We start from the raw sequence: 144,179 nt of genomic DNA, 5'->3' as shown, positions 1-144,179 counted from the left end.
CAGCATATAGCAATGGACTTTATAACTGATCTCCCCGTCTCTGCCGGTTGTACGGTCATTTGGGTGGTCGCTGACCGCTTTTCCAAGATGGCTCACTTTATTCCCCTGCCAGGCCTTCCGTCTGCACCCGAGCTGGCTAAAGACTTTATCCGCCACATCTTCCGTCTTCATGGCCTGCCCCTCCACATCGTGTCGGATCGTGGGGTACAGTTCACCTCACGTTTCTGGAGAGCCACTTGTAAACTACTAGACGTCACCCTGGACTTCTCTTCCGCTTACCACCCACAGTCCAATGGTCAAGTGGAGCGGATCAATCAGAACCTGACCAGTTACCTCCGGCACTTCGTTAATGCCCACCATTCTGACTGGGTGGATCTCCTACCATGGGCCGAGTTCTCTTATAATAATCACGAGAGCGAATCCTCCTCCAAATCCCCGTTTTTTGTAGTCTTTGGTCAGCATCCTCGGATTCCTTTTTCTGTCTCCACCTCTGTGGACAACCCGGCTGTGGAATCTCTCGTTAGCAAATTTTCCTCCATATGGGAGAGTACCCGGTCCGCACTCCTTCTGTCATCCGAGCGTATGAAAAGACACGCTGACAAAAAACGCCTGGATCCTCCACAATTTCGTCCAGGAGATAAAGTCTGGCTCTCTTCTAAATATGTTCGACTCAAGATACCTTCTTACAAGTTAGGGCCTCGGTTCATCGGTCCTCTGGAGGTCATCAGTCAGATCAACCCGGTGGCCTATAAATTGAAACTCCCGGCCAACTTACGGATCCCTAACTCCTTCCATGTATCTCTCCTCAAACCCGTGGTGCTTAACTCTTTTTCCAAGTCTACAGGTACGCCTCCTGCTCCGGTTTCTGCTGAGGACGAGTTTGAGGTAGAGAACATTCTTGCCACCAAAAGGGTAAGAGGAAAGACCTTTTTTCTGGTAGATTGGAAGGGGTTTGGTCCTGAGGAGAGAACGTGGGAGCCCCGGGAGAACATCCATGCCCCTCTCATCCTAGCTAAATTTCTATCTGGCCTAAAAAAGGGGGGGCCTAAAGGGGGGGTACTGTAGTGCCGGCGTCCCTGCCCTCTGCTAAGCAGGGACGCTGTTCCCCTCACCGCTCTGCTCCGTGCCCGGCGTCCCTCTCCCGCTCTGCTGGCAGCGCGCGCTCCTTCCCGGCCACTGTGCTTAGGGCGCGCGCGCGCGCGCCCTCCCTCCCTCTTAAAGGGGCCGCGCGTGCCGTCCTAAGGAGTCCCCGGCCAATGGCCGGAGGACTTTACCATATATAAGGCACCTCCTCCAAAATGGAGGTGCCCGAGCAATGTTGTTGCACCGTTCTACTCTGCTTCAGCCCTCAGGTCCCGTTGCCAGTTACCTGCCAGTTACCTGCCAGATTCCTGCCAGCTTGCTGTCCTAATCCTGCCTGATTTCTTGTTACCTGCCTGCCTGCCTGAGGTCCGACGGTCTGCCTTACAACTCCGGTCAGTCTGTCTAAGGACCAACTTGCCCGCTCACCTGGGAGCGCACATCAGCTACCTGCCTGCTTGCCTGAGGTCCGACGGTCTGCCTTACAACTCCGGTCAGTCTGTCTATGGACCAGCTTGCCCGCTCACCTGGGAGCGCTTCTCCGCTACCTGCCTGCTTGCCTGCCCGGAGGCTCCGCTGTCACGTGCTGTGACCACCATCTATTCCAGACTCTTGCCCGCTCACCTGGGAGCGCTTCTCCGCTACCTGCCTGCTTGCCTACCTGGAGGCTCCGCCGTCACGTGCTGTGACCACCTGCTATTCCAGAGACTCTCGCTTGCTCACCTGGGAGCACACATCCTCCATCTGCCTTGCTAGCCTACCTGGAGGTTCAGCCATCACAGGTCGTACCTACCCCTTACCTAGAGACTGCCCCGGTCACTTGCCGTGACCTCCAGCCCGTTCTTCCAGAGACTGCCCTGATCACTTGCCGTGACCTTCTGCCCGTACACCCAGAGACTGTCCCGGTCACCTGCTGTGACTGCCTGCCTGGTCGCCACCCGCTCCCTTACAAGGACCGCTCCCTTGTATAGTAGCCCAGAGGTTCCGCCTCCCAGACCCGTTACAGTATGTGTATCACCACAGGTGGTATGCAGTTCTTTTGTAGCTGGACTTGGGTGTTCAGGTTTAGTTCCACTATCATCAATTGTTGTTTTCTTTGTATGGTCACTTTTAGTATGCAGCATATTTGTAGTGTCAGTCCAATGTTGAGGTTTTGTCAGAATATCATAGGTTGTAGTTTTCCTTGGTTTGCTACTTGTAGTTCTCAGTCCTTTTGTAGCAGGACTTGGCTGTTGAGGTTTTGTCCATTTATCAACGATTGTAGTTTTCTTTGTATGTTCACTTGTAGTATACAGTATTTTTGAAGTGTCAGTCCAATGTTGATGTTTTGTCCGAATATCATAGGTTGTAGTTTTCCTTGGTTTGCTACTTGTAGTTTTCAGTCCTTTTGTAGAGGGACTTGGGTGTTGAGGTTTTGTCCGTTTATCAATGATTGTAGTTTTCTTTGTATGGTCACTTGTAGTATGCAGTATTTTTGTAGTGTCAGTTTTGTGTTGAGGTTTTGTTGGAATATCATAGGTTGTGGTTTTCCTTAATTTGCTACTTGTAGTTCTCAGTCCTTTTGTAGTGGGACTTGGGTGTGGAGGTTTTGTCCGTTTATCAATGATTGTAGCTTTCTTTGTATGGTCACTTATAGTATGCAGTATTTTTGTAGTGTCAGTTTTGTGTTGAGGTTTTGTCCAAATATCATAGGTTGTACTTTTCCTTGGTTTGCTATTTGTAGTTCTCAGTTCTTTTGAAGTGGGACTTGGGTGTTCAGGTTTTGTCCGTTTATCAAGAATTGTACTTTTCTTTGTATGGTCACTTGTAGTATACAGTATTTTTGTAGTGTCAGTTTTGTTTTGAGGTTTTGTCCAAATATCATAGGTTGTAGTTTTTCTTGATTTGCTACTTGTAGTTCTCAGTCCTTTTGTAGTGGGACTTCGGTGATGAGGTTTTGTCCGTTTATCAACGATTGTAGTTTCCTTTGTATGGTCACGTGTATTATGCAGTATTTTTGTAGTGTCAGTTTTGTGCTGAGTTTTTGTCCAAATATCATAGGTTGTAGTTTTCCTTGATTTGCTACTTGTAGTTCTCAGTACTTTTGTAGTGGGACTTGGGTGTTGGGGGTTTGTCCGTTTATCAATGATTGTAGTTTTCTTTGTATGGTCACTTTTAGTATACAGTATTTTTGTAGTGTCCGTCCAATGTTGAGGTTTTGTCCGAATATTAGAGGTTGTAGTTTTCCTTGGTTTGTTACTTGTAGTTCTAAGTTCTTTTGTAGTGGTAAATGGGTGTTCAGGTTTTGTACGTTTATCAATGATTGTAGTTTTCTTTGTATGGCCATTTGTAGTATATAGTATTTTTGTAGTGTCAGTTTTGTGTTGAGGTTTTGTCCAAATATCATAGGTTGTGGTTTTCCTTGGTTTGCTACTTGTTGTTCTCAGTCCTTTTGAAGTGGGACTTGGGTGTTCAGGTTTTGTATGTTCATCAAGAATTGTAGTTTTCTTTTTATGGTCACTTGTAGTATACAGTATTTTTGTAGTGTCAGTCCAATGGTGAGGTTTTGTCCGTTTTTCAATGATTGTAGTTTTCTTTGTATGTTCACTTGTAGTATGCAGTATTTTTGCAGTGTCAGTCCAATGTTGAAGTTTTGTCCGAATATCATAGGTTGTAGTTTTCCTTGGTTTGCTACTTCTAGTTCTCAGTCCTTTTGAAGTGGAACTTGGGTGTTGAGGTTTTGTCCGTTTATCAACGATTGTACTTTTCTTTGTATGGTCACTTGTAGTATGCAGTATTTTTGTAATGTCAGTTTTGTGTTGAGGTTTTGTCAGAATATCATAGGTTGTAGTTTTTCTTGATTTGCTACTTGTAGTTTTCAGTCCTTTTGTAGCTGGACTTGAGTGTTCAGGTTTTGTCCTTTCATCAAGAATTGTAGTTTTCTTTGTATGGTCACTTGTAGTATACAGTATTTTTGTAGTGTCAGTTTTGTGTTGAGGTTTTGTCCAAATATCATAGGTTGTAGTTTTCCTTGATTTGCTACTTGTAGTTCTCAGTCCTTTTGTAGTGGGAATAGGGTGTACAGGTTTTGTCAGTTTATCAATGATTGTAGTTTTCTTTGTATGTTCACTTGTAGAATGCAGTATTTTTGTAGTGTCAGTCCAATGTTGAGGTTTTGTCCGACTATCATAGGTTGTAGTTTTCCTTGGTTTGCTACTTGTAGTTTTCAGTCCTTTTGTAGTGGGACTTGGGTGTTCAGGTTTTGTCAGTTTATCAATGATTGTAGTTTTCTTTGTATGGTCACTTGTAGTATGCAGTATTTTTGTAGTGTCAGTCCAATGTTGAGGTTTTGTCCGAATATCATAGGTTGTAGTTTTCCTTGATTTGCTACTTGTAGCTCTCAGACCTTTTGTAGTGGGACTTGGGTGATGAGGTTTTGTCCTTTTATCAACGATTGTAGTTTTCTTTGTATGGTCACTTGTAGTATGCAGTATTTTTGTAATGTCAGTTTTGTGTTGAGGTTTTGTTGGAATATCATAGGTTGTGGTTTTCCTTAATTTGCTACTTGTAGTTCTCAGTCCTTTTGTAGTGGGACTTGGGTGTGGAGGTTTTGTCCGTTTATCAATGATTGTAGCTTTCTTTGTATGGTCACTTATAGTATGCAGTATTTTTGTAGTGTCAGTTTTGTGTTGAGGTTTTGTCCAAATATCATAGGTTGTACTTTTCCTTGGTTTGCTATTTGTAGTTCTCAGTTCTTTTGAAGTGGGACTTGGGTGTTCAGGTTTTGTCCGTTTATCAAGAATTGTACTTTTCTTTGTATGGTCACTTGTAGTATACAGTATTTTTGTAGTGTCAGTTTTGTTTTGAGGTTTTGTCCAAATATCATAGGTTGTAGTTTTTCTTGATTTGCTACTTGTAGTTCTCAGTCCTTTTGTAGTGGGACTTCGGTGATGAGGTTTTGTCCGTTTATCAACGATTGTAGTTTCCTTTGTATGGTCACGTGTATTATGCAGTATTTTTGTAGTGTCAGTTTTGTGCTGAGTTTTTGTCCAAATATCATAGGTTGTAGTTTTCCTTGATTTGCTACTTGTAGTTCTCAGTACTTTTGTAGTGGGACTTGGGTGTTGGGGGTTTGTCCGTTTATCAATGATTGTAGTTTTCTTTGTATGGTCACTTTTAGTATGCAGTATTTTTGTAGTGTCCGTCCAATGTTGAGGTTTTGTCCGAATATTAGAGGTTGTAGTTTTCCTTGGTTTGTTACTTGTAGTTCTAAGTTCTTTTGTAGTGGTAAATGGGTGTTCAGGTTTTGTACGTTTATCAATGATTGTAGTTTTCTTTGTATGGCCATTTGTAGTATATAGTATTTTTGTAGTGTCAGTTTTGTGTTGAGGTTTTGTCCAAATATCATAGGTTGTGGTTTTCCTTGGTTTGCTACTTGTTGTTCTCAGTCCTTTTGAAGTGGGACTTGGGTGTTCAGGTTTTGTATGTTCATCAAGAATTGTAGTTTTCTTTTTATGGTCACTTGTAGTATACAGTATTTTTGTAGTGTCAGTCCAATGGTGAGGTTTTGTCCGTTTTTCAATGATTGTAGTTTTCTTTGTATGTTCACTTGTAGTATGCAGTATATTTGTAGTGTCAGTCCAATGTTGAAGTTTTGTCCGAATATCATAGGTTGTAGTTTTCCTTGGTTTGCTACTTCTAGTTCTCAGTCCTTTTGAAGTGGGACTTGGGTGTTGAGGTTTTGTCCGTTTATCAACGATTGTACTTTTCTTTGTATGGTCACTTGTAGTATGCAGTATTTTTGTAATGTCAGTTTTGTGTTGAGGTTTTGTCAGAATATCATAGGTTGTAGTTTTTCTTGATTTGCTACTTGTAGTTTTCAGTCCTTTTGTAGCTGGACTTGAGTGTTCAGGTTTTGTCCTTTCATCAAGAATTGTAGTTTTCTTTGTATGGTCACTTGTAGTATACAGTATTTTTGTAGTGTCAGTTTTGTGTTGAGGTTTTGTCCAAATATCATAGGTTGTAGTTTTCCTTGATTTGCTACTTGTAGTTCTCAGTCCTTTTGTAGTGGGAATAGGGTGTACAGGTTTTGTCAGTTTATCAATGATTGTAGTTTTCTTTGTATGTTCACTTGTAGAATGCAGTATTTTTGTAGTGTCAGTCCAATGTTGAGGTTTTGTCCGACTATCATAGGTTGTAGTTTTCCTTGGTTTGCTACTTGTAGTTTTCAGTCCTTTTGTAGTGGGACTTGGGTGTTCAGGTTTTGTCAGTTTATCAATGATTGTAGTTTTCTTTGTATGGTCACTTGTAGTATGCAGTATTTTTGTAGTGTCAGTCCAATGTTGAGGTTTTGTCCGAATATCATAGGTTGTAGTTTTCCTTGATTTGCTACTTGTAGCTCTCAGACCTTTTGTAGTGGGACTTGGGTGATGAGGTTTTGTCCTTTTATCAACGATTGTAGTTTTCTTTGTATGGTCACTTGTAGTATGCAGTATTTTTGTAATGTCAGTTTTGTGTTGAGGTTTTGTCAGAATATCATAGGTTGTAGTTTTTCTTGATTTGCTACTTGTAGTTTTAGTCCTTTTGTAGCTGGACTTGAGTGTTCAGGTTTTGTCCTTTCATCAAGAATTGTAGTTTTCTTTGTATGGTCACTTGTAGTATACAGTATTTTTGTAGTGTCAGTTTTGTGTTGAGGTTTTGTCCAAATATCATAGGTTGTAGTTTTCCTTGATTTGCTACTTGTAGTTCTCAGTCCTTTTGTAGTGGGAATAGGGTGTACAGGTTTTGTCAGTTTATCAATGATTGTAGTTTTCTTTGTATGTTCACTTGTAGAATGCAGTATTTTTGTAGTGTCAGTCCAATGTTGAGGTTTTGTCCGACTATCATAGGTTGTAGTTTTCCTTGGTTTGCTACTTGTAGTTTTCAGTCCTTTTGTAGTGGGACTTGGGTGTTCAGGTTTTGTCAGTTTATCAATGATTGTAGTTTTCTTTGTATGGTCACTTGTAGTATGCAGTATTTTTGTAGTGTCAGTCCAATGTTGAGGTTTTGTCCGAATATCATAGGTTGTAGTTTTCCTTGATTTGCTACTTGTAGCTCTCAGACCTTTTGTAGTGGGACTTGGGTGATGAGGTTTTGTCCTTTTATCAACGATTGTAGTTTTCTTTGTATGGTCACTTGTAGTATGCAGTATTTTTGTAGTGTCAGTTTTGTTTTGAGGTTTTGTCCAAATATCATAGGTTGTAGTTTTCCTTGATTTGCTACTTGTAGTTCTCAGTACTTTTGTAGTGGGACTTGGGTGTTCAGGTTTTGTCCGTTTATCAATGATTGTAGTTTTCTTTGCATGGTCACTTGTAGTATACAGTATTTTTGTAGTGTCAGTCCAATGTTGAGGTTTTGTCCGTTTTTCAATGATTGTAGTTTTCTTTGTATGTTTACTAGTAGTATGCAGTATTTTTGTAGTGTCAGTCCAATGTCGAGGTTTTGTCCGAATATTATAGGTTGTAGTTTTCCTTGATTTGCTACTTGTAGTTCTCAGTACTTTTGTAGTGGGACTTGGGTGTTGGGGTTTTGTCCGTTTATCAATGATTGTAGTTTTCTTTGTATGGTCACTTTTAGTATGCAGTATTTTTGTAGTGTCAGTGCAATGTTGAGGTTTTGTCCAAGTATCATAGGTTGTAGTTTTCCTTGATTTGCTACTTGTAGTTCTCAGTACTTTTGTAGTGGGACTTGGGTGTTGGGGTTTTGTCCGTTTATCAATGATTGTAGTTTTCTTTGTATGGTCACTTGTAGTATGCAGTATTTTTGTAGTGTCAGTACAATGTTGAGGTTTTGTCCGAATATCATAGGTTGTAGTTTTCCTTGATTTGCTACTTGTAGCTCTCAGACCTTTTGTAGTGGGACTTGGGTGATGAGGTTTTGTCCTTTTATCAACGATTGTAGTTTTCTTTGTATGGTCACTTGTAGTATGCAGTATTTTTGTAGTGTCAGTTTTGTGTTAAGGTTTGGTCCAAATATCATAGGTTGTGGTTTCCCTTGGTTTGCTACTTGTAGTTCTCAGTCCTTTTGAAGTGGGACTTGGGTGTTCAGGTTTTGTCCGTTTATCAAGAATAGTAGTTTTCTTTGTATGGTCACTTGTAGTATGCAGTATTTTTGTAGTGTCAGTTTTGTTTTGAGGTTTTGTCCAAGTATCATAGGTTGTAGTTTTCCTTGATTTGCTACTTGTAGTTCTCAGTACTTTTGTAGTGGGACTTGGGTGTTGGAGTTTTGTCCGTTTATGAATGATTGTAGTTTTCTTTGTATGGTCACTTTTAGTATGCAGTATTTTTGTAGTGTCAGTCCAATGTTGAGGTTTTGTCCAAATATCATAGGTTGTAGTTTTCCTTGATTTGCTACTTGTAGTTCTCAGTACTTTTGTAGTGGGACTTGGGTGTTCAGGTTTTGTCCGTTTATCAATGATTGTAGTTTTCTTTGTATGGTCACTTGTAGTATACAATATTTTTGTAGTGTCAGTCCAATGTTGAGGTTTTGTCCGTTTTTCAATGATTGTAGTTTTCTTTGTATGTTCACTTGTAGTATGCAGTATTTTTGAAGTGTCAGTCCAATGTCGAGGTTTTGTCCGAATATCATAGGTTGTAGTTTTCCTTGATTTGCTACTTGTAGTTCTCAGTACTTTTGTAGTGGGACTTGGGTGTTGGGGTTTTCTCTGTTTATCAATGATTGTAGTTTTCTTTGTATGATCACTTTTAGTATGCAGTATTTTTGTAGTGTCAGTCCAATGTTGAGGTTTTGTCCAAATATCATAGGTTGCAGTTTTCCTTGATTTGCTACTTGTAGTTCTCAGTACTTTTGTAGAGGGACTTGGGTGTTGGGGTTTTGTCCGTTTATCAATGATTGTAGTTTTCTTTCTTTGGTCACTTTTAGTATACAGTATTTTTGTAGTGTCAGTCCAATGTTGAGGTTTTATCCGAATATTAGAGTTTGTAGTTTTCCTTGGTTTGTTACTTGTAGTTCTAAGTTCTTTTGTAGTGGTAAATGGGTGTTCAGGTTTTGTCCGTTTATCAATGATTGTAGTTTTCTTTGTATGGCCATTTGTAGTATATAGTATTTTTGTAGTGTCAGTTTTGTGTTGAGGTTTTGTCCAAATATCATAGGTTGTGGTTTTCGTTGGTTTCCTACTTGTTGTTCTCACTCCTTTTGAAGTGGGACTTGACTGTTGAGGTTTTGTCCGTTTATCAATGATTGTACTTTTCTTTATATGGTCACTTGTAGTATGCAGTAATTTTGTAATGTCAGTTTTGTGTTGAGGTTTTGTTGGACTAGCATAGGTTGTAGTTTTCCTTGGTTTGCTACTTGTAGTTCTCAGTCCTTTTGTAGTGGGAATTGGGTGTACAGGTTTTGTCCGTTTATCAATGATTGTAGTTTTCTTTGTATGGTCACTTGTAGTATGCAGTATTTTTGTAGTGTCAGTTGTGTGTTGAGTTTTTGTCCAAATATCATAGGTTGTAGTTTTCCTTGATTTAATACTTGTAGTTCTAAGTTCTTCTGTAGTGATAAATGGGTGTTCAGGTTTTGTACGTTTATCAATGATTGTAGTTTTATTTGTATGGCCATTTGTGGTATATAGTATTTTTGTAGTGTCAGTTTTGTGTTGAGGTTTTGTCCAAATATCATAGGTTGTGGTTTTCCTTGGTTTGCTACTTGTAGTTCTCAGTCCTTTTGTAGTGGGACTTGGGTGTTCAGGTTTTGTACGTTCATCAAGAATTGTAGTTTTCTTTTTATGGTCACCTGTAGTATACAGTATTTTTGTAGTGTCAGTCCAATGTTGAGGTTTTGTCCGTTTTTCAATGATTGTAGTTTTCTTTGTATGGTCACTTGTAGTATGCAGTATTTTTGTAGTGTCAGTCCAATGTCGAGGTTTTGTCCGAATATCATAGGTTGTAGTTTTCCTTGGTTTGCTACTTGTAGTTCTCAGTCCTTTTGTAGTGGGACTTGGGTGTTGAGGTTTGGTCCGTTTATCAACGATTGTAGTTTTCTTTGTATGGTCACTTTTAGTATGCAGTATTTTTGTAATGTCAGTTTTGTGTTGAGGTTTTGTCGGAATATCATAGGTTGTAGTTTTTCTTGATTTGCTACTTGAAGTTTTCAGTCCTTTTGTAGCTGGACTTGAGTGTTCAGGTTTTGTCCTTTTATCAAGAATTGCAGTTTTCTTTGTATGGTCGCTTGTAGTATGCAGTATTTTTGTAGTGTCAGTTTTGTGTTGAAGTTTTGTCCGAATATCATAGGTTGTAGTTTTCCTTGGTTTGCTACTTGTAGCTCTCAGTCCTTTTGTAGTGGGACTTGGGTGATGAGGTTTTGTCCGTTTATCAACGATTGTAGTTTTCTTTGTATGGTCACTTGTAGTATACAGTATTTTTGTAGTGTCAGTTTTGCGTTGAGTTTTTGTCCTAATATCATAGGTTGTAGTTTTACTTGATTTGCTACTTGTAGCTCTCAGTCCTTTTGTAGTGGTAAATGGGTGTTCAGGTTTTGTACGTTTATCAATGATTGTAGTTGTCTTTGTATGGTCACTTGTAGTATGCAGTATTTCTGTAGTGTCAGTTTTGTGTTGGGGTTTTGTTGGAATATCATAGGTTGTGGTTTTCCTTGGTTTGCTACTTGTAGTTCCCAGTCCTTTTGAAGTGGGACTTGGGTGTTGGGGTTTTGTCCGTTTATCAACGGTTGTAGTTTTCTTTGTATGGTCACTTGTAGTATATAGTATTTTTGTAGTGTCAGTTTTGTGTTGAGGTTTTGTCGGAATATAATAGGTTGTATTTTTCCTTGGTTTGCTACTTGTAGTTCTCAGTCCTTTTGTAGAGGTACTTGGGTGTTCAGGTTTTGTCCATTTATCAAGAATTGTAGTTTTCTTTGTATGGTCACTTGTAGTATACAGTATTTTTGTAGTGTCAGTTTTGTGTGGAGGTTTTGTCCAAATATCATAGGTTGTAGTTTTCCTTGATTTGCTACTTGTAGTTCTCAGTCCTTTTGTAGAGGGACTTGGGTGTTCAGGTTTTGTCTGTTTATCAATGATTGTAGTTTTCTTTGTATGGTCACTTGTAGAATGCAGTATTTTTGTAGTGTCAGTCCAATGTTGAGGTTTTGTCCGAATATCATAGGTTGTAGTTTTCCTTGGTTTGCTACTTGTAGTTCTCAGTCCTTTTGTAGAGGGACTTGGGTGTTCAGGTTTTGTCCGTTTATCAAGAATTGTAGTTTTCTTTGTATGGTCACTTGTAGCATGCAGTATTTTTGTAGTGTCAGTTTTATGTTGAGGTTTTGTCCAAATATCATAGGTTGTGGTTTTCCTTCGTTTACTACATGTAGTTCTCAGTCCTTTTGAAGTGGGACTTGGGTTTTGACGTTTTGTCTGTTTATCAACGATTGTACTTTTCTTTGTATGATCACTTGTAGTATACAGTATTTTTGTAGTGTCAGTTTTGTGTTGAGGTTTTGTTGGAATACCATAGGTTGTGGTTTTCCTTGATTTGCTACTTGTAGTTTTAAGTCCTTTTGTAGAGGGACTTGGATGTTCAGGTTTTGTCCGTTTATCAAGAATTGTCGTTTTCTTTGTATGTTCACTTGTAGTATGCAGTATTTTTGTAGTGTCAGTCCAATGTTGAGGTTTTGTTCAAATATCATAGGTTGTGGCTTTCCTTGATTTGCTACTTGTAGTTCTCAGTCCTTTTGTAGTGGGACTTGGGTGTTGGGGTTTTGTCCGTTTATCAACGGTTGTAGTTTTCTTTGTATGGTCACTTGTAGTTTATAGTATTTTTGTAGTGTCAGTTTTGTGTTGAGGTTTTGTCGGAATATAATAGGTTGTAGTTTTCCTTGGTTTGCTACTTGTAGTTCTCAGTCCTTTTGTAGAGGTACTTGGGTGTTCAGGTTTTGTCCATTTATCAAGAATTGTAGTTTTCTTTGTATGGTCACTTGTAGTATACAGTATTTTTGTAGTGTCAGTTTTGTGTGGAGGTTTTGTCCAAATATCATAGGTTGTAGTTTTCCTTGATTTGCTACTTGTAGTTCTCAGTCCTTTTGTAGAGGGACTTGGGTGTTCAGGTTTTGTCCGTTTATCAATGATTGTAGTTTTCTTTGTATGGTCACTTGTAGAATGCAGTATTTTTGTAGTGTCAGTTTTATGTTGAGGTTTTGTCCAAATATCATAGGTTGTGGTTTTCCTTCGTTTACTACATGTAGTTCTCAGTCCTTTTGAAGTGGGACTTGGGTTTTGACGTTTTGTCTGTTTATCAACGATTGTACTTTTCTTTGTATGATCACTTGTAGTATACAGTATTTTTGTAGCGTCAGTTTTGTGTTGAGGCTTTGTCAGAATATCATAGGTTGTAGTTTTCCTTGATTTGCTACTTGTAGTTTTAAGTCCTTTTGTAGAGGTACTTGGGTGTTCAGGTTTTGTACGTTTATCAATGATTGTAGTTTTCTTTGTATGGTCACTTGTAGTATACAGTATTTTTGTAGTGTCAGTTTTGTGTTAAGGTTTTGTTCAAATATCATAGGTTCTGGGCTCCGTTGCTCAGGAAAGACATATTGGAGCTAGAGGGGGTACAAAGTAGGGCGACTAAGGTAATAAAGGGAATGGAGGGCCTAGAATACCCAGAGAGGTTGTCAAAATTAGGCCTATTTACGTTGGAAAAGAGAAGGCTTAGGGGAGACCTCATAAACATGTATAAATACATCAGGGGGCAGTACAGAGATCTCTCCCATGACCTGTTTATACCAAGGATGGTGACAAAGACGAGGGGGCACACTATGCATCTGGAGGAAAGGAGGTTCCTGCACCAGCATAGAAGGGGATTCTTTACGGTCAGAGCCGTGAGACTCTGGAACTCTCTGGGAGAGGAAGTGGTGATGTCCAACTCACTTAATGAGTTCAAGAGAGGCCTGGACGTCTTTCTTGAGAACAATAAAATTACATCTTATGCTTAGTTAATTAATCCAGGGATTTAATCTGACTGCCAGATTGGTGTCGGGAAGTGAATTTTTCCTCAATAATGTAAATTGGCCTCTACCGCATGGTTTTTTTTGCCTTCCCCTGGATCAAAGCTGCGGAATAGCTGCAGTGCACAAGAAATAGGCTGAACTGGATGGACGCTTGTCTTTTTTCGGCCTTATAAACTATGTAACTATGTAACTATGTAAGGTTGTAGTTTTTCTTGATTTGCTACTTATAGTTCGCAGTCCTTTTGAAGTGGGACTTGGGGGTTCAGGTTTTGTCCGTTTATCAACGATTGTAGTTTTCTTTGTATGGTCACTTGTAGTATGCATTACTTTTCTAGTGTCAGTCACGTGTTGAGGTTTTGTCCTAGTATTATTGATTGTAGTTTTCTTGGTATGGTTACTTGGCGTATGTATTACTTTTGACGTGTCAGTCAGGTGACTGTCAGAATTCGTTGTTTTACTTGTTAGACTGCTTGTAATATCTGTCACTATTGGTTTATCAGTGCCTTTACCTGTAATGTAAGTATCTTTTGGCACAGTGGTTTGACTATCTGGATTTTTACTTATTGTTTGACTGGTTAGAAATATTTTTGGACTTAGTGTATGACTAACTGTGTTATCCTGAGTTCTAATTGTTCTAAATGTATCAGTTATAAGACTTTTTGAATGATCTCTTCTATTAGAAACTTTTGTTGGTTGGGTGGTAGTAAGTATTGTAGGAGGTTCACAGTCAGTTGGGTCCTCCGTTAGCTCTTCACATTCGCTGGTACTGTTTTGAGCTGTTGAACAGTCCATGACTGAAATCATGGTTATGCATTCTGTTGTTTGTTCTGTCATTTCATCACATTCCGGCTTTTCATCCAGGATGTCTTTACAAATTATCATTTCAGAACTTCTTCCTGAATTCGGCATGCCTGAAATTAAAAAATATCACCTTTATTTAGTATAAAGTCTGTTATTACAAACGTAGAAGTACGCGAGTCCTTCCTAGTGAGGAGAATATCTACTGAACTTCAAATTCGGCAGTTGTCTTGATTTTAAACAGAAAATTTGATTTGCCTTGAATTTATTTCATGCAAATTGATAATGCCGTTTTATTAAAAAAAGACCACAGAGCATGCAAAAATTAATCTGAAAAAATTCTAAAAAAAAATGCTTACCTATCTTTTCACCTGTCACCCTGCCTCAGTTCTTTATTAAGGCCTACATGAAACTCCCTTTGGTCTCTTCTTAACTTCTCCACAGTACACAACATCCTCATTCTCCATCTTTGCTCCCTACTGGGGCTTTCTGTTTTGAGTAGACCATTAATGTCACATTGCATACTGTCACGACTCACTTTGGGTGAAACAAGTCATTATGTCACGATATTCATTATGATGAGAGAGACGTACTCAGTGCCAGAAACCCCATTGCAGAGTAACAAAGTTGTCTACTGTGGAGAAAAGGTGTCAAGTGCTGTGGAGAAGTAAAGAAGAGGCCACAAGGAGATGTGCAAAGGACAAGGAGAGGGCCTAGGTGGTGGGACAGCTGAACCTCGAGGTGAGTATTATTTATTTTTCCCCATTTTTCCTGACCCTCTGCAAATCAGGAAAATTGAATCACCAACAAAAATCAGACTTGGAAGAGTCGAAATGTTTAGTAAATTTCAAGATGAACTCAATATTCCTTGAACTGATTCACTTATGTGTAGTCCTTATTGTACCTCCTTAACATACCAATATTTTTTTCTGCTGGACTTCTTAGGATCTTGATGAGATAAAATGAAGACATGTAGGCCCAAGGAAAAACGTTCTTTACCCGGACACATGGTGTCATCCAGACACACGTGCTGGACACAGACAGATGCAATCTACCATCCAGGAGTCAGGAAAAGATGGGTGAATCTCAACTATTAAGCTAATTATGGACAAATGGACAATTACTCTAACTATTTAACTATTGTATGTACCTTCTGCAATTATTCTTTTTAATGGACAATTCAAGAATAAATCGATACATTTTTTTATAAGAATATCGTGATATAGAAGTCCTTGATAGAAAATATACAGAAAGAAGTATTTTTTTACACCCAGAAGTTAAATAGGGCAGACCCATCACTCAGTACATGGAGACGTGTGGACACATACCTTTCCACCATGTTATTGAAACGCTGCCTCCTGCTAATATGAACTGTATCAGATAGTGGTGCTGGATGTTGATGCATGCTGAATAAAGTTTTCAACATTTTGGCCTTCCTAACCCTCCTTTCCGAGGTGGTGCTGGTGTCGCTGCTGCGTTGGCGAATTTCGCCTTTGCCTTGTGCTTCCACTGAGCCACTGCTGTCAGGTGGCAACGCTGTCAGTAGTGCGTCCAACAGCATGCGCTTGTATTCCCACATTTTGTATTTCCTCTCCAGTAAGTAAGTAAGGAAGGTACGTTGTCCTTGGAGCGGGAATCCAGCAGGGTGGCCAGCCAGTAATCAGCACTGGTAACAATCCGGGCAACTCGGCGGTCGTTACACAGGCACAGTAGCATGTATTGTCTCATGTGTGCCAGGTTGACCAGAGGCAATGGCAAGCTATCCTCTGTGGGAGGTTTATTGTCTATGTCCTCTGCATCACCCCAGCCACGCTCCAGTGCCCTTGAGCTGCTTTGAGTGCCACCATGCTGTGAAGACTTATGCGGGGGGCATAAGTCTTTGAGGCGTGTTTGAGGCGTGTGCCAGGGTTGTCGCCGTCTATGCTGAATTGTTCTTTGTGTAGGAGGTGCGGCTTCATCCAGGGCGCATAGCATTATTTCGTTATAATTAGAGTTGAGCGTGCACTAAAATGCGCGGGTGCTCGAAGCTCGGGCCGAGCTCGCCGTGATACTCGGGTGCACGAACCGAGCAACGAGCCCGATGTTAGTCTATGGGAGACCCGAGCATTTTTGCGGCGGCACCCCCAGCAGTCTGTAGAAAGCCTAAAAAGTGCCCAAAACGATAGTGACAGTGCTCAAACTACATGGGGACAGCATGGGCATCGCCCCAGGAAGCATTTCTGACCCCCAGGTCACTGCTGTCAACAACGTGGTCAGAGGTATTAAGCCACTTTTACGGGGTCACAAGAAAACGTTCAAAAACGAAACTGAAAGTGCTTTCCTGTGAAATATGTTAAGGAACTTCCTTTCCAGGGTAAAGACTTGTTTATAACGTAAAATAAATAACTAAAAACAAAAATACTCCTCCACACCGTGGGCTATGTTGACAAGTAGCATTTTTATGCGTTTTTGCACTTCTGTATTGCTTTCAACCGTGACAAAAGCATTCACCGGGAAATGTCATTTTAACATTTTACAACCTTATCTGGCCATGTGCTGTGTGACACATGCATACAGTGCTGAAAAGACATGGGAACAGCATGGGGAAGACCCCTGGAAGCATCTCTGACATCCAGGTCACTGCCTAAAAGTGTGCCCATCACAAGTGATCCTTGCCGCATCAGAAGATGCAGACTTGCAACTATCCCCGTGCAAGTTCTACTCCCAGAGCAGTGTTCAATTGTACCTCCCCCATTCCTTGCAATGCAAGCGCAAGTATGCAGCCTGCCACCCACCCACCCCCAGGCTGCAATAGCATACTGCTAGCTTGCTTAGGCATGTGGAGGCAGACGCCGGCCACCATGTCATGGCTGCGTCGGTGGCTTGGTATCCATACTCAGTCCCCAGCCGCCCGTCGGCCGGGTGTCCACACATGGTCCCCAGCCGCCTGGGGGCGGCCGGGTGTACATAAACGGTCCCCAGCCACCCCTATTTCTCCGCTGAACTTCCCCCACACTTTTATTAGCCTGGCCTGCTTTAGGGCAGCATTGGACGAGCCCACCAGAGAACCAGACTCCTCCGGTGGGCCCTGGCTTCTCCATCAGGGGAGTTGAGAGTGCCAAGGGGAGGAGCATGATGATGATAGAAGTTAGCATCTGCTTTGTTTTCTTGGAATGCAAGCGTTAGTGTGCAGCCTGCCACCCACCCACCCCCTGGCTGCAATACCATACTGCTAGCTTGCTTGCACTGCAAATTGGGCCTTTTAGGCATGTGGAGGTGGAATCTGGCCACCACATCATGGCTGCGTCGGCGGCCTGGTATCCATACTCAGTCCCCAGCCGCCCGGCGGCCAGGTGTCCACGCTCGGTCCCCAGCCGCCAGGGGGCGGCCGGGTGTCCATACTCGGTCCCCAGCTGCCTGGGAGCAGCCGGGTGTCCATAAACGGTCCCCAGCCACCCCTATTTGTCTTGTCAACTTCCCCCCACACACTTTTCTTAGCCCGGCCTGCTTTAGGGCAGCATTGGAAGAGACAATCAGAGAATCAGACTCCTCCGGTGGGCCCTGGCTTCTCCATCAGGGGAGTTGAGAGTGCCAAGGTGAGGAGCATGATGATGATAGAAGTTAGCATCTGCTTTGTTTTCTTGGAATGCAAGCGTAAGTGTGCAACCTGCCACACACCCACCCCCAGGCTGCAATACCATACTGCTAGCTTGCTTGCACTTCAAATTGGGCCTTTTAGGCATGTGGAGGCGGAATCTGGACCCACGTCATGGCTGCGTCGGCGGCCTGGTATCCATACTCAGTATCCAGCCGCCCGGCGGCCGGGTGTCCACGCTCAGTCTCCAGCCGCCCCTATTTGAAGGACAGCCTAACCACAAACACGTGGACAAGTGAATGTGGCCAGGGATGGTCCATCTCATGCCTTCACACTTGATTAATATTCTTGAAGCCGGGACACAGTTGGACACTGGGATGCAACACGTCCTCCAGACATAGAAGATTGCGGGTCCTGGGTCAATCAAGCTTCAACACAAAGTTCAAAAGGTAGACAGCAGCAGTGGTCAGCCTCCTACACAACGAGTAAATTATTCATGATCATGAGGCCATCCATCTCCTTAGCTTTCTGTTCCTTGGAATGCAAGTGCATGTATGTAGTAGCGGCTAGGCCTGAGGTGGTCAGCGTTTTGGAGCATATCCTACCTCATCCGAGGATTGCTGGATGTTTTCCTGCTACTATCCCAGTTTTATGACTGCCGTTAAAACAAGCTTCAGGTGATGAATGATGGATGAGGTGGTGGCAAAGGAGAACGAGCAGGAGGAACAGGGACCATTCACATCAATATCAGGCCAGTCAACCACACATGTCTTGTAGGATATGTTTCTGTACCAAAAGGAGCAGTTCGGTTACACAGTTATGGGGCATAAAGTGAGTGCAATGCCTACCAAAAATTTCGAGGCACTCCAATGCCCCTTGGAAGTGACATGGAGGTCAGAGGGCCTTAACTAAACCGTTTTTTCCATTTATAGCAACTGGGTCACCTGTGCACTGTTGGCCTAATCAGTGAATGGAAGGCTTTACAAAACTTATAAGGAACTTCAATGGCCCTTGAAACAGACGTGGATTACAGCATACTAAAAACCTTCTACCCATTATTGGGGAGTGGGTCTCCCTTAGTGTTCGCCTATGCATTGAAAAGCAAAAGCTGACTAAAATTAGGAGGAAATGCAATGACCGTTGGAAGAGTCATGGAGGTTAGAGTTAATTAAAAACAACATTTCATTGCCCTTTGGAAGAGCTGTGGAGTTCAGAATGGTTTAACAAGACGGTTTTAATGCCCCTTGGAAGAGACGTGGAGGTCACAGTAGCTTAACAAGACGGTTTTAATGCCCCTTGGTAAAGTGGCGGAGGTCACAGTAGCTTAACAAGACGGTTTTAATGGCCCTTGGAAAAGTGGTAGAGGTCACAGTAGCTTAACAAGACGGTTTTAATGCCCCTCGGAAGAGACGTGGAGGTCCCAGAGCTTAACAAGATGGTTTTAATGCCCCTTGGAAAAGTGGTGGAGGCCACAGTAGCTTAACAAGACGGTTTTATTGCCCCTTGGAAAAGTGGTGGAGGTCACTGTAGCTTAGCAAGACGGTTTTAATGCCCCTTGGAAAAGTGGTGGAGGTCCCAGTAGCTTAACAAGACGGTTTTAATGCCCCTTACAAGAACCATACAGTACAGCATATTACAAACATTATTCCCATTATTGGGGAGTGGGTCTCCCATAGTCTTTGCCTATGCCTTCCAAACAAAATCTGCCAAAAATTAGGATGGAGGAACTTGCAATGACCCTTACAAGAGCCATGCAGTACAGCATATTACAAACATTATTCCCATTATTGGGGAGTGCGTCTCCCATAGTCTTTGCCTATGCCTTCCAAGCAAAAGCTGCCAAAAATTAGGACGGAGGAATTTGCAATGCCCCTTACAAGAGCCATGCAGTACAGCATATTACAAACATTATTCCCATTATTGGGGAGTGGGTCTCCCATAGTCTTTGCCTATGCCTTCCAAGCAAAAGCTGCCAAAAATTAGGATGGAGGAACTTACAATGCCCCTTACAAGAGCCATGCAGTACAGCCCAAACATTATTTCCATTATTGGGGAGTGAGTCTCCCATAGTCTTTGCCTATGCCTTCCAAGCAAAAGATGGCAAAAATTAGGACGGAGGAACTTGCAATAATGGCAACACGGACCACTGTCACCCTGGTGGTATAGTGGTGGTGGAGGCTGAGGATAATGAGAAGAACATAAAACAGCTGAAATGAGGAAGCATATACCCATGTGTGGGTGTGAAGCGGTGCATGGGAATACACCTCCCGAAATAACACAGTGGATTTGACTTTATGTTACTCTGCTGTCATTTGTTGGTGATGAGAAGTCTGGCCCAATCCAGCCCTTGTTCATTTTGATAAGGGTCAGCTTGTCAGCATTGTCAGTTGACAGGCGAGTGCACTTATCAGTTATAATTCCCCCAGCGGCACTAAAAACACGCTCCGATAACACCGATAGCGGCAGGGCAGGCCAGGACCTCCAAGGCGTACAGAGCGAGATCATTCCAAGTGTCCAGCTTGGATACCCAATAATTAAAAGGCACAGAGGAATCACGGACGATGCTGGTACGGTCGGCAAGGTACTCCCTCACCATCTTTTGAAACTTTCCACTCCTTGTGAGAGTACCCCGCGCCTCAGGGTCTGTCCGAAGGGAGGGTCTGAGAAAACTGTCCCAGAACGTTGACAGTGTTCCCCTGCCTCTGCTGGATTGGAGTTGCGTCTCTCTCGCATGTACACCTTGGTTGGGCAACGAACTGTGACCTCTGCCGCTAGCGTGTTCAGTTGGGAATTTTTTTAAGAGTTCTGCAGCAAGGGCCTTCTGGTACTGCCCCATTTTTCTAGACCTCTCCACCTCAGGAATAAGAGAGTGAAAGTTCTCCTTGTAGCGGGGGGTCTAAAAGTGTCACCAACCAGTAATGACTGTCACCCAACATTTTGACAACGCGAGGGTCACGGTTAAGGCAGCGTAGCATAAAGTCAGCCATGTGTGCCAGACTGGTAACGGGCAAGACTTCCGTGTCCTCACCAAGATGACAACTAACCATGCTCTCCTCCTCCTCCTCCTCCCCCCCCCTGTCCTCAGGCCACCCACGCTGAACCAACGGTATGACAGTTGTACAGGTACTACCGTCTACAGCGCATGATACAAGCTCCTGTTCTTCCTCCTCCTCCTCCTCTCCCTCATTGTCCCCCAATGCACGTTGGGATGAGATGAGGCTGGGCTGTGTGTAATCGACCGCTATGGCTTCTTGATCCATCTCATAAAACTCTAGCTGCAATGCCTCCTCTTTAATTCTCTGCAGAGAGCGTTGCAAAAGACAGACAAGTGGAATGCTGACGCTAATGATGGCGTCATCGCCACTCAACATCTTGGTGGACTCCTCAAAGTTTGTCAAGATGGTACATATGTCAGACATCCAGGTCCACTCCTGAGGTCTTATGTGTGGAGTCTGACCTGAATATCAACGGCCTTGTTGCAGCTGGTAGTCCACAACTGCTCTCTTCTGCTCACAAATCCTTTGCAACATGTGGAGGGTAGAGTTCCAACGTGTGGGGACATCACACACCAGTCGGTGTGATGGAAGCTGCAAACGCTGCTGCAACACAGCAAGGGCGGCGGAAGCTGTAGCCGACTTGCGAAAATGAGCTGACAGGCGGCGTACTTTGACGAGCAGATCTGGCAACTCGGGGTACGATTTAAGAAACCGCTGAACCACGAGGTTAAGCACATGAGCCAGGCATGGTATGTGTGTGATCTCGCCTCGCCTCAGAGCCGCCACCAGGTTATGGCCATTGTCACACACGACAATGCCTGGATGTAGACACAGCGGTCTCAGCCACAGATCTGCCTGCTCTTTCACAGCTGTCCACAACTCACAAGCAGTGTAAGGTTTATCACCTAAGCTTATGAGTTTCAGCACAGCCTGTTGCCGCTTGGCGGAGGCAGTACTGCAGTGCTTCCAGTTTGTAACTGATGTGGTGATATCTGAGATGGAGGCTGAACATGAGGAGGAGGAGGAGTATGAGGCGCAGGAGCTGTACACTGTGGGGGCAACTCTGACTGACATAGGGCCCGCAATCCTCGGTGTGGGGAGGATGTGTTCCGTGCCAAGGTCCGACTGGGTCCCGGCTTCCACTATGTTTACCCAGTGCGCCGTTAGGGAGATGTACCATCCCTGGCCACAAGCACTTGTCCACGTGTCCGTTGTCAGGTGGACTCTCCCAGTAGCTGCGTTGTTGAGGGCACGGCAAATGTTTTGGGACATGTGCTTGTGTAGTGCGGGGATGGCACACCGGGCAAAATAGTGTCGGCTGGGGATCGAGTACCGAGGGACGGCCACCGCCATAAGGTTGCGGAAGGATTCCGTCTCCACCAGCCTAAAAGGCAGCATTTCCAATGCAAGCAGTCGTGAAATGTGCGAATTTAGGACTGTGGCCTGTGGGGCTTTAGCTGCGAATTTCCACTTTCGTTCAAAAGTCTGGGATATGGACAATTGAACGTTGCGGTGGGATGTGGACGTGGACATTGATGCTGTTTCTTGAGAAACTGCCATAACAAGTGAAGACTGAGAGGAGGGGGCATCTTTGCATGCAGTATGGACAGGGGATTGCGTTGCACACACAACAGGGGGTAATATTGCATGCACAACAGCGGAAGAAGCAGTGGTGACACCCGCTGACACTGGTCGTGGACCCTGGGTTTCGCCCCACAAAGTCGGGTGCTTTGCTGCCATGTGCCTGATCATGCTGGTGGTGGTCAGGCTGGTAGTTTTGTCACCCCTGCTGAAGCTGGCATGGCAGGTGGTACAAATGGCCTTTTTGGGGTTATCAGCAGAGTCTTTAAAAAAAATTCCAGACTCTGGAAGACCTACAGGTTGAACTGGCAACGTCCCTCGTGTTGGTGTTACAGGGAACTGTTGCCTGCCTTCTGTGTGCCGCCACCACACTGCTTCTTCCTGCCTGTTGGGGTACTCTGCCTCCCTCACCCTGTTGGCTGCTGGCCTCGCTCTGCATGTCCTCCTGCCACGTTGGGTCAGTTACTAGATCATCCACCACCTCCTCCTCTTCCACTTGCGCACCACGATCCTCCTCCTCACTTCCTGGCAATTGTGTCTCGTCATCGTCCACCTTTTGTGACAAATTGCCAGAGTCGACTTCCTGTGGCCGTGGCTGTTCAAATAATTGGGCATCGCTACATGGGATCTCCTCTTCCACCACTTCAAGTGGAGCAAGCGAGGGGTACAAATCTGGAAATGGACCAGTGAACAGCTCTTCAGAGTGTCCAAGTGTGGGATCAGTTGCTGTCTGACGACACTCGGCATGGTCGGAGGAAGAAGCATCAGGGTGAGGAGGAGTATGCGGTTGAGACTCACGGCTACTAAGATTTGACAGTGTGGAAGACAGACCGGAGGTAGTGGTGCCCAGGAAACTGGAAGTATTATCTGCTATCCAATTAATAACCTGTTCACACTGATCAGTTCGCAATACTGGTGTTGTTCTGTGCTTCCCTAGTAATTCGGTCAGGAAGTGGGAGCGAGAAGATGTGGCTGTTGGTTGTGGCACATTTTCACCTTGGCCACGGCCCCGTCCTCTGCACTCACCATCACCAGAACGTCCAGTTCCACGTCCCTTGCCACGCGCCTTGCCCATTGTAAAGGAAGTAAAATAGCTTACACTCGCACTATCAATGGAAAATGGGTAATAAAAAGTAGATTAGAACCGTGGAAGAGGAAAACCACCGTTCTATTTCTCTGGCCTACACCCGACTCTTTTAAACAATCTGAACAATCAGGGAGAAACTATTACTGTTTTTCTTTACGGAAAAAATACCAAAAGCTGGATAATAGAGATTTTTTAATGTGGGACGGCAAAACCACAGTTATAATTTACTGGTGTATACCAGACTCTTTTAAACTGATATATTGGTGTCTAAACAATCAGGAGACACTTTTGCTGTTTTCTTTACGGCAAAAAATGCCAAAAGCAGGATAATACAGATATTTGACCCGTGGAACTGCAAAACCACAGTTCTATTTCTCTGGCCTACACCAGACTATTTTCAACAGATATATTTGTGTCTGACCAACCAGGTAGACACTATTACAGGTTTTTTTTATGGCAAAAAATGCCAAAAGCAGGATAATAGAGATTTTTTACCGTGGAACAGCAAAACCACAGTTATAATTTACTGGTGTATACCAGACTTTTTTAAATATATATATTTGCGGCTGAACAGTGAGCGACACACTCAAACTGTTTTTTTTAGATACAAATGGCCCAAAAGTGGATAATACAGAGGTTTGAACCATGGATCTGCAAAACCACACTTCTGTTTCTCTGGCCTACACCAGACTATTTTCAACAGATATATTTGTGTCTGAACTGTCACAGACACATTTTTTTTTTTTTTTTGTGGGGGGGACACCAAAAGGTTATTAAGACAGGTATTTGTACAGTGTGAAGGAGGAAAAAAAAAAGAGGATTTAGATGAAATAAAAAGGATTTTTCCTGGCCCTCGAGACCTGGAGATAAGTCCAGTAATTTCAGCAACAGGAGCACACAGGACTGTAATGCAGCGTTTGCTGGTATAACCACTGTGTCTCCTATGCAGCCTGCCTGCTTGCCTGCCTGATATCTGGGATGGATATTAGTCCTGAGAAGGACTGTTTGTTTGATCTGGCGGCCTTTACAGACCCTACACTAACTATTTCGCAGTATATATCTCTCCCTAAATCAGCAGCGCTGTCCCTACACTGTCTGATCCCAGCCATCTGTGTCCAAGATGGCGGCGCCCGGTTTTAAATACTCGAGGTGACGCTGTGCGGCCACCCAATCAATGTAATGCCCACAACCAACATGGCTGCGGCATTACAGTGACTGGCTGGCAATCCCTGCATGTTCATTGGCTCTGTAAAGAGCGCCAAACACGCAGGGCGGAGACCTGAGCTCCCGCCCAAGTAACCCGGAAATGCTTGGTGCTCGCCGAACATCCCGAGTAGCATGATGCTCGAGCGAGTACCGAGCAGTGTCGAGCATGTTCGCTCAACACTAGTTATAATGCTTCAATGCAGAGTTGGGACATGAGAGGGAGGAGATTGGGGCCAATGATGACTGCAACTTTTTCATAAATTTCTGGGTCTTAATGGTGCGTATATTTCTAGCATTTATGCATACTTTATCGAAGTGCCATAGTTTATCAAAGTGTCTCGGCAGTTAGATATGGCAGTTGGACAGGGCAGGAGACAGGTAAGACATGCAAGACAATTAAACAAACTTGCTTCCAGGTCATCTGTTTTGCAAATAGCATTCACCACTTGTATTTGTACCATTTATGTTCAGGCTGCTACAATCATCCAAATTCACCGTTCTCCCACAAATTCGGCACACTTCATCCATATTAACCCGTCTCTCCTCTCTTCTCCTATGTACAGTTGTCATGCTCTCTTCACAATGTTATACCACACAAATCCATTCATTCCCACCATACAACACCGAAAACGCTCTCACAAATCACTCAACCATCTGCTTACTCTCTGTATCTTCCTTCTCTTAGTCGCAGGTGATATTTCTCCTAATCCAGGACCCTCCAGAAATAATAACACTAACTCTTTCCCTGTTACATTCAGAAACCATGCTAATCTCATTAATATTCCCTTCATATCTTCTGTCTCATTCAACTGTGCCCTTTGGAATGCGCGCTCAGCATGTAATAAACTCTCTTATATCCATGACTTTTTCCTCTCTAATTCCCCAACCTTCTGGCTCTCACTGAAGCTGGGATTCAGCAGTCGGACACCACCGCCGTTGCAGCTCTCTCCTATGGTGGCCTACACTTCTCCTACTTTGAGACCTGACAACAGATCAGGAGGAGGTGTTGGTCTGCTTCTTTCAACAAAATGTACTTTTCAGGTTATCCCCCAGTACCCTCCCTTATCTTCCCTTCTTTTGAGGCCCACACAGTCAGACTCTACCGGCCCTTCTCCCTGCGAGTGGCGGTTGTCTATCGCCCTCTAGGTCCCTCCCATCAGTTCCTGGATCACTTTTCTGCCTGGCTTCCAAATTTTCTATCCTGCGACATCCCCACGATAATTATGGGAGATTTTAACATCCCAATTGGCGATTCTCTTTCGACATCTGCCGATCATCTTTTATCACTAACCTCCTCCTTTGGCCTTTCACAGCTTGCTAATTCTCTTGCACATGAAGACGGGAACACATTGGACCTGATCTTCTCCCGGCTTTGCTCAGTACATGACTTTACTAACTCTCCCCTTCCACTCTCTGACCATAATCTTCTTTCATTCTCTGTCAAGAACTGTGAGGCTACTCAAGACACCCCCACTTTCCACACTTATAGAAACATACGCGCCATTAACACCCAGAAATTTATGAAAAAGTTGCAATCATCATTGGCCCCAATCTCCTCCCTCTCGTGTCCCAACTCTGCATTGAAGCATTATAACGAAATAATGCTATGCGCCCTGGATGAAGCCGCACCTCCTACACAAAGAACAATTTGGCATAGAAGGTGACAACCCTGGCACACGCCTCAAACACGTCTTCTCCATCGGTGCTCCAGGTGCGCTGAAAGGCTGTGGAGAAAATCGAATCTGCCCGAAGATTTCCTCCATTATAAATTTATGCTGAAAACATATAACTCTGCGCTTCACCTCTCCAATCAAACCTACTTTAACAACCTCATCATCTCACTTTCCAATAATCCTAAACGACTCTTTGACACGTTTCATTCTCTCCTCAATCAAACAGCACAGGCCCTGATCACCGACCTCAGTGCTGACGATCTGGCCAATTATTTCAAAGAAAAAATTGACCATATCGGACATGAAATTTTCTCCCAATCCCCAAATGCTATGCATGCTCTCCCCCCCCCCACATTGTATCTTGCTCACTTTCTGACTTTGAGCCAGTCACGGAAGATGAAGTTATCAGGCTCCTTGCATCTTCTCGTCCTACCACTTGCACCAGTGACCCTATTCCCTCACATCTCCTTCAGTCCCTTTCTCCAGCTGTCACCACTCACCTAACTAAAATTTTCAACCTTTCCCTCTCATCTGGTATCTTTCCCTCTTCTTTTAAACACGCCAGCATACATCCATTACTTAAAAAACATCCCTTGACCAGAACTGCACGGCCAACTACAGACCTGTTTCCAATCTTCCCTTTATTTCTAAACTCCTGGAACACCTGGTCCATTCCCGTCTAATCCGCTATCTCTCAGACAACTCTCTTCTTGACCCTTTGCAATCTGGTTTCCGCTCTTTACATTCTACTGAAACTGCCCTCACTAAAGTCTCTAATGATCTACTAACAGCTAAATCTAATGGTCACTACTCCGTGCTGATTCTCCTGGATCTCTCTGCAGCATTCGACACTGTGGATCACCAGCTCCTCCTCACTATGCTCCGCACTATTGGCCTCAAGGACACTGTTCTCTCCTGGTTCTCCTTCTATCTCTCTGACCGCTCCTTCTCTGTGTCTTTCGCCGGCTCCTCCTCCTATCTCGTTCCCCTTACTGTCGGGGTTCCTCAATGATCAGTCCTAGGGCCACTTCTTTTCTCCATATACACTGCTCCCACAATCAGCAGATTCAGTTTTCAGTACCATCTCTATGCTGATGACACCCAATTATACACCTCAGCTCCAGACATCACCCCTGCATTACTACAAAAGACCAGTGATTGTCTTTCTGCTGTGTCTAACATTATGTCCTCCCTCTGTCTAAAACTGAATCTGTCAAAAACTGAACTACTCGTATTTCCTCCCTCCACTAACCTACCTGTGCCCGATATTGCCATTTCCGTTTGTGGCTCAACCATTACTCCCCAGCAACAAGCCCGCTGTCTTGGGGTCATTTTTGATTCAGATCTTTCCTCCACTCCTCACATCAAATCACTCGCTCGTTTATGTTATCTACACCTCAAAACCATCTCAAGAATCAGGACTTTTCTCACCTTTGACTCGTCAAAAACTCTTACTGTAGCTCTTATTCACTCTTGTCTGGACTACTGCAACTCTCTAATTATCGGGCTCCCTCTTACTAAACTCTCCCCTCTCCAATCCGTCCTTAACGCAGCAGCCAGGATCATGTTCCTCGCCAACCGCTACACCGATGCCTCTTCCCTGTGCCAGTCATTGCATTGGTTACCCATCCAATATAGAGTTCAATTTAAACTTATCACGCTTACCCACAAAGCACTCCATGCTTCAGTACCCCCCTACATCTCCTCCTCCCTTGTCTCAGTCTACCACCCTACACATGTCCTCCATTCTGCCAATGACTTAAAACTAAAATCCTCCATAATCCGAACTTTCCACTCCCGTCTCCAAGATTTCTCGCATTCTGCGCCAATTCTTTGGAATGCACTACCCAGGACAGTTCGATTAATTCCCAATACCGTCAGTTTCAAGCGGACCCTAAAAACCCATTTCTTTAGACTGGCGTATCGCCTCAACACACTATGATGGCATCATCAGCGCTAACCATGTTCATGGAGTACTCAAAGCAGCACAACACATGTCCTGTATGGAGGCCCACTTGTTGTTTGTGAAGTGGTATTGTTCTACAAAGTGACTCACCCGTGCGTGATGTAGCTGAAACTCCACCATTGACTGCTGATCGCACAGTCCCTCTAGCATATGCAAGGTGGAGTTCCACCTTGTGCTTACATTGCAAAGGAGTCGGTGAGCAGGAAGGCAGAAGTGACACTGCAGCAAAGACAGGCGAGCAGCAGCAGGGTGAGAATGCCATAAGCACGCACAGATGGTCCACAGCAGTTCTGACATCTTGGGGTAATTTTTCAAGAAGCTCTACACCACCAAATTCAGCACATTTGCCAGGCAAGGGATATGCATCAAACCGGCTAATCCCAGAGCTGTTGCGAGATTTTGCTCATTATCGCACACCACCAGGCTTGAAGTTCAATGGCACCAATCACTCATCTGTCTGCTCTTTGATTCTCGTCCACAGCTCCTGAGAGTTTTGAGATTTTTCCCCCAACCAGATGAGTTTCAGGACAGCCTGCTGTTGTTTCCCCCTGTGCTGAAGTTGGTCATGATGTGTTATGCTGACTGGATGAGGAGGCAGAAGAGGAAGCAGAGTAGGAGGAGGAGGCAACATGGACAGAGAAATATCCAGCAATCCTCATTGGTGGTAGGACATGCACCAAAACAATTTCCACCTCAGACCCAGCCACCGCTACATTTACAAAGAAGGCAGTTAAGGAGCTACAATGTCCCTGTCTATGCTTACTGGTCCATGTATTGCTTGTTATGTGGACCTTGCCACTGATGGTGTTGCACACCAACAACATGTGTGTGCAGAGCAGGGATGGCCTGCCTGGAAAAGAATTGGCGGCTGGGAACCACGTACTGTGGGTGTCATGCAAGGTGTGGGAAAGACTTAGTGCAACACAGGGGAAGAGGGAAAGGGGGCCCAGACTCAAGGGAAAGGGGAAGTGGAGACCTCCTAGTCTGGTCTAGTGTCACCCTGTCTCAACTATCGAACCTATATTGGCTCCAATCGCCGCATGCGTTCCTCGCCCTGTCTTTCCCTGGCGTTAGACTCAGGCTAGGGAAGGGAGGAGATGAGCACTAGTCAATCTCTACTGAACTCTAAAGACAAAAAGGAAGGACAAACAGAGGAAATCGATTAGCTTTTTGACGACTCCAGACAAATGCGCACACGTCCTCAAACACCAGAGAGGAGGAAGTACTGCTCTTGCTGAAGTCTCACAAGGAGTAATGAATATCACTGGCACCTCCCTCTGTACACAGCAGGTATTTATACACCCAGACCAGAGAGTTAATTAGCCAGAGGAAGGTAGCCACTAGGTCCTAGAGACAGCCTCTAAGAAGATGTCTGTAATGCCAAACGTAGAGATCTCCTGCAACCAACTGCAGGGTGACTGTCTGTCACTTCTAACACACCCGTGACAGTACACCCCACCCCCTACGAGTGGCCTCCAAGCGCTCAGAACGGGGTTTCTCAGGATAAGAGGCATGACGTTGGAGATGAGAATCTACAATCCTCGAAATCTGGAACTCCAGATTACCATCAACCATTACAGGGGGCGGTGGTAGAGGTGAGGGCTCAAGAGATTCCACATACTTCTTGAGTAAGGACCTGTGGAACACGTTGTTGACCTTAAGGGCTTGGGGAAGTTGAAGACGAAACGCTGCTGGGTTACCGACGGCGGTTATTTTATAGGGACCAAAAAACCTAGGTCCCAGCTTCCAAGAAGGAACTTTCAATCTTATATTCTTGGTAGACAACCACACAAAGTCATTCACATTCAGGTCCGCACCTGGCAAGCCTTTTCTGTCAGCCATACGTTTATACCTGTCTCCCATGATCTTCAAATTACTCAGCACACCCTGCCATACTGAGGAGAGCGTCGAAGCAAACCGTTCCTCCTCAGGAACTCCTGAAGCTCCTCCCCCAATAAAGGTACCAAACTATGGGTGATAACCGTATGCACCAAAGAACGGTGACCTGCCAGTGGATTCTTGACAATGATTATTAATGACAAAATTCTGCCAGCGGTAAGTAGGATGCCCAATCCTCCTGATTTTCGGAGGCGAAACACCTGAGATAGGTCTCCAAATTCTGATTGACACGCTTAGTCTGTCCATTCGATTGAGGGTGGAAGGCAGGGGAAAAGGACAGCTGCACCCCCAGTCAAGAACAGAATGCCTTCCAGAATTTGGAAACAAACTGGGTCCCCCAATCTGACACCACATCGGAGGGAACCCTGTGAAGCTTCACAATCTCATTTATTAACACCTGAGCATGTGTCTTGGCATTTGGAAGTGCAGGTAATGCGACAAAGTGAACCATTTTACTGAACCTACAACCACCAAAACCACCGTTTTGTCTGCAGAAACCGATAGGTCAGTAATAAAATCCATGGACAAGTGTGTCCATGGCCTACTAGGGAGAGGTAGCGGAAGAAGAGTACCAGACGGACAGGTATACGAAACCTTAGAACACGCACAAATACTACAACAGCTATGTGTTCAATCACATCCTGATACAACACTGGCCACCAAAAACGACAAGAGAGGAGGTCAGCGGTTGCCTTTCCACCTGGATGCCCAGCAAGCACAGAGTTATGATGTTGCTTAATTACTATGCGGTGCAGATTAGATGGTACAAATAACTTTCCTAAAGGGCAGGAGGCAGGGGCATCCCCCTGTGTCCCCAACACCTCACCCTCCAGCTCAGGATAAAGTGCTGAAATGACCACCACCCCTTTCTGTAATATCGGGGCTGGGTTCTCATGGTCATCACCACCAGAGAAGCTCCAGGGCAAAGCATCAGCCTTGATATTTTTGACCCCTAGACGAAAAGTGACAACAAAATTGAACCTAGTAAAAAACAGGAACCATCTGGCTTGCCTAGGGTTGAGACGTTTAGCTGACTGGAGATATGACAGGTCAGTAATAACAGTAATAGGATGGACAGCCCCCTCCAACCAATGTCGCCATTCTTTGAATGGCAATTTGATCGCCAAAAGTTCCCTATTACCCATGTCATAATTTCTCTTAGCCGAAGACAACATTTTAGAAAAGAAGGCGCATTGACGCCATTTACCAGGGGACAGACCCTGAGACAACACAGCCCCAAACCCGGCATCCGATGCATCAACCTCCACAATAAAGGGTTGGGAAACATAGGGTTGACTCAGTATAGGTGCAGTGGCAAAATTATTCTTTAAGGAAGAAAAAGCCTGGAGGGAGGCATCCGACTTTTTGGAAAAATCAGACCCCTTCTTAGTCATGTCAGTAACGGGTTTCACAATTACAGAGTATTTAGGATGAATTTCCAGAAAAAATTAGTAAAGCCAAGAAAGCCTTGTAGAGCCTTCAGGTTCTCGGGACGTTCCCAATCAAGGACTGCACAGATCTTCTCCAGATCCATCCGAAAACCCGAAGACGACAACAAGTACCCCAAAAACTGCACCTCCTGAACAGCCAAAACACATTTTTCCAGTTTAGCATACATTTTGTTGTCCCTTAATATCTGGAGCACCTGCTTAACATAGCCCCGATGTGTCTCACAAGGTGAGTAAACCAAAATATCGTCCAGATAGACCACCACAAACCTCCCCACTAAATGATGAAAAATATAATTTATGAAATGCTGGAATATTGCAGGTGCATTGGTCAAACCAAAAGGCATAACCAAACTCTCGAAATGTCCTTCCGGGGTATTGAACGCTATTTTCCTTTCATCCCCTTCTCTGATTCTAACCAGATTGTAGGCTCCCTTTAAATCCAACTTGGAGAATACCTTAGCTCCTACAACCTGGCTGAACAAATCAGGAATCAGAGGAAGAGGGTATGGATTGCTGACAGTAATTTGATTTAATTCCAGGAAAATCTAAACAGGGACGTAGACCGCCATCTTTTTTCTTCTCAAAGAAGAACCCTGCCGCCACGGGCGAAGATGAGGGTCTGATATGTCCCTTCTCCAGACTCTCCGCAATGAAATCCTTCATGGCTTGTCTCTCAGGGCCAGAAAGATTATACAGTCTGGACTTCGGTAGTTTCGCTCCGGGGGTCAGGTTAATAGGACAGTGATAAGCACGATGAGGAGTCAAATCCTGACACCCCCCAGACAGAAAAGCAGGTATTATTTCCATAGAGACAGTAGCAAGGGAAATATCTAAACAGTTCTCATGGCAGTAATCTCCCCAATCAATAATCTCCCCGGTTTGCCAATCCACCAAAGGGTTATGTTTAACAAGCCACAAAATACCCAAAACAATCGGTGTGGGAAGATTGTCCAGGACATAGCAAGGGATTATTTCACAATGAACTGACCTCACTCTCAGTTTTACATTATGTACAATCTGAGTAAATGCTTTCTGTGCAAGTGGCGCAGAGTCAATGGCAAAAATGGAAATAGGTTTATCTAAAGTACAGCAAGCAAGACCATGAGTCTTCAAAAACTCAGCATCAACCATGCTGACTCTGGCTCCATTGTCAACAAACACAGAAATTTTCTCGATTTTGCTCTCTAGCACCACCTCTGCTGTCAGGACAAAGCGGGAACAGCAGTGTGGCCACAAATGCACCCCTTGTTTATCCAACTCCAGACTACCAAGAGTTAATTGAGTCTCCCTTTGTTTAGGAATTGAAGGACAGGTCCCAACAAAATGTCCTTTTTCCCACAAAAACACATACCTATTTTGAATCCGTTGCCCATCTACGGAATTCCAAACTGTACATTTCCTTTGACCAATCCCCCTGCTGAAGGCGACGTAGCCTAGACTCAGCCAAGGTGACTCGATCAGGGTCACCATAGATGAGGGCCAGAGCCCCGAAAAACCTATCCACAGACTGGAGACAAACCGAGTCCTGCGGTAATGAAAACTCCCATGACTGAGGATCTCCCTGCAGTAGAAAGATCACAATTCCAACCCGTTGCTCCTCATTTCTGGAGGAATAATGACGAAGTTTAAAATACAGTTTGCAGGCCTCCTTGAATACAAAAAACTTGTCCCTACCTTCTGAAAACCTGTCCAGAAGGGCAACTTTGGGTTCAGGCTGGACAGGCCTACCTGCAGAGACCCCACATTGGCGACCTGTAGCCACTGATGCTGCTGCTGTACCTCACCACGGAGGTCATTCACCTCTAGAGACAGCCTGTGCAGCCACTCTGTGAGCTCTGCAACTGAACCCATACCAAGGGAGAAAGGAAAAAAAAAAAGGTCCACGCCCAAAAACACACAGAGGATAAAAAAAAAACAGTGACTGTTTTTCTTTTTTTTTTTTTTTTTCATTTTCCTTTTCAAAATGTGCTCGGCTGGCGATAATGTCACACAAGGTATGGGAAAGACTTAGTGCAACACAGAGGGAAGAGGGAAAGGGAGCCCAGACACTAGGTAAAGGGGGGAGTGGAGACCTCCTAGTCTGATCTAGTGTCACCCTGTCTCAACTATCGACCCTACATTGGCTCTTAACCAATCGCCGCACGAGTCCTCCCCATGTCTTTCCCTGGCGTTAGACTCAGGCTAGGGAAGGGAGGAGATGAGCACTAGTCGAACTCCACTGAACTCTAAAGACAAAAAGGAAGGGCAAACAGGGGAAATGGCTTAGCCTTTAGACGACTTCAGACAAATTTGCACATGTCCTCAAACACCAGAGAGGAGGAAGTACTGCTCTTGCTGAAGTCTCACAAGGAGTAATGATTATCGCCAGCACCTCCCTCTGTACACAGCAGGTATTTATACACTCAGACAAGGGAGTTAATTAGCCAGAGGAAGGTAACCGCGAGGTCCTAGAGACAGCCTCTAAGAAGATGTCTGTAATGCCAAACGTAAAGATCTCCTGCAACCAACTGCAGGGTGACTGTCTGTCACTTCTGACACACCCATGACAGTGGGACAGCCACCCCCATCAGTTTTTTAAAAGTGTCCATCTCCACCAGCTGGAATGACAGCATTTCAAAGGCCAGGAATTTTGAAATGCTGTCATTTAGGACCAAGGCTCATGGATGGGTAGGTGGGTACGTCCGCTTTCTCTCCAGTGTTTTGGGGGACTGACAGCTGAAAACTTCCATAGGATGGTGTGTAGATGCTCGGTGACACTGCTGGTGGTGTCTTGTCACATCCTCTCTTTGCGAGGAGCCAGGTTGCCCTGTTGCTCAGGGGCAGGAGGAATAGGCTGAGACTGGAGCAGAAAAGAGAGCAGGAGGAGCGTCAGATCTTTTCTGATTTTACAGGTGTGTGCAACACTGCAGCTCATGCTTTGCATTTAAATGCCTCATCTTGCAGGTGGTGCTCAGGTTAAGAACATTTACCCCTTGCTTCAGGGTCTGACCTCACAGCGTGCAAACCACCCGTGTCTTGTCATTGGCACATTGCCAAGAAATGCCACACCAGTGAGCTCCTTTGAGCTGGCTTTGGTGTGCTGAGTTTGTCGGTGCAGTGTGCAGTAGCAGCCAACATACTGGCTAAGGGCCAACCACTGTGCTTTTTCACCCTACTCCCTCTTTTGCTGTGCAGATGGGTCTGCATGACCACCACTTTTTCCTCTGAACTGCCCATGTCACTCAGATGGCCTTCACTCCACGTCACTCGGATGGCCTGTATACAGAGAGAGAGTGACCAGCATGTTACTACACTGCCTGTATGTAGAGTGCCCTCTTAAAGTATGTTTTCAGAGTAACCCCCCCCAAAAAAAAAGCTGTGTTGGCTACTTCCCCTCCTCCTCTTCCACTCTTCCACTTGGACTTCTGCCTCCTGGTTCAAGGTTATTATTTTTATTTATTTGTATTCTGTTATTTTAAGTCATTTTACTACCTACATTTGTTTGCAGGGCAATTGTCCTGCTCTTAACCCCATTTTGCTTCATTTTGCAGCCCCCTAGCCCTTACTATGACCACTTTACAGCCATTTTAAGGCACCGAAGTTCGGATCCCCATTGACTTCTATTGGGTTTTGGGTGCCAAACCGAACTTTGAACTACAGTTAGGCTGAACCCGACGAACCCGAACATTCAAGGGTTCGCTCCCTTCTCAGTAGGTTAGAGTGTGGTGTTAATCACGCCAAGGTCATGGGTTTGACCCCCATGCTGTCTTTTGTCTTCTATTTCTCCCACAAAGGCTGCTGTTTTGTAGAGTACACCCACACAGGCTGTTTTACAAAGTACACCCACAGAGGCTGTTTTGCAGAGTACACCGGCAGAGGTTGTTTTGCAGAGACCCTCCCACAGAGGCTGTTTTCAGAGTACACACAAACAGGCTGTTTTGCAGAATACCCCTCCACAGAGGCTGTTTTGCAGAGACCCCTCCAGAGGCTGTTTTGCAGAGAACCCCCGCCAGAGGCTGTTTTCAGACTACACACAAACAGGCTGTTTTGCCGAGTACCCCCCCCCCCACAGAGGCTGTTTTGCAGAGTACCCCCCAGAGGCTGTTTTGCAGGGACCCCCCCCAAGAGGCTGTTTTGCAGAGTACCCCCACAGAAGCTGTTTTGCAGAGGACACCCACAGAGACTGTTTTGCAGAGTACACCCCCCGAGGTTGTTTTGCAGAGACCCTCCCGCAGAGGCTGTTTTCAGAGTACATGTGAGGGTGGTGAGGATGGCATCTCACTCCTCTGATATTTCTGTTGGTTGAATGTATTTTACATGCATGTTACTGCTATGTATTTAATGGTTATTTCCCTATGGGCTGCAGTGTTGACCGGAGGCCACAAGATGTCACTGTCTTTCTTTTCACTCTTGTATAGAGTGTAGGTGAAATCTGCCCAGATACAGACATCAGGCACAAAGACAGGTTGAGGGTTAATTAGAAGTACAGTCAATAGTGGGAGGGAGTTTTGTGGATTCTGAGAGAAGGGATCCATTTTTAGTCAGTCTAGAAAAAGTAAGAGAAAGAGGAAAGACAGATTGTTCCTGGTGTGGTACTACAAGGCTCATGAGGACAAGGATCTAGTTACAGAGGTAGCAGGACGACACAGGCAAGTGGGGAAACCTGCAGGAGAAAAGCTTAGAAGTCCAAGAAACGTACTGTCCAGCGAGAAAGGGGACCTTGGGATGAGATAGCGTCCTGCTGTGGGTACTGAAGCGTTCTGTCCAGCGAAAAAGGTACCTTGGGACAAGGCATTGCCCTGCTGTGGGTACTGAAACAGGGAGTACGTCTCTACGAGCGGCCCCTGGGACTGATATAAGCAAGGACACAGGGGATCAGGGCATAGTGACGCACATGGACCCGTATGACTCTACCCCTAAGAAAATGCTGGCGTTTAAGATCTCTCCTCACTACTGTGCCGTACCTGTTGCCAGAAACAAAGTGCAGACTGTAACTCTGAGAATGGAGCCTGAGTACTGTGTGGCAAGTGATGAAGAATGCATAACCTGTTGTAGCGTCGGCGTCCCTACCTCCTGCTAGGCAGGGACGCCGTTCCCCTCACCTCTCCGCTCCGTGCCCGGCGTCTTCCTCCCGCTCTGCTGGCAGCGCGCGCTGCTTTCCGGCCTCTGTGCTTAGGGCGCGCGCACACGCGCTCCCCCTCTCTTGAAGGGGCCGCGCGCGCCGTCCTAAGGAGTCCCCGGCCAATGGCCGGAGGACCTCACCATATATAAGGCACCTCCTCCAAAATGGAGGTGCCCGAGCAATGTTGTGCTTCAGCCCTCAGGTCCCATTGCCAGTTACCTGCCAGTCACCTGCCAGATTCCTGCTTGATACCTGCCTGATACCTGCCTGATATCTGCTTACCTGCTTGCTATCCTGTGGTCTGACAGTCTGCCTACCAGCACCTGCCAGTCTGTCTATGGATCAGTCCACCTGCGGACCAGGAAGTACCTGCCAGATACCTGCCTGATACCTGCCTGCCTGTCCAGAGACTCTTACTCGCTCACCTGGGAGCGCTCACCTGCTACCTACCTGATAGCCTACCTGGAGGCTTAGCCGTCACTTGCTGTGACCACCTGCCTGTCCAGAGACTCTTGCCCGCTCACCTGGGAGCGCTCACCTGCTACCTGCCTGCTAGCCTACCTGGAGGCTCTGCCGTCACTTGCCGTGACCACCTGCCTGTCCAGAGACTCTTGCCCGCTCACCTGGGAGTGCTCACCTGCTACCTGCCTGCTAGCCGTCTAGAGACTCTTTCCCTGCTGTCACTTGCCGTGACCACCTGCCCGTCTAGAGACTCTTACCCTGCTGTCACTTTCCGTGACCATCCGCCTGTCAAGAGACTGTCCCCGTCACTTGCCGTGACCTCCTGCTCTTCTACCCAGAGACTGTCCCAGTCACTTGCAGTGACTACCTGCCCGCCTTCCTTGGGAGCCACCCACTTCCTTACAAGGGCTGCCCCTTTGTATAGTTGCTCAGAGGTTCCACCTCCAGACCTGTTACACCTGTTATTCTATGTTCACCTGTTTGACTGAGCATAAAAAGAATGCTGTTTATAACAGCTGGTTTGGCTTCTTGACTGAGAGGGTAAAACGGGGCAGTTCTGCACCAAGCGCATTATCAGGGATTGTGGAGATCTCAGCTCTCAAAGCATCGTTGCACATGCAGCCACACATTACACTATTTCCTGTAGTGGGCCGGGGAGTCAAAGAAGCGATGCTCGCCCATGACTACCGCCCTGAGCCCCGTTACATTTGGCGTAGTTGGCAGGATGAGAGCTCCTCGCATGAAGAGAGCGGGGTAGAGAAGACCCGTGGCGCAGAAGAGAGGGCGCCTGAATACATGCGGCCCAAGATGGCGGCCAGAAGCATGGACTCCAAGATGGCAACGGCGGAGGAGAAGAGAAGATAAAAGACCGCCTATCATGGATGTGGATGGCGCCCGAGAGCGCGAAAATGTATCCAGCCCCCAAAGGTGTCGGCCAGAAGAAGGATGTGCCCTGCAGCTAGGATCCAGCCTGGAGTGGGAGGTGCATACCTAAGGAGGGCGAGGTGCAGTGCGAGGCGCTGCCCATCGGATGGAAGATGGCGAATGCAGGAGGCGTGGCCGAAAGCAGAGTTGCAGGGAGTGAAGTGTGATGCAGCAGACGTGTCTGAAGTCCAGCCCAGGAAGAGGCAAGCCAAGGGCCACCAGAAACGTACGGTGAGTGAGAGGCCGGCGCCATTTGCCCTGCAGCTTCAGGAGAGAGAGGAGCTGGGAAAAACAGTAGTCGTGATGGCACACAGTGACCGCGAGGTAAGAGCACAGTCTGCATGGCGAATGAGCATTGGCGGTGATGATGAGGAGATAGAGGCCATGAACGGTGAGAATCAATATGAGGACCCGTATACAGTGGACGAGTACTGGCAGGGGATTGGAGTCTTTTGCCTGCCCTGGGGCCCTGATTACCACGATCAAGAAGTTCCGGAGATGACACCATCACCAATTATTGTGGGTCAGCCTGAAGGGAGACACTCAATGTACATTGCTCGGGTAACCAGAGAGTACGTGATCCCTCCAGAGTACCAAGAAGAAGCGGAGCCCACTGCAGAAGGTATGCAAGCCTCAGCTCCATCCCGTCCAGTATGGCCGGAAGCAAGCCAGCAACTATTGCATTGTGCTCAGTTGTCAACCCAAAGGAGCTGTGGTGAATTCCTCAGAAGCATTGAGCAATGGTATGCCGAGGGGATGAAGATGATTCAGGAGCTCCGGGAAGGATTTTGGGCTTTGACTTCACTACGGGAACCTGATGCAGATGTGCAGGTAGTTCCAGTGATGACTTCGTCTGGAAGTGGCTTGACTTTGCCTGAGAGAAGCCTGGAAGAAGATAGAGAAATTCCACGAGACACCTGAGCAGTGACCAAGGTGACCTCTGGGCAGTTGCAGTTACTCGATTTGTCCAGCAGGCTATTTTGAGGGGTCGAGTTCCGATGAACCCCTATTTAAAGGCTGAAGACCAGTCGAGTCTCAGGAAACTAAGTTTAAGGCACCTCGCCTTTGTTATCCTTGGAAGGACTGTTGATACCTTCATGGCCAGAAGGCCTGTGTCTGTTTTTTTTTTTTCCTAAAAGGAATCAGAGGGACTGTTCGAGATACCCTCGAGGCCGGTTGGGCCTGTTGTAGCCGGGGACAGCTCAAGTTGTTTGTTTTGCCCCCTTACTGGATTGGAGGACATTACAGCTGCGAGAGGGTTGCACACCCTTTGCTGAGGACTGTGCCCAATCCCATAAAAAGACATTGCCCCCCCAAGGGACTGTGTGTTTGCCACATAGGAAGTTCTGTATGATGAAAGGACTGATACCCTGGTCCTAAGGACTGTTGTTGGGGGGAGGTGTGACGGATACCCTGATGCCAGGTCAGGAACTTTGAGGACTGTGCCCTTGGACAGGAAGGGCTCCTACTGTGTTGGCCCATGGGCCTCTGTATGGACATGGACACTTTGTTCTGGGGTCCTTACCAAGAAGGACCGGAGCTGGCAAAGTTATGGACTGTGTCGGTTGTTCCGGGGCCCTTAACCTAGAAGGGACAGATGTCCAGTGAGGAGAAGACGTCTGAGGAAGACTTCAGTCTGGATGTGTTAAAATGTTTGATTTTGTATTAACCCTTGCTTTTAGGTCCCGTATGGTCGAGGACGACATAATTAAAGTATGGGGGGATGTGAGGGTGGTGAGGATGGCATTTTACTCCTCTGATATTTCTGTTGGTTGAATGTATTTTACATGCATGTTACTGCTATGTATTTAATGGTTATTTCCCTATGGGCTGCAGTGTTGACCGGAGGCCACAAGATGTCACAGTCTTTCTTTTCACTCTGGTATAGAGTGTAGGTGAAATCTGCCCAGATACTGCCATCAGGCACAAAGACAGTTTGAGGGTTAATTAGAAGTACAGCCCACAGTGGGAGGGAGTTTTGTGGATTCTGAGAGAAGGGATCCATTTTAGTCAGTCTAAAAGAGGAAGAGAAAGAGGGAAGACAGATTGTTCCTTGTGTGGAACTACAAGGCTCATGAGGATAAGCATCTAGTTACAGAGGCAGCAGGACGACACATGCAAGTGGGGAAACCTGCAGGAGAAAAGCTTAGAAGTCCAGAAAATGTACTGTCCAGCGAGAAAGGGGACCTTGGGATGAGATAGCGTCCTGCTGTGGGTACTGAAGCGTACTGTCCAGCGAAAAAGGGACCTTGGGACAAGGCATTGCCCTGCTGTGGGTACTGAAACAGGGAGTACGTCTCTACGAGCGGCCCCTGGGACTGATATAAGCAAGGACACAGGGGATCAGGGCATAGCGACACACATGGACCCGTATGACTCTACCCCTAAGGAAAATGCAGGCGTTTAAGATCTCTCCTCACTACTGTGCCGTATCTGTTGCCAGAAACAAAGTGCAGACTGTAACTCTGAGAATGGAGCCTGAGTACTGTGTGGCAAGTGATGAAGAATGCATAACCTGTTATTCTATGTTCACCTGTTTGACTGAGCATAAAAAGAACGCTGTTTATAACAGCTGGTTTGGCTTCTTGACTGAGAGGGTAAAACGGGACAGTTCTGCACCAAGCGCATTATCAGGGATTGTGGAGATCTCAGCTCTCAAAGCATCGTTGCACATGCAGCCACACAGTACACTATTTCCTGTAGTGGGCCGGGGTGTCAAAGAAGCGATGCTCACCCATGACTACCACCCTGAGCCCCGTTACATTTGGCGTAGTCGACAGGATGAGAGTTCCTCGCATGAAGAGAGTGGGGTAGAGAAGACCCGTGGCGCAGATGAGAGGGCGCCTGAATACATGCGGCCCAAGATGGTGGCCAGAAGCATGGACTCCAAGATGGCAACGGCGGCAGCGAAGAGAAGATAAAAGACCGCCTATCATGGGCGTGGATGGCGCCCGAGAGCGCGAAAATGTATCCAGCCCCCAAAGGTGTCGGCCAGAAGAAGGATGTGCCCTGCAGCTAGGATCCAGCCTGGAGTGGGAGGTGCATACCTAAGGAGGGCGAGGTGCAGTGCGAGGCGCTGCCCATCGGATGGAAGATGGCGAATGCAGGAGGCGTGGCCGAAAGCAGAGTTGCAGGGAGTGAAGTGTGATGCAGCAGACGTGTCTGAAGTCCAGCCCAGGAAGAGGCAAGCCAAGGGCCACCAGAAACGTACGGTGAGTGAGAGGCCGGCGCCATTTGCCCTGCAGCTTCAGGAGAGAGAGGAGCTGGGAAAAACAGTAGTCGTGATGGCACACAGTGACCGCGAGGTAAGAGCACAGTCTGCATGGCGAATGAGCATTGGCGGTGATGATGAGGAGATAGAGGCCATGAACGGTGAGAATCAATATGAGGACCCGTATACAGTGGACGAGTACTGGCAGGGGATTGGAGTCTTTTGCCTGCCCTGGGGCCCTGATTACCACGATCAAGAAGTTCCGGAGATGACACCATCACCAATTATTGTGGGTCAGCCTGAAGGGAGACACTCAATGTACATTGCTCGGGTAACCAGAGAGTACGTGATCCCTCCAGAGTACCAAGAAGAAGCGGAGCCCACTGCAGAAGGTATGCAAGCCTCAGCTCCATCCCGTCCAGTATGGCCGGAAGCAAGCCAGCAACTATTGCATTGTGCTCAGTTGTCAACCCAAAGGAGCTGTGGTGAATTCCTCAGAAGCATTGAGCAATGGTATGCCGAGGGGATGAAGATGATTCAGGAGCTCCGGGAAGGATTTTGGGCTTTGACTTCACTACGGGAACCTGATGCAGATGTGCAGGTAGTTCCAGTGATGACTTCGTCTGGAAGTGGCTTGACTTTGCCTGAGAGAAGCCTGGAAGAAGATAGAGAAATTCCACGAGACACCTGAGCAGTGACCAAGGTGACCTCTGGGCAGTTGCAGTTACTCGATTTGTCCAGCAGGCTATTTTGAGGGGTCGAGTTCCGATGAACCCCTATTTAAAGGCTGAAGACCAGTCGAGTCTCAGGAAACTAAGTTTAAGGCACCTCGCCTTTGTTATCCTTGGAAGGACTGTTGATACCTTCATGGCCAGAAGGCCTGTGTCTGTTTTTTTTTTTTCCTAAAAGGAATCAGAGGGACTGTTCGAGATACCCTCGAGGCCGGTTGGGCCTGTTGTAGCCGGGGACAGCTCAAGTTGTTTGTTTTGCCCCCTTACTGGATTGGAGGACATTACTGCTGCGAGAGGGTTGCACACCCTTTGCTGAGGACTGTGCCCAATCCCATAAAAAGACATTGCCCCCCCAAGGGACTGTGTGTTTGCCACATAGGAAGTTCTGTATGATGAAAGGACTGATACCCTGGTCCTAAGGACTGTTGTTGGGGGGAGGTGTGACGGATACCCTGATGCCAGGTCAGGAACTTTGAGGACTGTGCCCTTGGACAGGAAGGGCTCCTACTGTGTTGGCCCATGGGCCTCTGTATGGACATGGACACTTTGTTCTGGGGTCCTTACCAAGAAGGACCGGAGCTGGCAAAGTTATGGACTGTGTCGGTTGTTCCGGGGCCCTTAACCTAGAAGGGACAGATGTCCAGTGAGGAGAAGACGTCTGAGGAAGACTTCAGTCTGGATGTGTTAAAATGTTTGATTTTGTATTAACCCTTGCTTTTAGGTCCCGTATGGTCGAGGACGACATAATTAAAGTATGGGGGGATGTGAGGGTGGTGAGGATGGCATTTTACTCCTCTGATATTTCTGTTGGTTGAATGTATTTTACATGCATGTTACTGCTATGTATTTAATGGTTATTTCCCTATGGGCTGCAGTGTTGACCGGAGGCCACAAGATGTCACAGTCTTTCTTTTCACTCTGGTATAGAGTGTAGGTGAAATCTGCCCAGATACTGCCATCAGGCACAAAGACAGTTTGAGGGTTAATTAGAAGTACAGCCCACAGTGGGAGGGAGTTTTGTGGATTCTGAGAGAAGGGATCCATTTTAGTCAGTCTAAAAGAGGAAGAGAAAGAGGGAAGACAGATTGTTCCTTGTGTGGAACTACAAGGCTCATGAGGATAAGCATCTAGTTACAGAGGCAGCAGGACGACACATGCAAGTGGGGAAACCTGCAGGAGAAAAGCTTAGAAGTCCAGAAAATGTACTGTCCAGCGAGAAAGGGGACCTTGGGATGAGATAGCGTCCTGCTGTGGGTACTGAAGCGTACTGTCCAGCGAAAAAGGGACCTTGGGACAAGGCATTGCCCTGCTGTGGGTACTGAAACAGGGAGTACGTCTCTACGAGCGGCCCCTGGGACTGATATAAGCAAGGACACAGGGGATCAGGGCATAGCGACACACATGGACCCGTATGACTCTACCCCTAAGGAAAATGCAGGCGTTTAAGATCTCTCCTCACTACTGTGCCGTATCTGTTGCCAGAAACAAAGTGCAGACTGTAACTCTGAGAATGGAGCCTGAGTACTGTGTGGCAAGTGATGAAGAATGCATAACCTGTTATTCTATGTTCACCTGTTTGACTGAGCATAAAAAGAACGCTGTTTATAACAGCTGGTTTGGCTTCTTGACTGAGAGGGTAAAACGGGACAGTTCTGCACCAAGCGCATTATCAGGGATTGTGGAGATCTCAGCTCTCAAAGCATCGTTGCACATGCAGCCACACAGTACACTATTTCCTGTAGTGGGCCGGGGTGTCAAAGAAGCGATGCTCACCCATGACTACCACCCTGAGCCCCGTTACATTTGGCGTAGTCGACAGGATGAGAGTTCCTCGCATGAAGAGAGCGGGGTAGAGAAGACCCGTGGCGCAGATGAGAGGGCGCCTGAATACATGCGGCCCAAGATGGTGGCCAGAAGCATGGACTCCAAGATGGCAACGGCGGCGGCGAAGAGAAGATAAAAGACCGCCTATCATGGGCGTGGATGGCGCCCGAGAGCGCGAAAATGTATCCAGCCCCCAAGGGTGTCGGCCAGAAGAAGGATGTGCCCTGCAGCTAGGATCCAGCCTGGAGTGGGAGGTGCATACCTAAGGAGGGCAAGGTGCAGTGCGAGGCGCTGCCCATCGGGTGGAAGATGGCGAATGCAGGAGGCGTGGCCGAAAGCAGAGTTGCAGGGAGTGAAGTGTGATGCAGCAGACGTGTCTGAAGTCCAGCCCAGGAAGAGGCAAGCCAAGGGCCACCAGAAACGTACGGTGAGTGAGAGGCCGGCGCCATTTGCCCTGCAGCTTCTGGAGAGAGAGGAGCTGGGAAAAACAGTAGTCGTGATGGCACACAGTGACCACGAGGTAAGAGCACAGTCTGCATGGCGAATGAGCATTGGCGGTGATGATGAGGAGATAGAGGCCATGAACGGTGAGAATCAATATGAGGACCTGTATACAGTGGACGAGTACGGGCGGGGGATTCGAGTCTTTTGCCTGCCCTGGGGCCCTGATTACCACGATCAAGAAGTTCCGGAGATGACACCATCACCAATTATTGTGAGTCAGCCTGAAGGGAGACACTCAATGTACATTGCTCGGGTAACCAGAGAGTACGTGATCCCTCCAGAGTACCAAGAAGAAGCGGAGCCCACTGCAGAAGGTATGCAAGCCTCAGCTCCATCCCGTCCAGTATGGCCGGAAGCAAGCCAGCAACTATTGCATTGTGCTCAGTTGTCAACCCAAAGGAGCTGTGGTGAATTCCTCAGAAGCATTGAGCAATGGTATGCCGAGGGGATGAAGATGATTCAGGAGCTCCGGGAAGGATTTTGGGCTTTGACTTCACTACGGGAACCTGATGCAGATGTGCAGGTAGTTCCAATGATGACTTTGTCTGGAAGTGGCTTGACTTTGCCTGAGAGAAGCCTGGAAGAAGATAGAGAAATTCCACGAGACACCTGAGCAGTGACCAAGGTGACCTCTGGGCAGTTGCAGTTACTCGATTTGTCCAGCAGGCTATTTTGAGGGGTCGAGTTCCGATGAACCCCTATTTAAAGGCTGAAGACCAGTCGAGTCTCAGGAAACTAAGTTTAAGGCGCCTCGCCTTTGTTATCCTTGGAAGGACTGTTGATACCTTCATGGCCAGAAGGCCTGTGTCTGTTTTTTTTTTTCCTAAAAGGAATCAGAGGGACTGTTCGAGATACCCTCGAGGCCGGTTGGGCCTGTTGTAGCCGGGGACGGCTCAAGTTGTTTGTTTTGCCCCCTTACTGGATTGGAGAACATTGCAGCTGCGAGAGGGTTGCACACCCTTTGCTGAGGACTGTGCCCAATCCCATAAAAAGATGTTGCCCCCCCAAGGGACTGTGTGTTTGCCATGTTGGGAAGTTCTGTATGATGAAAGGACTGATACCCTGGTCCTAAGGACTGTTGTTGGGGGGAGGTGTGACGGATACCCTGATGCCAGGTCAGGAACTTTGAGGACTGTGCCCTTGGACAGGAAGGGCTGCTACTGTGTTGGCCCATGGGCCTCTGTATGGACATGGACACTTTGTTCTGGGGTCCTTACCAAGAAGGACCGGAGCTGGCAAAGTTATGGACTGTGTCGGTTGTTCCGGGGCCCTTAACCTAGAAGGGACGGATGTCCAGTGAGGAGAAGACGTCTGAGGAAGACTTCAGTCTGAATGTGTTAAAATGTTTGATTTTGTATTAACCCTTGCTTTTAGGTCCCGTATGGTCAAGGACGACATAATTAAAGTATGGGGGGATGTGAGGGTGGTGAGGATGGCATCTTACTCCTCTGATATTTCTGTTGGTTGAATATATTTTACATGCATGTTACTGCTATGTATTTAATGGTTATTTCCCTATAGGCTGCAGTGTTGACTGGAGGCCACAAGATGTCACTGTCTTTCTTTTCACTCTGGTATAGCGTGTAGGTGAAATCTGCCCAGATACAGACATCAGGCACAAAGACAATTTGAGGGTTAATTAGAAGTACAGCCCATAGTGGGAGGGAGTTTTGTGGATTCTGAGAGAAGGGATCCATTTTAGTCAGTCTAAAAGAGGAAGAGAAAGAGGGAAGACAGATTGTTCCTTGTGTGGAACTACAAGGCTCATGAGGACAAGGATCTAGTTTCAGAGGCAGCAGGATGACACAGGCAAGTGGGGAAACCTGCAGGAGAAAAGCTTAGAAGTCCAGAAAATGTACTGTCCAGCGAGAAAGGGGACCTTGGGATGAGATAGCGTCCTGCTGTGGGTACTGAAGCGTACTGTCCAGCGAAAAAGGGACCTTGGGACAAGGCATTGCCCTGCTGTGGGTACTGAAACAGGGAGCATGTCTCTACGAGCGGCCCCTGGGACTGATATAAACAAGGACACAGGGGATCAGGGCATAGCGACACACGTGGACCCGTATGACTCTACCCCTAAGGAAAATGCAGGCGTTTAAGATCTCTCCTCACTACTGTGCCGTACCTGTTGCCAGAAACAAAGTGCAGACTGTAACTCTGAGAATGGAGCCTGAGTACTGTGTGGCAAGTGATGAAGAATGCATAACCTGTTATTCTATGTTCACCTGTTTGACTGTGCATAAAAAGAATGCTATTTATAACAGTTGGTTTGGCTTCTTGACTGAGAGAGTTGAACGGGACAGTTCTGCACCAAGTGCATTATCAGGGATTGTGGAGATATCAGCTCTCAAAGCGTCATTGCACATGCAGCCACACAGTACACTATTTCCTGTAGCGGGCCGGGGTGTCAAAGAAGCAATGCTCACCCATGACTACCACCCTCATCCCCGTTACATACACACAAACAGGCTATTTTGCAGAGTACCCCCCCAGAGGCTGTTTTGCAGAGATCCCCCCCAGAGGCTGTTTTCAGAGTACACACAAACAGGCTGTTTTGCAGAGTACCCCCCCACAGAGGCTGTTTTGCAGAGAACCCCCCCCCCCGAGGCTGTTTTGCAGAGTACCCCCCCCACAGAGGCTGTTTTGCAGACTCCCCCCCCAGAGGCTGTTTTGCAGAGACCCCCCCCAGAGGCTGTATTCAGAGTACACACAAACAGGCTGTTTTGCAGAGTACCCCCCAGAGGCTGTTTGGCAGAGTACACCCACAGAGGCTGTTTTTCAGAGTACACCCACAGAGGCTGTTTTGCAGAGAACCCCCCAGAGGCTGTTTTGCAGAGTACACCCACAGAGGCTGTTTTGCAGAGACCCTCCCTCAGAGGCTGTTTTCAGAGTACCCCCCCACAGAGGCTGTTTTTCAGAGACCCCCCCAGAGGCTGTTTTGCAGAGTACACCCACAGAGGCTGTTTTTCAGAGTACACCCACAGAGGCTGTTTTGCAGAGTACCCCCCAGAGGCTGTTTTGCAGAGTACACCCACAGAGGCTGTTTTGCAGAGACCCTCCCACAGAGGCTGTTTTCAGAGTACACACAAACAGGCTGTTTTGCAGAGTACCCCCCCCCCCCACAGAGGCTGTTTTGCAGAGTACCCCCCCAGAGGCTGTTTTGCAGAGACCCCCCTCAGGGGCTGTTTTGCAGAGACCCCCCAGAGGCTGTTTTCAGAGTACACAGAAACAGGCTGTTTTGCAGAGTACCCCCCCCCACAGAGGCTGTTTTTCAGAGACCCCCCCCAGAGGCTGTTTTGCAGAGTACACCCACAGAGGCTGTTTTGCAGAGTACCCCCCAGAGGCTGTTTGCAGAGCACCCCCGCAGAGTGTGTTTTGCAGAGTACACCCACAGAGGCTGTTTTCAGAATACACCCACAGAGGCTGTTTTGCAGAGTACCCCCCAGAGGCTGTTTGCAGAGCACCCCCGCAGAGTGTGTTTTGCAGAGTACACCCACAGAGGCTGTTTTCAGAGTGCACACAAACAGGCTGTTTTGCACAGTACCCCCCCCCCCCCACAGAGGCTGTTTTGCAGATTACCCCCCAGAGGCTGTTTTGCAGGGACCCCCCCCCCCCAGAGGTTGTTTTGCAGAGTACCCCCCAGAGGCTGTTTTGCAGATTACCCCCTCAGAGGCTGTTTTGCAGAGCACCCCCGCTGAGGCGCAGAGCACCCCCACAGAGGCTGTTTTGGAGAGCACACCCACAGAGGCTGTATTGCAGAGCACACCCACAAAGGATGTTTTACAAAGTACACCCACAGAGGCTGTTTTACAGAGTGCCCCCACAGAGACGGATGCAGAGTACCCCCACAGAGACGGGTGCAGAGTACCCCCACAGAGACGGGTGCAGAGTAACCCCACAGAGATGGGTGCAGAGTACCCCCACAGAGATGGGTGCAGAGTACCCCCACAGAGATGGGTGCAGAGTACCCCCACAGAGATGGGTGCAGAGTACCCCCACAGAGACGGGTGCAGAGTAAGCCCACATAGACAGGTGCTGAGTAACCCCACAGAGAAGGGTGCCGAGTACCCCCATAGATAGAATAGCGGCAACCATGATCCGGCAGTTATACAGGCTTGGTAACGTGGTACGCCGGCCAATCACAACCATGCCCATACTCAGCATGGTTGTGATGGCTACAGAAGTGACCACAGCTGAAAAACTTGTTGATTGACTGTGCTGCAGCCTTTCAACAAGCTTTATTTAGCATCCGAACTCCAAACAATAAAACGGACTTTGGGGAGAATTCCATGTTCGGAGCTCAGCACTGGACACCTGGGTACGAACCCCGAACCTTACAGTTTGAGTTGGCTCCTCTCTAATTACAACTTCCTGCAAAAAACAAACCCTTATATGTCTATGTGGACAGAAAGATAAAAAAAATGATGGCTCTTGCAAGAAGGGGAGGAAAAACCAAGACGCCGAAAAGGAAATTTGCCATGTCAGGAAGGGGTTAACATAGATATAGGTGCTTCTCACAAAATTAGAATATCATCAAAAATGTAATTTATTTCAGTTCTTCAATACAAAAAGTGAAACTCATATATTATATAGAGTCATTACACACAGAGGGATCTATTATATACAGTCATTACACACAGAGCGATCTATTATATAGAGTCATTACAAACAGAGTGATCTATTTCAAGTGTTTATTTCTGTTAATGTTGATGATTATGGCTTACAGCCAATGAAAAAACAAAAGTCATCATTATCTCAGTAAAGTAGAATAATTAACAAAAAACACCTGCAAAGGCTTCCTAGGCGTCTAAAAAGGTGCCTAGTCTGTTTCAGTGGGCTCCACTTAACTTGACAGATGTCCATAAGGCAGTCATTGACACACTCCACAAGGAGGATAAGCCACAAAAGGTCATTGCTAAAGAAGCTGGCTGTTCTCAGAGTGCTGTATCCAAGCATATTAATGGAAAGATGAGTGGAAGGAAAAAGTGTGGTAGGAAAAGGTGCACAAGCAATCGGGATAACCGCAGCCTTGAAAGGATTGTTAAGAAATGGCCATTCAAAAATTTGGGGGAGATTCGCAAGGAGTGGACTGCTGCTGGAGTCATTGCTTCAAGAGCCACCACACACAGATGTATCCAGGACATGGCTGGAAATCAAGGTGCCAGAGTCTGGAGGAAGAGTGGAGAGGCCACAATCCAAGCTGCTTGAGGTCTAGTGTGAAGTCTCCACAATCAGTGATGGTTTGGGGGCCATGTCACCTGCTGGTGTAGGTCCACTGTGTTTTATCAAGACCAAAGTCAGCGCAGCCGTCTACCAGGACATTTTAGAGCACTTCATGCTTCCCTCTGCCGACAAGCTTTATGGAGATGGAAATGTCATTCTCCAGCAGGACTTCGCCCCTGTCCACACTACCAAAAGTACCAATACCTGGTTTACACACAACAGTATCACTGTGCTTGATTAGCAGCAAACTCGCCTGACCTTAACCCCATAGAGAATCTATTATAGAGAATCTATGGGGTATTGTCAAGAGGAAGATGAGACCCCAGACCCAACAATGCAGACGAGATGAAGGCTGCTATCAAAGCCACCTGGGCTTCCATAACACCTCAGCAGGGCCACAGGCTGATTCCTTCAATCCAACTTGCCGCATTGATGCAGTAATTGATGCAAAAGGAGCCCGACCAAGTATTGAGGGCATTTACTGAACAGACATTTCAGTAGGACATTTCAGATATTAAAATCGTTTTTCAAGCTGTTGTTATAAAGTATTCTAATTTACTGAGATAATGGCTTTTGTGTTTTCATTGGCTGTAAGCCATAATCATCAACATTGACAGAAATAAACACTTGAAATAGATCACTCTGTCTATAATGACTCTATATAATAGATCCCTCTGTCTGTAATGACTCTATATAATATATGAGTTTCACTTTTTGTATTGAAGAACTGAAATAAATTACATTTTTGAGGATATTCTAATTTTGTGAGAAGCACCTGTAGCTTGCAGATTTATTATTTCCTGCCTGTGATTAACAGATAAAATTCTAATTTTCATGGCAACACGATTGCAACTTCAGAAAAGCCCTAAATTCCTTGGCTGGTTTTAACCACAAGTCCTAGCCACACAAATGAAACAGAACCGTTCCTTCATCCTCCAGCGTCATCTACAGTGTGAGTGCGGCACCACCCAGCGACCAAGGAGAGTGTTTAGCAGCGGACATAATAGGGTCTCAAAAGGCTTATTTATACGTTGCATTTGTTCCTGTGTTTATTCCACATGTTTTTGCTGCAAAAAAACGCAGGATTTTAGCATTATGAATGAGACTTGTGGCATCTCATACACGTTACTTATTTTTTTCTTTGCGGATTTGAAGCAGTTTAAAATCTGCAGCCTATCAATTCTTTCAGCGTTCTTGCAGTGTTTCTCACCCATTCAAACAAATGTGAAAATAATGCATCAAAAACAAGGCAAAAAAAAGCACAAAGGAGTCAAAATTGTTATGGAGAAATATATACAAGCGATCTCTCAAAGCTGGTTGACTGGCTGAAAAAGCCAAAGAACATAATTTTGCTTGCTGCTCAGCATCCAACATACTGCCTTTATTATGGCATTTGGTGTGTGCCCAAATTTAAAGGATCCCGCATAGAGATGAGTCAATTTCCTGAAATTCAAATTCAGCAGATTGACTCAAATTTGCCCAAGAAACCTGATTCACATTGAATTTATTTGATGCAAATTGATCGTGCCATATCATGCTCTGAGGTCTCTCCAGATGCCAGAGCTTAACAAACCTAGTTTGTTTGTTATTAAGTAAAAAATTATATTCACCTTCCCCCAATCCTCCCGTCCCTTTGTACAGTTAGTTCCATCAAGGCTTCCATCTTCACAGTTCTTTTCAGGGCACATTAGTTGAGCATAATTTTTTATAACCCAAGTTTAAAGCGAATCTAGCAAATTGGCGGCTGACTGAAATTTTGCTGAATTCCAGCAAATCGAGTGCTAACACATCCTATGTTTTGGTGAAATTGAATTTACTTATCTCCAATCCTGTCCAACTAGAACAACTTTTATAATAAAATGCATCCAAAAATTAATCTCTTTCTACCTATCAAGCTTGAACTAAAAGAAAATTGTTGTACAAAAATTGACGTAAGCAATCAAAATCCACATTGCTGATAAGCAGGTGATTTTCCAATGTCTGGCCAAAAGCTATAAAGTTATCTGATAGTTTTTTTTTAATTTGGAAAAGTGTTCATCTGTTTATCTTTGAAGATTGATGACAATGAAGAAAACATTTGTAAAATGTCCACAAAAACTATGTCAAACTGACATTGATCTGACAACAAGATTCGAAATATTTTTCATCCTTCGGAAGAACGATATTGCTTACTGCATGCTCTTCTCACATACGTTGGCTTAAGCCTTTAAAGACCAACAATCATATAGTTGTCCTCATCACCTGCTACGTTCATTCCTAAATTAAATAAGTATTATTTTCTGTACAACAATTCTTGTCTCAACAGGAAAAGGTGAAAACTAAGTATGAACAAATCAATGGTAATTTAATTGAATTTGTCAAAAATTTCCCCAAATTTGCAGAGGCTAGCAAATCCAAAAATTTTTTAATTCCATTTGCACAAATACAGTAAACTAGCAGATAGACCATATTTCTGAATTCATATAGACTGGTAAGGGGTTAAAAAAAACATAGGGAAGAATACTCACTTATCCCCTTTCCCATGTATGTTGTCTTAGCTCCCCAACGGTCCTCTGCTGGCTTCCTAAGGCACCTGCTCTGCTCTGGCACTGGTCGTCCAGAGTGGAGTGGATGCCGTAAAAAGCCAGAAGAGGACCTCTGGGGAGCTGTGGTCTGAAGAACAGGTGCGGGGAGACATGACTATGATTTTTTAATTCATTTTAACCACTTTCCTGCCTATCTGTCCATTATGATTTGGGGTTAGAAAACTTCAAAAAATAATACATGGCAAGCGAGCTCTTCTCTAGTGATTTTTTTTCATATTTATGTTTCAATAAGTTATAATTTGCTCTAAAGAATAATAAAGAATATAAAACATATAATGATAAATCAATATGACAACACTCAGGAAAAAAATGCAATGTAAAGTCCTAGGTTTACTTGCTCCTAGTCTTTGGAAGCTGAGATTGATAGGCATGGTTTCTCCTATGATGTTCTCCATCTTTCAATCTATCTAATCCCTAGAAAAAACTTTGGTTGATGTAAGGTTCAGAATGGTTCATTGATGCTGCAATTTTTTTCCAATGTAGCCACTGAAAACTTTTTAACTTTTGTGTCTACATTGGTGTTAAGGCAGCTCACTCTACATTTTTATGACCACCAAAAAATATTTTTGAGAAGATGAAGACCATGACTCACTTGTCGAGGTAAAAATTTATATCAAATAGATCAGTTAAGTTGGGGGAAGACAATGGACATTTTGATATTTCACTGTTAAACATATATTGATTGAATTTCATCAGTTGAATTAAGGTAACTTACCTTCCACTTGGCAAAGACGTAATAGGAGAATGAGTAGACCTAGATGAAGATCCATCATCCAGAAGTAAGAAAGTCTCTAGAAGGCTTCAGCTCATATCCCTTTATCATAATAGCCTTTTTGCCTAAGCTCAACACCTTTTTATTGTTTGTCAGGTATGGTTGTCACGTTAGTGAAAATTGCTGTCAACTTTGCTCTTCATTTTAATCTACTGAGTGTTAGTCATATAAAATGCGGGTGGGGTATATGTTTGGACACAAATAAGGTTGTCAAAGGATGTTTAGGTTTCTCTATAGGGTTGAGGATATTTTTATATTGTATAACCTAAAAAATCCTTAAGACTAAAAACTTTATGCTCTATAGTAAACAAAGGGCAGCACGGTGGCTCAGTGTTTAGCACCGTTGCTTTGCAGTGAAGGGGTCCTGGGTTCAAACCTCTCCAAGTACAACATCTGCCAGGAGTTTGTATGTTCCCTCTGTTTTTGCGTGGATTTTCTTTGGGAACTCTGGATTCTTCCAAGGCTCCAAAGACATACGGATATGGAATTTAGATTGTGAGCCCCATTGGGACTGTGATGATGATGTCTGTATATAAGTAAACATAATAAATAAATAAAAGCCCTATGATGACACAATAGGTAGACATACACATCCAATTTAACAGTAGAACAATAGTTACCTCAGAGAAAAATACTAGGAATCCACAAGAAATCTATATCATGAAAAAAGTAGAGTGCACTAAATATTTAGCCTGGAATTAGCTATATGTCCCAATTAAAATACTAAACCTATATAGAAAAAGCCAGTATGCCCAGATATAATTACATCAATTAAAAAAATATGTACAAAATATTCAAATATTTTATTTTTTATTCAAATAATAAAACAGGATTAAATGCTGGGAAGATTCTCTGTGAGAAGTGACCCCATGGGAAGGCATATTACTTTATGTTCAAATTCTTTTTTATTGGATTCATAGATGTACTAATATGGCCAACATGCTGACCTTCAGAAGGCGCCTGGCTGCCATGGAAAGCCATCATCACCCTGGTAGTGGCCTTTAAAAGGTCAAACTGCTGCAATTGGGATCAGAAATAGCCCTGTAGGGTGTCTACTATGAAATGCCGATGCCACCCACATTATATGGAGTAGTTGAGCATCTGCAGTAAATGTACGATGGATGGCGCTAAGGTTTTAAAGGAAACCTGTCAAGTGATTCATGCTGTCACAAACCACATCAATCAGGAACAGGTTACCTCATTGCAAATGTCCATGTTTGAGCAGGTGGAATGTGTAGACTAGTCACCAGGGCAAGTTCCCCCTGGCTTCTGCCCACCTGGCTCTGTTTGATTGACATGTTCCTTCCAGGGCAAGTTCCCCCTGGCTTCCCCCCACCTGGCTCTGTTTGACTGACACCTTCCTTCTATGGCAAGTTCCCCCTGGCTTCTCCCCACCTGGCTCTGTTTGATTGACACATTCCTTCCAGGGCAAGTTCCCCCTGGCTTCTCCCCACCTGGCTCTGTTTGATTGACACCTTCCTTTCAGGGCAAGTTCTCCCTGGCTTCTCCCCACCTGGCTCTGTTTGATTGACACCTTCCTTCCATGGCAAGTTCCCCCTGGCTTCTCCCCACCTGGCTCTGTTTGATTGACACCTTTCTTCCATGGCAAGTTCCCCCTGGCTTCTCCCCACCTGGCTCTGTTTGATTGACACCTTCCTTTCAGGGCAAGTTCTCCCTGGCTTCTCCCCACCTGGCTCTGTTTGACTGACACCTTCCTTCTATGGCAAGTTCCCCCTGGCTTCTCCCCACCTGGCTCTGTTTGATTGACACATTCCTTCCAGGGCAAGTTCCCCCTGGCTTCTCCCCACCTGGCTCTGTTTGATTGACACCTTCCTTTCAGGGCAAGTTCCCCCTGGCTTCTCCCCACCTGGCTCTGTTTGATTGACACATTCCTTCCAGGGCAAGTTCCCCCTGGCTTCTCCCCACCTGGCTCTGTTTGATTGACACCTTTCTTCCATGGCAAGTTCCCCCTGGCTTCTCCCCACCTGGCTCTGTTTGATTGACACCTTCCTTCTAGGGCAAGTTCTCCCTGGCTTCTCCCCACCTGACTATGTTTGACACCTTTCTTCCAAGGAAAGTTCTCCCTGGTTCTCCTGAGGCCACCAAATGGGAACCAAGCAAAACACTTCTTACCTCATGACCCGAGTGGTTAACAATACATGCTCGCTCATCACTAATCCCCAGCTCTTTTTTTGATTAGCCATCCTAGTCCGATTCACATGTCACATTACGCCAGGCGGGCTAATCAAAACATGAGCCAGAGATGATGGCAACTAAGAGGAAGTTTGCTGGGCCTCCATTAGGAGGCCACAGATTAGTAACATAGTCATTCGACTGGGTCCTACACATTCACATCAACTCTACTTGGTAACAGAAGTGCTAAGATATGTACATTTTTTAATAAAGATAAAAAATAAATATTCTTTAGACTACTTCTGGACCGTCAATAGACCATAAATGTCTGGGCAGTTCTCTTTCTATTCTTACAAGGAAGTGCTAAAACGTCATTGCATAGAAAAGGCAGTAATAGTTTTATTTTCCATCTTTGCCTTCCTGATCACTGTATACACAGTGCTAAACAAGTGCTTTGTATATAGGTATATAGAAATAGGAAGCACTTCCTCCTGTAGACTCAGTGGTTATGTTATCATTGGGAATAAGGATGGCGCATGAGATACTAGGCCCTAAGAAAACCAGTTAGCTCTTCTATGCAGTCAAGAGGCTGAATTTCTTTTCTAATTGGGGCTAATCTTATCTTGGAATGCCACTTAAAGTTCTACTATGACCTTATGAAGTGCACTGTGTATGAACCAAATGAAAATTAAACAAATAGATATGTGTTACAGGTTTAACGCGACAGAGAGTAGCCAGAAGACCGCAGCGTCTGAGTTCACATATGCCTGCACTGAATAGAAGCACCTCTCCCTCTTATTAAATGGTGCTGGTTTCTTTCAGCCATGCAGAAGTTAAACTGCTCAATCTTGAGTCTTTTCTTGGAAGTTATCAGCTGTGCAGCATTAGCCATTCCCCTCTTCTATATTGTCTCTGCTCTGGCAATCTGTATTGCCAGTGTTAAAGGGGTTGTCCAGTACTTTTTATTACCCCCAATGTATCCCACCAGGGCCCCTAAGAATTTTTGTAATTACCTTACATTGCAGATACTGCCTGTGAGTGGCCCTATCACTTGTCGCTCACAGGCATAACGTGACCCACGGCTGCAGCCGGCTCTGACATCCGCTGATGTCACGACAAGTGCTGTCAGCAGCCGGAGGTCTCTGTCTTCTACGTTCCACGATGGATGCCAGGCTGTGGGTGGGGTTACCCCCCCCCGCTTCACACCCGGCATCCACTCGTGCTCTGCCTCTCCTCATTCATTGGGAAAGCGCGCGGTGGATGCTGGGTGTGGTGCGGGAGGTAATCCCACCCACAACCCAGCGCTGAGTCACACCTCACTTGTCGTGACGTTAGCACGGGGTCACGTGATGCCTGTGAGCGGCCATCGATAGCGCCGCAGTATCAGGCAGTATCTGCAACGTAAGCTAATTACAAAAATCCTTAGGGGCCCCGGGGGGATACATTGGGGGGGTAATATAAAGTACTGGACAACTTCTTTAAGTCTTGTACTGTCTGATGAGGAGTGGAGGATTCAGTGTTTGGTAGAGACGTTTAAGGAGAGTTGTTCTGTGACTGTTGCTTGTTGTTTTGGCTGTGTGCATAGTCCCTTCCTCTTCTATTTTTGTTTATCCTTCTAATCTCTTTGGTGCTTCTATCTGTTTTCTGTGAGTGCATATTTTGTATGTGTGGTATTTTCATTTATCCCTGTACTTCCTTTCCTTGTTTGTCTGATTTGTGTATTTACATACACTTTTCCTCCCCACTTCCCTGAGTGGGGGGGATAGATAAGGGCTGATTCAGGAGTACAGCAAGGTACGTGACACCAGCATCTTCACCATCAGAAGTAACCTGGGGAGCAGGGGTAGCTAGAGTGCCCCTAGCATTAGGGACAGAGTAGGAGCCCCTGGTGCCGGGCTATCAGACAACAGTATCATGACAATATGAAGCAAGAACAAACAAAAAATTAAAAGGCAGCTAAAAATCCAAATTGCTGTTACTAGCCCCCCATGTTGAAAAAAAACAATCTTTGACCAATATATCAAAATAATTGTTTCAGAAAGGGAAAAAGTTTGTGAACTAATGTGAAAAATAAAGACGTATTTCGTTCATTTTCCCATCAATAGCATCAGATTTTGGCTAATAAAAAGAAAAGAACAGAATATGAAAATAATACAAAAATTAGGCATCTTGTGTCGGGAAGCAAAATTGCAAAACTATTTCAGTATCCAACCGGGAAAAAAAATGTACAGGTCTTCAAACTGCATGTATGAAAAGAGAACAAAAATGTGCCCAGGAGTAAATCACGGGGTCTTAAACTGGTTAATAGTGTTGAGCGAACATGCTCGACACTGCTCGGTACTAGCCCGAGCATCACGCTACTCGGGATGTTCGGCGAGCACCGAGCATTTCCGGGTTACTCGGGCGGGAGCTCGGGTCTCCGCCCTGCATGTTTGGCACTCTTTAAAAAAAAAAGTGTGCCAAATATATCTGTTGAAAATAGTCTGGTGTAGGCCAGAGAAATAGAAGTGTGGTTTTGCAGTTCTATGGGCCATTTGTATCTAAAAAAAACAGTTTGAGTGTGTCGCTCACTGTTCAGCCGCAAATATATATATATTTTAAAAAGCCTGGTATACACCAGTAAATTATTACTGTGGTTTTGATGTTCCATGGTAAAACATCTCTATTATCCTGTTTTTGGCATTTTTTGCTGTATAAAAATAATAATAGTGTCTCCCTGATTTTTCAGACACAAATATATCTGTTGAAAATAGTCTGGTGTAGGCCAGAGAGACAGAAGTGTGCTTTTGCTGTTCCACGGTAAAAAATCTCTATTATCCTGCTTTTTGCATTTTTTGCTGTAAAAAAAAAAAATAAATAGTGTCTCCCTGATTTTTCAGACACAAATATATCTGTTGAAAATAGTCTGGTGTAGGCCCGAGAAATACAAGTGTGGTTTTGCAGTTCCACGGTACAAACCTCTGTATTATCCACTTTTGGGCCATTTGAATCTAAAAAAAACAGTTTGAGTGTGTCGCTCACTGTTCAGCCGCAAATATATATAAATTTTAAAAAGCCTGGTTGTCACCAGTGAATTATAACTGTGGTTTTGCTGTTCCACAGTAAAAAATCTCTATTATTCAGGTTTTGGTAGTTTTTTCCGTAAAGAAAAACAGTAGTGTCTCCTGACTGTTGTGACACAAAAATATATCTGTTGAAAATAGTCTTGTGTAGGCCCAACATCCCAGTGTGGTTTCGCAGTTCCACGGGTCAAATCGCTGTACTATCCAGTTTTGGGCCTTTGGTATCTAAAAAAAAAGCAGTTTGAGTGTGTCGCTCACTGTTCAGCCGCAAATATCTCTATTTAAAAAAGTGTGGTATACCCCAGTAAACAATAACTGTGGTTTTCCTCTTCCACGGCTCTAATCTACTCTTTATTATCCTTTTTCCATTGATAGTGCGAGTGTAAGCTATTTTACTTCCTTTACAATGGGCAAGGCGCGTGGCAAGGGACGTGGAACTGGACGTTCTGGTGATGGTGAGTGCAGAGGACGGGGCCGTCGACAAGGTGAAAATGTGCCACAACCAACAGCCACATCTTCTCGCTCCCACTTCTTGACCGAATTACTAGGGAAGCACAGAACAACACCAGTATTGAGAACTGATCAGTGTGAACAGGTTATTAATTGGATAGCAGACAATACTTCCAGTTACCTGGGCACCACCACCTCCGGTCTGTCTTCCACACGGTCAACTCTTAGTAGCCGTGAGTCTCAACCGCATACTCCTCCTCACCCTGATGCTCCTTCCTCCTACCATGCCGAGTGTCGTCAGACAGCAAGTAATCCCACACTTGGACACTCTGAAGAGCTGTTCACTGGTCCATTTCCATATTTGGGCCCCTCGCCTGATACGCTTGAAGTGGTGGAAGAGGAGATCCCATGTTGCGATGCCCAAATATTTGAACAGCCACGGCAACAGGAAGTCGACGTTGGCAATCTGTCACAAGAGGTGGACGAGGACGAGACGCAATTGCCAGGAAGTGAGGAGAAGTATCGTGGTGCGCTAGTGGAAGAGGAGGAGGTGGTGGATGATCTAGTAACTAACCCAACGTGGAAGGAGGACATGCAGAGTGAAGCCAGCAGCACACAGGGGGAGGGAGGCAGAGTACCCCAACAGGCAGGAAGAATCAGTGTGGTGGCCGCAGACAGAAGGCAAGCAACCATTCCCCGTAACACCAACACGAGGGACGTTGCCAGTACAAGCAGTAGGTCTTCCAGAGTCTGGAATTTTTTTAAAGACTCTGCTGATAACCCCAAAAATGCCATATGTTCCACCTGCCATGCCAGCATCAGCAGGGGTGACAAAACTACCAGCCTGACCACCACCAGCATGATCAGGCACATGGCAGCAAAGCACCCGACTTTGTGGGGCGAAACCCAGGGTCCACGACCAGTGTCAGCGGGTGTCACCACTGCTTCTTCCACTGTTGTGCGTGCAATAGAACCCCCTGTTGTGTGTGCAAGGCAATCCCCTGTCCATACTGCATGTAAAGATGCCCCCTCCTCTCAGTCTTCACTTGTAATGGCAGTTTCTCAAGAAACAGCATCAACGTCCACGTCCCACCGCAGCGTTCAATTGTCCATATCCCAGAGCTTTGAACGAAAGCGGAAATTCGCAGCTAACGCCCCACAGGCCACAGTCCTAAATTTGCACATTTCACGACTGCTTGCATTGGAAATGCTGCCTTTTAGGCTGGTGGAGACGGAATCCTTCCGCAATCTTATGGCGGTGGCCGTCCCTCGGTACTCGGTCCCCAGCCGACACTATTTTGCCCGGTGTGCCATCCCCGCACTACACAAGCACGTGTCCCAAAGCATCTGCCGTGCCCTCAACAACGCAGTTACTGGGAGAGTCCACCTGACAATGGACACGTGGACAAGTGCCTGTGGCCAGGGACGGTACATCTCTCTGACGGCACACTGGGTAAACATAGTGGAAGCCGGGACCCAGTCGGACCTTGGGACGGAACACATCCTCCCCACACCGAGGATTGCGGGCCCTATGTCAGTCAGAGTTGCCCCCACAGTGAAAAGCTCCTGCGCATCATCCTCCTCCTCCTCCTCATGTTCAGCCTCCATCTCAGATATCACCACATCAGTTACAAGCTGGAAGCATTGCAGTACTGCCTCCGCCAAGCGGCAACAGGCTGTGCTGAAACTCATAAGCTTAGATGATAAACCTCACACTGCTTGTGAGTTGTGGACAGCTGTGAAAGAGCAGGCAGATCTGTGGCTGAGACCGCTGAACCTACATCTCGGCATGGTCGTGTGTGACAATGGCCGTAACCTGGTAGCGGCTCTGAGGCGAGGTGAGATCACACACGTACCATGCCTGGCTCATGTGCTTAACCTCGTGGTTCAGCGGTTTCTTAAATCGTACCCCGAGTTGCCAGATCTGCTCGTGAAAGTACGCCGCCTGTCAGCTCATTTTCGCAAGTCGGCTACAGCTTCCGCCGCCCTTGCTGTGTTGCAGCAGCGTTTGCAGCTTCCAGCACACCGACTGGTGTGTGATGTCCCCACACGTTGGAACTCTACCCTCCACATGTTGCAAAGGATTTGTGAGCAGAAGAGAGCAGTTGTGGAGTACCAGCTGCAACAAGGCCGTCGATATTCAGGTCAGACTCCACACATAAGACCTCAGGAGTGGACCTGGATGTCTGACATATGTACCATCCTGACAAACTTTGAGGAGGCCACCAAGATGGTGAGTGGCGATGATGCCATCATTAGTGTCAGCATCCCACTTGTCTGTCTTTTGCAACGCTCTCTGCAGAGAATTAAAGAGGAGGCATTGCAGCCAGAGTATGATGAGATGGATCAAGAAGCCGTAGCGGGCGATTACACACAGCCCAGCCTCATCTCATCCCAACGTGCATTGGGGGACAATGAGGGAGAGGAGGAGGAGGAGGAAGAACAGGAGCTGCTATCATGCATTGTAGACGGTAGTACCTGTACAAGTGTCATACCGTCGGTTCAGCGTGGGTGGCCTGAGGACAGGGGGGAGGAGGAAGAGGAGGAGGAGGAGGAGAGCATGGTCAGTCGTCATCTTGGTGAGGACACGGAAATCTTGCCCGTTACCAGTCTGGCACGCATGGCTGACTTTATGTTACGCTGCCTTAACCGTGACCCTCGCGTTGTCAAAATGTTGGGTGACAGTCATTACTGGTTGGTGACACTTGTAGACCCCCCGCTACAAGGAGAACTTTCACTCTCTTATTCCTGAGGTGGAGAGGTCTACAAAAATGGGGCAATACCAGAAGGCCCTTGCTGCAGAACTCTTAAAAAAATTCCCATCTGAACACGCTAGCGGCAGAGGTCACAGTTCGTTGCCCAACCAAGGCGTACAGGCGAGAGAGATGCAACTCCAATCCAGCAGAGACAGGGGAACACTGTCAACGTTCTGGGACAGTTTTCTGACACCCGCCCAGCTTACAGGCCCTGAGGCGCGGGGTACTCTCACAAGGAGTGGAAAGTTTGAAAAGATGGTGAGGGAGTACCTTGCCGATCGTACCAGCGTCCTCCGTGATTCCTCTGTGCCTTTTAATTATTGGGTATCCAAGCTGGACACTTGGAATGAACTCGCTCTGTACGCCTTGGAGGTCCTCGCCTGCCCTGCCGCTAGCGTGTTATCGGAGCGTGTTTTTAGTGCCGCTGGGGGAATTATGATAAGCGCACTCGCCTGTCAACTGACAATGCTGACAAGCTGACCCTTATCAAAATGAACAAGGGCTGGATTGGGCCAGACTTCTCATCACCACCAAATGACAGCAGAGTAACATAAAGTCAAATCCACTGTGTTATTTCGGGAGGTGTATTCACATGCACCGCTTCACACCCACACATGGGTATACGCTTCCTCGTTTCGGCTGTTTAATCTTCTTTTCCTTATCCTCAGCCTCCACCACCACTATACCACCAGGGTGCCAGCATTGCAAGTTCCTCCGTCCTAATTTTTGGCAGCTTTTGCTGGGAAAGCATAAGAAAATACTATGGGAGACCCACTCCCCAATAATGGGACTTATGTTTGTAATATGCTGTACTGCATGGCTCTTGTAAGGGGCATTGCAAGTTGCTCCGTCCTAATTTTTGGCAGCTTTTGCTTGCAAGGCATAAGCAAATACTATGGGACACCCACTCCCCAATAATGGGACTTATGTTTGTAATATGCTGCACTGCATGTGACGCGCCCCCTGGGCCATGTGTACACGTGTGTGGGATACCCGGTGCCGGGTCTCTGGGGTCTGTAGTCTCCATGGCGGTGACCCGGTCCCATGGCTCAGGCTGGTCAAACCAGTGGCAGTCTTTCTTAGGTTTTGAGGTTAATTGTCCGACTGCGCCACCCGTGGATTGCGGTCAGGGAGTACCACCGCTGCAAGGCAGACCGCTGAGGCTGGTGTTGTGTGCCGGCTGGTTTCTGCTGCTGGATATATAAGTCCTCACAGCTTCGGACTCCTGTGTCTGGTTCCTATTGTCTTCTGCCAGTGTGAGCTCTGCTCAGCTTCCAGCCCCTGGTCTTTAGCTCCTAGCTCCTACAGAACTCCTTGCTGTTACTTTCCCTTGCTCTCACACTGACTCTGACTGTTCTCTGACTCACTCAACCCCGCCCCAGATCCAGTTTATAAGAGCAGAATTCTCCCCTCCCAGGACTGGGGCAGGAGGATGTTGCATGTTTAAGGGATCCTGACCAGGAAACCTCCCACTTGCTCTCCGACGTAATATCTTTATTACTGTGGTGACCAGACCCCTGGGGTGCCACACATGGCTCTTGTAAGGGGCATTGCAGTTCCTCATAATTTTTGGAAAGCCTTCCATTCACTGCTTAGGCCAACAGTGCATGGGAGACCCAGTTGCTATAAATCGAAAAAAAGGTTTAGTTAACGCCCTCTGACCTCCATGTCATTTCCAAGGGGCATTGGAGTGGCTCGAAATTTTTGGTAGGCATTGCACTCACTGTATGCCCTATAACTGTGTAGCCGAACCGCTCCTTTTGTTAGAGAAACATATCCTACAAGACATATCTGGTTGACTGGCCTGATATTGATGTGAATGGTCCCTGTTCCTCCTGCTCTTTCTCCTTTGCCACCACCTCATCCATCATTTATCACCTGAAGCTTTGTTTTAACGGGAGTCATAGAACTGGGATAGTAGCAGGAAAACATCCAGCAATCCTCGGAGGAGGTAGGATATGCGCCAAAACGCTGACCACCTCAGGCCTAGCTGCTACTACATACATGCGCTTGCATTCCAAGGAACAGAAAGCTAAGGAGGTGGATGGCCTCATGATCATGAATAATTTACTCGTTGTGTAGGAGGCCGACCACTGCTGCTGTCTACCTTCTGAACTTTGTGTTGAAGCCTGATTGACCCAGGACCCGCAATCGTCTATGTCTGGAGGACGTGTTGCATCCCAGTGTCCAACTGTGTCCCGGCTTCCACAATATTAACCCAGTGTGAAGGCGTCAGTGAGATGGACCATTCCTGGCCACATTCACTTGTCCACGTGTTTGTGGTTAGGCTGTCCTTCCCACTAAATGCACTGGGGAGGGCACAGGTAATGTTTTGGTATGCGCGCTTGTGTATAAGGTGCACCGGGACAAATAGGGGCGGCTGGGGACCGTTTATGGACACCCAGCCACCCCCATGCGGCTGGGGACTGTGTGTGGGCACCCGGCCGCGGGGCGGCTGGGGACTGAGTATGGACACCCGGTCGCCCCCTGGCGGCTGGGGACCAAGCGTGGACACCCGGCCGCCGGGCGGCTGGGGACTGAGTATGAATACCAGGCTACAGACGCAGCCATGACGTGGTGGTCAGATTCCACCTCCACATGCCTAAAAGGCCCAATTTCAAGTGCAAGCAAGCTAGCAGTATGGTATTGCAGCCTGGGGGTGGGTGGGTGGCAGGCTGCATACTTGCGCTTGTATTGCAAGTTATGGGGGAGGTACAATTGAACACTGCCCTGGGACAAGGACTTGCACGGGGATAGTTGCAAGTCTGCATCTTCTGATGCGGCAAGGATCACTTCTGATGGGCACACTTTTAGGCAGTGACCTGGGTGTCAGAGATGCTTCCAGGGGTCTTCCCCATGCTGTTCCCATGTATTTTTAGCACTGTATGCATGTGTCACACAGCACATGGCCAGATAAGGTTGTAAAATGTTAAAATGACATTTCCCGGTGAATGCATTTGTCACGGTTGAGAGCAATACAAACGTGCAAAAACGCATAAAAAATGCTACTTGTGAACATAGCCCAAGGTGTGGAGGAGTATTTTTGTTTTTGGTTATTTATTTTACCTTATACACAAGTCTTTACCCTGGAAAGGATGTTCCTTAATCCCTTTCCGACCTGGTCAGTAATAGTACGCACCAGGTCGGGAAGGCCGGTTCAGCGGCGGCTCCGGCGGTGAGCCCGCACTGAGGCGAGCACATGTCAGCTGATTATTGGAATCGCAATCCACCCGCGGCTGTTAACATGTTAAATCTCTGACAGTGGCATTTAACTTGCGCTTCCGGGAGTCCTAAGCCCCGCCCATCAGTGACCCCGTCACGTGATCGCGGGTCACCAATGGGTGGGCATGACAACTCAGGGTCTGCAGCAGACGCCTGTGGTTGTCATGTCTCAATTGCTATGAGCACCACCTAGTGGTCAGCGCTCATAGCAAGTGAGCATTTCTCCTGCATACAAGCGATCTGCTCATCGCTTGTATGCAGTAGAAGCAATCAGACAACTGCTGCTTCTAGTCTCCTCTGGAGACTATAGAAGCAAGCAGAAAGTGTAAAACAAATTTTTTTAAAAAAATAAAAAAAATAAAAAATATATAAAAGTTTAAGTCACCCCCCTTTCGCCCCATTCAAAATAAAATATATATATATATAAAAAAAAAACACATACACATATTTGGTATCGCCGCGTTCAGAATCGTCCGATCTATCAATATAAAAGAAGAATTAATACAATCAGTAAACGGCGTAACGAGAAAAAAATTTTAAACGCCAGAATTAAGTTTTTTTGGTCGCTACAACTTTGCAATAAAATGCAATAACGGGTGATCAAAACATTGGATCTATCCCAAAATGGTATCAATAAAAACGTCAGCCCGGCACGCAAAAAATAAGCCCTCACCTGGCCCCAGATCCCGAAAAATGGAGAAGCTAAGGGCCTCGGAAAATGGCGTCATTTTTTTTTTGTTTTTTTAGCAAGCTTTGGATTTTTTTTTCACCACTTAAATAAAAAAGAACCTATACATGTTTGGTGTCTATGAACTCGTAACGACCTGGAAAATAATGATGGCAGGTCAGTTTTAGCAATCTGTGAACGTGGTAAAAAAAGGACCCAAAAAACAACTGTGGAATTGCATTTTTTTTGCAGTTTCACTGCACCTGGAATTTTTTTCCCATTTTCCAGCACAAGATATGGTAAAACCAGTGATGGTGTTTAAAAGTACAACTCGTCCCGCAAAAAATAAGCCCTCACATGGCCATATTGAACGAAAATTAAAAAAGTTCTGGCTCTGGGAAGAAGGGGAGCAAAAAAGGAAAACACAAAAATAGAAAGACCCATGGTCGTTAAGGGGTTAACATATTTCACAGGAAAGCACTTTCACTTTCGTTTTGGAACGTTTTATTGTGAGCCTGTAAAAGTGGCTTAATACCTCTGACTACGTTGTTGACAGCAGTGACCTGGGGGTCAGAAATGCTTCCAGGGGCGATCCCCATGCTGTCCCCATGTCATTTGAGCACTGTCACTATCGTTTTGGGCACTTTTTAGGCTTTCTACAGACTGCCGGGGGTGCCGCCGCAAAAATGTTCGGGTCTCCCATAGTCTAACATTGGACTCGTTGCTCGGGTCGAGCACCCGAGTATCACAGTGAGCTCAGCCTGAGCTTCGAGCACCCGAGCATTTTAGTGCTCGCTCAACACTACTGGTTAACAATTGCTTTCAGCCTGATTTTTATTAACTGGAAAAGCCATATAATGAGTTAAATATTGCACCATAATAATTAGATTTGTTGGTCAGAAATTATCTTACATTTGGGTCTTCACAACAGAGATGTAAAAGCAAAAAAAAAAAGTAAAAAAAATAAGAAGTCACTACACATATACCTAATATTGCAGGCAACTGAAAAAAATATAGGAATCTATTTTATGATTTTAATATAGTTAGTGATGAGCGTGCACTAAAATGCTAGGGGACTCGTTGCTCGGTTCGAGAAAATTGGAATGCTCGAGTGCTCGACTCGAGCAACGAGCCCAATGTAAGTCTATGGGAGACTCAAGCATTTTTCAGGCGGCTCCACCCGGCGGTCTGCAGAGGGCCTAAAAATTGTCCAAATCGATGGGAACAGTGCTCAAATGACATGGGGACAGCATGGGGTAAGACCCCTGAAAGCATTTCTGACTCCCAGGTCACTGCTGTCAACAACGTTGTCAAAGGTATTAACTCCACTTTTACAGACTCACACACATACAAAAACAAAACCAAAATGCATTTTCCTGGGAAATATGTCAAGTAACATCCTTTCCAGGGTAATGACTTGTATATAAGGCAAAATAAATAACCAAAAACAAGAATTCTCCTCCACACCTTGGGCTATGTTCACAAGTAGCGTTTTTGCACTTTTTCATTGCTTTCAACTGTGACAAATGCATTCACTGGGAAATGTTATTTTAAAATTTTACAACCTTATCTGGCCATGTGGTGTGTGAACCATCATCAGACACATTGTGTTTCATTTATGAAGGAGGGAATCTGAAAATCACAAACTCTATTTTTACAGCCTTTCTATTCTTAAAGGGACAGTAGTCGACTATGCTTTGTTGTTCCCATTATTAAAGAGTGGGTCTCCTATACTGTTATTGCATATGCAGTGACTGCAAGGGCTGCCAAAAATTTGGACGCACCCCAATACCCCTTTGAAGAGACATAGAGGAGGGTCTTAGTTAAAAAAATGTTCCCATTATAAAGGAGTGGGTCTCCTATAGTGGTAATGACCATGCTGTGACTGCAAGGGCTGCCAAAATTTTGGAAAAATCCCACTAACAATTTAAAGACACATAGATCTGGGCCACAGTAACGAGTATGACATGTTCCCATTAGAAAGGAGAGGGTCTGCTATTCAGTTATAGGGTATGCAGTGGGTCCAACGGTTGCCAAAATTTAGGAAAAACCCCACTAACAATTTAAAGACACATAGAGCTGGGCCACATTAACAAAATGTTGACATTAGAGAGGACAGGGTCTGCTATACAGTTATAGGGTATGCAGTGAGTCCAACGGCTGTCAAACTAGGAAAAACCCCACTAAGAATTTAAAGACACATGGAGCAGGGCCACAGTAACGACATGTTCCCATTAGAAAGGAGAGGGTCTGCTATACAGTTACAGGGTATGCAGTGAGTCCAACAGTTGCCAAAATTTAAGAGAAACCCTACTAACAATTTAAAGACACATGGAGCTGGGCTACAGTAAAGAGTACGACATGTTCCCATTAAAAAAGAGTGGGTCTCCCATGCTGTTTGCCTATGGAGTGAATGCAACAGCTGCCAAAAATGTGGAGGAACTCCAGTGTCCCTTGCAAGAGACGTAGAGGTCAGAGGGCCTCCATAAAACAATGTTCCCATTATTAGGAAGTGAGTCTCCCATACTGTTTGCCTATGCAGTGAATGTAATGGCTGCAAAAAATTTGAAGGCACTCCAATGCCCCTTGCAAGAGATGTAGAGGTCGGAGAGCCTCCTGAAAACAATGCTCCCATTATTAGGAAGTGGGTCTCCCATAATGTTTGTCTATGCAGTGAATGCAACGGCTGCCAAAAATTTGGAGGAACTCCAATGTCCCTTGCAAGAGACGTAGATATGGTGATATGGTAGATATGGTGGTGATATGGAGAAGGATGTGGAGGATGAGGAGAAGGAGGAGGACAAGAGCAAATAGACAAAATCAGGAAGCGTATACCCATGCCTGGGTGTGAAGACAGAGGTGCATGGGAATAGAGTTAGACCTCCCCAAAAAAACACTGTTTTTGAGTTTATGTTACGCTGCTATCATTCGGTGGTTTTGAGATGTCTGGCCCAATCCAGCCCTTGTTCATTTTAATAAGAGTCAGCCTGTCAGCATTTTCAGTTGACAGGCGGATGCGCCTATCGGTTATAATTCCACCAGCGGCAGTAAAAACCCACTCTGACAAAACGCTAGCGGCAGGGCAGGCCAGGAACTCCAAGGTGTAAAGCGCCAGTTCATGCCACGTGTCCAGCTTGGATACCCAATAATTATAAGGCACAGAGGAATCACGGAGGACGTGATGGGATTCAGCATTTTCAGATGGGATTTTTTTCAATAATTCCGCAACAAGAGTCTTCTTGTTCTGCCACATTTTATTGGGCCTGTCCTGCTCGGGAATAAGAGACAGAAAGCATGGGTCTAGACCTTGTAGCGTGGGTCCAGAAGTGTCACCAACCAGTAATGACAAAATTTGGACAACGCGAGGGTCACAGGAAAGGCAGCATAACGTAAACTCAGCCATGTGTGACAGACTGCAAAGAGGCAAGACTTCCGTGTCCTCACCAAGAGGATGACTGACCATGCTCTCCTCCTCATCCACCTCCTCTTCCTCCTCCTCCCTGTCCTCAGGCCATCGACGCTGACCAGACGGTATGACAGTTGTGCAGGTAGTACCGTCTATAGCGCAGGAAACTAGCTCCTGTTCTTCCTCTTCCTCTTCCTCATTGTCACCCAATCCACATTGGGATGAGATGAGGCTGGGCTGCGTGGAATCACCCTGTATTGTTCCTTGCTCCATCTCATTGTGCTCTTCCTACAATGCATCCTCTTTGATTGTGCGCAAAGAGCATTTCAGAAGACAGAGAAGCAGGATGGACATGCTAATTATGGAGTCATCGCCGCTCACCATCTTGGTGGAGTCCTCAAAGTTTTGGAGGATGGTACATATGTCTGACATCCATGTCCAGTCCGGAGGTCTTATGTGTGGAGTCTGAACTGAATAGCAAAGGCCTTGTTAATGCTGGTAGTCAACAGCTGACCTCTTCTGCTCACAAATCCTTCCCAACATCTGCAATGTAGAGTTCCATGTGTGGGGACACTGCAGATCAGTCAGTGAGCTGTAAGCTGCAAATGCTGCTGAAGCATGGCTAGGGCGGCAGAAGCTGTAGCTGACTTTCTAAAATGGGCACACAGATCTGTCAGATCCGGGTACGTTTTGAGAAACCACTGAGCCACGTGGTTAAGCAAATGGGCCAGGCATGGTACGTGTGTGAGCTCGTCTCAGAGGCACCACCAGGTTCCGGCTACTGTCACACACGACCATGCCTGGCTGTAGGGTCAGCGGTGTCAGCCACAGATCTGCCTGCTCTTTCAGAGCTGTCCACAACTCTTCAGCGTTGTGCGGTTTGTCACCTAAGCATATTAGCTTCAGCACAGCCTGTTGCCGCTTGGACGAGGCAGTGCTGCAGTGCTTCCAGCTTGTGACTGATGTGGTCATTTCAGAGATGGAGGCTGAAGAGGAGGAGGATGTGCAGGAGCTGTAGAATGTGGGGGCAACCCTGATTGACCCAGGGACGCAATTCTCGGCGTCGGGAGGGCATATTCCATCCCAAAGTCCGACTGGGTCCCGGCTTCCACTATATTAACACAGTGTGCCATCAGAGAGATGCACCGTCCCTGCCCACAAGCACTTGTTCACATGTCCGTGGGTAGGTGGACTTTCCCAGTAACTGCGTTGTTGAGTGCACAGCTAATGTGTTGGGACACGTGCTTGTGTACTGCGGGATGGCACACCGTGAGAAATAGTGGAGGCTGATGACCGAGTACCGCCGCCATCAGGTTGCTGAACGCTTCTGTCTCACAAACATTCGTGAAATGTGTGAATATAGTAGTGCGGCCTGTGGGGTGTTGGCTGCGTATTTGCGCTTGCATTCCAATGACTGGGGTATGGACAACTGAACGCTGTGCTGGGACAACGACGTGGACATGCTTGCTGATGGTGCTAGTTGAGCGTGTACAACGACATTTGCAGGGCGGGAGGCATCTTGGCAAGCGCCATGGACAGGGGATTGGCGTGCACGCACAATAGCGGAAGGAGCAGTGGTGTCCCCCGCAGACACTGTTTCTGGACCCTGGGGTTCGGCCCACTTAGTCGGGTGCTTTGCTGCCATGTGCCTGATCATGCTGGTGGTGAGTAGGCTGCTAGTCTTGCTATTCCTGCTGATGCTGGCCTGGCAGGTGGTGTAAATGGCCTTTTTGGGGTTATCTGCAGAGTCTTTTAAAAACAACCAGACTCTGGAAGACCTAACAGTTGTACTGGCAACTTCCATCGTGTTGGCGTTATGAGGAACACTTTCCTGCCTTGTGTCTGCGGCCACCACACTGCTTCTTCCTGCCTGTTGTAGTGCTACGCCTCCCTCCCCCTGTGTGCTGCTGTTCTCTCTCTGTATGTCCCCCTGCCAGGATGGGTCAATTACTATATCATCCACCACCTAGTCTCCCACTTCCGCACCCTGGACCTCCTCCTGACTTTCTGGCAATTGTGTCTCATCATCATCATCCACCTCTTGTGACAGTAATTGCACTTTCCCACCGTTGCCACCGTGTGACCGTGGCTGCTCAAATATTTGGGCATCGCTACTAGAGATGAGCGTTGTTCTACTCGAACTGTTCGCCAATCTCAAATTCGAGCTGTTTTGGGCGGTGTTCGAGCCGTTCGGCGAACACGAACAATTTGAGAAAAATTCGGCTGTTCGAGGTTATGTTCGATAACTGTTCGTGCACCAAAATCATAACTGGATTTTTTCTCGGTAATGATGAAAATTAATGTTAATACGCAGTTTGAGTGTACAGCGGGGTGGGGGGAGGGGCAGGGGATGGATCTCTGCAGGAATAATGAAGATCTCCATATTTTTTTCTCTTTCCCGCATTTACAGTGGGGAGGTGCAATCTGTCAGCCTATCAGTAGCGCACATGATGCGCCCCCTGGGCCAGTGTTGTTTGGGGGATACCCGGAGCCGGATCAGATGGGGGTTGTAGTCTCCGAGTGGCGGTGACCCGGTCCGTGCCCAGGGTGTCAAGCTCAGTGTGTGGCAGTCCTTATAGATGTTACTAGATGTTCTTTTATGTCGACTACGCCACCCGTTGAATTGCGGTCAATACGGCCGCCGCTGCAGCAGGGTCCGCTGAGGCTGGTGATGTGTGTGCAGCTCAGGTAGTATAACCCCCAACGGGAGGGGTATAGCCTCAGGGGGTCAGGTGTAGAGGATGGTGGTTGTGGAGGTGCAGTGAGGATGGTAATGAGACTCAGAGTCGGGCTGTGCAGTTCAGGGTTTTTACTTACTGCTGTTGTTCTGGTCACTCCGGCCTTGAGTGACCGCCCGAGCCGTGCTGCGTCCACCAGGTCCTGGACTCGGCCAACCCCCAGGTGATTCTGGAGCGTGGTCCTGAGCTCCCTTTCTGACTTGTCCTTCTCTCTGGCCTTCCCCACCAGGGATCCACCTAAGTCCGGCTCCCTCGGGCCTCTTGTTGGTAAACCCTTGTCTCTGGGTTCCCTGACCCTATTCTTGGTTTGCCTTCCGGGTGGATTTAGTGGGTGGTCATGGCAGATCCTGCCCACGACCTCCGGTCTCTGGCTAAGGATTAGGGCCCTCCACCAGCTTGGGATCCGGTACCCTTGTGCCAACTCTTCACCCTCTGATCTAATCTTGGGTTCTTGGAGTTCTCTCTTCTCCCCCTCTGGGTCCTTCTTTCTCCTCTCTCTCTCTGGGCCTTGGAGCTGCTCTCCTCCTCTGCTCTCTTCCTCTGACTCACTCTACCAAAGACTGACAGACTGACTGACCCTGATCTAAGATGGTTCCCACCTTATATACTCCCTCTATGTGTGAGCTCAGGTGACCAGCACCCAATGAGCTCCTAGCACTACCCAGACTGCTCCCCCTATCTGCCCCTACACTACTGGGATGTTCCACCCCCCTCCCACTCCAGCCAGGGACAGACACTGTCGTACCTGCACATTTCTCTAGTGGGAGTACCATTGATCTGTCCCCTGGAAATGGGATGTATGTAGTGCATGCAGCCTACTGAGCTCAGTTCCACACACCATCCTTACCCGGGAGTGGAATACCACACCTCTGGGTTGAGGTGTAATACCCCTGTAGCAGCCGAATCCTCAGGGTGCTACATTCCCCCCTGGTAAATCACAGCACGTCCTCGGGCTGTTAAAGATAAAAACATCCAAAACATACAATTATTTTTCATAAACATCAACATATAAACATATAAAACATCATATATATATCAACAATAAAACGTTTTCATAAATAACATTCTTGTAAACAGTCCTGTCTCTGGTTCCTCCGGTCACGGTGCAACTTGTGACCGGGTAAAGTGCGACAGTCTCTTGAAGAAAAATGGTTTTCCCATAAAACCAGTAGGGGGCGCTTTAGGAAGCGCAACTATATACAAAGGGGATATGGCCGCTCTCAGTCCTCGGCCAGGTATTAGGAAGTAGGGACACACGGGCATTAGTTCACACTTTGTCCCAACGGGGAACATATTTTAAATAAGTAACAGTTCTTGGTACCCCAACGGGCAACTTTATACAGTCTCTCTCCACCGTACTTCAACGACGGCGTCCTCCTGCTCTTTCTTGTTGGTTAGTTTCAGTTTCAGACCCGTCCGGGTCCTCTTGCTCCTCCTCACACCGCAGCTCCTCCTCCGTCAGGCGATGCACATGGAGGGCGTAGGGTCCTTTGGCACACTTGTGCCGGATGAAGGTGACCTCGTCCCCTACATACAGGTCACGACCTCTGTGTCCCTCCGGCAGATGGCTTTCTACGTCTCTGCGGGTCACAAAGACGTCGCCGGGGGTATGATGGTCTCTAATGAAGCCCCACCCATGCTGCATGTTGAATTTTATCACAGTCCCGGTGGAAGGGGGACCATGAGCTGCACAGGGATTCCTCCTGGTCCGGCTCTTCTGCTCCGCGCTCCTTATCTGTGCTTGCTGTTCCCGGACCCGCCTCTCTCTCCGCTCCTTCTCGAAGACTTCGAGCTGCTGGCGGCAGCACTCTGCACGCTCCGCTGCGGCCGCCCGAGTCTCCTGAGTGAACCCCATGAGGTCTTCTCCGGTGGGGTCCCACTCAAACTGTGCCTCCTCCAGCGGGGGTGAGGTCCTCTTTACAGGCTTCGGAGCCGGAATTAGGGGCTCGCACATGGGCCTTGCTCTCTGGAGTTCCAGCTGAATGTACTCCTGGGGCCATACAAAGGGCTGCCCATCCGGGCACGTATGCTGGGCAAATAGATTTTCACCCAGGTGCGGCACTCTAAATGTTGAGGGCGCGTTGATGGTAGCGGCGCCCGGGTTGACCAGGCCTTGCGACCAGGCTTGGGGCACCCTAAAGGCAAATGGCACCGTTAGAACGGCGGCGCCCTGGGTTACTCGGCCCTGCGACCAGGCCGGTGGCTCCGCGGAGGTAGGGGGCGCTGTTGGAATTGCGGCGCCCGGAGGTACTAGACCTTGCGACCAGGCCGGTGGTATTTCCTGCTTGGCCGTGCTCGGGGTCGAAGCGCGTGACGTCACAGGGGTCGCGGCCGCGGTTTCCGGTTGAGGCCTAGTCTGCGGCGGTGACGATGCAGCGACGGGCACGGCAGGGGGAACTTCGGGCTCTGCGACGGGGAGCTGGGGCAGGCACGCGGTTTCCCGGCTCGGGGTAGAGACGTCCCCTTTACCTGCCTCCGTCCGTTCAGCTCCCTTCTCGGCGCCGTCTCCGGCCTTCAGTCCTCCTGCACCATCCTCAGAGGCGGTCTGTCTCCTCGTCTCGGGTGGCGTGCTCCGCTGACGGGTTTCAGTCTGCTGGGCCATCTCTCGGCTCCACTCCGCCAACGTCTCTCGCTGTACCCGGGCCATCCTCCGTGCGAGGCTCTCCAGCGCAGTCTGTGCACACTCCCGGTCTCGGGGGAGCTGTGCCAGGACCTCCACTAAGCCTAGTGGGGTCGTTGCTTGCAGCAGGCTCCTGACCACTGGGTCGGTGCTGCCTGACTCTCCCTCCATCTCCGGGTAGGCTTTCTCTGGACTCCTCTCCAGACTTCTTGTCTCCGGGTGCGCTCTCTCCAGACTCCTCCAGGCGACACCCATCTTTTCTCTCTTGTTCTGTCTCCGCCCACATTGAGGGTGGTCCCGGGGCAACTTCAGTTCCAGGGGCAGTTCTCTCACGCTGATGGACACTTCCAGCATCACAGTCTCTGTTGGTGGGCGCGGTTTCCGCTTTTGCCGCCATTCTTCGACCTGGCCCACGATGGGAGGTGGCCTCTTGCCACCCTCTGGCACGCCCATAATGGCGTCCGCTCTTCCAAGGCGGGAAATCTTTGGAAATGGCGGGAATCGTCTCCCAGTGGCGGGAAACTCCATGGATGGCGGGAAAAAGCTGCAAATGGCGGACAACCGGCGGGAAACGACCTGTGATGGGGTCCGTTGGCGGGGACCCTCCGGAACTGGTGGGAGACTTCTTTTTGAGGTAACGGTGAACTTTTCTTCAGGCACGCAGTACCCGGTGGTTGCGGGCACGTAATCCTGCCGACTACGCCAAAGTTGACGCGCCCCCTGGGCCAGTGTTGTTTGGGGGATACCCGGAGCCGGATCAGATGGGGGTTGTAGTCTCCGAGTGGCGGTGACCCGGTCCGTGCCCAGGGTGTCAAGCTCAGTGTGTGGCAGTCCTTATAGATGTTACTAGATGTTCTTTTATGTCGACTACGCCACCCGTTGAATTGCGGTCAATACGGCCGCCGCTGCAGCAGGGTCCGCTGAGGCTGGTGATGTGTGTGCAGCTCAGGTAGTATAACCCCCAACGGGAGGGGTATAGCCTCAGGGGGTCAGGTGTAGAGGATGGTGGTTGTGGAGGTGCAGTGAGGATGGTAATGAGACTCAGAGTCGGGCTGTGCAGTTCAGGGTTTTTACTTACTGCTGTTGTTCTGGTCACTCCGGCCTTGAGTGACCGCCCGAGCCGTGCTGCGTCCACCAGGTCCTGGACTCGGCCAACCCCCAGGTGATTCTGGAGCGTGGTCCTGAGCTCCCTTTCTGACTTGTCCTTCTCTCTGGCCTTCCCCACCAGGGATCCACCTAAGTCCGGCTCCCTCGGGCCTCTTGTTGGTAAACCCTTGTCTCTGGGTTCCCTGACCCTATTCTTGGTTTGCCTTCCGGGTGGATTTAGTGGGTGGTCGTGGCAGATCCTGCCACGACCTCCGGTCTCTGGCTAAGGATTAGGGCCCTCCACCAGCTTGGGATCCGGTACCCTTGTGCCAACTCTTCACCCTCTGATCTAATCTTGGGTTCTTGGAGTTCTCTCTTCTCCCCCTCTGGGTCCTTCTTTCTCCTCTCTCTCTCTGGGCCTTGGAGCTGCTCTCCTCCTCTGCTCTCTTCCTCTGACTCACTCTACCAAAGACTGACAGACTGACTGACCCTGATCTAAGATGGTTCCCACCTTATATACTCCCTCTATGTGTGAGCTCAGGTGACCAGCACCCAATGAGCTCCTAACACTACCCAGACTGCTCCCCCTATCTGCCCCTACACTACTGGGATGTTCCACCCCCCTCCCACTCCAGCCAGGGACAGACACTGGCGTACCTGCACATTTCTCTAGTGGGAGTACCATTGATCTGTCCCCCGGAAATGGGATGTATGTAGTGCATGCAGCCTACTGAGCTCAGTTCCACACACCATCCTTACCCGGGAGTGGAATACCACACCTCTGGGTTGAGGTGTAATACCCCTGTAGCAGCCGAATCCTCAGGGTGCTACACACACACGGAGCGAAGTGCTTTTTTTCACACAAGCAAGGGCATGTGTCATTGGCAGTGTATGTCACATGTCCTTGCCCTATAAGACCAAGCCATTTTCCCCGTCGCCACCATTTTCTCACTGCTGCAGCTGCGTGTTAGACGGCACCGCTGTTGCTGTGTACGCTATACCTTGTTAATTTCAAGCCAATTTTTGCACAAATCTACAGATAGCTTGGGAGTAGGGAATAGTTGTGATTGCAGTCCTTTTAAGGACTAGGTTACAGCATTTCCTACGACTTTTATCAGGCAGGTCTGTGCTCTTAAATAGATAGGTTGTGGGAGTAAAGACTAATTGTAATTGGAGTCCTTTTCAGGACTAGGTTACATCAGTTCCTATCAGTTTTTGCCAGGCAGGTCTGTGCCAGTGTTGTGCAAGTTTTTTTCACAGCATTTGGCTGAATCTAGCAAAGCTAATCCTTTTTGGCCTATTGCAGAGTGTGTTAGTCAGTGGAGTAGCCTATCTGTGTTGCAAGATATACCACCTGTGTATAGAATACCAATTTTTTTACTGCACCTAGTGAAGTAAAATCTTTTGGGCATAGCATCATTCTATTAGCCCATCTATACTGACCTCCATCAGGTTGCAAATTGAATATAATTTTTTTCTGCATCTAGCTCTGAAAAAATATTGGGCTTCTAGCTGTGTGTGGGACTTGTATTAGTCCATCTATACTGACCTCCATCAGGTTGCAAACTGAATATATTTTTTTCTGCATCTACCTCTGAAAAAATATTGGGCTTCTAGCTGTGTGTGGGACTTGTTCTATTAATCCATCTATACAGACCTCCATCAGGTTGCAAACTGAATATATTTTTTTCTGCATCTACCTCTGAAAAAATATTTGGGCTTCTAGCTGTGTGTGGGACTTGTTCTATTAGTCCATCTATACTGACCTCCATCAGGTTGCAAATTGAATATAATTTTTTTCTGCATCTAACCCAGCCAATAGTTTTGGCCTAAAACCACAGTTTGGCCACTCAGCTCTGCTCGGTTCCCATCCATTGTTTTTTTGTGCAAACAACTCCAGAGTTGTGAATTAGTTAACCACCAAAATGAGTGGAAAAAGGCCTGCTGCTGGTGGAAAGGGGAATAGGCGTGTTGGGAAGGGGAAAAAAGGTTGTGTCCGTGGGGTAGGTGTTAAAGCAACAGTAACATCTGCAGAAGAAAGACCATCTTCCAGCCAAACTAAAATGTCTACTTCTTTTAGCGGACAATGTGATAAGATCCCTTTCTTACGGCCACGCCAATCGCTACAAATTCCAGATGAGGCACAAAAACAGCAGGTGCTTCAACGGATATCAAGTGCTCCTTTAAGTGGGCTCTCCTCCACATCAACTTCAACATCACAAATACTCCAGTTCTCAAAGGTGTCACCCCAATCGCACTTGCTTCCTCACAGCTCCCAAATCTCCAGCTGCCCGTCTGAGTATGAGGTAGAACAGATGGTTGAGTCTGCAGAGCTGTTTACTCATACTATAGCCTGGGAATCAGAGGTTTGCTCCAGCGCTTCTGTGAATCCAGACGAGGAAATAATCTGCACTGATGCCCAGAATCTTTATGAGTCGGATCCAGGACCAGACGCAGAAGGTTCTGACCATAATGTAGACCCTCATTCCCAAACTGTAACTCCTGTTGGTGGAGACAATGAGGAAGACGATGATGAGACTCAAATACCTGATTGGAGCGACAACTTTAGTTTTTTGTCAGGGCAGGAACAGGTTGGCTCTGAGGACGACGGGTGTGATAACGCACAGGGTGATGATGATGAGGTTGGAGATCCCACTTACTGTCAACCCACAGTCAGCCAAGAGATGAGGTCAGCAGAGGAGGTGGAGGAAGATGCTAGTGACGACGAGGTCAGGTTGCGCCTTCCTGGACAGAGACATAGTACTGGAAGCACGTCAACAACTGCATCCTCAAACACAACTCTGCCTCTCACCACAAGTCGTGTTGGCTCTTCAGGTCGCATGGGTGCTAAGCCTTGCATAGCCTGGGCATTTTTTCAGATCGATAAAGATGACCCAACTCGTGTTATCTGTAACATTTGTCAGCAAAAGCTAAGTAGAGGCCAAAAAATACATAGTTTGAGTACTTCATGCATGAACCGGCACATGGACATGAAGCATAAGTTGCAGTGTGTAGCTCAGTGTGCTACAATGCGGCCTAGCCGGCCGGGCCAACCACCTTCTGCCATATCTTGTGCATCCGCGGCCTCTTCAGCCTCTGTGACTGGGGGGACAGCAGTCACACCTGTTTTGGGGCGCAGACCTGCCACCTCTTTACCCGCAACAGCCAGCGTGATTGGCAGGTCATCATTTTCTTTGGAGGTGGTAACACCAGCTGGTGTTGAGCGCTGTCCGACATCGATAGCACCACCTTTGGATCAAGGCAACCTAACATGTCCGCCTGCATCTTCCTCACAGACCGGCAGTTTGCCGGGGACACCCTTATCAACCCCGTCTAAGCACAATAGCCAGCCCTCGGTCCCTCAGATGTGGACAAGTAAAAGACCATTTCCTCCTAGCCATGAGAAAGCTAAGAGGTTGAATTTCACCATCTGCAAGCTCTTGGCTACAGAAATGCTGCCTTTCCGCCTGGTGGACACAGAGGATTTTCGAGACCTTATGTCCGTCGCAGTGCCCCAGTACCAGATGCCCAGTCGGCACTACTTCTCAAAGAAAGGTGTGCCTGCGCTCCACCAGCATGTCGCACACAACATCACCGCTTCTTTGAGAAACTCTGTGTGTGACAGGGTGAATTTCACCACAGACACTTGGACGAGTAGGCATGGACAGGGGCGTTACATGTCACTGACTGGGCACTGGGTAACTATGGTGACAGCAGGACAAGGGGCTGCTGTCCAAGTCTTGCCGTCCCCACGAGTTGTGCGTCAATCCTCTTTATGTCAAAGTTCCTCCACTGCTTCTGCCTCCTCAACCTCCTCTCGGTCTTCCACCTGCACCCAAAGCCTGTCTGGTCATGCCACAAGCTTTCTAACTGCGCAGAAGGGATCCTGCACACCTCCTTACTATGCTGGCAGTAGGGCTCAATGTCATCAGGCGGTTTTTACTATGAAATGTCTGGGAAATGTGAGTCACACAGCTGAGGAGTTGTGGTCAGCTCTGGAGAACCAATTTCATGAATGGTTGTCTCCACTGGACCTGAAACCAGGGAAGGCCGTGTGCGACAATGCTGCAAACCTGGGTGCGGCCCTTCGCCGGGGCAATGTCACACACGTGCCTTGTATGGCTCACGTGTTGAACCTGGTTGTCCAGCAATTTTTAGCCCACTATCCCAGACTAGATGGCCTTCTGCAGAGGGCACGGTCGCTGTGTGCTCACTTCCGCCGTTCGCATCCCGCAGCTCAGCGACTTACATCTCTACAGAAGTCGTTGGGCCTGCCACTTCACCGGCTAAAATGCGATGTGCCTACCCGGTGGAATTCAACTCTGCACATGTTGCAGCGACTGTGGCAGCACCGACAAGCTCTGGTGCAATACGTTCTGACGTATAGCCTGGGCCAACGAGATCCAGACGTGGGGCAAATCACGCTGGAGGAGTGGTCTCAGATCAGGGACCTATGCACCCTTCTGCACAGTTTTGAAATGGCGACGAAGATGTTTAGTGCTGACGATGCCATTATCAGCATGACTATTCCGGTGATTTACATGCTGGAGCACATGTTAAACAGAATTCGGAGTCAGGTGGTGGCACAAGAGGAGGTGGAGGAAGTAGAGGAGGAGGAGTTGTATGCAGAAGGGCTAACATCTGCAAGGTCCAGACGGTCGGCAGCACCAAGGCGGCAGGCATGTGAGGGTGGGGGAGATGGTTTTACCAGGGCGCATGGTAGCAGCCAAACTAGTGAGGAAGGTGCAGGAGCCCAGGAAGAAGTGGAGGACGAACTGATGGAAGACTCATCAGATGAGGGAGACCTTGATCACATTTCTGTTGTGCGAGGTTGGGGGGAGAGGACAGAGGAAGGAAGCATGATTGTTACCTCGCCACCAACACAACAGGGACTTGGTGCTCCTGGATGCGCAACACACATGAGTGCCTTCTTGCTGCACTACCTGCAAAATGACCCTAGAATTGTGAGAATTAGAAATAATCCTGACTACTGGGTTGCCACACTGTTAGATCCCCGGTACAAAAGTAAATTTGCAGAAATTATTCCTGCCATAGAAAGGGATGCACGCATGCAGGAGTATTACATGTGCTTTTCCACAAAACACCAGTGGTGCACGTAGTGAATCTCACAGTTCCAACTTGCCAACCGTGGGACCGTCAAGTGTTCAGCACTCAAACCATAACAGAACCACAGTATCTGCTGGTAACATCAATTTTGCGCAATCATTTCACCACTTTTTTAGCCCATCCTTTGCAAGGCCACAGGAGACAAGAAGTCTGACACATAGTCAACGCCTAGAGACGATGGTACAGGAGTATCTCCAAGTAAACATTGAAGCCATGACTGTGTCACTGGACCCTTGCTCTTTTTGGGCTTCCAATCTGGATAAATGGCCGGAGCTAGCCACTTACGCCTTGGAGATCTTGTCATGCCCCGCAGCCAGCGTTCTGTCTGAACGTGTGTTCAGCGCTGCTGGTGGTGTGCTGACAGATAAGCGCACGCGGCTCTCCACTGATAATGTAGACAGACTCACGTTCATAAAGATGAAGAAATCATGGATTCGAAACGACTTTTCTACCCCTGTGTCATTGTGGGGAGAGTAAAAGATGGATGATTGGTTAAAATCACCCTACCAACCGTTTTAAGCTTTCAAATTACTAATCATGTTTATCTGTATCTTGGCTGGAAAATAATTTGGGCTTTGTAGCAGTGTGCAGCACTGATTCTATTAGGCCATCTATACTAAAGCTTCACCAGATTTAAAATTACTAATCATGTTTATCTGTATCTTGGCTGGAAAATAATTTGGGCTTTATAGCAGTGTGCAGCACTGATTCTATTAGGCCATCTATACTAAGCTCCACCAGATTTAAAATTAATAATAATTTTTAGCTGCATCTAGCCCGGAAAATAATTTTGGGGCTCCGAGATGCGCAAGACACATAAGTGCCTTCTTGCTGCACTACCTGCAACATGACCCTCATATTGTCAGAATTCGAAGTAATCATGACTACTGGGTTGCCACACTCTTAGATCCCCCAAACTTTTCGATCAACCTTTTCATTTTAATAAAGACCAAAAAAATGATCATTTTTGAAATTATAAGCATTAGCAGGTTATTACAAACTGAAATCAAACAGTTTTCAACTCAAAACTTTATTCTTGGTGATGTTACATTTGCACATAGGACCCCTTGTTCGAAAGGAGCTTCTGAACTCTCTCGTCCATTGAATTTGTCAGGTTTTGGATGGTTTCTGCTTCAATTGTTTTGCATGAGGACAGAATACCCTCCCAGAGCTTTTGCTTAGATGTGAACTGCCTCCCGCCATCATAGACACTCCTTTTGATGATGCTCCAGAGGTTCTGAATAGGGTAGAGGTCAGGGGAGCATGGGGGTCACACCATAAGTTTGTCCCCTTTTATGCCCATATCAGCCAGAGATGCAGATGTTTTATGTGCAGCATGAGATGGTGCATTATCATGCAAAAAAATGATCTTGCTGTGAAATACACGGTTCTTCTTCTTGAACCATGGCAGGAAGTGCTGTTTGAGAAAATCCACATACATTATGGAGTTCATCTTTAGCGCCTTCAGGGATCCTAAAGGGGCCGACAATCTCTCTCCCCATGATTCCAGCCCAAAACATTACTCCACCTCCTCCTTGTTGGCGCTGTAGCCGTGTTTGCGTGGGGTGTCCATCAACCAGCCATCCTCCACTCCATCCATCTGGACCATCGAGCGCTGCACGGCACTCATCCGTGAACAAAACAGTTTTGAAATCAGTCTTCATGTAATGTTTGGCCCACTGGAGCCATTTCTGCTTGTGTGAAGTGGATAGAGGAGGTCGACAGGATGGCGTATGCACAGCTGCAAACCTCTGAAGGACCCTGCATCTTGTTGTTCGGGGGACGTTGGAGGCACCAGCAGCTTCAAAAACTTGTCTGCTGCTATGACAAGGCTTTTTTGCCGCTGCTCTTTTAACCTGACGTAATTGCCTGTAGGAAAGAGTCCTCAATTTGGCCTTATCAGCACGCACACGTGTGTACTGTGAATCAGCTACATACTTCTTGATTGCCAAGACACTTCATCCTGATCATCGCACAATGTTGATTGTAGTCATGCCTTGACCTAAACACTCCACAATTTGTTGCTTCTCAGCAGCCAACACATCCTTTTTCTTTCCCATTTTGGCAGAAAATGTAGGCTGCTTAGTAATGTGAGACAGCCTTCTTAAGTAGTCTTGCCTTTCATTGGACACACCTGCCAAACTAATTAGCACAGGTGTCTGCAATTGCTTACAGTGATATAAAAAGCCCTGACACACATCACCATCAATGAGTTTAACTGACAAACAAACAAATTCTTCCCTTATCACTCCTAAACACTTTTTGCATAATAATTTGGAACACAGTGTACATGTGCTTTTCCACAAAACACCAGTGGTTCACATAGTGAATCTTACAGTTCTAACTTGCCAACCGTGGTCTGTATGGAGTTGTTCAATAAAGGGCCCAAAATTAAGATAACATAGATTGGAGAGGTCTCTATGAATAGGAATTCCTAAGTATTTGATACCCTGTGAGGGCCAGGCAAAGGGAAAGTTGGACTGGATGGAATCTTATATGGATTTGGGGAGGGAGACATCGAGGGCCTCAGACTTCGCTGCATTGATTTTAAAATTTGACCATGTAACAAAGTGATCTATTTCAGCCATAACAGCATGGATGGATATATGTGATTGAGTGATATATACTAGGACATCATCAGCAAATAGAGAGCACTTGTACTCGGTGCCTCCCACCTCAATCCACCTAATATTGGGGTTATGGCGAATTGATGAGAGCAGGTGCTCTGTCACTAGGATGTATAAGAGAGGGGACAGAGAACATCCCTGCCTTGTCCCATTGGTGATTGTGAAAGGTGATGAAAATGTTCTGACGCGCCCCCTGGGCCTTGGGACACCCGGAGCCGGACCCTTTTTGGTGGATGCTGGTGGTTGTAGTCTCCGTGGCGGCGACCCGGTTCCGTGGCTCAGGGCGGTCAAACCAGTGGCGGAACTATTTATGTGGTTTTGATGTTTAAATGTCCGACTACACCACCCATGGATTGCGGTCAGAGTGAACCGCCGCTCCAGGGCAGACCGCTGAGGCTGGTGTTGTGGGTGCAGCAGAGCGTAGCATAACTCCCCACGGGAGGAGTATAGCCTCAGGGCAGTGTATGCGGAGGATGGGGGTGATGGTGCAGGGCAGCAGCAGTAACGACACGGAGTCAGTGATGCAGTCCAGGGCCTTTACTCACAGTTCTTATTATCCAGACCACGTCTGCAGGTAACGGCTGCCCACGTCGTACTGTGCTCACCAGGTGAGGGGCTCAGACAACTCCCAGATAACTTTGGAGCGCTTCACAGGACCCCCTTTGTGTGTCCTTTGTCTGGCCTTTCTTACCAACCCTTCTGTCCGGCTGCCTCGGGCCTCCTCTTGGTAAACTTGGCGCCAGTTTCCCTGACCCTATGTGGTGCCTTCCTAGCAGGTGTAGCGAGGGGCTGCGCCACATAAAATGTCACAGCCTCCTGCTTCTAGCTGAGGGTCGTTTCCTGCCTCCACTAGTTTCGGGGACCGGTCTCCCCCTTTGGCCTGACCCCTCCACGCAGGTGGATTCGGGCGTGCGGTGGCGACTCGCCCGTCCGCACCCCTGGGATCCCTTCGTTCCTCGTTCCTGGAGCCTTCTCCGCTCCTCTTCCTTCCTTCTCCCTCTTCCAGGCCTGGGCCTCTGTTACTAGGCCCGCCTCCGGAGCAGAGCTCATGCAGAGCCCCTGCTCCCTGCCACTTCTGCTCAGACTTCTCTGCACTGAACTAAGATGGTGCCCACCTTTTATACTCCCTTCTCAATGCACCCAGGAACTGCTTCCTCCCTGCTCCTGCACTACAGGGTTCCCCTTCCTCAGTGTTCCCTCCCCCCACTCCAGCCAGGGACAGGGACTGTCGTGCCCATCTCAGGGGCATATTGGTCGCCCTGCCCCACGGCAATGTGGTGTAATGCATGCAGGTGTCGGGTCCTGATCCACACTCCATCCTTACCTGAGAGTGAGATATCACACCTCTGGGTGAGGTGCAATACCTCTGTAGCAACCGAGCCCTCAGGGTAATACAGTTCCATTTATCTTCAGCCTAGGTGACGTATTGCGATACAGGGCCGTGATTTTGGCTATAAAAGGGTCCCCTAGACCCCTACCCCAAGCTTTTTAAGAGAATCATATATGGCGTGCCAGGAGACTCTATGGAATGCTTTCTCAGCATCCAACGAGAGTATCTAATTACAAATTTTTAACTGCATCTAGCCCAGGAAATACTTTGTGCCTAGTAGCAGTGTCTGCTAGTCAGCGGATTATCCCGGCTGTTAAGCAAGCTACACCACCTGTAGTTTTGACACTTAATTTTTTCAAAGGAAATGCTTCGGGACCACAGGATACTCAGTGAAGAGCATCAGGAGGCACCCCAAGGCATAGGGGCTGGGACTGGCAGTAGGATGCCTTGTGGTGGACAGCCGAGCTCGATCCTTATAAAAGCTTTTTAACTGCAGCAGCTTTAGTGGACGCTACTGGAGCTGGAATTACGCGGCTGCTGGCATGAGACTTGCCCTCCAATAGATCCTTGTAAATGGATTTAAAGTGTATTCATTCAAATTAGAGAGACAATTTAAATTAAAAAGCTTAGAGCTGCCTCCACCACAGGGGGGCTCGCTCGACCCACCAGCGGACAGGCACCAGTATTGGGAGAGGGGGGCTGGCCGTCAGGGTTAACCGCGGCTCTGGCACAAACCCGGCGACACGGAGGTGGCACGGGCAGGAGCGGACTGAACGTGTCGGCTTCTCACTTTTTGGATTTTAGAAGGGCATGACATGCCTATATCTGTGTCTCCCCCTCCTTTTACTCCTCCACCTCTTTTCTTTTCGCATGACTATATGTGCTTGTCACTTTTCCATGTGTTAGTTGTGTCTTCAGAGCAGTTTGTCAGCTTTTGGACACCTTTGAAGGTGTTTTCTATGTGTTTCTATGTGTTTTTGTTTGCCTGCCATTGGTTTTAACGGTGTTCGAAGGTGTTCGACGAACAGTTCGGCGAACACACGGGTGTTCGACGAACCGAACCGAACTCGAACACTACGGGGGTGGCTCAACACTAATCGCTACTTGAGGCTGGCCGGGTGAATCTACAAATGGAAAAGTGAACAGCTCTTCTGAGTGTCCAAGTGTGGGATCAGTTGTCTCCGGGCACTCGGTATGGTGGGAGGAAGGAGGATCAGGGTGAGGAATGTGCGGCCCAGACTTACAGCTACTGAGACTTGACCGTGTGGAAGACAAGTGGTGGCAAAGTGACTGGAAGCATTATCTCCTATCCAATCAACAACCTTTTGACAATGCTCTACAAATATCTGTAATTATAACAGAAGCAGCAGACAGGACGTTCAATGGACCCTCTTGCGCTATATACACTGCAGTCTGCCACATACACTGCCTGCCTAACACTGATTATATGCAGCTGGATTAGTCCTCAGAATTACTGTTAGTTCAGATGGATATATATATATATATATATATATATATATATATATATATATATATACAGTACAGACCAAAAGTTTGGACACACCTTCTCATTTAAAGATTTTTCTGTATTTTCTTGGCTTTGGAAATTGTACATTCACACTGAAGGCATCAAAACTATGAATTAACACATGTGGAATTATATACTTAACAAAAAAGTGTGAAACAACTGAAAATATGTCTTATATTCTAGGTTCTTCAAAGTAGCCACCTTTTGATTTGATGACTGCTTTGCACACTCTTGCCATTCTCTTGATCAGCTTCAAGAGGTAGTCACCGGAAATGGTTTTCACTTCACAGGTGTGCCCTGTCAGGTTTAATAAGTGGGATTTCTTGCCTTATAAATGGGGTTGGGACCATCAGTTGTGTTGTGCAGGAGTCTGGTGGATACACAGCTGATAGTCCTACTGAATAGACTGTTAGAATTTGTATTATGGCAAGAAAAAAGCAGCTAAGTAAAGAAAAACGAGTGGCCATCATTACTTTAAGAAATGAAGGTCAGTCTGTGCGAAAAATTGGGAAAACTTTGAAAGTGTCCCCAAGTGCAGTTGCAAAAACCATCAAGCGCTACAAAGAAACTGGCTCACATGAGGACCGCGCCAGGAAAGGAAGACCAAGAGTTATCTCTGCTTCTGAGGATAAGTTTATCCGAGTCACCAGCCTCAGAAATCGGTAGTTAACAGCAGCTCAGATTAGAGACCAGGTCAATGCCACACAGAGTTCTAGCAGCAGACACATCTCTTCAACAACTGTTAAGAGGAGACTTTGTGCAGCAGGCCTTCATGGTAAAATAGCTGCTAGGAAACCACTGCTAAGGACAGGCAACAAGCAGAAGAGACTTGTTTGGGCTAAAGAACACAAGGAATGGACATTAGACCAGTGGAAATCTGTGCTTTGGTCTGATGAGTACAAATTTGACATCTTTGGTTCCAACCACCGTGTCTTTGTGCGACGCAGAAAAGGTGAACGGATGGACTCCACATGCCTAGTTCCCACCGTGAAGCATGGAGGAGGAGGTGTGATGGTGTGGGGGTGCTTTGCTCGTGACACTGTTGGAGATTTATTCAAAATTGAAGGCATACTGAACCAGCATGGCTACCACAGCATCTTACAGCGGCATTCTATTCCATCCGGTTTGCGTTTAGTTGGACCATCATTTATTTTTCAACAGGACAATGACCCCAAACACACCTCCAGGCTGTGTAAGGGCTATTTGACCAAGGAGGAGAGTGATGGGGTGCTACGCCAGATGACCTGGACTCCACAGTCACCAGACCTGAACCCAATCGAGATGGTTTGGGGTGAGCTGGACCGCAGAGTGAAGGCAAAAGGGCCAACAAGTGCTAAGCATCTCTGGGAACTCCTTCAAGATTGTTGGAAGACCATTTCCGGTGACTACCTCTTGAAGCTCATCAAGAGAATACCAAGAGTGTCCAAAGCAGTCATCAAAGCAAAACGTGGCTACTTTGAAGAACCTAGAATATAAGACATATTTTCAGTTGTTTCACACTTTTTTGTTAAGTATATAATTCCACGTGTGTTAATTCATAGTTTTGATGCCTTCAGTGTGAATGTACAATTTCCATTGTCAAGGAAATACAGAAAAATCTTTAAATGAGAAGGTGTGTCCAAACTTTTGGTCTGTACTGTATATGTATATATATATATATATATATATATATATTGTGGAATACCTATACTTACAGGACGTTCAATGGACCCTCTTGCTATATGCACTGCAGATTGCCACATACCCTGCCTCACTGCCTAACTCCTGCTATCACCACTGAATATATGCAGCTGGATTAGTCCTCAGAAGGACTGTTAGTTCAGATGGATATATACACTGCTCAAAAAAATAAAGGGAACACTTAAAAAACAGAATATAACTCCAAGTGAATCAAACTTCTGTGAAGTCAAACTGTCCACTTAGGAAGCAACACTGATTGACAATCAATTTCACATGCTGTTGTGCAAATGGAATAGACAATAGATGGAAATTATTGCCAATTATCAAGACACACTCAATAAAGGAGTGGTTCTGCAGGTGGGGACCACAGACCACATCTCAGTACCAATGCTTTCTGGCTGATGTTTTGGTCACTTTTGAATGTTGGTTGTGTTTTCACACTCGTGGTAGCATGAGACGGACTCTACAACCCCCAGAAGTTGCTCAGGCAGTGCAGCTCATTCAGGATGGCACATCAATGCGAGCTGTGGCAAGAAGGTTTGCTGTGTCTTTCAGCGTAGTGTCCAGAAGCTGGAGGCGCTACCAGGAGACAGGCCAGTACACCAGGATACGTGGAGGGGGCCTTAGGAGGGAAACAACCCAGCAGCAGGACCACTACCTCCGCTTTTGTGCAAGGATGAACAGGAGGAGCACTGCCAGAACCCTGCAAAATGACCTCCAGCAGGCCACAAATGTGCATGTGTCTGCACAAATGGTTAGAAACCAACTCCATGAGGGTGGTATGAGGGCCCGACGTCCACAGATGGGGGTTGTGCTGACAGCCCAACACCGTGCAGCTATGGACTGGCCCGCCCGTTCCCCGGACCTGAATCCGATTGAGCACATCTGGAACATCATATCTCGCTCCATCCACCAACGTCACGTTGCGCCACAGACTGTCCTGGAGTTGGCGGATCCTTTAGTCTAGGTGAGGGAGGAGATCTCACAGGAGATCATCCGCAACCTCATCAGGAGCATGCCCAGGCGTTGTAGGGAGGTCATACAGGCACGTGGAGGCCACACACAATACTCAGCCTCATCAGGAGCATGCCCAGGCATTGTAGGGAGGTCATACAGGCACGTGGAGGCCACACACAATGCTGAGCCTCATCAGGAGCATGCCCAGGCGTTGTAGGGAGGTCATACAGGCACGTGGAGGCCACAGACAATACTCAGCCTCATCAGGAGCATGCCCAGGCGTTGTAAGGAGGTCATACAGGCACGTGGAGGCCACACACAATACTCAGCCTCATCAGGAGCATGCCCAGGCGTTGTAGTGAGGTCATACAGGCACGTGGAGGCCACACACAATACTGAGCCTCATTGTGACTTGTTTTAAGGACATTACATCAAAGTTGGATCAGCCTGTAGTGTGTTTTTCCACTTTAATTTTCGGGGTGACTCCAAATCCAGGCCTCCATTGGTTAATAAATTTGATTTCCAATGATGATTTTTGTGTGATTTTGTTGTCAGCACATTCAACTTTGTACAGAACAAAGTATTCAATGAGAATATTTCATTCATTCAGATCTAGGATGTGTTATTTGAGTGTTCCCTTTATTTTTTTAGAGCAGTGTATATATATATATATATATATATATATATATATATATATATATATATGTTGTGGAATACCTATACTAACTATAAACAAGCAAATCTCTCCCTGACTCAGCAGCACCTCTCCCTACTCTGCCTGATTCCGGGGTAGACTGTGACGAGCATAGCGGCGCCCGGTCTTATATAGACCTGATGACGCTGTGCGGCCAGCCAATCACTGTAATGCCCACAACCAACATGGCTATAGCATTACAGTGCGTGGCAGGAAATCCTTGCATTTCCATTTGCTCTCTAAAGAGCGCCAAACATGCAGGGAAGGGACTCGAGTTCCCGCCCGAGCAACCCGGAGCTTGTCGAGCACAGTGATGCTCGGGCGAGTACCGAGCAGTGGCGAGCACATTCGCTCATTATTAGTACCCAATCAAAAGACACATTGTATACTCATAGAGAACACAGGAACGCTTGGCAAAATGACTGCTCCTGTGTATCCTGTGTATGGGAGCGTCAGGCAAAGTAGCAGCTGTTAGAATGATTGGACAGCTGTTTATAGTGTCTGGGGACTTTAGTCAAACACTTGTTTGACTGACATATATGGCCTCATTCAGAAAGTACACTGACCATATAATGCTCTAGTATCAAGTCTAATAAATTAAAGATTACCACATCAACATTAAAGAAGTTGTCCAGTACTTTAAATTACCCCCCCCCCCCAATATTTCCCCCCGGGGCCCTTAAGGATTTTTGTAAATACCTTACGTTGCTGTTTCTGCCTGTGAGCGATGCTATCCTTGGCCACTCACAGGCATCACGTGACCCCGCACTGACGTCACAAGTGAGGCGTGACTCAGTGCTGGGGTCCCTGCGGTAGCTGCTGGGTTGTGGGCGGGGTTACCCCCCGCGTCACACCCAGCATCCACCGCGCTCTCTGCCTCTCCCCATTCATTGGGAAAGCGCGCGGTGGATGCCGGGTGTGATGCGGGGGGGGGGGGTAACCCCGCCCACAGCCTGGCATCCACTGTGGAACGCAGAAGACAGCGGATGTTGTGACGTCAGCAGATGTCAGAGCCTGCTGCAGCCGGGGGTCACGCGATGCCTGTGAGCAGCCAGTGATAGCGCCGCTCACAGGCAGTATCTGCAATGTAAGGCAATTACAAAAATCCTTAGGGGCCCCGGGGAGATACATTGGGGAGGTAATATAAAGTACTGGACAACCATAAGACTACAGTCACTCTGTGTGACTGCAGACTTATGAATTCCCCAGAGCACATCCTGTGCACTGGGGGGATTTACCAGTTTCTGACCGGGGACAGGAAGGTATGTATGAGCTATAGATACTCTTTGCCAGTGGGCGCGGCTTCGCTTCCATATTCCTCTAGTCAGCCACACCGACTGGCTATCTGCATCACTAGTCGGGGCGTGGCCTCATTCAATAGAACTGTATGAAGCAAAGCCATGCCCACTAGATTGGCCCTGACCGGGTGTATGTATAGCTCATACATACCCTCCGGTCCCGGGTCAGAAACTAGCACCCACTGTGCACTGAGGGGATTCATAAGTCTGCAGTCACACAAAGTGACTGCACACTTGTTGATTTGAACCAGAGAACCCTTCAAAACATCACCAGAAACCTGGTCAGGCTATAACTACATATCCAGGACCACGATCAGTACACAACTACATCACCAAAATGGCCAGCAATACATGATTAAAACACCAGAACTATCATCAGTGCAGGAATACATCATCATAACCACGATGAGCACATGGCTACAGCACCAGAACCATCATCAGTACAAGAATGCAACTATAAGCATAGTGCAGTGATCAATTTCAATGTCAGGTCAGCACTGGAACACACTGGAACCACAGCACTGATTAGATACAGGCAGAATTACTGTTAAATATTTAAACAGTAGCGCAATTTTTCTGAGATATCTTACATGTTTTAGGTCCATAAGCAAATTGATACTGGTCTGGGATTGAATTCACCACCAGTAGCTCAAAAGACCTCTTAGAAATTCACTGCTTAGGCGACATGACTATGAGTTTTCATTGCATCTGCTCTGCACTATGTGTATGTTTTCCTGTCTCCTGAGCTTCGCTCTTCTAAGGGGTCTATTGAGCAATTAGATGGAGGTAGTGTTGAGCGAGCATGCTCGACACTGCTCGGTACTCGCCTGAGCATCTCACTACTCGGGATGTTCGGCGAGCACCGAGCATTTCCGGGTTACTCGGGCGGGAGCTCAGGTCTCCGCCCTGCACATTTGGCGCTCTTTACAGAGCCAATGAACATGCAGGGCTTGCTAGCCAGTCACTGTAATGCCGCAGCCATGTTGTTTGTGGGCATTACAGTGATTGGCTGGCCGCACAGCGTCACCTCGAGTATTTAAAACCGGGGGCCGCCATCTTGGACACAGTCGCTCCGGATCAGACAGTGTAGGGAGAGTGCTGCTGAGTTAGGGAGAGATATATAGTGTGAAATAGGTAGTGTAGGGTCTCTAAAGCCTGCCAAATCAAACAAACAGTCCTTCTCAGGACTAATATCCATCCCAGATATCAGGCAGGCAGGCGGGCTGTATAGGAGACGCAGTGATTATACCAGCAAATGCTGCATTACAGTCCTGTGTGCTCCTGTTGGTCAAATTGCTAGACTTATCCCCCGGTCTCATGGGCCAGGAAAAATCCTTTTCTTTTTCATCTAAATCCTGTATTTATTTATTTTTCCTCAGTCAGACTGTACAAATACGCGTATTATTAAACGTTTGGTATCCCCCCCCCCAAAAAAAAAAAAAATTGAGTGTGTCTGTGACTGATCAGACACCAATATATCTGTTTAAAAGAGTCTGGTGTAGGCCAGATAACTAGAACTGTGGCTGTTCAGTTCTACGGGTCAAATCTCTGTATTATCCTGCTTTTAACATTTTTTTCCGTAAAAAAAATCGTAATAGTGTCTCCCTGACTGTTCAGACACAAATATATCTGTTTAAAAGAGTATCGTGTAGGCCAGATAACTATAACTGTGGTTTTGCAGTTCCACGGGTCAAATCTCTGTATTATCCTGCTTTTGGCATTTTTTCTGTAAAAAAAAAACAGTAATACTGTCTCCCTGACTGTTCAGACACAAATATATCTGTTTAAAAGAGTCTGGTGTAAGCCAGATAACTAGAACTGTGGTTTTGCAGTTCCACGGGTCAAATCTCTGTATTATCCTGCTCTTGGCATTTTTCTGTAAAAAAAAACAGTAATAGTGTCTCCCTGACTGTTCAGACACAAATATATCTGTTTAAAAGAGTCTGGTGTAGGCCAGAGAAATAGAACTGTGGTTTTGCAGTTCCACGGTTCAAATCTCTGTATTATCCTGCTTTTGGCATTTTTTCCATAAAAAAACTGTAATAGTGTCTCCCTGACTGTTCAGACACAAATATATCTGTTTAAAAGAGTATCGTGTAGGCCAGATAACTATAACTGTGGTTTTGCAGTTCCATGGGTCAAATCTCTGTATTATCCTGCTTTTGGCATTTTTTCTGTAAAAAAAAAACAGTAATACTGTCTCCCTGACTGTTCAGACACAAATATATCTGTTTAAAAGAGTCTGGTGTAAGCCAGATAACTAGAACTGTGGTTTTGCAGTTTCACGGGTCAAATCTCTGTATTATCCTGCTCTTGGCATTTTTCTGTAAAAAAAAATACAGTAATAGTGTCTCCCTGACTGTTCAGACACAAATATATCTGTTTAAAAGAGTCTGGTGTAGGCCAGAGAAATAGAACTGTGGTTTTGCAGTTCCACGGTTCAAATCTCTGTATTATCCTGCTTTTGGCATTTTTTCCATAAAAAAACTGTAATAGTGTCTCCCTGACTGTTCAGACACAAATATATCTGTTTAAAAGAGTCTGGTATAGGCCAGAGAATTAGATCTGTGGTTTTCCTCTTCCACGGTTCTAATTTCCTTTTTATTACCCTTTTTCCATTGATAGTGCGAGTGTAAGCTATTTTACTTCATTTACAATGGGCAAGGGGCGTGGCAAGGGACGTGCAACTGGACGTTCTGGTGATGGTGCGTGTAGAGGACAAGGCCGTGGCCAAGGTGAAAATGTGCCACAACCAACAGCCACATCTTCTTGCTCCCACTTCTTGACCGAATTACTAGGGAAGCACACTACAACGCCAGTATTGCAAACTGATCAGTGTAAACAGGTTATTAATTGGATAGCAGATAATACTTCCAGTTACCGGGGCACCACCACCTCCGGTCTGTCTTCCACACGGTCAAGTTTTAGTAGCCGTGAGTCTCGACCACCGCATACTCCTCCTCACCCTGATGCTCCTTCCTCCCACCATGCCGAGTGTCGTCAGACAGCAACTGATCCCACAGTTGGACACTCTGAAGAGCTGTTCACTGGTCCATTTCCATATTTGTGCCCCTCGCCTGCTCCGCTTGAAGTGGTGGAAGAGGAGATCCCATGTAGCGATGCCCAAATATTTGAACAGCCACGGCCACAGGAAGTCGATGCTGGCAATTTGTCACAAGAGGTGGACGATGACGAGACACAATTGCCACGAAGTGAGGAGGAGGATCGTGGTGCACAAGTGGAAGAGGAGGAGGTGGTGGATGATCCAACATGGCAGGAGGACACGCAGAGCGTGTCCAGTAGCACACAGGGGGAGGGAGGCAGAGTACCCAAACAGGCAGGAATAAGCAGTGTGGTGGCCGCACACAAAAAGTGGGCAACAGTTCCCCGCAACACCAACACAAGGGACGTTGCCAGTACAACCGGTAGGTCTTCCAGAGTCTGGAATTTTTTTAAAGACTCTGCTGATAACCCCAAAAGGCCATTTGTGCCACCTGCCATGCCAGCATCAGCAGGGGTGACAAAACTACCAGGCTGACCACCACCAGCATGATCAGGCAAATGGCAGCAAAGCACCCGACTTTGTGGGGCGAACCTCAGGGTCCACGACCAGTGTCAGCGGGTGTCACCACTACTTCTTCCGCTGTTGTGAGTGTAATAGAACCCCCTGTTGTGCGTGCAAGGCAATCCCCTGTCCATACTGCATGCAAAGATGCCCCCTCCTCTCAGTCTTCACTTGTTATTGCAGTTTCTCAAGAAACAGCATCAACGTCCACGTCCAAGTCCCACCGCAGCGTTCAATTGTCCATATCCCAGAGCTTTGAACGAAGGCGCAAATTCGCAGCCAACGCCCCACAGGCCACAGTCCTAAATTCGCACATTTCACGACTGCTTGCGTTGGAAATGCTGCCTTTTAGGCTGGTGGAGACGGAATACTTCCGCAACCTTATGGCGGTGGCCGTTCCTCGGTACTCGGTCCCCAGCCGACACTATTTTGCCCGGGGTGCCATCCCCACACTACACAAGCACGTGTCCCAAAACATCTGCCATGCTCTCAACAACGCAGTTACTGGGAGAGTCCACCTGACAACGGACACGTGGACAAGTGCTTGTGGCCAGGGATGGTACATCTCCCTGACGGCACACTGGGTAAACATAGTGGAAGCCGGGACCCAGTCGGACTTTGGGACGGAACACATCCTCCCCACACCGAGGATTGCGGGCCCTATGTTAGTCAGAGTTGCCACCACAGTGTACAGCTCCTGCGCATCATCCTCCTTCTCCTCCTCATGTTCAGCCTCCATCTCAGATATCACCACATCAGTTACAAGCTGGAAGCACTACAGTATTGCCTTAGCCAAGTGGCAACAGGCTGTGCTGAAACTCATAAGCTTAGGTGATAAACCTCACACTGCTTGTGAGTTGTGGACAGCTGTGAAAGAGCAGGCAGATCTGTGGCTGAGACCGCTGAACCTACATCCAGGCATGGTCGTGTGTGACAATGGCCGTAACCTGGTGGCGGCTCTGAGGCGAGGCGAGATCACACACTTACCATGCCTGGCTCATGTGCTTAACCTCGTGGTTCAGCGGTTTCTTAAATCATACCCCGAGTTGCCAGATCTGCTCCTCAAAGTACGCCGCCTGTCAACTCAATTTCGCAAGTCGGCTACAGCTTCCGCCGCCTTGCTGTGTTGCAGCAGCGTTTGCAGCTTCCGGCACACCGACTGGTGTGTGATGTCCCCACACTTTGGAACTCTACCCTCCACATGTTGCAAAGGATTTGTGAGCAGAAGAGAGCAGTTGTGGAGTACCAGCTGCAACAAGGCCGTCGATATTCAGGTCAGACTCCACATGTAAGACCTCAGGAGTGGACCTGGATGTCTGACATATGTACCATCCTGACAAACTTTGAGGAGTTCACCAAGATTGTGAGTGGCGATGACGCCATCATTAGCATCAGCATCCCACTTGTCTGTCTTTTGCAACACTCTCTGCAGAGAATTAAAGAGGAGGCATTGCAGCCAGAGTATGATGAGATGGATCAAGAAGCCATAATGGGCGATTACACACAGCCCAGCCTCATCTCATCCCAACGTGCATTGGGGGACAATGAGGGAAAGGAGGAGGAGGAGGAAGAACAGGAGCTGGTATCATGCGCTGTAGACAGTAGTACCTGTACAACTGTCATACAGTCGGTTCAGCGTAGGTGGCCTGAGGTAGGGGGGAGGAGGAGGAGGAGGAGAGCATGGTCAGTCGTCATCTTGGTGAGGACACGGAAGTCTTGCCCGTTACCAGTCTGGCACGCATGGCTGACTTTATGATACGCTGCCTTAACCGTGACCCTCGCGTTGTCAAAATGTTGGGTGACAGTCATTACTGGTTGGTGACACTTTTAGACCCCCCGCTACAAGGAGAACTTTCACTCTCTTATTCCTGAGGTGGAGAGGTCTACAAAAATGTGGCAGTACCAGAAGGCCCTTGCTACAGAACTGTTAAAAAAATTCCAATCTTAACACGCTAGCGGTAGAGGTCACAGTTCGTTGACCAACCAAGGCGTACAGGCGAGACAGACGCAACTCCAATCCAGCAGAGGCAGGGGAACACTGTCAATATTCTGGTACAGTTTTCTGAGACCCGCCCAGCTTACAGGCCCTGAGGTGCGGGATACTCTCACAAGGAGTGGAAAGTTTCAAAAGATGGTGAGGGAGTACCTTGCCGACCGTACCAGCGTCCTCCGTGATTCCTCTGTGCCTTTTAATTATTGGGTATCCAAGCTGGACACTTGGAAAGAACTCGTTCTGTACGCCTGGGAGGTCTTGGCCTGCCTTGCCGCTAGCGTGTTATCGGAGCGTGTTTTTAGTGCCGCTGGGGGAATTATAAGTGATAAGCGCACTCGCCTGTCAACTGACAATGCTGACAAGCTGACCCTTATCAAAATGAACAAGGGCTGGATTGGGCCAGACTTCTCATCACCACCAAATGACAGCAGAGTAACATGAAGTCAAATCCACTGTGTTATTTAGGGAGGTGTATTCCCATGCACCGCTTCACACCCACACATGTGCATACGCTTCCTCATTTCGGATGTTTTTTCCTCTTCTCCTTATCCTCAGCCTCCACCACCACTATACCACCAGGGTGACCGTGGTCCGTGTTGCCAGCATTGCAAGTTCCTCCATCCTAATTTTTGGCAGCTTTTGCTTGGAAGGCATAGGCAAAGACTATGGGAGACCCACTCCCCAATAATGGGAATAATGTTTGTAATATGCTGTACTGCATGGTTCTTGTATGGGGCATTAAAATCATCTTGCTAAGCTACTGCGACCTCCACGTCTCTTCCAAGGGGCATTAAAACCGTCTTGTTAAGCTACTGCGACCTCCACCACTCTTCCAAGGGGCATTGATATTGTCTTTTTATTCCACTGCGACCTCCACCATTCTTCCAAGGGGCATTAAAAGCGTCTTGTTAAGCTACTACTTCCTTCACGTCTTTTCCAAGGGGCATTAAAACCGTCTTGTTAAGCTACTGCGACCTCCACCACTCTTCCAAGGGGCATTGATATTGTCCTTTTATTCCACTGCGACCTCCACCATTCTTCCAAGGGGCATTAAAACCATCTTGTTAAGCTACTGCGACCTCCACCACTTTTACAAGGGGCATTAAAAACTTCTTGTTAAGCTATTGCCACCTCCACCATTCTTCCAAGGGGCATTAAAACCATCTTGTTAAGCTACTGCGACCTCCACGTCTCTTCCAAGGAACATTAAAACCGTCTTGTTAAGCTACTGCGACCTCCACCACTCTTCCAAGGGACATTGATATTGTCTTTTTATTCCACTGCAACCTCCACCATTCTTCCAAGGGGCATTAAAACCGTGTTGTTAAGCTACTGCGACCTCCACCTCTCTTCCAAGGGGCATTAAAACCGTGTTGTTGAGCTACTGCGACCTCCACGTCTCTTCCAAGGGGCATTAAAACCGTCTTGTTAAGCTACTGCGACCTCCATCACTATTCCAAGGGCCATTAAAACCATCTTGGTAAGCTACTGCGACCTCCACGTCTCTTCCAAGGGGCATTAAAACCATCTTGTTAAGCTACTGGGACCTCCACCACTTTTCCAAGGGGCATTAAAACCGTCTTGTTTAGCTACTGCGACCTCCAACACTTTTCCAAGGGGCATTAAAACCGTCTTGTTAAGCTACTGCGACCTCCACCACTCTTCCAAGGGGCATTGATATTGTCTTTTTATTCCACTGCGACCTCCACCATTCTTCCAAGGGGCATCAAAACCGTCTTGTTAAGCTATTGCGACCTCCACCACTCTTCCAAGGGGCATTGATATTGTCTTTTTATTCCACTGCGACCTCCACCATTCTTCCAAGGGGCATTAAAACCGTCTTGTTAAGCTACTGCGACCTCCACGTCTCTTCCAAGGGGCATTAAAACCGTCTTGTTAAACCATTCTGAACTCCACAGCTCTTCCAAGGGGCAATGAAATGTTGTTTTTAATTACCTCTAACCTCCACGACTCTTCCAACGGGCATTGCACTTCCTCCTAATTTTAGTCAGCTTTTGCTTTTCAATGCATAGGCGAACACTAAAGTAGACCCACCCCCAATAATGGGTAGAAGGTTTTTAGCATGCTGTAATCCATGTTTCTTATAAGTGGCATTGCAGTTCCTCATAATTTTTGGAAAGCCTTCCATTCACTGCTTAGGCTAACAGTGTACAGGAGACCCAGTTGCTATAAATGGAAAAAACGTTTTAGTTAAGGCCCTCTGACCTCCATGTCACTTCCAAGGGGCATTGGAGTGCCTCAAAATTTTTGGTATGCATTGCACTCTCTGTATGCCCTATAACTGTGTAGCCGAACCGCTCCTTTTGGTACAGAAACATATCCTACAAGACATGTGTTGTTGACTGGCCTGATGTTGATGTGAATGGTCCCTGTTCCTCCTGCTCCTTCTTCTTTGCCACCACCTCATCCATCATTCATCACCTGAAGCTTTGTTTTAACGGGAGTCATAGAACTGGGATAGTAGCAGGAAAACATCCAGCAATCCTTGGAGTAGGTAGCATACGCGCCAAAATGCTGACCACCTCAGGCGTAGGCACTACTACATACATGCGCTTGCATTCCAAGGAACAGAAAGCTAAGGAGATGGATGGCCTCATGATCATGAATAATTTACTCTTTGTGTAGGAGGCCGACCACTGCTGCTGTCTACCTTCTGAACTTTGTGTTGAAGCCTGATTGACCCGCAATCCTCTATGTCTGGAGAACGTGTTGCATCCTGTAACATACCTGGCGGCGTGCTTGCATAGTGCACCATCTCCCACTATGCAAGATCGCAATCTTAACCTTCAGTCCAGTCTGCTAGTCTTGCTCCTGTTCATACTGTTTGCTTGCCTCTGGTCTGACTGCTTAGGGCGGCGGCCCGGTTACTTCCTGTTTCTTATAGCTGCTGTGGGCACACTCCTAATGCGTCCCCAGCCTATTGCTGTGAGTCACTGGATATTTAAACCCACTCCACCCTGTAGGAGATGCCTGAGCAACACTAATTTCAATGTGCTCCTACTTTGAAGTTGCCAGGTCTTGTTCTGTTTCTTGCCTGTCCCGCGATTCCGGGGGCTGTATTCCCAGACCTGTTAACTGTGTCTTCTAGCCTGTTTCCGCCTCTCTGGGGGCCGTATACCCAGACTTGCTCCTGTACCTCGCTGCAGTGTCAGTTCCTGTCTGAATACTCCCCTAGCCTGTTTGTCCGCCATACTGGGGGCCGTATACCCAGACTCGCTCCTGTATGTTGTTGCAGTGTCAGTTGCTGTCTGAACACTCTCCTAGCCTGTTTGTCTCTGTACTTCTGTTGTGAGTTTAGAGTCCACTCGCTACTTCATTGCAAGTACCTTGTGTGTATCTAGTTCTGCTTGTCCCTTCCAGTCTGTTCAGTGTGAACAGAGCCCTGTCCTCTCTGCTCTGCCTTGTTCACCGCTCCGGCGGTTTCGCTCTGCTCTGCCTTGCTCACCGCTCCGGCGGTTCCTTCCTGCTCTGCCTTGCTCACCGCTCCGGCGGTTTCTCTCTGCTCTGCCTTGCTCACCACTCCGGCGGTTCCTCTCTGCTCTGCCTTGCTCACCGCTCCGGTGGTTCCTCCCTGGTCTGCCTTGCTCACCGCTCTGGCGGTTCCTCTCTGCTCTGCCTTGTCCACCGCTCCGGTGGTTTCGCCCTGCTCTGCCTTGCTCACAGCTCCGGTGGTTCCTCCTGCTCTACCTTGCCCACCGCTCCTGCGGTTTCACCCTGCTCTGCCTTGCTCACCGCTCCAGCTGTATCTCTCTGCTCTGCTTTGCCCACCGCTCCAGCGGTACCTCTCTGCTCTGCTTGTCTACCGCATCTGCGGTTCTGTTCCTGAATCCCAGTCTGTACTGGACCCTGTCTGCACTCCAGCCATGCCTGCCAGTACCCACCTGTCTGCATACCAGCCGTACTTGCCAATACCCACCTGCCTGTATGCCAGCCTAACTTGCCTGTTCCTGCATTCCCCGGTGTGGGTCAACAACTGTGACCGGGATCTGACCTGGAGTCGCACCTGGTCCCTCTGCTCGGTTCCTCCTTGGTCCACGGAGTCGACTGAGCCGCCTTGCGACCTTGGTCGGATCGGGTTGATACTTAGTTACGCCCCTCCAGGCACTCCTCGGTTCATGGTTCAGTGGTATCACTAATCACGCACACGCCAGTCAGCCCAGGCGTGAGCGTAACACATCCCAGTGTCCAACTGTGTCCCGGCTTCCACAATATTAACCCAGTGTGAAGGCGTCAGTGAGATGGACCATCCCTGGCCACATTCACTTGTCCACGTGTTTGTGGTTAGGCTGTCCTTCAAATAGGGGTGGCTGGGGACCGTTTATGGACACCCGGCCGCCCCCAGGTGGCTGGGAACCATGTGTGGGCACCCGGCCGCGGGGTGGCTCGGGACCGAGTATGGACACCCGGCCGCCGGGCGCCTGGGGACTGAGTATGGATACCAGGCATCCGACACAGCCATGTCATGGTGGCCGGCGTCTGCCTCCACATGCCTAAAAGGCCCAATTTCAAGTGCAAGCAAGCTAGCAGTATGGTATTGCAGACTGGGGGTGGGTGGGTGGCAGGTTGCACACTTACGCTTGCATTCCAAGAAAACAAAGCAGATGCTAACTTCTATCATCGTCATCATGCTCCTCACCTTGGCACTCTCAACTTCCCTGATGGAGAAGCCAGGGCCCACCGGAGGAGTCTGGTTCTCTGGTGGGCTCATCCAATGCTGCCCTAAAGCTGGCAAGGCTAAGAAAAGTGTGGGGGATGTTCCCAGGAGAAATAGGGGTGGCTGGGGACCGAGTATGGACACCCGGCCACCCCCTGGCGGCTGGGGACCAAGCGTGGACACCCGGCCGCCGGGCGCCTGGGAACTGAGTATGGATACCAGGCAGCCGACTCAGCCATGACATGGTGGCCGGCGTCTGCCTCCACATGCCTAAAAGGCCCAATTTCAAGTGCAAGCAAGCTAGCAGTATGGTATTGCAGCCTGGGGGTGGGTGGGTGGCTGGCTGCATACTTGCGCTTGCATTGCAAGGAATGGGGGAGGTACAATTGAACACTGCCCTGGGACAAGGACTTGCACGGGGATAGTTGCAAGTCTGCATCTTCTGATGCAGCAAGCATCATTTCTGATGGGCACACTTTTAGGCAGTGACCTGGGTGTCAGAGATGCTTCCAGGGGTCTTCCCCATGCTGTTCCCATGTCTTTTCAGCACTGTATGCATGTGTCACACAGCACATGGCCAGATAAGATTGTAAAATGTTAAAATGACATTTCCCGGTGAATGCATTTGTCTCGGTTGAAAGCAATACAAAAGTGCAAAAATGCATAAAAAATGCTACTTGTGAACATAGCCCAAGGTGTGGAAGAGTATTTTTGTTTTTGGTTATTTATTTTACCTTATACACAAGTCTTTACCCTGGAAAGGAAGCTCCTTTACATATCTCACAGAAAAACCGTTTCAGTTTCGTTTTAAAAGTGGCTTAATACCTCTGACCACGTTGTTGACAGCAGTGACCTGGGGGTCATAAATGCTTCCTGGGGTGATGCCCATGCTGTCCCCATGTCATTTGAACACTGTGACTATCATTTTGGGCACTTTTTAGGCTTTCTACAGACTGCTGGGGGTGCCGCAGCAAAAATGCTCGGGTCTCCCATAGACTAACATTGAGCTCGTTGCTCGGGTCGAGCACCCGAGTATCACGGTGAGCTCGACCCGAGCTTCGAGCACCCGAGCATTTTAGTGCTCGCTCAACACTAATTGGAGGTCTTAGGACAGGGTTTTCCACTAATTAGCTCAGAATTAATAGGCTAAAACATAAAAAAAATCTCCCAAAAGTTTAGACACTCTTTAAAGTGCATTTACCCTGCGGCCTATAATTGGAATCTAATTATTTATCTATCTAAACCAGCTGTCAATCACCAGATGCTCGAGCAAAACTTTCATTCATCCGCTGAAATTTTTTTAAGCTTACTTAAAGTGAGTCTGTCAGATCCTAAATGCCAAGTAAACTGCATAAACATTTATATATGGCACTTATCCCTTATAAAAATCATACTAGGCATGTACAGTTTAACCTAATATTTGCTGTAAAATCTACTTTCTTAAAAATATGCAAATGAGGGCACTTCAGTGCATGATTTATGCCTTGCTGCACCGTTACACCCTCCTATTTGCGTATTAAAGCCAGTCATTTGTGTTGATTGACAGCATTCTGATGGTAAGAGAGAGAATTTCTAATATCAGTTTGTGTGCCTGCACTTGCACCTGCACTCACCATCAGAGCACTCTGCTGTGCTCCTCCAGTGTCAGTGTGAAGTGTGCACTCAATGTGGCTACAGGCATGTTCTGATGCCAGGTGCTGTCAGCCTTCAGCTGATGCCTGATCCACATGGATTTGTAGTGAGGAGGTGGATTCGGTGAGGTGAGGGTGCTGTGACGTGCATGCTGCCTAATCACCTCAATACCCCTTCCCTCCATCAAAGCCGCCAAAGCGGTGGCCAAAGACTGGAAGGAGAACACCCGCATCCACGTTGTTTGCACACCACACTGGTACTTGGAACGTACCGTTGCACTTCTCCAGTGTCCGTGTGCAAGCGAAGACATGCAAACTAACTGTTTCCAAAGCAGCACTGTCAATCAAGAGAATTGACTGGCTTTGATATGCAACTAGTAGGGCGTATAGATGCACCAAAGCATAGACCTTTCCAAGGGTGCACTGAAGCGCTCCCTTGGAATGGCCTATGGTCTTCTCTGGTCTTCTGCATCACATCCCGATCTGGTGCTCTTAAAAATAATAGTGTAATTATAGTAATTATAATGCCACCTAAATAAAAATAACCACCCTTGTTTCCTAAATAAGCCCTATGCTTTGCCCTTGTATAAATAATTGCTCTTCATTTTGCTCCCTGCACAAAAGAATTACCACTATACTCTCTCTCTTATGGTACATGTCCTCCACACTATCCTCTTCTATAAAATGTTTCCACAACACTTTCCCCTTATATTCTTTGACCACTACACCATCACCGTAATATACTGTACTATGTGCATCAAACTGTCCGCCCTTGTGCTACAACACCCCTTATCCTCCCTTATGAATTATACCCATCCCACCTTCCTCACTTATAAACTATGATTTTCACATTGTCACCTGCCCCATGCTTCCCCTTCACACTTAGCCTCATGCTCCTCCCTCGTCACACTATCCCAATCATACTGCCACCACTCCATACTGAGCCTTCACTTCACAATGTCTACCCCATACTGCCCCCTCTCCATAGTGAGCTCTCCATTCTGCCCTCACATCATACTGAGCCCCCCCATGTTGTCCCTTCTCTATACTGAGCTTCCCTCACTGCCCTTTCTCCATTCTGTGCTCTCATGCAGCCCCTTCTTTCCACTGAGCCCCCGTGCTGCCTTTCCTCTCTACTGAACCTACAACACTGCCCCTTCTCTGTATTGTGCCCCTCCTCTGTACTGTGTCCCTCACGCTGACCCCTTTCCTTACTGAGTCCCAATGCTGCCCCTTCTCTTTATTGAGCCTCAGATGGTGCCCCATTCTCTATAGTAACTGAGCCCCCTCAGTGCCCCTTCTACATCCTGAGCTCCTCATGCTGCCCTATCTCCATAATGAACCCCCATGTTGCCATTCTATATAATGAGCCAACTATGCTGCCCCTCTCCATACTGAATTGCTCATTCTGCCTTCTTTCCTTACTGATTCCACCACTCTACTTCTTCACCATACTGAGCCACCCACACTGTCCATTCTCTATACTAAGACCCTCATACTGCCCATTCTACACACTGAGCCCTCTTCTCCACCATAAGGGGCCCCTTACTGCCCCTTCTCCATACTTAGTACCCTTGATGCCCTCTTTCCATACTGAGGCCCACACTGTCATCTCTCCATACTGTCTTTTGCACTATCCCACATTCTGTAAGCCCCCATAACCCCCACTCTACTGTAAACCCCTCCCCAACTCCATTATACAATAAATGCCCCCCTGTATCTTTGGATCTATGAGCGCATACCTGCTCACAGATCCATTAACTTCTCCTTTGCAATTCTCTGCACAATGTCTGCAGAGTGATGAGGTGTCCTCAGCAACGTTAGTGACGCGCCCCCTGGGCCGTGGGGTACCCGGTGCTGGGCCGGTGGATGCTGGGGGATGTCACAGTGGCGGTGACCCAATCCGTGACCCAGGGTGGTCAATAAAAGGAGGGGGTTATTTATAGGGGATTTCTAGGGTTCGTGACACCACCTGTGGAATGCGGCTAAGGGGAGCCGCCGCTGCGGAGCAGTCCTCTGAAGCTGATGTTACTGCAGCAGGGATGGTGTGGCTCTCCACAGGAAGAGCTAGCTCCAGGGCAGTGTATTTGTTGCAGGTTGTGCTGGGCGTTGTAGTGCAGGGATTGATGGCACAGCAAGAACCACAGAGACAAGGAAGTGCAGTCCCAGGGTCTTTACTCACAGTTCTTGTACAAGTTTCTCAGGTACACTGTACGGGTGTCAGCCTCCCTCGTCGCACTGCGTTTGCCAGACAGGGGTTCAGCGCTCCTTCTGGTAGATTAGAAGCACTTAAAGGGACCCCCTTTCTTATGTTCCTTACTAGACCGACTTCTCACGCTGGGTCTTCTCCCTCCTGCCCTGCTCTTCCCCACACACAGTCCCGATCGGGTGCTCTGAAGTCCCTCTGGGCAACCTGGAGTTCCTGAACCTACTAGACCTTCACGGTGACTAGGGTGAGGCTGTGGCAACTGCACCATGGAAGTGCAAAAGCCTCCGGTTTTTCCAGCCGAGACCTGGAGTAACACGGCTGGGCCAGGGACCGGTCCCTTCTTGCGGCCTGATCCCTCCGACACCTGGCAGATTCGGGGCGTGCGGGTGCTGTCCTGCACTCACTGTACCCCCTGGGATCCCTTCTGTAAAACGGAACCTTTATCATCTGCTCCCCTCCTGGGCCTGTGTTACTAGTCCCCACCTGTGGAGCAGAGCTCCTGAAGAGACTCTGGTCCCCTTACTGCTCACTGACTGACTGACCTCACTCACTGACCTGCCACCCTAAGATGACTTCCCTTTATATACCTCCTACAATGGTGCTCCCCCACTCTACATCCTCCACCCACACCCACTACTGGTTCCCCCTCTCTTTGGTTCCCCCCACTCCAGCCAGGGACAGGGATCAGCAGAACACAGTGCATCTTGCCCTTCCAGCCGGCCTGGAGTAGTGTAGTGTTGAATGCGGGTGTTGGGGTTCCGGGCAGCACTCCATCCTTACCTGAGAGAAGGGGATGCCACACCTCTGGGTGAGGTACAGTACCTCTGTGGCGACTGAACTCTCAGGGGCGCCACATCAGCAGTATGTGCAACCCACTGAGTGTTGGGGCAGGAAGCTGTTTGTAGCTCCTCTGGCCATAGAAGTGTCAGCATGCTTCACTTTTACTCGCGCCTTAAAGATGCAAATACAAATTAGTGCATGCATGTAGTCACCCTTTTCCCCTCCTTCTGCAAAGAGGTTAGTTTTTTTAATTTATTTTTATTTGTGGGGAGTGTCTGCAAAAGGGGAGATGCAATTTAAAAAATATATATATATTTTAAATCGTTATCCTTGCACCATTCTCTGCAAACCGTTTCCTTAAGCACTGGACTTCCAGTGCCTTGTGGCAAATACTGGCCTGCACATATGCCATCATTTTTGGGTGTGCCATCTTAAAGTTAATTAATGACCCATGAAATAATCATAGGCTAGGATTGGTAAAATTTGGGATGATGGTGGATTAATTTACGTTTTTTACAGAGCTTATCATGGTCAAATTTTATTTGCATATGAATAGATTGCCCCATAACCCGAGCGCATGTCCCGAGCTCAAGCCCATCTGCCAAGTACCACTCAAGGTCTCAAATGAGAGCAGTCTATAACATTTCCTCTTTTATTGAAAATCAGAGTAGATTCTTTCTCCATCCATGGGGTACTAAAATAGTGCAGACAGATGTGACCTACTGCAAGTCTTCTCCAAATAGATAAGGGCTCCCACTCTTTGAGCCAAAAGTCCTCCCTTCATCGAGGCTAAGGAAAAAGCTGTTTTGCTCCCTACTTCTTCATAGGTTACCAATACAGTTTCCATGAGAAAATCCAAGATTGCAGGGGGAGACGAACTAAAACATCTGCTGATCTATACCTCTAAGCAGGACATCTTATTGCACACAGCAACCTAAATAATCCTATGACAGAGAAAAACGCAATGAAGATTTGCAAGCCCCGTCAAAACAAAGGACCTTTAACCTTCATCCAAGACTTTACATGGATACAAGGACCAGTGATCCTCCTGAATTTATCAAGAACCAGCTTTTTATCTGTTATTTACTTAAAGGGTTATTCTCAAGTTGTCTTTTGACCAGCTCTCAAAAATGTTAAAAGACTAAATTTTCCAGTTTAGAAGTCATATCCTTTCCTTCTCTGTATTTCTACCTTCTCCCACTTGGATAGCATTACCACTGAATAACATCAGTCAGACTGTAAGGAGAAGACAGAGAAGACATCATCACATCATCCAATATCTCATTATTTGGAAAGTGTATTAAATCCTACTCACTTTACAAACTCTTTCCACTACATCTCTGTATTTTCACAAAACTCCGGTGTTCAAACAATCATGATACTATCCTTAATTGGGATAATTAATAATGAATAGGATGTCCCTCCTTTCAACTTTCCCAAAGGAGCTATACAATAGAGGACAGTCCTTCAGACTGTTATTGCTCCTGCACAAGGTTGCACCTATGCAATAAACCTCAAAATAGTTCAGATCTCTGTAAAGTTTGGCACTTTGCATCACATGACCTCTTCTTGTAAAGCCAATACAACTTCTAGATCCATTTTCGTCACAGTCAGCATGTTATTTTTCAACTTCTCAATAAACACAAGGTGGGTACTTTTCATTGACCATCGACAAGGTCCACTCACCAATAACAGCAAGGACTGGAGGTCAAATCTCTCCAAATAGGACTGACAATCCCCCTATGCTAAGGAACTAAAAACTCACACATAGACTTTAATTAAGCCTAGATGCAGACCACAACTGCTCTTACCTAAAGACCTAAACTCTAATAGTGTTAACAATTATATATAAAATATTCCAATAAAAAGAAAGACGAATTATACAGCAATTAGTCATGTTTCCAGAAATGCCATTGGCATCAAGCATTTGATACCCATGTCCCGATTTTGTACCCAGTGCCTCAGATCTCCAGCACGCATCACTTCCAACTTTATCCTCATTTTTATGGCACTGTTACTGTTGGGGGCATTCTGTTTTCCTTTGTTGAAGAAATATGATTGGATAATAATATCAGGGAGCACCATGTAGACATTCTTAAAATTGTTGTACTTTTAAACCACTATGATCGCCTACATTTGAGGACAATTTGGGCAGTATTATTGTTGGTGGCACTCTAATTGGCCAATTTACTTGGCTGAAGAATAAGCTTACACTCACCCTTGGTATTATGGTGGTACTTTGACCTCTTCTTGGAGTAGTGTCATTGACTGTTTTTTCCAATTTTGAGAGAGAGAAAATTCTAAGGCCTCTTTGTGGTTATTGCTTAGGTTGCGAAAGTTTGGTGAGTCAATAATGAAATTTATCTAAGAGGTAGAATGAAGCAAGTGTTCATCTTAATAAGTGTTTTGGAGGTATGATTTGTAGTTATGAGCAAGTCTTCCAAAATTTTATTTCAGCCCGAATTTGGCAATGAAAATTTTAATCTGGTTATTTGATGCAAATTAAGCATTCCTTATTATTATACTCCTAGCATAATGATCGTAAGGTCGTTAGAAAGCAAAATATTAATATTCACTTCGCTGCTCAACTTTTCGGCAGCAGCCACAGCTCATTCCTCTGCTCTGGCTGGCCACGGGAGGTGGACATCGTGACGTGTATCATGATATCAGAGACCTACTTTGTTCCAGGAACCACAGTGCACAGTAAAGTTGACTAAAGTCAAGGCATTGAATTAAAAACAGGACAGGTGAAGCTATGGACCATATGGTGGCTGCAGCAGTGTAACACTGGAGCAGTGATGTGAGTATAATTTTTTTTTAATCCATTTCTTTGCCCTATACAACTTAGCAAAATGGCAGATGACTGACCTATTACTGGATATTTTTTTTTTTTGGAAGATGCCTCCTTTCTGGTTTTATTAGTCTTTTACTTAATGGCCAAAACAATTGATCACCATTACTATTTGCACATTTACATTTTGTCAGTAAAGGGAAAAACAGTCATTCACCTTCGTAGCCACCTTTAGTTCTGTTCCTTCGCAGATATCATTAAGAAAAGTCCCTAAATGTTTTGGCTCTTCCTGAAAAACCTTAGGAGGTTCAATGTTGTCCTAGGAGAAAGTGAGAGAAGTTAGAGTCCCTGCGAGGGTCGCAGTGGTAGAGGCTTAGACATTATTCTTATTAATGACTCACTATTGACTTATTTCGGATGGGGACTACACAAATCCTTTTCTACGCAGCTTTTTAGGGTTTTTGAACAAAAAGTAACATTAAGGTAATTACAAAAGCTGTACATGATTTTTTTTTTTATATAGTTTTGACGTTGGTAATGTTTTTCACAGTATTTGCAAAATTGAAACTGGTCTTGCAGTTCACTACACACATAACTACTATTGTAGCAATTTGATAATTTGGGAAACTGTTTTATGATTTTTCTTTATTTTCTAACTATCATTAAAAAACATGCAACAATCCTTGAATGCAATTAGAGTGCTCATAAACCCAGGGCTGCCCTCAGAATAGAAATATCAGCCATGTTTTCAGGTCACGCAAAGAAATTCAGATTCCCATATGCTGAAGGAAAATCTTAGAATATGGCATGTAAAGTCATTGACTGCAATTTTGACATCCCAGAACTTAAAATCATATTTCTATGGTCAATCCCATAAAAATTTTTGTGATCATCATAAGTTGTTAAGGCAACCAGTGACACATCACTTAAAGGGAACCTGACAGCTGGTTCTTGCTGTTTGAATCATGGACAGCATGAATCAGACATTGGCTCAATGATAGGGAGGGAGAGACCTGTCACTCAACGGGATCAGGGCATGGAGAATCTGCCAAGGACCAGCTTCTTGGACTAGTTGCCCATGCCACATAGTCACTGGCTGATTTATGACCTTGATCTGATCTTACTGTGGCATCCCGGTACCCGTTCTACTGCTGCTAAATGAGACTGTTGTCGTGTGGCAGTAGATTTGTTCCATTTTGGGTACTGAGTTAGAGGATATAATACATTGCATTGTAAATTGTACTTTCCTGCCATCTACTGGCCAATGTGTGTATATGACTACATACCCCAGCTGGCCCATCTGCAACATCTGGCGCCTCCCCAGTGGCCCACCACAATTTGTGGCGTCACAAACAGGATTCATCTGTGTGCCGGTATCAGAGACTCTGTCCGATTGTGAGCAGTCACCTCAGCATCTACATCATGAGGGAACACAGTGACAACAGCCAATACTAAGTTGCAACGGGGATGTCCCAAGGAAACCTACAACCGAAGGCTTCCAGTAGACTGGACAAATCGTCAAGAACAAGCATTCCAAACACTGAAAGACCTCTTTACCCAGCCACCTATCCTGGCCTATCCTGATTACACTCAGCCATTCCTTTTGTATACAGATGCTGGCCTCCAAGGGCTAGGTGCTGTTTTGTCCCAGGTCCAGGACAATAAGGAGCATGTGGTTGCTTACACCAGTTGCAGCCTCAGAGGAACTGAGAAGAATGACAGCAACTACAGTTCATTCAAACTTTAACTGCTTGCACTTGTCTGGGCTGTTACAGAAAAATTCAAGGATTACCTGGCTGCCACGCCCTTTTTTTATGTCTACACAGACAATAATCCGCTAGCGCACCTGGACACTGCTAAGGTTTGCCCAACAGAGTGCCATCACTGCCTCTGCTGAAAAGGGAGAATCTCATTCCAAGCCACCAGCTGAACCTCTTCAAGAACCTTCCCTGTGGAAGAAATTACAAGAAGAGAGCAGAGTTCTGGGAGAACTCCATGACTTCCTTACTACTGGAAGAGTCCCAACCCAGCTACGACAAGCTCATCCTGATGTGGAACTTACCGGCCTCTGGAGACAGAAAAAACGCCTATTTATACTACAAACCCCAGCTGGCCCTTCTGCAACATCTGGCGCCTCCCTAGTGGCCCACCACATTACCATCATAAAATCCTTTATGTAATACACATTAAACACCAGCAAACAGAGGCTTCATTCCTCCTCTCTTCCTAGCTAGTAATAATACATTTTATTCAACATAAAAAATCCAGTGGTCCATCAAGTTATTAAAAGCAACACTTCTTGAACTTTGCTTCACTCTGCCATACTTCTTACAACTTGCTTAGACAACCTTGCAGTCTTCACAGAACCTGTTTTGCTTCTAAATAAATTTTGTGCCCTCAGTGTTCCATTTCTACCAAGATGTTATGAGGGAAGGCCGAGAAGGAGATTGTGAAGGAAAGAAGGATGACTAGCGTGATGCAGATAAAGAATAAAAGGATGAGAACAAATCCAAATAAAGAAGATGTCCTATAAGGTACCTGGATCTAAGGGTGTATTATGGCCTTTCCTGGCCTTTAAATGACCACTACCGGCCATATGAACACTGATCGGCAGTTTATTAGACTCTTCACTTATGGCTGATGACAATAATTATTTTGGCTATAGCATCTAATTGCATGTCCATTGTGTTCTACACTGCTCTGCTGCCACCAGTGCTGATACTTCTCCGCTCAGCTGGGTATGTCCTTCCTGTTCATCATGTTATATCTGTACCGCTATTGCTGCTATTGGCTACATACATAACTGGACATTTCTTTGCCTCTTAGCCTATTCCATTATGTTCTTTTCTGTGTTGTTGCTGCTGCTGCCACTGCTGCTACAGCTAGATATCCACCTACATCTCTTGCTAGTCAATTGTTTTCTATAGCTATGCTGTATTGCAGCCGGGAGCCTTGCCCTATACCCAGTAAATAATCCTGAAAACTGCGCCAAAAAACAATTTAAGTTTTGCACATTTCACAATTTTTAAGAAGCCATTGCATCTTCTCTTTCTTACAACAAGTCTATTACTGCTTCCATAAAAAGGGGTAATTTTTAGTTGGCTTGTTAAACAATCATTGCTTATTCAATTACAAAAAAAAAAAAAGAAATCTTTTGCTCATCCCAAAAGAGAAATAATTTTTAGACAACTTGTTAAATAGCCATTGCTTTTTTATTTAACAGTCAACAAACACCATGTTACTCCCCAAACAGTGATAATTTTTGGACCACTGCTTGCTCAAAACCCATGGCTTCCTGCTTGTACACGCCCTGTATATAAACACCGGCACAGCAGTGACTTTCCATCAAAATTAAAGGAACAATTTTCACATTTTAAAAAGGATAAAAAGAAAAGTGGGTTATTAAACAGGATGTTGGTTACCATCTGATCATCCATAGCCATATATATTAAGGTCAATTTGTCATTACTAAGGCAGTGTTTGTGCTAAAGGGCATGAAAGAGTTTTAATAGAGTCCTGAGACCTCATTGTGTTACACGTTTTTTTTCCGGGCAATTGAAGACCACATTCTAAAATCTGTATTGCTTGCATTTGCTTCTAATCAAATATTTGAGAAAAATTTGACAAAGCTAGAAAATTTGAATTTCAAAAGATTTGCTCATTTCTACTAAACAGCTATAATTAACTGGTCGACTAGACTTTTTTTTTTTACAAAAAAAAAGCTTAAAAAGCACAAAATATCCAGACAATAGTTAACTTACATATATGGAGGTAAGGGCAATGTTTCAATGGACAATACATAAAATTGTATAACCTGGCATGTAAAGTCACTGGCTGTGATACTGACTTTTATGTTGACAGTCTACGACATATAGTCTTATTGTTATGGGAAATGCCTTTAAATAACTATTGATTGTTGTAAGTTGTTAAGATAAAAGTTTCCCATAAATGCTTTCTTTGCAACAGCCAGTCATTACCTTGCAGAGTGTCTATCATCAGTCTGGGGCTGCCCTTCTTATCTCACAAAACAATGCAATTCCCCTGATTAGAGATTTTTCATAAAATAATCTGATATCAAAAACCTCACAGAAGTCACTTTAATGTTCCCACGAAGTTCAGGCCCAAACTTCCGAGTTTTGGGACCCCAATACGTAGAGTGTAGTGTTGAGCGAGCATTAAAATGCTCGGGTGCTCGAAGCTCGGGCCGAGCTCACTGTGATACTCGGGTGCTCGACCCGAGCAACGAGCCCAATGTTAGTCTATGGGAGTCCCGAGCATTTTTGCGGCGGCACCCCCGGCAGTCTGTAGAAAGCCTAAAAAGTGCCCAAAACGATAGTGACAGTGCTCAAATGACATGGGGACAGCATGGGGATCGCCCCAGGAAGCACTTCTGACCCCCAGGTCACTGCTGTCAACAACGTGATCAGAGGTATTAAGCCACTTTTAAGGGCTCACAATAAAACGATCAAAAACTAAACTGTAACTGTTTTCCTGTGAAATATGTTAAGAAACTTCCTTTCCAGGTTAAAGACTTGTGTATAAGGTAAAATAAATAACCAAAAACAAAAATACTCCTCCACACCTTGGGCTATGTTCACAAGTAGCATTTTTTATGCATTTTTGCACTTTTGTATTGCTTTCAACCGTGACAAATGCATTCACCGGGAAATGTCATTTTAACATTTTACAATCTTATCTGGCCATGTGCTGTGTGACACATGCATACAGTGCTGAAAATACATGGGAACAGCATGGGGAAGACCCCTGGAAGCATCTCTGGCACCCAGGTCACTGCCTAAAAGTGTGCCCATCACAAGTGATCCTAGCCGCATCAGAAGATGCAGACATGCAACTATCCCCGTGCAAGTCCTTGTCTCAGGGCAGTGTTCAATTGTACCTCCCCCATTCCTTGCAATGCAAGCGCAAGTATGCAGCCTGCCACCCACCCACCCCCAGGCTGCAATACCATACTGCTTGCTTGCTTGCACTTGAAATTGGGCCTTTTAGGCATGTGGAGGCGGAATCTGGCCACCACGTCATGGCTGCGTCTGCGGCCTGGTATCCATACTCAGTCCCCAGCCGCCCAGCGGCCGGGTGTCCACGCTTGGTCCCCAGCCGCCAGGGGGTGCCGGGTGTCCATACTCGGTCCCCAGCCGCCCCGCGGCCGGGTGCCCACACACGGTCCCCAGCTGCCTGGGGGCGGCCGGGTGTCCATAAACGGTCCCCAGCCACCCCTATTTGTCCCGGTGCGCTTTTTACACAAGCGCGCATACCAAAACATTACCTGTGCCCTCCCCAGTGCATTTAGTGGGAAGAACAGCCAAACCACAAACACGTGGACAAGTGAATGTGGCCAGGGATGGTCCATCTCACTGACGCCTTCACACTGGGTTAATATTGTGAAAGCCGGGACATATTTGGACACTGGGATGCAACACGTCCTCCAGACATAGAGGATTGCGGGTCCTGGGTCAATCAGGCTTCAACACAAAGTTCAGAAGGGAGACAGCAGCAGTGGTCGGCCTCCTACACAACGAGTAAATTATTCATGATCATGAGGCCATCCATCTCCTTAGCTTTCTGTTCCTTGGAATGCAAGCGCATGTATGTAGTAGCGGCTAGGCCTGAGGTGGTCAGCGTTTTGGAGCATATCCTACCTCCTCCGAGGATTGCTGGATATTTTCCTGCTACTATCCCAGTTCTATGACTCCCGTTAAAACAAAGCTTCAGGTGATGAATGATGGATGAGGTGGTGGCAAAAGAGAAAGAGCAGGAGGAACAGGGACCATTCGCATCAATATCAGGCCACTCAACCACACATGTCTTGTAGGATATGTTTCTGTACCAAAAGGAGTGGTTTGGCTACACAGTTATAGGGCATACTGTGAGTGCAATGCCTACCAAAAATTTTGAGGCACTCCAATGCCCCTTGGAAGTGACATGGAGGTCAGAGGGCCTTAACTAAACCTTTTTTTCCATTTATAGCAACTGGGTCTCCTGTACACTGTTGTCCAAAGCAGTGAATGGAAGGCTTTCCAAAAATTATGAGGATCTGCAATGCCCCTTGAAACAGACGTGGATTACAGCGTACTAGAAACCTTCTACCCATTATTGGGGAGTGGGTCTCCCTTAGTGTTCACCTAAGCATTGAAAAGCAAAAGCTGACTAAAATTAGGAGGAAATGCAATGCCCGTTGGAAGAGTCGTGGAGGTTAGAGGTAATTAAAAACAACATTTCAAAGCCCCTTGGAAGAGCTGTGGAGTTCAGAGTGGTTTAGCAAGGCGGTTTTAATGCCCCTTGGAAGAGACGTGGAGTTCAGAATGGTTTAACAAGATGGTTTTAATGCACCTTGAAATAGACGTGGAGGTGCCAGTGGAATAAAAAGACAATATCAATGCCCCTTGGAAGAGTGGTGGAGGTCGCAGTGGAATATAAAAACAATATCAATACCCCTTGGAAGAGTGGTGGAGGTCCCAGTGGAAAAAAAAGACAATATTAATGAACCTTGGAAGAGACGTGGAGGTCACAGTAGCTTAACAAGACGATTTTAATGCCCCTTGGAAGACACGTGGAGTTCAGAGTGGTTTAACAAAATGGTTTTAATGCCCCTTGGAAGAGACGTGGAGGTCACAGCAGCTCAACAAGACGGTTTTAATGCCCCTTGGAAGAGACGTGGAGGTCCCAGTGGAATAAAAAGACAATTTCAATGCCCCTTGGAAGAGTGGTGGAGGTCCCAGTGGAATAATAAGACAATATCAATGCCCCTTGGAAGAGTGGTGCAAGTTACAGTGGAATAAAAAGACAATATAAATGCCCCTTGGAAGAGTGGTGGAGGTCGCAGTGGAATAAAAAGACAATATAAATGCCCCTTGGAAGAGTGGTGGAGGTCGCAGTGGAATAAAAAGACTATATCAATGCCCCTTGGAAGAGTGGTGGAGGTCCCAGTGGACTAAAAAGACAATATCAATGATCCTTGGAAGAGATGTGGAGGTCACAGTAGCTTAACAAGATGATTTTAATGCCACTTGGAAGAGACGTGGAGTTCAGAGTGGTTTAACAAGACGGTATTAATGCCCCTTGGAAGAGACGTGGAGGTCCCAGTGTAATAAAAAGACAATATCAATGCCCCTTGGAAGAGTGGTGGAGGTCCCAGTGGAATAAAAAGACAATATCAATGCCCCTTGGAAGAGTGGTGGAGGTCACAGTAGCTTAACAAGACGATTTTAATGCCCCTTGGAAGAGACGTGGAGTTCAGAGTGGTTTAACAAGACGGTTTTAATGCCCCTTGGAAGAGGCGTGGAGGTCACAGTAGCTTAACAAGACGGTTTTAATGCCCCTTGGAAGAGAAGTGGAGGTCACAGTAGCTTAACAAGACAGTTTTAATGCCCCTTGCAAGAGACGTGGAGTTCAGAGTGGTTTAACAAGACGGTTTTAATGCCCCTTGGAAGAGATGTGGAGGTCCCAGTGGAATAAAAAGACAATATCAATGCCCCTTGGAAGAGTGGTGGAGGTCCTAGTGGAATAAAAAGACAATATCAATGCCCCTTGGAAGAGTGGTGGAGGTCGCAGTGGAATAAAAAGACAATATCAATGCCCTTTGGAAGAGTGGTGGAGGTTACAGTGGAATAAAAAGACAATATCAATGCCCCTTGGAAGAGTGGCGGAGGTCGCAGTGGAATAAAAAGACAATATTAATGCCCCTTGGAAGAGTGGTGGAGGTCCCAGTGGAATAAAAAGACAATATCAATGACCCTTGGAAGAGACGTGGAGGTCACAGTAGCTTAACAAGATGATTTTAATGCCCCTTACAAGAGCCATGCAGTAAAGCATATTAAAAACATTATTCCCATTATTGGGGAGTGGGTCTCCCATAGTCTTTACCTATGCCTTCCAAGCAAAAGCTGCCAAAAATTAGGACGGAGGAACTTGCAATGCCCCTTACAAGAGCCATGCAGTACAGTATATTAAAAACATTATTCCCATTATTGGGGAGTGCGTCTCCCATAGTCTTTGCCAATGCCTTCCAAGCAAAAGCTGCCAAAAGTTAGGACGGAGGAACTTGCAATGCCCCTTACAAGAGCCATGCAGTACAGCATATTAAAAACATTATTCCCATTATTGGGGAGTGGGTCTCCCATAGTCTTTGCCTATGCCTTCCAAGCAAAAGCTGTCAAAAATTAGGACGGAGGAACTTGCAATGCTGGCAACACGGACCACGGTCACCCTGGTGGTATAGTGGTGGTGGAGGCTGAGAATAAGGAAAAGAGCAAAAAGCAGCCGAAATGAGGAAGCATATACACATGTGTGGGTGTGAAGCGGTGCATGGGAATACACCTCCCGAAATAACACAGTGGATTTGACTTTATGTTACTCTACTGTCATTTGGTGGTGATGAGAAGTCTGGCCCAATCCAGCCCTTGTTCATTTTGATAAGGGTCAGCTTGTCAGCATTGTCAGTTGACAGGCGAGTGCACTTATCAGTTATAATTACCCCAGCGGCACTAAAAACACGCTCCGATAACACGCTAGTGGCAGGGCAGACCAGGACCTCCAAGGCGAACAGAGCGAGTTCATTCCAAATGTCTAGCTTGGATACCCAATAATTAAAAGGCACAGAGGAATCACGGAGGATGCTGGTACGGTCGGCAAGGTACTCCCTCACCATCTTTTGAAACTTTCTACTCCTTGTGAGAGTACCTCGCACCTCAGGGCCTGTAAGCTGGGCGGGTCTCAGAAAACTGTCCCAGAACGTTGACAGTGCTCCCCTGCCTCTGCAGGATTGGAGTTGCGTCTCTCTCGCCTGTACGCCTTGGTTGGGCAACGAACTGTGACCTCTGCCGCTAGCGTGTTCAGATGGTAATTTTTTTAACAGTTCTGCAGCAAGGGCCTTCTAGTACTGCCCCATTTGTGTAGACCTCTCCACCTCAGGAATAAGAGAGTGAAAGTTCTCCTTGTAGCGGGGGTCTAAAAGTGTCACCAACCAGTAATGACTGTCACCCAACATGTTGACAACGCGAGGGTCACGGTTAAGGCAGCATAACATAAAGTCAGCCATGCGTGCCTGACTGGTAACGGGCAATACTTCCGTGTCCTCACCAAGATGACGACTGACCATGCTCTCCTCCTCCTCCTCCCCCCTGTCCTCAGGTCACCCATGCTGAACCGGCGGTATGACAGTTGTACAGGTACTACCGTCTACAGCACATGATACCAGCTCCTGTTCTTCCTCCTTCTCCTCTCCCTCATTGTCCCCCAATGCACGTTGGGATGAGATGAGGCTGGGCTGTGTGTAATCGCCGCTACGGCTTCTTGATCCATCTCATCATACTCTGCCTGCAATGCCTCCTCTTTAATTCTCTGCAGAGAGCATTGCAAAAGACAGACAAGTGGGATGCTGACGCTAATGATGGCCACTCACCATCTTGGTGGACTCCTCAAAGTTTGTCAGGATGGTACATATGTCAGACATCCAGGTCCACTCCTGAGGTCTTATGTGTGGAGTCTGACCTGAATATCGACGGCCTTGTTGCAGCTGGTACTCCACAACTGCTCTCTTCTGCTCGCAAATCCTTTGCAACATGTGGAGGGTAGAGTTCCAACGAGTGGGGACATCACACACCAGTCGGTGTGCCGGAAGCTGCAAACGCTGCTGCAACACAGTAAGGGCGGCGGAAGCTGTAGCCGACTTCCGAAAATGAGCTGACAGGCGGCGTACTTTGACGAGCAGATCTGGCAACTCGGGGTACAATTTAAGAAACTGCTGAACCACGAGGTTAAGCACATGAGCCAGGCATGACACACAAACATGCCTGGATTTGGGTTCAGCGGTCTCAGCCACAGATCTGCCTGCTCTTTCACAGCTGTCCACAACTCACAAGCAGTGTGAGGTTTATCACCTAAGCTTATGAGTTTCAGCACAGCCTGTTGCCGCTTGGCTGAGGCAGTACTGTAGTGCTTCCAGCTTGTAACTGATGTGGTGTTATCTGAGATGGAGGCTGATCATGAGGAGGAGGAGGAGGATGATGATGCGCAGGAGCTGTACACTGTGGGGGCAACTCTGACTGACATAGGGCCCGCAATCCTCGGTGTGGGGAGGATGTATTCTGTCCCAAGGTCCGACTGGGTCCCGGCTTCCACTATGTTTACCCAGTGTGCCGTCAGGGAGATGTACCGTCCCTGGCCACAAGCACTTGTCCACGTGTCCGTTGTCAGGTGGACTCTCCCAGTAACTGCGTTGTTGAGGGCATGGCAGATGTTTTGGGACAAGTGCTTGTGTAGCGCGGGGATGGCACACCGGGCAAAATAGTGTCGGCTGGGGACCGAGCACCGAGGGACGGCCACCGCCATAAGGTTGTGGAAGGATTCCGTCTCCACCAGCCTAAAAGGCAGCATTTCTAATGCAAGCAGTCGTGAAATGTGCAAATTTAGGACTGTGGCCTGTGGGTCGTTGGCTGCGAATTTGCGCTTTTGTTCAAAGGTCTGGGATATGGACAATTGAACGCTGTGGTGGGACGTGGACATGGACGTTGATGCTGTTTCTTGAGAAACTGCCATAACAAGTGAAGACTGAGAGGAGGGGGCATCTTTGCATGCAGTATGGACAGGGGATTGCCTTGCACGCACAACAGGGGCTTCTCTTACACGCACATCAGCGGAAGAAGCAGTGGTGACACCCGCTGACACTGGTCGTGGACCCTGAGGTTCGCCCCACAAAATCGGGTGCTTTGCTGACATGTGCCTGATCATGCTGGTGGTGGTCAGGCTGGTAGTTTTGTCACCCCTGCTGATGCTGGCCTGGCACATGGTACAAATGGCCTTTTTGGGGTTATCAGCAGAGTCTTTAAAAAAATTCCAGACTCTGGAAGACCTACCGGCTGTACTGGCAACGTCCCTCGTGTTGGTGTTACGGGGAGCGGTTGCCCGCCTTCTGTGTGCGGCCACCACACTGCTTCTTCCTGCCTGTTGGGGTACTCTGCCTCCCTTCCCCTGTGTGCTGCTGGCCTCACTCTGCGTGTCCTCCTGCCACATTGGGTCAGTTACTAGATCATCCACCACCTTCTCCTCTTCCCCTTCTGCACCACGGTCCTCCTCCTCACTTCGTGGCAATTGTGTCTCGTCATCGTCCACCTCTTATGACAAATTGCCAGCATCGCCTTCCTGTGGCCGTGGCTGTTCAAATATTTGGCCATCTCTACATGGGATCTCCTCTTCCACCACTTCAAGCGGAGCAGGCGACGGGCCCAAATATGGAAATGGACCAATGAACAGCTCTTCAGAGTGTCCAACTGTGGGATCAGTTGCTGTCTGATGACACTCGACATGGTGGGAGGAAGGAGCATCAGGGTGAGGAGGAGTATGCTGTCGAGACTCACGGCTACTAACACTTGACCATGTGGAAGACAGACCGGAGGTGGTGGTGCCCAGGTGACTGGAAGTATTATCTGCTATCCAATTAATAACCTGTTCACACTGATCAGTTCGCAATAGTGGTGTTGTTGTGTGCTTACCTAGTAATTCGGTCAAGAACTGGGAGCGAGAAGATGTGGCTGTTGGTTGTGGCACATTTTCACCTTTGCCACGGCCCTGTCCTCTACACGCACCATCACCAGAACGTCCAGTTCCACGTCCCTTGCCACGCGCCTTGCCCATTGTAAATGAAGGAGAATAGCTTGCACTCGCACTATCAGTGGCAAAAGGGTAATAAAAAGGAGATTAGAACAGTGGAAGAGGAAAACCACAGTTCTATTTCTCTGGCCTACACTAGAATCTTTTAAACAGATATATTTGTGTCTGAGCAGTCAGCGAGACACTGAAACGTTTTTTTTTATGTAAAAAAGGCAAAAAGGTGGATTACACCCAGATTTGAACCGTGGAAGAGGAAAACCACAGTTCTATTTGTCTGGCCTACACCAGAATCCTTTAAACAGATATATTTGTGTCTGAACAGTCAGCGAGACACTGAAACTGTTTTTTTTTCATGTAAAAAAGACAAAAAGGTGGATTACACCCAGATTTGAACCGTGGAAGAGGAAAACCACAGTTCTATTTCTCTGGCCTACATCAGAATCTTTTAAACAGATATATTTGTGTCTGAACAGCGAGACACTGAAACATTTTTTTTTTTATGTAAAAAAGGCAAAAAGGTGGATTACACCCAGATTTGAACCGTGGAAGAGGAAAACCACAGTTCTATTTCTCTGGCCTACACCAGAATCCTTTAAACAGATATATTTGTGTCTGAACAGTCAGCGAGACACTGAAACTGTTTTTTTTTCATGTAAAAAAGACAAAAAGGTGGATTACACCCAGATTTGAACCGTGGAAGAGGAAAACCACAGTTCTAGTTCTCTGGCCTACACCAGAATCTTTTAAACAGATATATTTGTGTCTGAACAGTCAGCGAGACACTGAAGCATTTTTTTTTTATGCAAAAAAGGCAAAAAGGTGGATTACACCCAGATTTGAACCGTGGAAGAGGAAAACCACAGTTCTAGTTCTCTGGCCTACACCAGAATCTTTTAAACAGATATATTTGTGTCTGAACACTCGCAGACACACTCAATTTTTTTTTGGGGGGGGGGGGGAATACCAAAAGGTTAATAAGACAGGTATTTGTACAGTCTGAATGAGGGGGAAAAAAAAAAAATTTAGATGGAGAAAAAAAGATTTTTCCTGGCCCCTGAGACCTGGGGCTAAGTCTAGCAATTTGAGCAGCGGTAGCACACAGGACTGTAATGCAGTGTTTGCTGGTATAACCACTACGTCTCCTATACAGCCTGCCTGCCTGCCTGATATTTGGGATGGATATTAGTCCTAAGAAGGACTGTTTGTTTGATTTTGCAGGCATTAGAGACCCTACACTACCTATTTCGCAGTGTAAATCTCTCCCTAGCTCAGCACCACTCTCCCTACACTGTCTGATCTGGAGCGACTATGTCCAAGATGGCGGCGCCCGGTTTTAAATACTCGAAGTGACGCTGTGCGGCCAGTCAATCACTATAATGCCCACAACCAACATGGCTGCGGCATTACAGTGACTGGCTGGCAATCCCTGCATGTTCATTGGCTCTGTAAAGAGCGCCAAATGTGCAGGGCGGAAACCCGAGCTCCCGCCCGAGTAACCCGGAAATGCTCGGTGCTTGCCGAACATCCCGAGTAGTGAGATGCTCCGGCGAGTACCGAGCAGTGTCGAGCATGCTCGCTCAACACTAGTAGAGTGGAATTTCTGCAATGGGAAAATTTGTATTCACTGAAGACAGATTTTACTTGTGAATTGAGAATGAAAGATCAGTCCTGGAGGAGAAAGAAACTAATTTTTCTGACACGCTATATTAGAAAATTTCTTATTTTTCACATGTACTATGAAAAAAATAGCTAGTTTTATGATATTTTAAAATTGATGGCCAAGCTTAGGATAAAACAGAACAAGGTATTCCAGCCTTTTAAAACAGCTGATGAACATGAATATTGAGAGTTTGAGCCCCTCGATGTAATATTTAGGGTAGCCCTATAAAGCTCTTTTAAAGTTTTATAGGGTCTCTCTGCAACAATCTTTTATGAATCATGGATTTTTTTGTGATTTCTGTATCCATCTCTAACACCTCTTTAACGATTGGCACACTAATCATAGCGGTACTATTATTAATGGGGGTGCTATTTAATACTGTGCTTGGCACTGGTAATTTGGGACATGTGGGAACTATTCTTCTTGGTAGGGTTCTCTTTGGCTCTACGAAGAATTGGCCTTTTTGCATCCCCCTTACCAATATATGACATAATAGTACGTCATGTCGGCTCTCAGCTTCTAAGCCCTCATCTTTGCCAGCTGATATCCTTGTTATTCAGCCGATTCCAGAGAACCTTTTAAATGACTCTCAATTTGTGACTACGGCAGTTACAGTCCGCGTCCAGGGGATCGTGCTGTTCTAACCGACCATTGACAACCCCATGATGAAAACACATGGCTCCAATGGATTGCCATAACAACTGGAGGTCTACTGAAGACCCCCTTTTCTATGATGATGGCACTCCCATGGATATGGCTGGCGTTTATAGAAGACCATGATTTTTGCTTTATACAGCAGTACTGTGGCATTACTGTGTACGGTGTAAGTGATCAGACGATCACAGTTTTAAGTATCCTAAGAGAACTAGAAAATACAGCAAAAAGTCATAAAAAATGTTTTTAAAACTATGAAAAAAATACAAAAATACAAATGTTCGAATCACCCCTCTTTATCCATATTAAAAATAAATAAATTTAAATATTTAAAAAATACACATATGTGGTATCATAAACTCTGATCTATTAAAATACCAGGTTAATAAACCCAATCAAAAAATCTAATTTCCAGATTTGTGGGTTTTTTTGGCAGCTGCAAAACTACAAAAAATGCAGTAAGAGGCGATCAAACATGATATATAGCCCAAAATGGTATCAATAAAAGCGTCTGCTCAGTATGCTTAAAAACACCATCAACCAAAATGTAAAATCTTACAGGTCTACATAAATAAAGAGCAATTTTTCAATACTTAAAATAAATCTGTGAACGTTTGGTATCTCGGTAATCATGCTCACTTGGAGAATAATAACACCAGGTCATTTTTACCATATAATGAACTCTGTAAATAAAATAAAAAATAACATTGGAGAATTGAGCTTTTTTAACTATATTTTACGACACTTGGATTTTTTTCCCGCTTTCCATCACATAATAAAATGGATGGTGTTATTTAAAACTGCATGGCTATGTGGATGGAAAAGGAAAAAAGTTGTGTTTTTTTTTTAAAAAAAGGCAAGAAAAGACAAAAGCTCGAAAACGGAAAGTCACCTGTTTAGGAAAGGATTAAACAGATGTTCACACACCAGTGAACCCATATTATTGGTAAAATCTCCCCATCTCCATGTGGCGGAGGAAACCCCACCCACATATAACTACCCAATGTCAAAGGATTTTTCAGGTCTTTTATTTGAGTTGTAGACTGAATGGGTAAGGGCCCCACCTCATTGGAATATGTATTGTGTGAGTCTACCCCTAATGAGAGCCAATATAGAAATAGCTCTCACTGAGGTGCCATCGTTAGCATAAAGCAGCTGCATCAATTTCTATGGGTTACCACGCTACATAATACTCCCACAAATGTGATCCACTGATTGCAAACAAGATGTGTTATTTTGTAAAGTAATTTTCCTATCAAATTCATTCAAGACAATGTTACAAAAATGAGTACACCCCAATAAAAATCTTTGGAACAAAACTAAAGGTTAGACTACAAAATTCAAATTAGCAATAATTCAACCACTGGTAAGTCTATCATGCATTACACAGGAGCCCAGCAAACAGGTCACTTTAAGAGGTCAATACTTAACAAAGAAAACCCCTTCCCATTTCATGCTGTCAGCAATGGCACCACATGGAAGAGAAATGTCACAACACCTGAGAAAGCATATACTGCCAGACCACATATCAAATATACGAGTTGGGGGTCACTTGGGTAATAGTGATCACAAAATAATAAGTTTTCATGTATCCTTTAATAAGATGTGTAGTAGAGGGGTTACAAGGACACTAAACTTCAGGAAGGCAAATTTCCAACAGTTGAGAGATGATCTTAGTGAAATAAACTGGGACGATATCCTGAGACATAAAACTACACAAAGCAAATGGGAGACATTTATTAACATCCTGAATAGAACCTGTGCACAATATATACCCTATGGGAATCAACATGCTAGAAATAGGAGGAAACCACTATGGCTAAATAGAGCTGTAAGGGGCGCAATAAGTGACAAAAGGAAAGCATTTAGAGAACTAAAGCAAGTAGGTAGTGATGAGCCATTAAATAAATACAGAAAATTAAATAAATTCTGTAAAAAACAAATCAAGGCAGCAAAGATTGAGGCAGAGAGAATCATTGACAGAGAAAGTAAAAATAATCCCAAATATTCTTTAACTACATAAATAGTAAGAAACTAAAAAATGATAGTGTTGGCCTCCTTAAAAATAGTCTGGGTGAAATGGTGGATGAGGATGAGGACAAAGCCAATATGCTAAATAATTTTTTTTCAACAGTATTTATACAAGAAAATCGCATGACAGAAAACATGATCGGTGATAACAAAAATTCTCCATTAAGGCTGTGTGCCCACGATGCGTTTTTTAAGCATTTCCACAGCGTCAAAAATGCTGCAGAAACGCTTAAAAAACGCATGGTAGAAGGCCAGCCATGTTCCCCAATGATAATCTGCATGTGCTGTGCTCATGCTGCGGAAATTTCCGCTGCGGATTATCATTGCGGAAAAAAACGCAGCACTACCAATTATTTTGCGGAAGCGCTGCGTTTTCGCCGCCATTGACTTGCATTAGAACCCATGCATTCCGCTTCACTAGATAAGCACATGCGGAATCCATGCGTTCAATGTGCGGATGGTACCCAGGTCTAGAGAAGAGGAGACTCTCCTCCGTACCTGGGTACCATAGAAAACTGTAAAAAAAAAGGAAAAAAATAAAAAATAAATATATACTTACCTTCTGGCAGCCCCCAGTGTGCTCCTCCTCTCATGCCGGCAGATCGCGATGGACTGGAGGACCTGCGCTGACGTCATAGTCATGTGACGGGTCATGCAACGCTGACGGCGGCAGGTCCTTCAGTGTACCGCGATCTGCCGGCAGCAAGGACCGAGCGAAGCAAGACACTGGGGGCCATCGGAAGGTAAGTATAGATTTATTTTTTATTTTTTGACATTCTCTCGGGTCACACTATATAAATCCATGCTGTTTGCATGGATTTATATCGTGTGACCAAGTTGTCAAGGACTTTCCAAGTGATGCTAAAATCGCTTGGAAAGCGCTTGTCAACCCGCATGCGGAAATGCAAGTGAAGAACGCTTCACATCCTCATGTCCCTGGCAGGAAAAACGCATGTACAATCCGCATGTGTTTTTTTCTGCCAGGGATGTGCAGAAAAGCTCAGGAAAAATCCGGAGCATTTCTGCATCGTGGGCACATAGCCTAAATGTCACTAGCTTCACCCAGCAGGAAGTATGGCGGCATCTAAAAATCACTTAAGTTGACAAATCCCCGGGCCCGGATGGGATACACCCGCGAGTACTCCAGGAATTAAGTAACGTCATAGAGAGACCATTATTTATAATCTGTAAAGATTCCATAATAACAGGGTCTGTACCACAGGACTGGCGTATAGCAAATGTGGTGACAATATTCAAAAAGGGGACAAAAAGTGAACTTGGAAATTATAGGCCGGTAAGCTTAACCTCTACTGTGGGTAAAATCCTGGAGGGTTTCCTAAGAGATGCTATAATAGAGTACCTGAAGAAGAATAACCTCATGACCCTATATCAACATGGGTTTACGAGGGACCGTTCCTGTCAGACTAATCTGATCAGTTTTTATGAGGAGGCAAGTTCTGGACTGGACCAAGGAAATGTAGTGGATGTTGTGTACATGGACTTTTCAAAAGCTTTTGATACGGTTCCACACAAAAGGTTGATACATAAAATGAGAACAATGGAGATAGGGGAAAATAAGTGTAAGTGGGTTAAGAATTGGCTCAGTGATAGGACACAAAGGGTGGTTATTAATGGAAAACACTCAGACTGGGTCTCAGTTAACAGTGGGGTACCACAGGGGTCAGTATTGGGCCCCCTTCTTTGTAACATATTTATTATTGACCTTGTAGGGGCATACAGAGTAATATTTCTATATTTACAGATGACACTAAACTCTGCAGGGTAATCAATACAGAGGAGGACAATTTTATATTACAGGAGGATCTATGTAAGCTAGAAGCTTGGGCTGATAAATGGCAAATGAGATTTAATGGGGATAAATGTAAGGTAATGCACTTGGCAGAGGAAATAAAATGTATAATTATATGCTTAATTGTAAAACACTGGGCAAAACTGTAACTGAAAAAGACCTGGGTGTATTGGTGGACGACAAGCTCACGTTTGGTGGCCAGTGTCAGGCTGCTGCTGCAAAGGCAAATAAAATAATGTGATGCATTAAAAGAGGCATAGATGCTCATGAGGAGAACATAATTTTACCTCTATACAAGTCATTAGTGCGACCACATTTAGAATACTGTGTACAGTTCTGGTCTCCGGTGTATAAGAAAGACATAGCTGAACTAGAGCGAGTGCAGAGAAGAGCGACCAAGGTTATTAGAGGACTGGGGGGACTGCAATACCAACTACGTCTGGAGGAAAGAAGGTTTAATCATAATCACAGATGCAGATTCTTTACTGTAAGAGCAGTGAGACTATGGAATTCTCTGCCGCATGATGTTGTAATGAGGGATTCGCTACTAACATTTAAGAAGTGCATGGATGCCTTTCTTGAAAAGTATAATATTATAGGTTATAAATACTAGATTCCTTGATAGGGCGTTGATCCAGGGAACTAGTCTGATTGTCGTATGGAGTCGGGAAGGAATTTTTTTCCCCAATGTGGAGCTTAGTGTTTGCCACATGGGTTTTTTGCCTTCCTCTGGATCAACATGTTAGGCTATGGGTTGAACTAGATGGACTTAGTCTTCCTTCAACTTTAAAAACTATGTTACTATGTTACTATGTTACTGTCATTTCTTTACACAAGAAAGCTGAAGGCTAAAAGAAGATCGACAAAGCTCCACTTACCAGTCAGATACTGTAGCAAAAATGATACAAAAAAATTAACAAAGATGGAACTGCACCCATCTCACAGAGACGTCTGGGTTGACCACGGAAGTTAACACCTAAATAGGATCAACTTTTGATGAGAAGGGTTGAGGGAAATCCACATGCAAGTTCACTACAGTTAGTTAAAGAATTTTTAACAAAAACAGGATAGCCAGACCCATATTCAAAACAGCTAAAACTTATAAGACTAGATTTTGTGGGTACCGAAAAGCTAATACATAATTTTATAACTACCACCAAAACAAGATAAAGCCCAAAAAAAATAATTATCAAAATATGTCCAAACTTTATTGATAAACAATAAATTGAAACAAATACAGAGAAAAAACATTAAAAGAACCCCATAAAACCCAGATAAAAATAAAAAAAGGGCAATGTGGTGAAGATAATAAATAGCATAAAGGTACACTAGAAACCAATATAATGGGGGCATAGGGAGCCATATAATATAATAGTCGTTGATTACAGAGACTGGGAATTATATAGTAAAACAAGAATGACTAATAAGTAAGATCAATCCCTGAGTAAATGGAGTATTAAAGCTATAAATAAAATAACCAATCATGTCTATAGATAGCTCAAAGAACCCATGCAATAGCACACACAGTAGATGAATGAAGTACATACAAAAACCTATACCTACTATATGCCATATGCCATCATAAATAAAGACCACACTGCCCAGTACCCCGACGCGCGTTTCACATGCAGCTTTGTGAGGGAGTACTTGGGCAGGTAGCTGCAGTACCTATAGCACATCTGTGTGTTTGGTCGCTTGTGCACCATTTAACACCATGTCTCTCACCACGGCTGGTGTCCCAGAAGTTGCACTGAGCATGACTCACAGCACATGATCCAATTGGATGCCAGGCGAGGTGAGGGAGGAAGGCAAGTAATGTCACAGCACACACACGTGCCCACAGGAGGCCGGGATCTCCATATTGGAGATGGGATAATGAATTGGAGAAGATTTATAAATAATAAAGCCAAAGATTGATAGTGGGCATAAAGAAACCATAAGCAAGCTACAGATACAAAGATGGGTATAAATAAAAAAATATATACATACATAATGCAATTATTATCATAATCGCCATCTTGTGGATAATCCTCATTATTAGATCTCTGAAAAAGAACCTGCAAAGAGAATACATGTAGATACAAAATAAAATGAAAAATGAATGAAAACTAAAACATAAACATACAAAAAAATAGAAAATTACACAAATAAAAAGAATTTATAATAATAATGAAAAATAATAAAAAATACCCACAAAATCTTTTGATGACACAAACAAAAAAGTGAGACATTAATATTACTATAATAACAGCAACAGTCAACAAAGGGACCAGTAAATAAGATACTATGTGAAGCATAGTGTAAAGATATGAATGTGTAAAATGCATAATGTTAATAGATAAAGATTACAAAAAGAAAATCAAAAAAATGCAAAATACATAGTACGAAAGTGCAAAGTGCAGGATGCAAAAAGAGTGCAAAGTGAAAAGTGCACTTTTTTTAATATATTCCCTCACAAGGACTATTATCTTTTTTTAGACTTAATCCAAGTATTATTTTCAATAATTAATGGACACATATAACTCGACGTCCAGGCACAAAGACTATTCTTGGTCTTCAATCTATTAAAAAATTCAGAAATGCAATAACCACATCATCCAGTTCTCAGAATCTATAAAGGCAACACACCAAAAATTAACATATAACCTAGTTAGGGTAGAAAGTAACTAGGTGACACAGATGAAGGACAGGGACCCAAAAACCCTGCAACAATGTTGACAAAACCTATGATCGGAATGATGCAAAACTAACAAGATCATTTAAGCCCTTAGGTTTAGTAGTATCCAAAACGGTGATCCACTTTATTTCTTTTTACTCTAAGAGTTTTTTCATTTAATCACAACTAACTCTCAGATGAATCTTGTTGATACCTTTAAGGTGCAAGAGGCGTCAATTGCCATTATAATGTTCCATACAATTTTTGGGATATTTTTTAGTTTTTCAATCTTATCTGGTTGGTGAATTTTTGCAGCGTTTTTGATGTCTCGTATGTGTTCAAGTCCCCTCACTTGAAGTTCACATGATGTTAGACCAATGTAGATGAGCTTACAGTGACAAATAGCCCAGTAGACGATGCCAGTTGAGCAACAATTGATGTGATGAACAATTTTGAATGTTTTAGAGTTTAAAGAATCGAAAAAATCAATTGTTCAATCCATTTGTGGGCAGGCACTACATGATCCAGATGGGTGACAGCCTCAATCTGGACCTCACGGTCTTGAAAATAACTGTGAAGGTGGTGGAACATAATGACTGCGAACAAGCAAGTCTTTTAAGGTTATTGAGCACCTAGCGGTTATGGAGGGGGTGGATGACATGATATTGTTTAGTACAGTGTCAGATATTAGAATCGGCCAATATTGTTTAAATATATTAGTAATTTCCCTCCATTGTGCGTGATATGGTCTGATAAGCCTTACCTGACTGTCAGTTTTTCGTTGGACGGGTCTCTAGAGTTGATCACGTGAAGTATTTTTGGCTCGATCATAACCTCGTTGAATAATGTCATTTATAAAGTGCCCAGCCTTGAATAGACGTTTGAGCTCTGATGATTTATCTTGAAAGGGACTTTTTGTTGAACAAATTGACCTGTCGGTATTGATTTAAGAACCTGTAGGGGATGAGATGATCTAGCGTTTAATATTGCGTTGACAGGTTTTTTTTTTATATAGATGTCATTTTTCAAGGAACCTTCAATCTCTTTCAATAGATTTTTCATGTTTTCCTCCCTCACAGCCTTGAATTTCACTAGGTTTTTTTGAGGGTTTGCATCAGTTCATGTAAAGAACATGCCTATAACTGTGAAAATTTGGTTTTCTTTTTAGTGTGAACCAAACAACAAATAGGACAAGATAACTGAAAACTTCAGTGTGCATAACTCTTCAACCCCCTAAAGTCAGTATTTTGTAGAGCCTCTTTTTGAGGCAATTACAGCTGCAAGTTGCTTTGGATAAGTCTCTAAAATTTCCACATCTGATCACTGGGATTTTTTGCCCATTCTTCAAGGCAAAACTGCTCCAGCTCCTTCAAGTTAGATGGTTTTCTCTGATGAACAGCAACCCCCGTCCCAGTCTCAAATTACTGACAGACTGAAACAGGCTTTGCTCAAGAATATCTATGTATTTTGCACCATCCATCTTCCCCTCGACTCGGACCATTTTCTATGTTCCTGGTGTTCTAGCGGTGATGAGATGTGTTGGTTTGACGCCAGACATAGCGTTTACCTTGAGGGATAAAAAGTTCAATTTTGGTCTCGCCTGACCACAGCTTCTTCCTCCATACATTTGAGGAGTCTCCCACATGTTTTTTGGCAAACTCAGAAAGAGCCTTACAATTTTTGTGGGTAAGTAAAGGCTTTTTTCTGCCCACTCTTCCATAAAGGCCACCTCTATCAATCAATGAACTGAACCCACATGTGAACTACGCCCAATGCTTTGTTCCCAATAAAGTGGTTCACTTAAGAGGGCGCGCAAGATGACCCCGTTGTGGTATCCCTTTCCTGGTGATAAAACTGATCCTTAAAAATGAAAAAATTGCGGGTGAGCACAAACAGTAACATAAGAAGAAGAATATCAATCAGATCCGAATCAAGGCTAATTGCGTTCAAATAAAAATTAACAGCTTGTAGCCCATCATCATTCTTAATCGAGGTATAAAGAGACTCAACGTCATGAGTAGCCATAATGATATCATGATGGAAAGAAATATCTTGTTACCTGGTTAGTAATTCAGTCGAGTCTCAAATGTAGGACAGCAGAGTACAGACCAACGTTTTTAAATAAGGGTCTATAAATTTATATACAGGCTCTTAGAGGCTGCTATTGCCTGAAACAATGGGTCGTCCAGGTGCCTCAATTAAATCTTTATGGACCTTAGGAAGAAGATATAATGTTGATATTATAGAGTCCTCAGTCTATAACCCTTCGAAGACATACTGTGGAATGATATTGTTTTCTCCACAGCAGACATTAAAATATTAAACAATTCATTCCTAAAGATTATAGTAGAATTTCTATCAAGTTTTTTATAGAAAGTTTGATCATTTAGCTGTCTGAGGTCTTCTTTGTCGTATCTAGACATTGGCCAAGCAAGTACATTGCCCTCTTTGTCTGCCCGCTTGATAACTATATCCTTCATGTCCCGTAATTCATTCAGTGCCCTTTGCTGTTTGGGATTCAAGTTATCATGTGAACGATTATTAGGAAGTGATCTCAAATCCTGAATAACTAATTTAATAAATAGTTCAACAGCTCGACAGGCAGACAGAGGGGAAAAGGGTTGATTGTTTCTTAATGTTAGGTGTAAATTTTGGATCAGAAGAGCCTTGTTATTCAGCAAGCAATGATTCCAAAATTGTAATAGCCTCATTTTCTTCAAGTGATGCTCCATAAAAAGAATTTGTATCAGGCTTAAAAAATGTCTCTTAAGGAGCAGTTTCCGGCTGAACAAGTGAACATCCTTGGTGGCCGTAAAGTAATCAAAGTTGGCCACAGGAGAAAAAGGTTAGACCTAAACTTAAAACCTATGGTAGAGAGGAAGGGAAAGCATCAATGCACGCTGGATGTGCACACCAATCATGCAAGTTAGATGCCAGAGTAGAGGGGGACCTGGATATGGGCAGACCTGGATATGGCATCTTTCTTGCATATTTCTCCCATTTGCATGGGTTATCATCGTGCAGGTGCCTATATATATCACGTTCCCAATATGTCCTGCCATGGATAGTGAAGGCTGGTCGCCTCACAGGTTATATCCTAACAGGTACTTATTTTGTTGCATGTGACCCCATGTGTTTGATATCTATTTTTTCAACACATTCTCCTCCAGGGACGACTGGAATTTGAGTCTGTAAACACCATTGCCATGGGATATATTCTGGCTGTATATGCAATCTATATGACCCTCTAGACACGACTAGTAGTACCTTTTTGACCCTACTAGCATTTATACCTTAGTAGGATATGGGTTTGATGTACATTTCTATTGTGGGGATTCTTTGCCATTGCTTGTTCTGTATTTATTAATTGAAGATATATTTTCTCATTGTTTGAACTAGCATTGTGTGGACATACCTGTTGTATGGTCAATCGGTTTTTAATGGTTTTTGATTTTCACGTTTGTGTCTACTGCATTAATAAACTTTTGTACATTTTTCAACATTTGATATATAATCTTTTGATGATTGGTGTGCACATCCGCCGTGCATTGATTCTTTCCCTTCCTCTCTACTATATGTTGTTTTTTTCAATGCTGGATATAGCAACTGTTACTGAACTGTAATTATATACTGTACATATTTTTTATATATGGTGTTCTGGTGCACCCCACCACTACTAGCTATACAACTAAACTTAAAACCTCTGACTGATCATTGGCAAGTAATTTATAAGAGAGGTTGATTACTTTTAGGTGGTCCTCATTTTGTGGCAGTATTTCAAATTTCTATCCGTCCACTCAAATTTAGACCTGAGTCGTCCTCCATGATGTGAGGATCTGAGGCTGTGGGTTGTAATAATCACCTAGGCCAGTTAACAATGCAACTATTTTTTATTCCTTACATCCATGGTTTTACAACAACTTCAGGTAAATGGTCAAAATACACTGCTCAAAAAAATAAAGGGAACACTCAAATAACACATCCTAGATCTGAATGAATGAAATATTCTCATTGAATACTTTGTTCTGTACAAAGTTGAATGTGACAACAAAATCACACAAAAATCATCAATGGAAATCAAATGTATTAACCAATGGAGGCCTGGATTTGGAGTCACCCCCAAAACTAAAGTGGAAAAACACACTACAGGCTGATCCAACTTTGATGTAATGTCTTTAAAACAAGTCAAAATGAGGCTCAGTATTGTGTGTGGCCTCCACGTGCCTGTATGACCTCCCTACAATGCCTGGGCATGCTCCTGATGAGGTTGGGGATGGTCTCCTGTGGGATCTTCTCCCAGACCTGGACGAAAGCATCACCAACTCCTGGACAGTCTATGGTGCAACGTGACGTTGGTGGATGGAGCGAGACATGATGTCCCAGATGTGCTTAATCGGATTCAGGTCTATAGCTTCAATGCCTTCATCTTGCAGGAACTGCTGACACACTCCAGCCACATGAGGTCTGGCATTGTCCTGCATTAGGAGGAACCCAGGGCCAACCGCACCAGCATATGGTCTCACAAGGGGTCTGAGGATCTCATCTCGGTACCTAATGGCAGTCAGGCTACCTCTGGCGAGCACATGGAGGGCTGTGCGGCCCTCCAAAGAAAAGCCACCCCACACCATTACTGACCCACTGCCAAACCGGTCATGCTGAAGGATGTTGCAGGCAGCAGATCGCTCTCCACGGTGTCTCCAGACTCTGTCACGTCTGTCACATGTGCTCAGTGTGAACCTGCTTTCATCTGTGAAGAGCACAGGGCGCCAGTGGCGACTTTGCCAATCCTGGTGTTTTGGGGCACATGCCAAGCGTCCTGCATGGTGTTGGGCTGTGAGCACAACCCCCATCTGTCGACGTCGGGCCCTCATACCACCCTCATGGAGTCAGTTTCTAACCATTTGTGCCGACACATGCACATTTGTGGCCTGCTGGAGGTCATTTTGCAGGGCTCTGGCAGTGCTCCTCCTGTTCTTCCTTGCACAAAGGCGGAGGTAGCGGTCCTGCTGCTGGGTTGTTGCCCTCCTACGGCCCCCTCCACGTCTCCTGGTGTACTGGCCTGGCTCCTGTAGCGCCTCCAGCCTCTGGACACTACGCTGACAGACACAGCAAACCTTCTTGCCACAGCTCGCATTGATGTGCCATCCTGGATGAGCTGCACTACCTGAGCAACTTCTGTGGGTTGTAGAGTCCGTCTCATGCTACCACGAGTGTGAAAGCACAACCAACATTCAAAAGTGACCAAAACATCAACCAGAAAGCATTGGTACTGAGATATGGTCTGTGGTCCCCACCTGCAGAACCACTCCTTTATTGAGGGTGTCTTGATAATTGCCAATAATTTCCATCTATTATCTATTCCATTTGCACAACAGCATGTGAAATTGATTGTCAATCAGTGTTGCTTCCTAAGTGGACAGTTTGATTTCACAGAAGAGTTTGATTTACTTGGAGTTATATTCTGTTGTTAAGTGTTCCCTTTATTTTTTTGAGCAGTGTATATATCCATCTGAACTAACAGTCCTTCCGAGTTCACAAGTTCCACTGTCCCTGTACCAGGTGATACTCACTGTCTCCCAACTTTTGGTTGACTCACAGATTTTGTATCTCCCCCCAGTATAGTCTGTAGCCACGGTCCACGCTCCTCCAGGCGACAGATAACGAGATAGAAGCCCATGTTTCCAGCAGCAACAGTCCTTAAGAAATTTCATCTAATCTAGATGGCAGATCCTTCAACTGTAGCATGTTTATCAAGGCCAGCTGGCAAACGATCTCCAAACTCCGTAGGCCATCCATCCATAGGCTCCAGGACCTCAGTCATAGATCTTCATCCTCGATGTGACTCCATCAACTCTCTGACTGAACATGTGGCTTATTCCTCCCTTCCTGGGATTAGCTGCCTGAATGCACAGAAGTGTTCACACGCTCCACCCCAAAGCTAACTGTGCATTAGTGGAGGTATTTTTTCTCAGGCCAAACCCATCACCTGGGACTGCATGTGAGACTCCCTGTGGTGACAGCTCCACTGGGTCTATTTTCCCCATCCACACAATGGGACTAGTGGCTGGGAGAACAGTGGCTTAAGGCCCCTGAGATACTGATTAGATTAATGGAATGATTGCTTTACATTTACCTTTAGTGATCTCCTGTCTGGCCTTATGTATACATAAGATCCATCCTGCATGACTTCCTCTGCTTACTTGCAAAAAGAACTTCGGCACTCCATACATGAATAGATAAGAAATATTGTATCTAGACTAATGTCACTTTGAAAAATGAAGGTTTTTTGCGCATAATTTGGCCAATTTATGTGTGCCCATCAACCACGACAAGGTCACCTTCGTATGATGGGAAACTACGCTACGCTACCACTGGATATGCCAGTCTTGGGCTGTAAGCCTGTATGGACAATATGTCTCTGCTTGGGCTTTTAACCTACAATGTATGGGCTGGTAGAGCTAGTTAAAACCACCTGTGACTGAATGGGAGGGACACATGGTCAGAAAAAAGGCTGTCAAACTTCTAATAGTGTGAACACGTACCTGCTGCAATGCTCCAGGAGCGGGATCCCAAAAATGATTAATAGAAAAAAAGAGAGGGGTCGCTCACTGGTCTATTCAGGTGCTCTGAAGAAAAGAGTAATCTCAATTGCAAAAAGAACTTCGGCACTCCATACATGAATATATAAGAAATATTGTATCTAGACTAATGTCACTTTGAAAAATGAAGGTTTTTTGCGCATAATTTGGCCAATTTATGTGTGCCCATCAACCACGACAAGGTCACCTTCGTATGATGGGAAACTACGCTACGCTACCACTGGATATGCCACTCTTGGGCTGTAAGCCTGTATGGACAATATGTCTTTGCTTGGGCTTTTAACCTACAATGTATGGGCTGGTAGAGCTAGTTAAAACCACCTGTGACTGAATGGGAGGGACACATGGTCAGAAAAAAGGCTGTCAAACTTCTAATAGTGTGAACACGTACCTGCTGCAATGCTCCAGGAGCGGGATCCCAAAAATGATTAATAGAAAAAAAGAGAGGGGTCGCTCACTGGTCTATTCGGGTGCTCTGAAGAAAAGAGTAATCTCAATTGCAAAAAGAACTTCGGCACTCCATACCGGTCACAGGTGGCATATCCAGTGGTAGCGTAGCGTAGTTTCCCATCATACGAAGGTGACCTTGTCGTGGTTGATGGGCACACATAAATTGGCCAAATTATGCGCAAAAAACCTTCATTTTTCAAAGTGACATTAGTCTAGATACAATATTTCTTATATATTCATGTATGGAGTGCCGAAGTTCTTTTTGCAATTGAGATTACTCTTTTCTTCAGAGCACCTGAATAGACCAGTGAGCGACCCCTCTCTTTTTTTCTATTCCTCTGCTTACTGTCACTGAATGGAAACGTTGATTCTTGAGGCTGAACTGACGAGCAAGCAAATCTCTAATAAAACACAACAATAAGATTGACGTAACCCGTGCTTTGTGCAGGAGAAAGTCTGCATTCCTAAGAGCCGCAGACTTCGCTCTACGTCCATTGGTTCAATTGTCTTTAGAACAAGGTCAGCTCCTCCCACATGGTATGGTGATTGCATAAAAAACGAACCATGGAGGAACCTTCACAAGAGGAGACTGAATCATGCCTTCATTGTGATCTAGAATGTGATCTAGAACACATGTGGCGATTTTGATGACATTTAAAAACTTGATTATTTTTAGAATCAGACATAATGTGACACTGAGTCACTACTCACAGACAAACCGTGAAACAAGGTAATCAGGAGGTCCGAGTTCAGACACCAGGAGGGCTTGTAGTACACAGGGGCAAGACAAAGGCATGGTTAAGTAAAAGGAGGGTAAGTCAAGATAAGGGGATAACAGAAATGGATAGTTCGAGGCTAAGTCCAGGGTCAGGTACCTGAGGTCAGAAAGTGTCAAGAGCAAAAGGTATAAAACGCATGAATAGTCAAAGCAAATCCAAGGTCCGGCAACAAGATCAGGAAATGAGACACAGAGTAAAGCACACCCATCACTGAACAAAGCTACAACTGACAATAGTCTGCTCATAGCTAGCCAGCTAAATAGCTAGCAAATTAACATGAATGAGAAACACTGGGAGGAAAGCCCACAGGCCCAGCAAGATTAAGCAGAAAGGCTGTCAATCAAAATGCTGGCAGCCCAGCATGCCTCAGCAACAGATTGAATGATTGGGCTGTCACTCACAATACTGACAGTCCAATATACTCCAGATCCTATAGGGCAGCTGAGCTGTTGCTCCCAGCATCCCTAGGCCACAGTGAATGATGAAACCATGACATATATCTCGGTTGAATTTTTTCATTTTGAATTGTTCTTCCCAGTCTTGAAAATTATTAGTGAGCTTCTTTTCAAAAATATCAATAGCATCTTTAAATAATTTTTGTTTCAACTCTTTTGGCACCTCTTCAATTTCATTCTCCAATGTATCAAGATGTCGTTTATGCAGGCCTATCAGAAGATCTAACATTGTATGTTAACATATTTTACAGGACTCCACTGCTGTTGGAAATTGGTATCTTCAACTGGAAATGATGGGAAAACCTGAACATGCAGGCCTTTAGGTGTTATATCTTTATTAAAGTATTGTTCCAGGGAGGCTTTATTCCTCCAAACCCTTATCCGTCTTTGTAAAAGATTTATCACTCTAATTTGTAATTCTCAACACTGCTGCCGGGGTGGGTCCGGCCCCGCACCAGATTCTTTACCGAAGACTTCAGATAATTTCGTAACCCAATTCATATCACGACTTCAAAAGTGCATACCTGGGCCTAAATCCACCAAAAACAGTACAATTATTAACCAAAACTGGAAAGCCAGACCCATATCCAAAATAGCTACATTTTATGACTAGATTTTGGGGGTACTAAAATCCCAATCCGTAATCCTATAACTACCACCAAAACAAAAAGGATAAAGTACAAAAAAAATGATTAAAATATATCCTAACTTTATTGATAAACAATTGATTTATACACATACAGAAGAAAAAAACATTAAAAGAAGCTAAAGAAGTAGAAATCTAAACCGGGGTGAGTGTTTCCTGTGACACAATATGGTGTACACAGCAAAGGAATGGCATGTGTGGCACCCTGCTGTTCACAAGTCCCACAGGACCCAAAAGGGTGCATGGATGGACTTCCAGGTCTAGAAGACTTGGTGCTATCCTTAAAAATCATGGAAGTCATACAAAATACTAGATTTTGTATACTAGATGCATTATCATGCATGAAATGATCTCGATGGTCCAGATGGATGGAGCGGAGGATGGCTGGTTGATGGGCACCCCATGCAAACACGGCTACGGCGCTAACAAGGAGGAGGTGGAGTATGTTTTGGGCTGGAATCATGGGGAGAGAGATTGTCGGCCCTTTTAGGATCCCTAAAGGGGTAAAGATGAACTCCATAATGTATGTTGAGTTTCTCAAACAGCACTTCCTGCCATGGTTCAAGAAGAAGAACCGTGCATTCCGCAGCAAGATCATTTTCATGCATGATAATGCCCCGTCTCATGCTGCACATAACACATCTGCATCTCTGGCTGATATGGGCATAAAAGGGGACAAACTTATGGTGTGGCACCCATGCTCCCCTGACCTCAACCCCCTTGAGAACCTCTGGAGCATCATCAAAAGGAGTGTCTATGATGGCGGGAGGCAGTTCACATCTAAGCAACAGCTCTGGGAGGGTATTCTGTCCTCATGCAAAACAATTGAAGCAGAAACCATCCAAAACCTGACAAATTCAATGGACGAGAGAATTCAGAAGCTCCTTTCGAACAAGGGGTCCTATGTGCAAATGTAACATCACCTATAATAAAGTTTTGAGTTGAAAACTGTTTGATTTCAGTTTGTAATAACCTGCTAATGCTTATCATTTCAAAAATGACCATTTTTTTGTTCTTTATTAAAATGAAAAGGTTGAAAACTCTGCTGTGCATAATAATTTGGAACATGCATTTTGAGTGCAGTTTGAGTTTTTTATTTTTTTAAAAATATACTGTTCTCATAGGCAGTTTGTACAAAAACCTTTCAATTGTACTCTAATAGTTATTTGACTGGAAAATTACAATGACTGCAATTCATATAGGTAATTTGGGAAAATCTGAGAAAATATTATTTGCATAATAATTTGGAACACAGTGTAGTTTGCTAGATTACTGTAAAAGAGCCATTCAAGGTGGTGGCCACAGTTTATATTCGGAAAACCTGATGACAGGTTCCCTTTAATAGGTCGCAAAAAAAGCATCAAATTGAAAACTCATCTAGGAACTTTAATCCAAAATGGGGGGGACTGGAATGATAAAAGTTAATGTTCATGAATCAGTCTTAAAACATTTAGATGAGCTAGAACAAACAGAAAGACAACTTTTAAAGTGGCACAAAACAAATTGAGAATAAGGTTCAAATACTAAAGCCAATAACACAAAGCAAGTTACTCCAGAAAACGGTAAAAACAACAATGACAAATTGGGGCCAACGTTGCACTTACTTGCAAAACAAAAATCACAAAATGTCTCAAGGGGGATGGAAAACATTGATCCCAAATTTGGCAGAGGTGGGCGAAACTGGAGTAAAAATGGTAAAAGTCTCAATTTTTGGAGGGCAACCCAGACTTTTCAAAGCGATTTATGCCAGAATTCTGGCGTAATCACTTTGAGGAATTGGGCCCTAGTCTCAACTTTAAATTTGTCAGATCTATCATGAAAGAGGAAGAATGAGAAGTTTCTTGTTAAAACCTTAGAGTTGGAATCATGCAAAGGTCCCTTTTTTGCACATTATTTTCAGGGGTACCATCATTTCTGTCCAGGACTATTTCATGAGTCTAATTTTTTTTTAAATTCTGTGGAAGCAGGGTTGAAAAGCAATGTCTGACTTTCATTTGTTCATTTTCATAGATTTTTAATTTATTATTACTTTTGTCAGATTCAAGTTATTTCTGTGACCATTGTGGGTTTTTCTTTCATTAAACGAGGGGTACCAACAATTTCGACCACGTGTGTATATATCCTAAAATCGTGTTTGCTTTTGCGGCTGCTGCCTGACATTGAGTACTGCTGCTCATCTTACTTGTAACCAGAATACCCAAGTCCTTCTCCTGTTCTGTAGTCCCGAGTATACTCCCATTTAATGTGTATGAAGCAAAAGGATTACTCCATCCTATGTGCATTACTCTACATTTATCTACATTAAATCTCATTTAGCAAGTTTTTGCCCATTCAGTCATCTTATCCAGATGAAAAGAGGCCCCACACACTTATGTGGGGTAAGCACTAAGGATGAGAAGGTCTTAAGCTATTTGAATTCAGCCGATTAAATTGAATTATTTTAGGAAGATAAATTTGCAATGCTTATTTGGTGAGAATTGAACCTTATTGTGCCCTGAAGTTTTTCTAAATATACTGTAGTGTTTAAAAAAAAATGTAAAATATACTCACTTCTTTCTAACCTTTTCTACGCAGCTCCCTGCCCAGAAGATCAGTCCAATACAGTGAGGACCTGGCAGGGAGCTGCACAGAGGAGGTGAGAAGGTGAGGGCCAAGGAGTGGTGAATATAACATTTTTCATATTTTTCCTCTAACCTCTTCTTAGATCTCAAAAGAAAATAAAGAAATATAGAAAAAAGAAAAAGGTAACAATAACTTTTGATGAATATTCTGTCACAAAAAGCAATAAAGTAGTTACAAAACATGCTCATAGTTTTGAGATTTTTATTGTTTTTAAGGTTTCGACAATTTATGCCAAATTGAAAATGATCTTTCTGGTCATTACATACTGTATATAGCAAGTTGACATTTGGGGAATCTATCTAATGACTTGTATATAATCTTAGTGTAAATAAAAAGAACATGCAACATTCCTGGAGTGCGATTAGAGTGCTCATAAACCCAGCGATGCCCTCAGAAAAGAACCCATGTGTACAAGTCACGTACAGAACTTCCACTGATGTCACAAGATTATGCACAGCATATAACTATAGTTAACTAGTCAAATGGGGATTTAACAAAAACATAAAAATACATAATTAAGAGTCAAATCCAGAAACATATAGTAGGTGGGAACAACACATAAAATCATAAAACAAAACATGTAATGTCATTGACTGTTATAATGCCCAGGACTTGAAGAGCGACCAAAATGGTGACCAGTCTGCAAACGATGTCCTATGAGGAACGGTTACAGGATTTGGGAATGTTTAGCTTGCAAAAGAGAAGACTTGAGAGGAGACTTAATAGCTGTCTACAAATATCTTAAGGGCTGTCACAGTGTAGAGGGATTAGCTTTATTCTCATTTGCACAAAGAAAGACTAGAAGCAATGGGATGAAACTGAATGGGAGGAGACACAGATTAGATATTAAAAAAAAAAAATTTGACAGTGAGGGTGATCAATGAGTGGAACAGGCGGCCACGAGAGATGGTGAGTTCTCCTTCAATGGACGTCTTCAAACAGAGGCTGGACAGACATCTGTCTGAGATGATCTAGTGAATCCTGCTTTGAGCAGGGGGTTGGACCAGATGACACAGGAGGTCCCTTCCAACTCTACCATTCTATGATTCTATGATTCTTGTGATCACCAAAAATGAAGAGATTTTATGCTGGACTTTTTATTTAAACTGAAAACTTCCTTCAATTCTGGAACAGTTTTTTCTTCTGTGTCACTGAGTTCCAAAGTTTTGTTCCTCGGTAATAAAGAAGAAATTTTTCCCTTTAACCAACTGGGTGTACAGCACAGAACTTCTCAGCGGGACTGGCCACCTTATGATTGGCCAGTGTCAGAGAAGAAAGAGTAAATGCCCAAAGAGAAGATCTATGGTGTACTCCCCCTAGTAGAAGTAATAATTTGCACTTTTATTTCCAGGGGGCATAACTTTGAAAATGTTCCAAAACTCAGTGGAGAAACGCCAATTGGAGAAGATACTCAGTTCAACCTCTTTAAGACATCCATCGTACACATGTACGGAACAACAGGAAGTGCGTTCCCACAAACTGCCTTTCCTGTATAGTATGATGATTTTGCTTGCTCACAAACAAAACTGGTAAAAATCATCAGTGGTTGTCAGCTATACAATGCTCAGCATAAAAGAGAACACCCCATTTGAAAAGTAAGAGTTTAATCAATATCTCACTGAATACAAGAACAATTTTCAAAATTGACAAGACTGAGTTTCATGGAACATCTTTTAACTCATAACACGAAAGTAAGATTGATAATAACTTTCATTACCAAATCTTCAGTTTTACTCAAATTAGTTGATGCAAAAATGAGCACATCTCACATAAAAAAACACTACATCTAGTATTTTGTATGACCTCCATGATTATTAATGACAGCACCAATTTTTCTAGTCCTGGAATAAACAAGTTGGCGACATATTTCAACATCTGCCGTTGTCCATTTTTCAGGAAAGAGATCTTTTGAAGCCTGGATGCTGGGTGCAGAGTGAAGACATATTATCTCTTCAGAATTTCCCAGAATTTCACCCTGTTCATCTTCAGAAATTCAACAGATGTGTCTTTTGTAACATTGTACTATTGGAAAAGTGCACGTCTACCAAGAGCACGAAGTGATGGTGGTATCTTCTCTGTTACTTTAGAGTAGCGCATCTGTGATTTCAAGAAACTGTCAATAACATAAGGTCACTGCCACCACTATGTTTCACTGTAGACACCACGCATTTAGAAAAATGAATTTAGAAAAATGCCTAGTGCCTACAGTGAAACATGGTGGTGACAGTGTCCTTACATGGGGCTGCATGAGCACTGCTGGTATTGGGGAGCTACATTTCATAGACATCTCATCTTTGAGCAGATATCATCTAATCATGGACTGACAACCGAAAGCCTCCTGATAAACCTAAAATGATGGAGGGGAAATGCGTTGAGGTACAGGATGTGATATAAGTACTCAGGATGCATGCTGATTGTATTCTTTGTAGAAGAAATTCTCTGTGGATCAGTGGCCAGTACTCTTTAGCATGGTTGTCTTCTTTGCATAGTCATCTGACTATTGTCAATGTGCATAAACTACACTAGATCTATACCAATCACTATACCAGCGCTACCTAGGTGTATTGAAGGACAGTCTTTGAGGAACGGGGGCGTCACTTACGTAATGTATAAGGTGCCAACCTCCATGGACAGGTAGGGCCACTGTAGTAAGGCGTAACAGGGAGAGCATATCCTCCATTCTCCCAGTGTCCATTAGATTTGATGAGCAGTTTTATATTCATTGTTGTTATATTCATTGTTATTTAATGGATGCATTTGACACATATCTAATGGTATTTATACATTGTTTTTTATATTTTTTTAAAATATAAGAATAAATATTATTAAAGGAATTTTGATTTGTTATACTGTATCAGTGTTATGTCACTATCACATTTTATCATCAGAGTTTCATCAGTGATTTTCTTGTTTGAAAAATTAAATAAATAAATTACAAAATTTCTTACAGTGGCTTGCGAAAGTATTCACCCCTTTAGCATTTTTTATGTTTTTCTACCTCACAACCTGGAATTTCACTGTTTTTTAAGGGTTTGCATCAGTTTATGTAAAGAACATGCCTACAACTGTGAACATCTGGTTTTCTTTTTATTGTGAAGCAAGCAACAAATAGGACAAAATAACTGAAAGTCAGTACTTTGTAGAGCCTCCTTTTTCAGAAATTACAGCTGCAAGTCATTTTGGAGAAGTCTCTATGAGCTTTACACATCTTGAAACTGGGATTTTTGCCCAATCCTCAAAACTGCTCCAGCTCCTTCAAGTTAGATGGTTTCCTCTGGTGAACAGCAATCTTCAAGTCTGACCACAGATTCTCAATTGGATTAAAGTCTGGGCTTTGACAAGGCCACTCCATAATATTTATATGTTTCCCATTAAACCACTCGAATGTTGCTTTAGCAGTATGCTTTGGGTCATTGTTTTGTTGGAAGGTGAACCTCCGTTCCAGTCTCAAATCACTGACAGACTGAAACAGGTTTTGCTCATGAATATATCCCTGTATTTCGTATCATCAATCTTCCCCTCCACACATTTTCCCTGTCCCTGCTGCCGAAAAGCATCCCCACAGCATGATGCTTCCACCACCATGTTACACTGTGGGGATGGTGTTCTTGGGGTGATGAGCTGTGTTGGTTTGGCGGCAGACAGAGTTTACCTTGGAGGCCAAAAAGATAAATTTTGGCCTAATCTGACTACAGCACCTTCCTCTATATATTTGGGGAGTCTCCCACATGTCTTTTGACAAATTCAGAATGAGCCTTACAATTTATGTGTGGAAGTAAAGGTTTTTTTTCTGTCCACTCTTCCATAAAGGCCACCTCTATGGAGTGTATGGCTTATTGTTGGTCGTATGGACTGATACTTCAGTATCTGCTTGGGAACTCTGCAGCTCCTTCAGGGTTACTTTTGGTCTCTGAGCTGCCTATCTGATTATAGCCCTCCTTCCCCGGGCTGAGAGTTTAGCTGGGCACCCTCTCTAGGCAGGTTTGTTGTGGTACCATGTTCTTTCTATTTGATGATAATGGATTTGATGGTGCTACGGGGGATCATCAGAGATTGGGATATTTTTTTATAACACAATCCTGACTTGTACTTCTCAACAACTTTGTGCCTGACGTGTATGGAGATCTCCTTGGTCTTCATGGTGTTGTTTGGAGATCTCCTTGGTCTTCAGTGGTGCCTCTTGCTTAATGGTGTTACAGTCTCTGTGGCCTTTCAGAAAAGGTAAAGTGTATATACTGACAGACCATGTGACACTTGGGTTGCACACAGGTGGATTTCCTTGAACTAAGCATGTGACTTATGAAAGTAATTGCTTGCACCAGAAATTTTTAGGGGTGTCATCGCAAATGGGGTGAATACAAATGTCCATGCCAATTTTTAGCTATTTGATCCCATAAATTTAATTGTTGCCTATATTTTCTAACTTCACCAACTTAGACTATTTAGTGCTGATGCATCACACACAAATCGGATTACAAAAATATTTAAACACAGGTTGTAATGTAACAAAATATGTAAAAAACAAAGGGGGTGAATACTTTCGCAAGTCACT

General features: G+C 45.7%; 1 long non-coding RNA gene across 1 annotated transcript; it reads left to right on the top strand.

Annotated features, from left to right (window-relative positions):
- The first annotated feature begins 45,702 nt into the window (after positions 1 to 45,702).
- On the top strand, positions 45,703 to 142,472 carry LOC141165380 (uncharacterized). Its single transcript, XR_012251151.1, has 3 exons — positions 45,703 to 45,844; positions 139,710 to 139,749; positions 141,524 to 142,472. It is a non-coding gene; the product is annotated as an uncharacterized lncRNA (long non-coding RNA).
- The last annotated feature ends 1,707 nt before the right edge of the window (positions 142,473 to 144,179 follow it).

This window comes from Phyllobates terribilis, unplaced genomic scaffold, assembly GCF_046119375.1.
Source record: "Phyllobates terribilis strain yellow unplaced genomic scaffold, ASM4611937v1 Scaffold_11__3_contigs__length_659146591, whole genome shotgun sequence".
NCBI classification, from domain to species: domain Eukaryota; kingdom Metazoa; phylum Chordata; class Amphibia; order Anura; family Dendrobatidae; genus Phyllobates; species Phyllobates terribilis.
The sequence above is the reverse complement of the archived record's forward strand: the minus strand, read 5'-3'. Positions and strand labels throughout refer to the sequence as shown.